The sequence below is a fragment of the Pollachius pollachius genome (genome assembly GCF_949987615.1).
Source record: "Pollachius pollachius genome assembly, chromosome: 4".
Lineage (NCBI taxonomy): Eukaryota > Metazoa > Chordata > Actinopteri > Gadiformes > Gadidae > Pollachius > Pollachius pollachius.
In genome coordinates this window covers 19,335,167-19,457,062 of record NC_136937.1, presented here as the reverse complement: position 1 = coordinate 19,457,062, position 121,896 = coordinate 19,335,167, and the positions used below count along the sequence as shown (strand labels likewise).

At 43.8% G+C, this 121,896-nt stretch overlaps 5 protein-coding genes and 1 pseudogene across 6 annotated transcripts; 4 read left to right on the top strand and 2 right to left on the bottom strand.

Moving 5' to 3' along the window:
- Positions 1-2,255: 2,255 nt before the first annotated feature.
- LOC307074212 (putative nuclease HARBI1) lies at positions 2,256-17,031 on the top strand (annotated as a pseudogene). The gene is made up of 10 exons: positions 2,256-2,327; positions 2,442-2,957; positions 7,927-8,042; positions 8,167-8,278; positions 8,354-8,716; positions 15,200-15,256; positions 15,518-15,663; positions 16,002-16,222; positions 16,516-16,660; positions 17,011-17,031. The product of its transcript is annotated as a putative nuclease HARBI1 (transcript).
- A 19,112-nt stretch (positions 17,032-36,143) lies between these two features.
- f2rl1.2 (coagulation factor II (thrombin) receptor-like 1, tandem duplicate 2) lies at positions 36,144-39,638 on the top strand. Its single transcript, XM_079734101.1, has 2 exons — positions 36,144-36,326; positions 36,571-39,638. The coding sequence occupies exons 1-2, from the start codon at positions 36,266-36,268 to the stop codon at positions 37,659-37,661; spliced, it is 1,152 nt and encodes a 383-aa protein (XP_079590227.1). The 5' UTR covers positions 36,144-36,265; the 3' UTR covers positions 37,662-39,638.
- Positions 39,639-40,832: 1,194 nt separating this feature from the next.
- ch25hl2 (cholesterol 25-hydroxylase like 2) lies at positions 40,833-41,768 on the bottom strand (the record flags this gene model as incomplete). The annotated part of the gene is made up of 1 exon (XM_079734161.1): positions 40,833-41,768. The coding sequence occupies one exon, from the start codon at positions 41,766-41,768 to the stop codon at positions 40,833-40,835; it is 936 nt and encodes a 311-aa protein (XP_079590287.1).
- Positions 41,769-47,478: 5,710 nt separating this feature from the next.
- s100z (S100 calcium binding protein Z) lies at positions 47,479-49,483 on the top strand (the record flags this gene model as incomplete). Its single annotated transcript, XM_079735971.1, has 2 exons — positions 47,479-47,619; positions 49,325-49,483. The coding sequence occupies 2 exons, from the start codon at positions 47,479-47,481 to the stop codon at positions 49,481-49,483; spliced, it is 300 nt and encodes a 99-aa protein (XP_079592097.1).
- A 7,725-nt stretch (positions 49,484-57,208) lies between these two features.
- crhbp (corticotropin releasing hormone binding protein) lies at positions 57,209-65,284 on the bottom strand (the record flags this gene model as incomplete). The annotated part of the gene is made up of 7 exons (XM_079735842.1): positions 57,209-57,348; positions 58,772-58,889; positions 59,146-59,297; positions 59,813-60,029; positions 60,302-60,459; positions 64,983-65,076; positions 65,204-65,284. 7 exons carry the CDS (start codon positions 65,282-65,284, stop codon positions 57,209-57,211), a joined length of 960 nt encoding a protein of 319 aa, XP_079591968.1.
- Positions 65,285-77,850: 12,566 nt separating this feature from the next.
- pde8b (phosphodiesterase 8B) lies at positions 77,851-119,958 on the top strand (the record flags this gene model as incomplete). The annotated part of the gene is made up of 22 exons (XM_079735205.1): positions 77,851-78,138; positions 81,800-81,856; positions 85,584-85,774; positions 91,861-91,920; positions 92,150-92,207; positions 92,418-92,506; positions 92,778-92,856; positions 93,422-93,553; positions 93,668-93,756; positions 108,785-108,839; positions 110,047-110,098; positions 110,578-110,655; positions 111,251-111,327; positions 112,152-112,316; positions 113,097-113,142; positions 114,195-114,324; positions 114,783-114,981; positions 117,217-117,434; positions 118,022-118,160; positions 118,310-118,477; positions 118,858-118,987; positions 119,849-119,958. The coding sequence occupies 22 exons, from the start codon at positions 77,851-77,853 to the stop codon at positions 119,956-119,958; spliced, it is 2,610 nt and encodes an 869-aa protein (XP_079591331.1).
- Between the last annotated feature and the right edge of the window lie 1,938 nt (positions 119,959-121,896).

The following is a 121,896-nucleotide window of genomic DNA, read 5'->3' as shown; positions in this document are numbered from 1 at the left end:
CTCAACGTCATTAGCCAACACCCTCAGCGGCTCCCCTGGCTTCCTGCTGCGGATACTGAGTTTATTACGCCAGAGCTCTGGCTGTACACATTGTCCAAACTGCCTCTGCAGGGCCCCCACTTAAGCCCTGTGGTCATGTCTTTTCCCTGGGGTAAGCAGCAGCAGGCATGACAACGCGTCATCTGTGAGGCACAAAGCCAGCCGCAATGCTTTCTTCTCTACTGTCCATCCGCCAGCATCAGCCAGCAATTTGAATTGAGCATGAAATGCCTCCCAGTCCACCCTACCAGCTACACTCTGTACACTTTATGTCTGACAACTGCTCCAACATGGTGAAAGGGCCTGCCCACTGGCTGGACAGTCTTGGGGAGATGCCCTTCTTCCACTCCGGACAATAGACCCACACCTGGGTCCTGGGTGCATAGTCCGTCCCCCTGCAACGGGCGTCACAGTGCGGTTGCAAGAATTGTTGAACTCACTCTGAATAGCACCACATTGATTTTGTGTTTTGATTTAGAACAGTACAGTGTTTATAACTTCAACCACCTGTCAATCATTCTGTATGCCAGTAGGTAGGGCTCACATGCCATGTACACTAAACAACGTTGTAGTGTCTCTATTCGACTCTGTCGGTTTCACTCTATACTAACTATGGTTTCACTCAGAACTTTGCCAAGATTATAGGTCATTAATAATAACATAACTTAACAACATAACTCTGAAATAAGTATATTGTTGTTTAATCGTTTTTACATTATTAACAATCTGTAGCCTATAATGCCATGCTGAATTTGTTTTGCTCATGTGCTTGGAAGAATTATGAAACAACTGTCTGAATTTTAAATACATGAAATAACATGAAATACCATTTCAAGCAACTGGATGGAAATGGAATTGGCAACATTTATTCCCCTGACTGAGTGACATCCTGACTATAAATATCATGTACAGTTGTGCTCGCTCATAACGGCACACAGACAACTGTGGAAGATTGCAACCGAGTCAGAGATGAAGACTGGCTTTGTTTCTAAGTTCCTGGTACTATGTTTTTTCCTCAACATATCAAAGTGTGTGGCCGAACATGATATCTCTCCTGGCTTATTGTTATGTTTCTCCCGAGTAGACCTACTGAGATACCAGCAGAGATCGGCCCGGCCGGCTGTCAGTCAGGCCGTGGCAATGCTCAGTGATTGGTGGAAGTATTGTTTACAGTATTGAGAAGACACTAGACCTATCTCTGATCTGCTTCATTATTGATTAAAGTGATGTTATCTTTTGTCATGTTTTGAAGCGTGCATCAAGTATCAGAAAACGATGTCCCATCGGTCATTGCTCATCTCATATCTCATACTACAAACCTTTTGTTACCATCTGTTGATTTCAGAGCGATCTGAATACGATCTTGCCAAAACTTGTCTTTCATCCTTGTAACCAGATAAAATAGTAAAGGTTCACCGAAGGTAGTAAACGTGTTTTAAAGTGGAACTTTTCAGTTGGACACAAAAGTAATACTTTGTTTATATTTGACTCCAGACAACGACTACAAAGCTTTGGAGGGAGGTGGAGATCGATGAAGAGGTGGAGAATGATGCAGAGGTGGAGAACGATACAGGGGTGGAGAACAATGCAGGGTTGGAGAACGATCCAAAGGTGGAGAATGATGCAGGGGTGGAGAATGTTACAGGGGTGGAGAACGATGCAGGGTTGGAGAACGATCCAAAGGTGGAGAATGATGCAGGGGTGGAGAATGTTACAGGGGTAGAGAACGATACAGGGGTGGAGGACGATGCAGAGATGGAGAACGATACAGAGGTGGAGAAGAATGCAGGTGTGAGCATCAGCGTCAGAGGTGTGAGCATCAGCGTCAGAGGTGAAACAGTCTTGACGAGTCTGCTGACCACAGTCTTCCTCCCCATCGTCTACATCATCGTATTTGTAGTGGGTCTGCCTGCCAAGACTCTGGCCCTCTGGGTGTATCTATTCCGGACCAAGAATAAGAACCCATCCTCTATCTTCATGGCCAATATGGCGCTGTGTGACCTGCTCTTTCTCATCTGAAAATCGCCAACCACTTCAACGGCAACAACTGGATCTACGGTGAGGGTCTGGTGGGGAGGTCCTGGTGCAAGGTCCTGGTGGGGTTCTTCTACGCCAACATGTACTGCTCCACTGCCTTCATCGCCTGCCTCAGCATACAGCGCTACTGGGCTGTCGTCCATCCGTTCTCCCAGTAACGAAAGGACAACGCCATTAGCATGGCCATCTCGGTGGTGATCTGGCTGGCAGTCTGGGTCCTAACCACGCCCCTCTTCCTGTACAGCCAGACCGTGAGGGTCATCAACATGGACATCGTTACGTGCCACGACGTCACCCGAAAGTCGATCTCTTTTAGCGTCGCTGTATCACCATAGTGACTTATGCTCGCAACCAAACCTGGTCAGGAGCAGGTTTTCAGCTTAGTCTACCCGGAGATCGGCTACTTAAATCGGCGTGCGCAGCTTCCTAGCCCCTCCTCCGACAATGGCGTCACCTTTATGGGTGTTCACGTCGACCTCGGCGCACTTACCGTACAGGGGTCTCTCCGGAGACAGAGGTTTTTTCGGGACAGAACCGATCCCTTGGCATTGGCTGACAATATTCTTTATGAGTGATACAGATTCTCATCAGAGGGTATTCGTTATTTGATCGTCCTTGTTGGACCGTATGTAGGCAATGCTACTCAAAGAAGCCTTGCACTTACTGTTGCGCAGTGTGTCTGTGTTTCACTGCGATTTCTTTCCACGGGCACATATTTACATGCAGTTGGTGATGCAGAACATATTGGCAAAAATACGGTGTGCCGTGCTATTCGCAAGGTTGTAGGGGTTGTGCGCTCAATACTTTGCTTAATATGTTCGTGGCGTTTCCCAGCTTCTTATCCAGTCAAATTGTCAAGGAAGGATTTAACACACTTTCAGGTAAAATAAAACCTCCTGAGTGGAGGTAGCGCGTCAGTCTTGAATTTCTGCGTGCGGGATTCGTCTCCCAAGTGATGTGCATTTATGTGTAGCTTAACATGTCCCAATTCTTATGTCATATGTGTTATATCCTTACTTCTTCACATAAACACGGACAACAACGTTGCGTTAACTGTTTATTAAGCCACCACGGCACGTGAACAGTGGTAACAACCGAGAGGGACTTCCCGCCAGAATATTACCCAGAATACCCCGGTGCTTCGTAACTACGGAATCATAGTAAGCCCAAAATACACAACATCTCCTCCCCTCTTACAAAAAACATACTTTTGTGAAACAACCATAAATTATATAACATTGCAGATGTCTAACACATCAACCATTCAACAGTTTACAATACAATAAAATGTACAATACAGGTCAGCATTCTCTACATAGCTACCTAGGGGCGAGGGTGAACTACCTCAGTCCCCTGACCGTACCCACGGGGACTATTCTGCCCCAGCAACTTGGGTCAGTCACTAACTAAATCTCTACAAGTCCATGCGAGCAGGAGGCCGTCGCTCTCTGGTAGGGTATCTATTCTCCGAAGACACATTAATCTCGTGGTCTTCCAAAGGTGAGCTTGATGCAGGTGCTACTGTAAGGGGTGGTCTCTCAGCGTCTGCTACAGCCGTATCCTCCACTGGAACAGTTGTCTCTGGTGCAGTTGGGTCCTGCACTTGTGAGGGTAGATGAACCGGTGTAGTGACAGGTGCATCTGTAAAATTCCCCAGTAACGGCACAGCTGGCACTGACGGAGTCTGCAGGACTTGATCAACATGTCTTCGCCAAACACTATCATCCGTCTGGACCGTGTAAGACACCGGACCAGTTTGTGCAATAACAGTGGTGGGAATCCATTTAGGTTCGCCACGGTAGTTCCTTACCAGCACAGATTCTCCTGCGGTGAAAACTCTTTCTTTGCCCTTCTGTTCTCTGTACCCAACCTGTTGCTCTTGTTGACTTTGCACAACGTCCTTCACCGATGAGGGTTTTAAGAGGTCAAAGGTGGTGCGCAGGTCTCTCTTTAGCATTAGGCTAGCAGGAGAAGTCTTGGTGGTTGCATGTGCACTGTTGCGGTAGGTCAGCAGGAAGATATGCAGTGTCTGATGTAGTGTTCCTTGTCCCTGTGATGATTTCAAAGCATGCTTCATGGTCTGAACGAACCTTTCAACGTGGTAAGGAGCTGACTTAATGTGTTGAACTCCATTAGCTTGTAGGAACCCGGCCATTTCCTGTGAGACAAATTGGGGTCCATTGTCAGAGACGCGCTGTGCAGGAGATCCAAATCGACTAAACATTTCCCCCAACTTCTCAATAGTCTTCTCTGCTGTGGTTGATCTCATGATAGCCACCTCCGGCCATTTACTGTGTGCATCAACAGCGATAAGAAACATTCTGTCCTCAAATGGTCCCGCAAAATCAATATGCACACGCTGCCATGGTCCTTGTGGAAACTCCCAGGGGTGAAGAGGTGCGGGGGGAGGGTTGTTTCTGACTTTTTGGCATGATGAACAGCTTTTGGCAAGCTCCTCAATTTGGCTATCCATCTTAGGCCACCAAAAGTAGCTTCTTGCTATTTCTTTCATACGTACTATTCCACTGTGTCCCGAATGTAGCTGTTGCAGCACTTTTGTGTGAAGTGACAAGGGAATGACGACCCTCCTCCCCCACATCAAACACCCAGACTGGACAGACAGCTCCAACCTCCTTCCAAGGAAAAGGTTTCAAGTTTGCGTCATCACCAGCAGGACGACCCTTGACAATGATGTCCCTCACAGCAGACAACTCCGGGTCATTTCGTGTCTCCTTCTTAACCTGTACAGCTGAAACAGGTGCTTTTTCTACCTCCCTAAAGTAGAATATGTCCACTTTGTTAGACTCCGGCTTCGTGACAGGACGTGGCAGCCTAGATAAACCATCCGCATTGCAGTGGGAGTCTGCCTTCCGTTTGATGTCATATGTATGTGCTGACAACAACAAAGCCCAACGCTGCAGTCGGGAAGCGGCAAGCAATGGTATACCTGTGTGTGGACCAAGGATGGTTGTGAGGGGTCTGTGGTCAGTTAGGAGTGTAAACCGTCTCCCATATAGGTACTGATGAAACTTCCGAACTCCGAACACAATGCTCAGTGCCTCCCGTTCTAGCTGAGCATAATTAGACTCTGCCTTGTTTAATGTCCTTGATACAAAAGCAATTGGCTTTTCCTCACCACTTGGTAAAACATGAGAAAGGACAGCCCCTACTCCATATGGGGAGGCGTCACAGGCAAGCTGAAGCTGAAGTGATGGGTTAAAGTGAGTCAGGACCTCGGACGACGTCAGCACCATTTTAGCCTTTTCAAAAGCCTCCTGACAGCCAGCCATCCCCTTCCAATTTTTATCTTGGCGTAGCAGTTCGTGCAGCGGTCGTAGCAGTGAAGATAAATTGGGGATTAAGCGCCCGTAGTAGTTCAACAGTCCTAAGAAGGATCGTAGCTGGCTGACGTTCTGGGGCGGAGCTGCATCCACGACTGCTGCTACCTTGGATGGTGCAGTGTGTAGCCCATCTGCATAAATTACATGCCCCAGATATTCCACTGATGGTCGGAAGAAGTCACATTTCTCCTTACGGACTCTCAAGTCGTAGTCCTTCAGTCTTTGGAGGGTAGCATCCAAGTTGCGCAGATGTTCATCATCACTAGTTCCGGTGCACAAGATATCGTCGAGGTAGCACTGTACCCCTGGCAATCCGCTGAGGATCTGATCCATCGCCCGTTGAAAGAGTGCTGGGGCTGATGTGATGCCAAAAGGCAGTCTGCATTATCTAAAAAGTCCCTTATGTGTGTTACTGGTCAACATTTCACGTGACTGTTCTTCCACATGCATTTGTAGGTAAGCCTGACTGAGATCTATCTTGCTGAATTTTTTACCCCCACTCAGCCCAGAAAACAAGTCATCAATTAGGGGAAGGGGATATTGTTCTGCTAGTAACATAGGATTAAGCGTTACTTTAAAGTCTCCATAGGTCCGAATTCCCCCGTCTTTTTTTGGTACCGGAACTAGGGGCGTGGCCCATTCACTGATCGTCACAGGCTCCAAAACGCCATTCTTGACTAGGGCATCCAGGTCCGCTTCCACCTTGGTTCGGATTGCATATGCCACTGGTCTAGCTTTCATGAACACAGGCTTGGAGTCAGCTTTGACATGTAACTTCACAGTTATATCCTTCATGCTGCCTAATTCGTCACGGAAAACCTCTGCGTTTTTCTCCAGTATCTCCTGTAGGGGAGTGAGACTGTGTGGCAGCTTCCTTACCACCTGCCAGTCAAGACGAATTTCACGTAGCCACGCACGTCCCATTATAGCAGGATGATTCCCCTTGGTCACATAGACTGGAAGCTTTTTTGTTTGTCCATTGTGGATTACAGTCACATCAGTCATCCCTTCCATGTGCACTCGGTGTCTGGTATATGCTTTAAACACAGTGTCTGATGGCCGCAGTGGAAGGTGCCTCATGTATTTCTTGTACAGTTTGTGCGACAGTAATGATGCTTTAGAACCCGTGTCTATCTGCATTTTTACTGAGTGCCCTTCCAACTGTGGCTCAGCCCAGTAGCCATCTGAGCTCCCATCCACACTCATTATCCGCACAGTATTTACTTCTGCTGAAGAGGAATCACTCCTCTCATTTTTATGCTGGACTGTGCGCACATGTCTTTTCTGTTTGTATTTGACATTGTCTCTTTTGTTCTCTATCTTTGAGCTTGTGCCTGTGCTTGTATTACTTCTGCATGCCCGTTGTACGTGGCCCTTTTTTTCACATTTATGATAGTCCAACTCTTTAGCCAAGCATGTCGCTGAAAGGTGTCCAGATTTACCACAGCGAAAACATGGCCCATGTACGTATGTTTTATCACTGATGAGTTGGTGTACTCTTCCTGTAGCATTTAGTTGTTGGGCTTCCTTTGATGCCATTTCCATTGTCACACTAACAGTTATGGCTTTTTCCAGCGCCAATGTTCTTTCTGTGAGCAATCTCTTCTGTGCTGCTTCATTTCTCAGTCCACATACCAGCCTGTCCCTTAGTGTGTCATTTAACACATCCCCAAACTCACAGTGTTCAGCCAACTTGCGTAGGGCTGCCATAAACATAGTGACAGACTCACCCTCTTCCTGGCCACGTTTGTAAATTCTGAATCTTTCTGCAATTACCAGGGGTTTGGGTGAAAGGTGGTTTGTCAGTATATCCACTATTTCCTCGTATGTTTTACTGCCTGGCTTTACTGGTTGTAGCAAATGTCGCAGCAGTTAAACGTTTTTGGTCCCATTATACTCAAAAAAGTGGGCACCAGTTTCTAATCTGTTATTCCATTAGCCACGGCAAAGTAGCCAAAACGCTCTGTATATGAGCTCCATTGCTCGATGCTCTCATCAAAGGTGCCGATTGAGCCAATAATTGTAGCCATTTTAAGCCCCTTGCTATAAGTGCTGCTTCCCCCTCAAATAAAACTCACGATGTCATCGATTGTCCGTTCTTCCCTCCAGCTGACTTGTCCGGAGCACACCCCGCGCGCTGAAGTCGGCAGTCATGCGAATCAGCGGGAAACAGAAAACTCAGAAAACTCCACTTCTAGTAGACAACACGCGCCAGTTCAGACGTCCTCGTCGCCAGTTTTGTTATATCCTTACTTCTTCACATAAACTCGGACAACAACGTTGTGTTAACTGTTTATTAAGCTACCACGGCACGTGAACAGTTGTAACAACCGAGAGGGACTTCCCGCCAGAATATTACCCAGAATACCCCGGTGCTTCGTAACTACGGAATCATAGTAAGCCCAAAATACACAACAATATGGAATAGGACTTATTCACTAAAGCCTACGGAATAATGCCCAGTGTGTACACGTTTGCATTTGTAACATTCTACAGAATCCCTTTGTAGGATTCCCCAAACTGATTGGAGCAATTGACTGCACTCATGTCCCCATCACTGGACCTTTAGGGGAACATGAGGCTGACTTTGTCAACAGAAAGTCAACCCATAGCATCAATGGGCAGGTAAAGTAGGCCTATTATCTGGGCTAAATCATGTGGGAAGTGAAATTGCATGCAGGTAGCCTACTAAAACGTTGTTATATGCTTCATAATGGCCCAACTATTGTAACAGAACTGCCGTTTTCAGATGACTTGTGACCACCAATTTATGGTTACCAGTATGGATGCCAAATGGCCTGGCTCGGTCCATGACTCCCGTATTTTTCGGCAGTCAAGTCTTTGCCGACTGTTTCAGCAAGGTGTGGCGCAATACACAAGATCACTAACTGTAAATGTTGATTAAGGCACTGATGACATTATGTTCTTTCTAATAGGCCGTTATGGTGGAATTCGTGTTGGGGACAGAAGGTATGCCTGCATGCCGTTCCTAATGACACCGTACAGCGACCCACAGAGTCAATCGGAGGCCCGATTCAACAGGGCCTTATGCCGGGTGAGGATAGAGATGACCTTTGGGGTAATCAAGGTCCGCTGGAACTGCCTCCGTGGTTTGAGGGTCAAGCCGGAGAGGGCAAGCCAAATCATCACGGCATGTGTGGTGCTCCACGATATTGCAACAATTCGTAAAGGGAGAGCCCCACATGTGCCGTTGGTGGCAGATGATGTCGTGGACCCCATCACGGTGGATCATCCCACAGGAACGGCGGTCAGACGGGCCATCTCTAACCAGTTTTTTGGTAAGTTTTTTTGTTTCATTTAGTTTTCCTCCTCGGGATTAATCAAAATTGACGCACGTTCTCTTTTGTAGCCTATTTTTTCTTCATTTAGATTTTGCAAGGTCTTGCCCACAGAATGTCAACATTCATATCAGAAATGATTTTAGTTTAGTTCCACTTACTTTACGTTCAATTACACTTGCAGGGTCCTAAGTGACAGCCTGTTTCCAATTCCCTAATCTGTGGTGTTCCGTAAATTTCATATTCAACCCACACACTAGTTTTCAATAAAGTCAATAAAACTCTTTAGATCACTTGGTCTAGTTGTTGCTTATTAAGTAGGCTACATTTGGTATGAATGATAATGTGTCATTCCATTTGATAATCTAATTTAGCTTCATTGTGACTTTTGTTTAATAAATACAATGGACGGAAAAACATTTGCTCGTGTTCAAATTGTCCAAAGAAAATCTAGGTAATAAAAATAATAGCCTACCCTCTCGAGGAGCTGGATCTTGATCTTCAATTCTTTTTCACCAAGGCTTTAATATCGTTGTCCAGCTCCAAGTTTCGCTTGTACAGCGCCCTTATTTACATTTACATTTACATTTTACATTTAGGGCATTTAGCAGACGCTTTTATCCAAAGTGACTTACAATAAGTGCATTTGTTACATTAAGTACATTTGTCATAAGAAGTGAAACAATATATTGCTGTCGGTACAGTAAAGATGTTCATAGAACCAAGTGCAAGTATTACAATCGCTAGGCTAACCCATTCCCCGTGTAAAGCAATGATAGCAGCTTCTGTAGATGCTACACAATTAAGTACCTTGAATAAGTGCAATGTACAAGTGCCAGGACGTACAACATTCAATGGTGGCTGTGCATTGGTTTCTATGCAGAGTCGAGGTGAACTCTGAAGAGGTGAGTTTTGAGTCTTTTGCGGAAGCTGGTGAGCGACTCTGCGATCCTGACATCGGTAGGGAGCTCGTTCAACCACTGAGGTCCCAAAACAGAGAAAAGTTGTGACTTTGCTGATCGACCTTTGCTTGCTCTTAGCGATGGCGGTACCAGGCGTCCAGCTGAGGTAGTTGAGCGGAGGGATCGAGCTGGGGTGTGTGGCTTTACTAATGCTTGGAGGTAGGCAGGGGCAGTTCCATCGACTGCCTTGTATGCCAGTACCCTTATAGTGTCTGTTCCAATCTAAAGAAATTATGGGTTAAAATCGTAATTCAGTTACCATGGTCAAAGCCTTGTGGCGCACCTTACAAAAGGAATAACCTAAATAAAAACATTATCTGTCCCTCGAGAAGGCCTTGAGGAGGTTGAGGTGGAGGTGGAAGGCCCATCCAATGGCATTTCCCTCTATAGAATAAATGATAGAAAGGATGACAAAAGGAAGAGCCATATGAAACAGTTACAGCACTGCTCGGTTGAGTTTCCCATTGTGATGGCTCTTTAGAAAGTTCAAAGGTGGCCCCACGTTCAACGTACATTAACCTTCGATAGTCAAGTGCTGTGTTGTCCTTATCCCTTTCATAACCGCTATGTCAGTGACACCATTAGGCCTAGGCATTTATTATTCTACAAATTTATATTATAGCTGTGAGAATTGTTAAGAAAAATCACCCCCATAGTCGCCTTGGAGTCACAGGCCGACAGAGTCTCCTGAAAGAATCAGGGAAACCTATTATAGGACATTCTTTCCAAAAATTAAACATTTAGAAGAATACGTGACTTTGCTTTGATAGTTATATACCTCTGATTGGAGATTGATTGTCCGCGGCTCCTCCAAAATAATGTTTGTACCTTAAACTAAAAATGACACAATTAATTTACACTCAATCATTTCACATTTGATTATCAAGACAATTATTTATGTCCATTGCCAATACATGAATACATGCTCATTACAAACGCCTTGGATGTCGAGGCAGTGGGGTCAGAGGACATCCCCCCTTCCACTCCTACCATTATCGGCCGACCTTCGTTATTGGCGAGAGCTAGCTCCTCTGAAGTGGTGAAGGGCGGTGGAGCGGTCCCCCTCCCAGTCGTATTAATTTGGGTTTTCTTTTTATTTACTACAGGTAATCAACATGAAATTAAATGTTGGAGCCTAGGCCATTGCAAATCATAGGCTAGATTCACCTGAAATTATTCAAATGGATGCTTATAATTTACCCCATTGAATAATATTTTTATATTTATTTTTGACTTGGCCCAATGTTCGTAGGAGCGTGCTGGCACCACATCTATGGGGGTAAAAGGCATGATGATACATGATAGATATTTTTTAGACAATATGCAGAATCTTTTCACTTACAAATGAACAGGGTCGGCTATTTTTTGCCAGCACGCCACCCCTTATTATGGGCAACCGTGTTCCCCTTAGCTGTGATTTCAACTTTGAATTCCTCGTAGGAATTCATAGTATAAACTGCTCGTCTTGGGTGAGATACACCGCTCTCGCTCGATTCATTTTGCATAAGGGTGAGTCAAATGACACGATAAACTCCCCTTTTATGTGAACGCGCATTGAACCTAAAGCGGAAAACCTGGTTAGACTAATTGAATCTAAAGTGAGCGTCGTGGTACCATTTAACTCTGATTGCGAGTTGCGTCTCTGTCGAGCCAGGTTTTCCCAAGAAAGCCTGGGTATGTTCAGCGAGGTTCGTGGTATACCCCCCTGAAGTCCTCGTTAGCTACGAATGTCGCTTTCGGGAAATGGTGTGAAAACTGTACGATGCTCATACGACGCACTTCACGATTCACTTACGCCTCGTGCCCACTGCACCGTTCGTTGACTGATCCCCATGGACTTTGAATGGGGACGGACGTGCAATGCATTGTGGATCCGTGCGCTCCATTGGAGCCTTCAGCGCCGTCAAAAAGTTGAAAAATGTTCAACTTTTTCGGCAGCGACGGATCCGTCATCCAATCAGATCGCGTATGCAAATGTAAGCACTGTGACACTACTTGGGCTCTGACGACCCTGGAAAGCTCCCCCATCCGTCAGCCACGCCTTCCGACGTCCTTTGACTGACGGTGCAGTGGGCACGAGGCGTTAGGCTTACGATGCTTTCGGGAAACGGGGCCCAGGTTAGAAGCGGGGCCGCCCTCTGTATGTATTAGCTAGGTTGTGTGTGTGCACTAGATAGTTGTCACTTTATTTTTGCTTTCTTTGATTTGGCTCCGATATAGTTCCCTATTCCCCTTGGCGCAATACATGCCAAATAAATACACCTGAGTATTAAGTTTGCTGTTGTGCTGTGCTTTATTCTTTTCCCAGTCAGTCCAACGGCAACATGTGTTATGGTTCCCCTACTCCCCCCTAGATGTAGCAAGCTTACATTCTGGAGCTGTAACAAACACCAGATAGTCCCACAGTCACCATGTACATGTCAAGCTTGCAGCTTTTACCTAGCCTGGGTATACCCATGCTGCATTGGGTGCGATTTCATTTCGCACTGCTTGGCAGCCTGGATTCCATGGATCCGATTTTCGCCTTAGATAGGGAACCAATCACAGAACGGGGAGGGACGGCAAGACGATGACGACGTCTATGCAACACACCGAAGCTTGTAGTTTACACATCCAAAATGGCAGCAGACGCGTTACCTTTCAATGCAGCCTTAGATAGTGTTCTAAGTAGTTTAGAACGCAAGTTTATTTTGAAAAAATAGCAACTTTTGGCGTTAAACTCTTTCCTTACCAAGAAGGTGTTTTTGCCCTGCTACCAACAGGCTTTGATTGGCTATGAGCTACGTACAGACTCATTTGATAGACATTTGTAGCGCCCAATAAACAGCTCTGGGCCATCGTAAACCACGCCTCAAATACGAGAAAATGAATGTTTGGTTCCAAGCAGTGTTGAACGCGTTCATTGAACGATAGTTCATGAACTCGTTCATATTTTGGGCGAACGTGAACTGAACGTACTGTATTACTGCCTGATGAACGTTACTGTGAACTCGTTCATTCTGGTGTCTGTAAACGGCACGCTCACTCAGTTTAACTTCGTTCAATAGGGGAGTTATTTGTTTATCAACCCGGCGGATGCGCATGCAGAACGCCGTGTTGTTTGACCGGTTGCCATGGTTATCTGCGTGTGGTTGATTTGCAGTTGCGGTGTTGTCAGCTTACTGTTACATCAAACTGTAATCAGAAAACGCGGTTATATGCTATAGACCCTATAGTGTCTGTCGTACAAAGGCTGGGATGAATTTCAAATTATAAATATGTACAATCCATAACGTTAGCTCTCTGGCTCATAGCTCAGAGGACTAGAATACCTCCTATTATTTATGTTGAAAGTATAGACCGTCGCGATTCCCATCTAAATGAATGGCGCAGTAATTATTCTTCAAAACCAGAGCTGTTAAATTGTGAAAAATTCATTAAACTGTAATCAGGCAATGCGGTTATATGCTATAGACCCTAAAGTATCTGTGGTATAAAGGCTGAGACGAATTTCAAATTATAAATATGTACAATCCGTAACATTAGCTCTCTGGCTCATAGCTCAGAGGACTAGAATACCTCCTAGAATCATTGCTTGTTGGCCGGAAACGGAAAGGGGGGCTGTTTACGTTTGGTTGTAGTGTTTTCGCTCAGTTCTCCGTCTCAACAGTAGGGCTCGAACCGAGTGAAAAGAGTACAACCAAACGTGAACACCCCTCCTTTCCGTTTCCGGCCAACGAGCAATGAGTCTTCCAACAGAAATCAATGGGATTTACAAAATGTGCTAAATGTGCAATAAAACAGATAAAAACTGTATTTCGCTACGATACTTGTTTCAACCACTCTATTTCATCCTAGACAAACCACAAAGGGGACTCAATGTTCAAAATACCTGAAAAAAATAATAGCTCACAGCAACATATTGAAAAAAAGAACTATGAACTAGTTCATTTTTTGGAACTGTGAACTTAGTTCAAAATTTTGAATTATGAACGTTTAACTGAACTTGTTCATTTTAAAATTTGTGAACTGAACTTTGAACTAGTTCACGTAGAAAGTGAACTTTCCCAACACTGGATTCAAGACATCATCTCAATGTAGATTGAGATGAGGTCTGGCGTTGAGTGTTGGCATTTGGTCAAGTTGTGGTCCCTGCACTATATCCAAATGGTCTGACCATATGGGTTGCGATCTAAAAGTTGTTCATCATGACAAATGGTGCATGTGTAATTCCAGGTCTTGTTATAGCGCCACCTATATGTTATTCCGGCCCATCTTTTTATTCCCTCATTTTACGAGTTCTATAAGCCTGCCATTTTATATAACATTTGAGGCCAAGAATCAGGAAAATACTTATAATACTAACGAATACAATAGGGTGCCTTCGTTTTTTGTAGGACCCCTAATAAGTAAGGGATGCAAAGGATGGGCCTGAATTAACCATTAACCATTAGCCACCGTTGTCTCCAGGGCTCTAAATTAACACCCGCCAACCCGCCAAATGCGGGTGAAAATTCATTTTGGCGTGTATTAAAAAAAACTCACTAGCCGGCTTGGCCGGTGATAAATGAGTTACTTTACCATCTATTTCGCGGGACGCGTGAGCACGGTTTTTATGGGAACGCATCCGTCGAGGCTGCCGTACTAGGGGAGGGGGCGTAGGTCACTCTTGGGTTGGAAAAAACGATAGACGCCGGTACAAATACAAATACAGACACAAACACAAACAAGATGTGGCGATGGTTGGGACAGCCGGCCATCAAGAGAAAGGATATTCCTACCAAAGAGGTAGGGGAGGAGGAGGATATTGGACCTCGCGAAAAAAAAGAAGGAAATTTAACTGTAAATGGCTAACTGGTCGTGAGTGGCTCGAGTATGATCACGAAAACAGCGTAATGTTCTGTCAGGATTGCCGAATGTATGCTAAAGAAAAACACAAAACGAATAATTTCGTGGTAGGAACCAATAATTTCAAAGTAGAAGCAGTAAAGGATCATGAGAGTGCCCGAAGTCATCAGGAGAGCCTGAGGACGAAAACCGCCAAGACGTGTCGTATCGAAGAGAGTGACGCTGGAAGGAGACTTGCCTTAATGAAGACGTCCGAGTTCGAGAAGATGGAGCTACTTTTTCGCAATGCCCACGCCATCGGGAAAAAAGGCAGGCCTTTCACCGACTTCGCATGGATGTGTCAGTAAGTGGATTAACTTTATTATTTACATGTTTCATTTTATACGGTATATTGACAGTACTATTTTAGTAACTATTTTAAAGTTCAGCCTCACACTTTATCAGTCACATAACATGCAAAGGTTTAACATGAATATATCATGTGGCCACCACGATTGCCCTAATACAAGCATTTTTATGTATGTGTTTTTGGTTATTATTTATTTCAGGGTTGATAGAAAGAAAGGCTTGAAGATAGGAGAGACATACACAAATGACTATCAGGCAAAAGAGTTCATTCACTACATAGCGGAGGATGTGAGGAGAAAGATGAGGGCAAGATTGTCAGATGTCAAGTTCATCTCTGTCATGTCAGACGGATCCCTGGACAGTGCAGTGATTGAAGAAGAGATGGTCTATGCCAGGAGTGCCAGTGAGGGGAAGATCAAAGTTGATTTTGTCGGGATAAAAGCTGTTTCAAAGCCAGATGCTACAAGCATAGCTGAAGCTGTGTGTAATGTAATGGAGAGTGAAGTCAGCACTGATTGGAAGAGCAAGCTGGTGGCCATCACCACAGATGGAGCAGCTGTAATGACAGGAGTCAACAATGGTGTAGTTACCAAGCTGCGTGCAGACCGATCGTATGTGCTGGGGATCCATTGCATGGCCCATAGACTTGAGCTTGCCTTTTCAGATGCAGTGAGGAAAAATGTGATGGCCAAGAAGGTTGAGGACCTATTGAGTGGACTCTACACCTTGTATCACAAGAGTGGAGTAAACAGGGCCAGCCTAAAGCAACACTTCGGGGAGCTCCACATGAAGGCTTTGATGCCAACCAGAGTAGGTGGAACCAGGTGGCTGCCACATCTCCTCAAAGCACTAGACCATTTCCTCAGGGGCTATGCTGCTGTTGTACGCCACTTACAGGAAAAGGTATGATAATTTATAGCCTACTAAAACCAACAGTGTAGGTGGATAATTTAATATTTGTGCCTTGCTTAATACATTTACATGTCAAACACATGTCTGTCAGTGATATAAACAGGTAGGAGACACAATACAAGCCAAGAATTGCATTGGAAAACAAAATAAATATGAGACTAAAATCATATTTGCATAATAATTTGGAATTCAGTGTAAATGTTGTCTGTGATTTAATGCTGTTGTTTTGTTTGTAGGCCCAGGAGGAGACCACTGTCAGTGTTCAGAGGGCAAAGGCCAAGGGCTTCCTTAACATAGCAAAGGATGGCGGAGTCCTACGGTTTTGCTGTCTTCTCCATGACATCATCTTTCAATTGAGCAACCTTTCCAAGTCACTGCAGAAGTCAGCAGTAACCCTGGCTGAGGCTCATAGCTGCCTGTCCTCCACTCAGGCTGTCATAGAAAAGTACAAGTCAAGGTATAGAATAGAATACTTTTTTTCATTCTGCCCATGAGACATGAAAAGAACAAAATGCAGAACTCAGGTCTCGGTATAATGATAAATAAAAACAATAAATACTAATTAAAATCACCATCTAAAATGTGGTGAGTATGTATTATGTATATGTATATATAAGATATTTATCATATGTCATACAATTCATTATTTGATTTTAGGTTGTGTTAGTGTGTTTTCACACTTTTTTCACAATATGTATGTAAAGATAGATAATTAATCAAATCCATCCATTCATCTCTGCACAACTGTAGACCCGGGCCTAAGCTGAGAGCAGCATTGGAGACGGACATCTATGAGGGAGTCCTTCTGAAACCGACAAAGCCTGACCAGCATGACAAGTCCAAGAATGATCTCATAGATGCCATGTGCCAGTGCATCACTTCTAGGTTTGCCGATGTAAACAGTGGTGTCCTGAAGGCAATGCGACTGATAAATTTCCAGTGCTGGCCAGAGACAGACACAAGTGCAGGTCAGTAATAATTAAAATGTAATGAACAAATATATTCCCATTTTATGTTTTAAGACAACTCCTTAAAGCTGCAGTCTGTAGTTTGGAGAAAAAAGTGGACTTAGCCAGAAAATTTGAATGAGTACAACCTCCAGGTCCCTCCTCCTTCCTCTCTGCTGTGCTGCAGCTCTGCTTTCTAAGACCCTCTCCACAGATATAAATATAACAAATATAACACAAAAATAGTTATAGGCTGCAGCTTTAACTTTGTATCAATGTTTTTCCCCTTTGTTCTCAGATTTTGGTGATGATGATGTAGACCAGGTTATTAGTCACTTCCGACCTCTTCTACTGACAGCTGGAGTGGATATTGACTTGATTCCAGATCAATGGACCATTCTGAAAACACAACTTTACACTGCAGGTTTCAGCCAAGGTACTGTTGAATGAAGTTTAAGAAAATGAAGTCTGATGTGACTCTTTAAAAATAGTCTTGAGTAGGTCATTTGTTAAAGGTACAATCCAAATGTGATGCCATCTTTTACTAACTAAATTTGCATTTGTTTTCCATGTGCTTGAAAGTCACTGAAAGTGCATACCGTAACATCTCATTTTGTATTGTCTGTCTGACCCTGCAACAGGGACCAATGAGAAGACATGGCCTGCAGTAAACAGAATGCTGCGCCATGAGTGTCCTGATGTCCTACACCTGTTTGATGCCCTGCTCACCATTCCGACAAGTACAGCTGACTGTGAGAGGGGGTTTAGTGTCATGAAGCAGGTTAAGAGTGACTGGCGCTCAAGCCTGAAAGGGGAGACACTAGCTGACCTTTTGAAAACACAGTTGTGCTCACCGGACATCAAAGACTTCGACCCACGCAAAGCCATAGAAATCTGGCATGGTGACAGTGTGCGCACACGCCGGCCACACTTTGTGAGGAAGAAAAATGGAACTGATGTAGATGGGGGCTCTGAGTCAGAGTCCTCAGAGAGCTCTGCCTCTGATGATGTTTAACCTGTCTCTTTGTACATAATACATTTGTGTAATTTTGTACATTATCTGCACTAAAACATGTTTAGAGTTGTTTAAAGTTTTAAGTTTAAAAACGCTGGCCCCAGCCCCACCTTCTGGCGGTTAGGATTTAATTTTAATTGGATATACATTCCCAACTTCACTGTAAGATGAATTTAAAGCTTTAGTTAATAAAATGATCAAATGAATTCAGTGGCTCTCATAATCTGTCTTTTTTGCACGGGAAAAAATGTGGCTAGTGGAAATTCTGATTGGCTGGTAACTTCAGAAACTTACCAGCCACATTGGCTGGTGATCAAAAAAGTTAATTTAGAGCCCTGGTTGTCTCTATTATAAGCAGTTTAAGTTCAACATTCTCAACAAGATGCTTTTTCCACTAAACTTCACTTGTTGGTGCTACACTCACTTGGATAGGCGGTGGGTGGGCTTTGAATACCTCTTGGACAGTTTGCCGTCCTTGGTTTATTTACATAGTGTTGACGTCGGTGAATTTCCATGTTCTCAGGCCAACAGTTTGGTATGTGTGTTTGTGTGTGTGTGTGTGTTTAGATCCAATGGTGGTTTGAAGTAACAAAACACAAATATGACCGCAAGCGGGGTCCGAGCCAAATTAAAAGTCAAGAACACACTAATGGAAGATATATAAATAATAAGATATATAATTATGAAGAAAAGTGAATTAAGGGCTTTCTTAAAACCATATACCTGACAAATCTATGAAATTCTGGGGAAATTACACATTTGTAGTCAAGAACACTGAGAAATATAAATATGACAGAGTTAATAATGAAGGAAAAATGGTTAACGAAGAAGTTCCCCTTAATGCCATACTGTGTCTTGGCAGTCAGATTCTTGGAAACGAATGAGCCGGAATGTTTATTGCCTGATGAATTTCAGGTGCTGTACAATGTTGTGTTTCTTAAATGAGATGCAATGACAGAATGTCATGTTCAGCTTGTTTATAATGCTCTAGTCAGGATTTGAACTCTCAGCCTAAGAATAACCAATACATTTTGCCATTGAACCACCGACATTCTTGAACTTCATAAAGCCTCAGTCACATGGTGAAAATGTCTATTGATAAGCACACAACATCAAGAAAACTCCAAGCACACATTTCACAAGTGAATTAAGGGCTTTCTTAAAAGAGTAGATCTGAAAATGTGCACTGTTAATGGTATCCACCTAATGACCTGCCAATTTATATAACACTTGAGGCCAAGAATCAGGAAAATAATTATAATACTAACAAATACAATAGGGTGCCTTCGTTTTTTGTAGGACCCCTAATAAGTAAGGGATGCAAAGGATGGGCCTGAATTAACCATTAGCCACCGTTGTCTCTATTATAAGCAGTTTAAGTTCAACATTCTCAACAAGATGCTTTTTCCACTAGACTTCACTTGCTGGTGCTACACTCGCTTGGATAGGCGGTGGGCGGGCTTTGAATACCTCTGGGACAGTTCGCAGTCCTTGTTTTATTTACAGAGTGTTGACGTCTGTGAATTTCCATGTGCTCAGGCCAACAGTTTGGTATGTGTGTTTGTGTGTGTGTGTGTTTAGATCCAATGGTGGCTTGAAGTAACAAAACACAAATATAACCGCAAGCGGGGTCCGAGCCAAATTAAAAGTCAAGAACACACTAATGGAAGATATATAAATAATAAGATATATAATTATGAAGGAAAGATGTTGATGTAGATGTTCCACTTAATGCAATACCGTGCCTCAGCTTTCAAGTGAGCTGCAGAGCAATGGCCGAATGTCATGTTCAGCTTATTCATAATGCTCTAATCTGGATGTAATAACCCATTAAGCCACTTATAAACCTGAACTGCAGCCTCATTCACATGTTCAAAATGTCTATTGATAAGCACACAACATCCAGAAAACTCCAAGCACACATTTCTCAAGTGAATTAAGGGCTTTCTTAAAACCATATACCTGACAAATCTATGAAATTCTGGGGAAATTAAACATTTGTAGTCAAGAACACTGAGAAATATAAATATGACAGAGTTAAAAATGAAGGAAAAATGGTTAACGAAGAAGTTCCCCTTAATGCCATACTGTGTCTTGGCAGTCAGATTCTTGGAAACGAATGAGCCGGAATGTTTATTGCCTGATGAATTTCAGGTGCTGTACAATGTTGTGTTTCTTAAATGAGATGCAATGACAGGATGTCATGTTCAGCTTGTTTATAATGCTCTAATCAGGATTTGAACTCTCAACCTAAGAATAACCAGTACCACCACTTATAAACCTGAACTGCAGCCTCATTCACATGTTCAAAATGTCTATTGATAAGCACACAACATCCAGAAAACTCATAGCACATATTTCACAAGAGAATTAAGGGCTTTCTTAAAAGAGTAGATCTGAAAATTTGCACTGTTAATGGTATCCACCTAATGATAGCCGTATGGTAGTTATACAATAACAAAATGGTCATATAGGCAGAACGGGTTGTGACTGTGGACGTTTGGCTTTTCTATGAAATTGTGGGGAAAGTAAACATTCTTAGAGCAGATGACCACGGTGAAAAAGATGCATCTGATTTTAGAGATTAATATGATGAAAGAATTTTGAGTCCAGGTCAATCTGGTAAGGAGAAATAAGGCTAGTTCATATTTTTTTTAATAGCGCCACCTTTGGGTGCAGTACCACAATTTGGGTTTATGGGTAGTGGGAGGGTATTGGTATCCACCTAATAATAATCGTATGTTTTTTTATACGATAACAAAATGGTCATATAAGAAAAGGGGCCAAGTGCTCCAACTTTATTGGCCAATATTTCTCAAATGGAACTAAATAAAACAAATTCTGTCTGATGATTTTTGTGAGGCTTGGTCTAAAGAGTTTATGTGACGATTTTGGTGAATTTTTGATTATTTTTGTAGCCTGTGAATCTTTTAATCATGTTTGGCTTTAATATGAAATTGTGTTTTTAGGGCATAAGACCCAGGGTTTTATAGATGCATCTGATTCTAGAGAGTAATATTATGAAATAATCTTGAGTCCAGGCCCTCGTTTCCCGATAACGATGGATCTTCGCTCGTTCGATCATTCTCACGATGGATCTTGCGAACCGTTGTGAATTTCTTTGGAGCATTTCCCGAAACTACTCTTAACATGAACTCGCGTTCACTGCACTCACGACGTTCGTATGATTGTAACTGCCTACTGACACGGTGCTGAAATGGGCTCCGTACTGAGGGAGACGCAGGAATGTCGCAGGAAAATGAGGTTAAAAAGCATTAAAATATCTCCCCATCAAGGCCAACAGCAGAGTAGCCTACGAAAAGAATAGACTGCAATAATTTGAATGCTAAATATATTAAAACACAATTGATTAGGCCTAGGCCGACATATGTATCGGTCCTAATCCTGAATGCACTGCGGTCAAGCCAGCCGACCCATCGAGATCGACGGTCAAGCCAGCCGACCCAGTTTTTTGTTGTACCTGTGTATATACTAGCCATTACGGTAAGGGCGCCTCAGCGCCTCAGAACTAGTTTCAAAATAAATGCATTTGTCTGGTACATACCGAAATACAATCATTAAAAGCAAATACTATTAAAGGAAATGTACGGACGTTGTGATATCTACTTTCACAATAAAAGCCCAACTAATTGACAAATGTAAGTTTATGCCAATAGTTTATTGGAGATTTAAAAGGAAACGCCCTGTTATGCCAGACTCATTTCACTTCAGGGTTATATTTCACGACCCCATAGGGTCACCCAAGAACTTTCAGGACATTCTGATGTGTAGTTTCAAAATAAAAGTCCACCAAACATTCAAATATGAGACATATTACTTATGACTTTGGATTCAATTTAAAAGGAAATGCCCTGTTATTCCAGGGTCATTTCACTTCAGGGTTATATTTCACGACCCCATAGGGCACCCAAGAAGTTTCACGATATTCTGATGTGTAGTTTCAAAATAAAAGCCCACCAATTATTCAAATCAATAATAAAAATAAAATTCATAATCCTGCTATGAATTGAGCCTGGAATAACAGGTCATTTTCTTTTAAATTTAATCAAAAATCATATTTAATATGTCTCATATTTGAATGTTTGGTGGGCTTTTATTTTGAAACTACACATCAGAATGTCCTGAAACTTCTTGGGTGACCCTATGGGGTCGTGAACTATAATCGTGATATAAATTGAGCCTGGAATAACAGGGCAATTCCTTTTAAATTTAATCCACAATCATACGCAATATGTCTCATATTTGAATCTTTGGTGGGCTTTTATTTTGAAATTACACATCAGAATACCATGAAAGTTCTTGGTTGACCCTATGGGGTTGTGAACTATAACCCTGAAGTGAAATGACCCTGGAATAACAGGGCATTTCCTTTTAAATTGGATCCAAAATCATACGTAATATGTGTAATATTTCAATATCTAGTGGGCTCTTAATTTGAAACTACACATCAGAATGTCCTGAAACTTCTTGGGTGACCCTATGGGATCATGAACTATAACCCTGAAGTGATGAGCCTGGAATAACAGGGCTTTTTTTTTTAATTGAATCCAAATCTTATGTGACATGTCTCATATTTGAATCCTAGGTGGGCTTTTATTTTGAAAGTAAATATCACAACTGCCGTACACTTCCTTTGATAGTATTTGCTTTTATTGACTGATTATTATTTTATTGTCTTTTGGTATGTACCCAACGAATGCTTTTAATTTGAAACTAGTTCTGAGACGCTATTACCGTAATGGCTAGTATAAACAGGTACAGCAAAAAACTGGGTCGGCTGGCTTGACCGCCGATCTCGATGGGTCGGCTGGCTTGACCGCAGTCTGAATGCACTGTGCGTACATTTTTTCACGGCATTTTCCCCCCTTCCATATTACAAAAATCAAAAATAGCTTGTGTGACAACTAGTTGCTGACTTCTGAAACATGCTTTGCGCAGCAAAGAGAGCCGACATTATCTCATTCTGTATAATGTTTCATTGATTGGCATGCACTCTCTATGTTGTGTGTGAAAGACTGACACGCACACGTGTTGCTTCAGAACGTACACTGCATTTTTTACTTCAGTCTCATGTGTCGATCAACACTTCCTTGTTTTACAATGCGCGCATTACACGTCACGTCGCATCCCACAATAATCCCACAGTCTCTTAAAGGAACCGTGACCACTATTTAGCAACATACAGCAAACCCATGTATCACAGTGTGACCATGTTATTAGAACATAACATTATTAGAACATAACATTTTCCTCCCCCCACGAAAAAGCAAACAGCATACCACCCCAACTAACAACCAACCCAAACATTCGTCAAGAAAACTGAACATCTAATCAAGATATCAAAATGTACTAGGCAAGAATCTGTGAAGACAACCGCTAGACTAAACATGGTAATTCGTGACATAGTCCTGCAAGGCAACAGGCCGAGCCCTGGCCCGCACCGGCCTCGGGTCCGGCACCACAACCTCCTGGCGTGGAGCTGCGGGGGGTGCAACCGGGGCCGGGGGTGGGCCCGGATCAGTGGCCATGTTGTAGGGGTATGGTGACTGGGCTCGTGCCGTGGCCAAGTGCTCAGAGAGGGGTGCCGGGACTTTCCTCAGCCTACTAGCATGCCACCGTGATCCGTCGTCGAGCAGAAATGTGGCGGGGCCAAGAAGGCGACTGATCTGTCTGGGTTGGGACCAGAACAAGGCCAACTTGTTGTGTCGCTGCGGCCGTCGAGCCCTGACCCAGTCTGAGACCTGAAGGGACGGTGGCCTCGCCCTGCACTTCTTGTCCACCCTTTCCCTCGTCTCCTGCTGCCGTGCAGCAACAGTCTCTCGGATTCGGGCCAGGGAGGGCATGGGAAAATCACTATTTGGTGCTCGGAGCCTGTGTAATGGCAGTCCCAATTCTCGTCCGAGCATCAGAAACGCTGGTGACACAAGCGTGGTGGAGTGATGGCTTGCTCTGTAGTGCAGCAAGGTCTGGTTGAGTGCCTCCTCGAATGCACAGCCTTGGGCCAGGTGTGCACGAATCCCGTTCTTCAGTGTTGCATTAAAACGCTCTACTCCACCGTTGGCCTGTGGGTGGTAAAAAGCGGTTCGGATGTGCTTGACACTCCTGCTGGAGAGAAAGTCAGAGAACTCCGCAGACGTCATCTGCGGGCCATTATCTGTTGTTATGGCCCGAGGCACGCCCCAGCGGGCAAAGAGGCCATCCAGTATCCGAACCATGACGTGCGACGTCACCGTCCCCACTGGCACAACCTCCGGCCACTTAGAGTGGAGGTCGTAAACGACCACCAGGAAGCGCTGGTGGTGGGGAACACCGCGGCCATGGATTTCCCCACAGATGTCCAGCTGTACATGTTCCCAGGGACGTGAAGGCCAGGGGAGCGGTTGCAGGGGAGGGGTTGAAGGGGGTCCGGTTTTTCCACTGAGGAGGCATGCTGAGCAGTCCTGGACCAGATGTTCAATATCGCGGTCGATGGCTGGCCACCACACCAACTCACGGCACCGCTGCTTGAGTTTCACGATTCCCAGGTGACCCTCATGTGCCATTGACAGGACACGTGCACGCAAAGTGTTTGGGACGACGGTGCAGAGCCCCCTCGAGACACACGTGTCTGCCCAGCAGGAGAGCTCATCTTTCACCCGAGCAAACGGTTTCAACTCTTCCGGGATGTGGGACGGCCAGCCGTTTCTGATGTAGGTGCACAGCTTGGATAGTATCGGGTCTCGTCCTGATTCAGTGTTCAGTTCCTCCAGTGTGACTACTGGCTGCAATGGTGCATAGAGCGCTTGGATGAGAGCTGGTTCTTCATCGTGTGATGGTACAGAAGGGTTTGGGGCTGCGATGGAGCGAGAAAGGAGATCTGCCACCACGTTTTCCCTGCCCGGCGTGAAGATGAGGTCATAGTGGTACTGGTGGAGGCGTTGTGAGGGCCTGGTGGTCCGTCCTGATGGTGAAATGACGGCCATAGACATACATGTGCCACCTCTCGCACGCCCACACACAGGCCAATGCTTCACGTTCACCCACGGAGTACCGCTGCTCAGTGGGTGTCAGGGCCCGAGATGCGAAGGCGATTGGCCTCTCCGTGCCGTCATGAAGCTGCGACAGGACAGCTCCAACTGCAGCAGTGGAGGCGTCGCAGGTGATGAAGGTTGGGCTCGAGAGGCTGAAATGGGCGAGGACTGGAGGTGAGGTTAATTGTTTTTTCAGCATGAAAAATGACTCAGAGCACTGTGGTGACCAAGCCCACGGCTCCTCCTTCGTCAGGAGCTGCCGGAGGGGTGCTGTCGTTTGTGAGTAGTTGGGCAGGAAACGCAAATAATAAGCCGTCATTCCTAGGAACGATGCAACCTGTGTGATGGAGGTTGGTTCAGGGATGCGTTGTATTGCGTCAACATTGGAGGAGAGAGGTGCAATGCCATCAGCTGAGAGGTGGAATCCAATAAAGTCCACAGTCGGTACTGAGAAGAGTCATTTCTCCCCGTTCAGTGTCAGGTGATGTTTGGTGAGGGCCACAAACACTCTGTGTAAGCGGGCATCGTGGGTGGCTTGGTCTGGCCCATGCACCACAATGTCGTCCAGATAAACTGCTGTCCCCGGGACCCCAGCGAGAATTGTAGACATGACCTTTTGGAAGCAGCTGGGGGCAGAGCTAAGACCAAACGGCATGCGTGTGTACCTGAACACCCCAGCGTGTGTCACAAATGCTGTCAGGTCCCGGCTGGCCGGGTGAAGGGGAACTTGCAGGTAGCCCTGGCGTAAATCCAACTTTGTGAAGACCATTGATCCATGGAAAAGAGAGGTGAGCTCCTCAGCTGTAGGTAAAGGATATTTGTCTGGAATGACAGCTTTGTTGACCTGTCGCAGATCCACACAGACCCGGAGGCCCCCTGACTTTTTCTGTGCGACCACCAGGTTTGAGATCCAAGGTGCTGCATTTATTGGCTCGATGATGCCCTCTTCTAGCAGGGAAGTGAGCTCTGCAGTGACGCCCTCCCGGAAGGTGAGTGGCAGGCGCCTGAGGGGCTGCATAACTGGTGTCACGGCAGGGTCAACCAGGGGCCGATGAGTGAATGCTGTCAAGCGGCCCAGGCCGTCGAACAGCGCTGGCCACTGCTGGTGCATCGTTGGGAAGACCTGCATTATAGCTCTTCCACTATTGTCCATCATTTAAATTCATCAGTCCATCGTTTTTTGTAGGACCCCTAATAAGTAAGGGATGCAAAGGATGGGCCTGAATTAACCATTAGCCACCGTTGTCTCTATTATAAGCAGTTTAAGTTCAACATTCTCAACAAGATGCTTTTTCCACTAGACTTCACTTGCTGGTGCTACACTCGCTTGGATAGGCGGTGGGCGGGCTTTGAATACCTCTGGGACAGTTCGCAGTCCTTGTTTTATTTACAGAGTGTTGACGTCTGTGAATTTCCATGTGCTCAGGCCAACAGTTTGGTATGTGTGTTTGTGTGTGTGTGTGTTTAGATCCAATGGTGGCTTGAAGTAACAAAACACAAATATAACCGCAAGCGGGGTCCGAGCCAAATTAAAAGTCAACAACACATTAATGGAAGATATATAAATAATAAGATATATAATTATGAAGGAAAGATGTTGATGTAGATGTTCCACTTAATGCAATACCGTGCCTCAGCTTTCAAGTGAGCTGCAGAGCAATGGCCGAATGTCATGTTCAGCTTATTCATAATGCTCTAATCTGGATGTAATAACCCATTAAGCCACTTATAAACCTGAACTGCAGCCTCATTCACATGTTCAAAATGTCTATTGATAAGCACACAACATCCAGAAAACTCCAAGCACACATTTCTCAAGTGAATTAAGGGCTTTCTTAAAACCATATACCTGACAAATCTATGAAATTCTGGGGAAATTAAACATTTGTAGTCAAGAACACTGAGAAATATAAATATGACAGAGTTAAAAATGAAGGAAAAATGGTTAACGAAGAAGTTCCCCTTAATGCCATACTGTGTCTTGGCAGTCAGATTCTTGGAAACGAATGAGCCGGAATGTTTATTGCCTGATGAATTTCAGGTGCTGTACAATGTTGTGTTTCTTAAATGAGATGCAATGACAGGATGTCATGTTCAGCTTGTTTATAATGCTCTAATCAGGATTTGAACTCTCAACCTAAGAATAACCAGTACCACCACTTATAAACCTGAACTGCAGCCTCATTCACATGTTCAAAATGTCTATTGATAAGCACACAACATCCAGAAAACTCATAGCACATATTTCACAAGAGAATTAAGGGCTTTCTTAAAAGAGTAGATCTGAAAATTTGCACTGTTAATGGTATCCACCTAATGATAGCCGTATGGTAGTTATACAATAACAAAATGGTCATATAGGCAGAACGGGTTGTGACTGTGGACGTTTGGCTTTTCTATGAAATTGTGGGGAAAGTAAACATTCTTAGAGCAGATGACCACGGTGAAAAAGATGCATCTGATTTTAGAGATTAATATGATGAAAGAATTTTGAGTCCAGGTCAATCTGGTAAGGAGAAATAAGGCTAGTTCATATTTTTTTTAATAGCGCCACCTTTGGGTGCAGTACCACAATTTGGGTTTATGGGTAGTGGGAGGGTATTGGTATCCACCTAATAATAATCGTATGTTTTTTTATACGATAACAAAATGGTCATATAAGAAAAGGGGCCAAGTGCTCCAACTTTATTGGCCAATATTTCTCAAATGGAACTAAATAAAACAAATTCTGTCTGATGATTTTTGTGAGGCTTGGTCTAAAGAGTTTATGTGACGATTTTGGTGAATTTTTGATTATTTTTGTAGCCTGTGAATCTTTTAATCATGTTTGGCTTTAATATGAAATTGTGTTTTTAGGGCATAAGACCCAGGGTTTTATAGATGCATCTGATTCTAGAGAGTAATATTATGAAATAATCTTGAGTCCAGGCCCTCGTTTCCCGATAACGATGGATCTTCGCTCGTTCGATCATTCTCACGATGGATCTTGCGAACCGTTGTGAATTTCTTTGGAGCATTTCCCGAAACTACTCTTAACATGAACTCGCGTTCACTGCACTCACGACGTTCGTATGATTGTAACTGCCTACTGACACGGTGCTGAAATGGGCTCCGTACTGAGGGAGACGCAGGAATGTCGCAGGAAAATGAGGTTAAAAAGCATTAAAATATCTCCCCATCAAGGCCAACAGCAGAGTAGCCTACGAAAAGAATAGACTGCAATAATTTGAATGCTAAATATATTAAAACACAATTGATTAGGCCTAGGCCGACATATGTATCGGTCCTAATCCTGAATGCACTGCGGTCAAGCCAGCCGACCCATCGAGATCGACGGTCAAGCCAGCCGACCCAGTTTTTTGTTGTACCTGTGTATATACTAGCCATTACGGTAAGGGCGCCTCAGCGCCTCAGAACTAGTTTCAAAATAAATGCATTTGTCTGGTACATACCGAAATACAATCATTAAAAGCAAATACTATTAAAGGAAATGTACGGACGTTGTGATATCTACTTTCACAATAAAAGCCCAACTAATTGACAAATGTAAGTTTATGCCAATAGTTTATTGGAGATTTAAAAGGAAACGCCCTGTTATGCCAGACTCATTTCACTTCAGGGTTATATTTCACGACCCCATAGGGTCACCCAAGAACTTTCAGGACATTCTGATGTGTAATTTCAAAATAAAAGCCCACCAAACATTCAAATATGAGACATATTACTTATGACTTTGGATTCAATTTAAAAGAAAAATGCCCTGTTATTCCAGGCTCATTTCACTTCAGGGCTATACTTCACGACCCCATAGGGTCACCCAATAAGTTTCAGGACATTCTGATGTGTAGTTTCAAAATAAAAGTCCACCAAAAATTCAATAAGAGACGTATTACAAATGATTTTGGATTCAATTTAAAAGGAAATGCCCTGTTATTCCAGGGTCATTTCACTTCAGGGTTATATTTCACGACCCCATAGGGCACCCAAGAAGTTTCACGATATTCTGATGTGTAGTTTCAAAATAAAAGCCCACCAATTATTCAAATCAATAATAAAAATAAAATTCATAATCCTGCTATGAATTGAGCCTGGAATAACAGGTCATTTTCTTTTAAATTTAATCAAAAATCATATTTAATATGTCTCATATTTGAATGTTTGGTGGGCTTTTATTTTGAAACTACACATCAGAATGTCCTGAAACTTCTTGGGTGACCCTATGGGGTCGTGAACTATAATCGTGATATAAATTGAGCCTGGAATAACAGGGCAATTCCTTTTAAATTTAATCCACAATCATACGCAATATGTCTCATATTTGAATCTTTGGTGGGCTTTTATTTTGAAATTACACATCAGAATACCATGAAAGTTCTTGGTTGACCCTATGGGGTTGTGAACTATAACCCTGAAGTGAAATGACCCTGGAATAACAGGGCATTTCCTTTTAAATTGGATCCAAAATCATACGTAATATGTGTAATATTTCAATATCTAGTGGGCTCTTAATTTGAAACTACACATCAGAATGTCCTGAAACTTCTTGGGTGACCCTATGGGATCATGAACTATAACCCTGAAGTGATGAGCCTGGAATAACAGGGCTTTTTTTTTTAATTGAATCCAAATCTTATGTGACATGTCTCATATTTGAATCCTAGGTGGGCTTTTATTTTGAAAGTAAATATCACAACTGCCGTACACTTCCTTTGATAGTATTTGCTTTTATTGACTGATTATTATTTTATTGTCTTTTGGTATGTACCCAACGAATGCTTTTAATTTGAAACTAGTTCTGAGACGCTATTACCGTAATGGCTAGTATAAACAGGTACAGCAAAAAACTGGGTCGGCTGGCTTGACCGCCGATCTCGATGGGTCGGCTGGCTTGACCGCAGTCTGAATGCACTGTGCGTACATTTTTTCACGGCATTTTCCCCCCTTCCATATTACAAAAATCAAAAATAGCTTGTGTGACAACTAGTTGCTGACTTCTGAAACATGCTTTGCGCAGCAAAGAGAGCCGACATTATCTCATTCTGTATAATGTTTCATTGATTGGCATGCACTCTCTATGTTGTGTGTGAAAGACTGACACGCACACGTGTTGCTTCAGAACGTACACTGCATTTTTTACTTCAGTCTCATGTGTCGATCAACACTTCCTTGTTTTACAATGCGCGCATTACACGTCACGTCGCATCCCACAATAATCCCACAGTCTCTTAAAGGAACCGTGACCACTATTTAGCAACATACAGCAAACCCATGTATCACAGTGTGACCATGTTATTAGAACATAACATTATTAGAACATAACATTTTCCTCCCCCCACGAAAAAGCAAACAGCATACCACCCCAACTAACAACCAACCCAAACATTCGTCAAGAAAACTGAACATCTAATCAAGATATCAAAATGTACTAGGCAAGAATCTGTGAAGACAACCGCTAGACTAAACATGGTAATTCGTGACATAGTCCTGCAAGGCAACAGGCCGAGCCCTGGCCCGCACCGGCCTCGGGTCCGGCACCACAACCTCCTGGCGTGGAGCTGCGGGGGGTGCAACCGGGGCCGGGGGTGGGCCCGGATCAGTGGCCATGTTGTAGGGGTATGGTGACTGGGCTCGTGCCGTGGCCAAGTGCTCAGAGAGGGGTGCCGGGACTTTCCTCAGCCTACTAGCATGCCACCGTGATCCGTCGTCGAGCAGAAATGTGGCGGGGCCAAGAAGGCGACTGATCTGTCTGGGTTGGGACCAGAACAAGGCCAACTTGTTGTGTCGCTGCGGCCGTCGAGCCCTGACCCAGTCTGAGACCTGAAGGGACGGTGGCCTCGCCCTGCACTTCTTGTCCACCCTTTCCCTCGTCTCCTGCTGCCGTGCAGCAACAGTCTCTCGGATTCGGGCCAGGGAGGGCATGGGAAAATCACTATTTGGTGCTCGGAGCCTGTGTAATGGCAGTCCCAATTCTCGTCCGAGCATCAGAAACGCTGGTGACACAAGCGTGGTGGAGTGATGGCTTGCTCTGTAGTGCAGCAAGGTCTGGTTGAGTGCCTCCTCGAATGCACAGCCTTGGGCCAGGTGTGCACGAATCCCGTTCTTCAGTGTTGCATTAAAACGCTCTACTCCACCGTTGGCCTGTGGGTGGTAAAAAGCGGTTCGGATGTGCTTGACACTCCTGCTGGAAAGAAAGTCAGAGAACTCCGCAGACGTCATCTGCGGGCCATTATCTGTTGTTATGGCCCGAGGCACGCCCCAGCGGGCAAAGAGGCCATCCAGTATCCGAACCATGACGTGCGACGTCACCGTCCCCACTGGCACAACCTCCGGCCACTTAGAGTGGAGGTCGTAAACGACCACCAGGAAGCGCTGGTGGTGGGGAACACCGCGGCCATGGATTTCCCCACAGATGTCCAGCTGTACATGTTCCCAGGGACGTGAAGGCCAGGGGAGCGGTTGCAGGGGAGGGGTTGAAGGGGGTCCGGTTTTTCCACTGAGGAGGCATGCTGAGCAGTCCTGGACCAGATGTTCAATATCGCGGTCGATGGCTGGCCACCACACCAACTCACGGCACCGCTGCTTGAGTTTCACGATTCCCAGGTGACCCTCATGTGCCATTGACAGGACACGTGCACGCAAAGTGTTTGGGACGACGGTGCAGAGCCCCCTCGAGACACACGTGTCTGCCCAGCAGGAGAGCTCATCTTTCACCCGAGCAAACGGTTTCAACTCTTCCGGGATGTGGGACGGCCAGCCGTTTCTGATGTAGGTGCACAGCTTGGATAGTATCGGGTCTCGTCCTGATTCAGTGTTCAGTTCCTCCAGTGTGACTACTGGCTGCAATGGTGCATAGAGCGCTTGGATGAGAGCTGGTTCTTCATCGTGTGATGGTACAGAAGGGTTTGGGGCTGCGATGGAGCGAGAAAGGAGATCTGCCACCACGTTTTCCCTGCCCGGCGTGAAGATGAGGTCATAGTGGTACTGGTGGAGGCGTTGTGAGGGCCTGGTGGTCCGTCCTGATGGTGAAATGACGGCCATAGACATACATGTGCCACCTCTCGCACGCCCACACACAGGCCAATGCTTCACGTTCACCCACGGAGTACCGCTGCTCAGTGGGTGTCAGGGCCCGAGATGCGAAGGCGATTGGCCTCTCCGTGCCGTCATGAAGCTGCGACAGGACAGCTCCAACTGCAGCAGTGGAGGCGTCGCAGGTGATGAAGGTTGGGCTCGAGAGGCTGAAATGGGCGAGGACTGGAGGTGAGGTTAATTGTTTTTTCAGCATGAAAAATGACTCAGAGCACTGTGGTGACCAAGCCCACGGCTCCTCCTTCGTCAGGAGCTGCCGGAGGGGTGCTGTCGTTTGTGAGTAGTTGGGCAGGAAACGCAAATAATAAGCCGTCATTCCTAGGAACGATGCAACCTGTGTGATGGAGGTTGGTTCAGGGATGCGTTGTATTGCGTCAACATTGGAGGAGAGAGGTGCAATGCCATCAGCTGAGAGGTGGAATCCAATAAAGTCCACAGTCGGTACTGAGAAGAGTCATTTCTCCCCGTTCAGTGTCAGGTGATGTTTGGTGAGGGCCACAAACACTCTGTGTAAGCGGGCATCGTGGGTGGCTTGGTCTGGCCCATGCACCACAATGTCGTCCAGATAAACTGCTGTCCCCGGGACCCCAGCGAGAATTGTAGACATGACCTTTTGGAAGCAGCTGGGGGCAGAGCTAAGACCAAACGGCATGCGTGTGTACCTGAACACCCCAGCGTGTGTCACAAATGCTGTCAGGTCCCGGCTGGCCGGGTGAAGGGGAACTTGCAGGTAGCCCTGGCGTAAATCCAACTTTGTGAAGACCATTGATCCATGGAAAAGAGAGGTGAGCTCCTCAGCTGTAGGTAAAGGATATTTGTCTGGAATGACAGCTTTGTTGACCTGTCGCAGATCCACACAGACCCGGAGGCCCCCTGACTTTTTCTGTGCGACCACCAGGTTTGAGATCCAAGGTGCTGCATTTATTGGCTCGATGATGCCCTCTTCTAGCAGGGAAGTGAGCTCTGCAGTGACGCCCTCCCGGAAGGTGAGTGGCAGGCGCCTGAGGGGCTGCATAACTGGTGTCACGGCAGGGTCAACCAGGGGCCGATGAGTGAATGCTGTCAAGCGGCCCAGGCCGTCGAACAGCGCTGGCCACTGCTGGTGCATCGTTGGGAAGACCTGCATTATAGCTCTTCCACTATTGTCCATCAGAGAGAAGCCCAGTGCAATGAAGAGATCGAGGCCAAGAAGGTTGGTTCCCCGCTGTGCCACATGAAAAGGGAAGGAGGGAAGGTGTATCGTACCATAGCGGACAGGCAGGTCAATTGTGCCCCCAAGCTCGATGGCAGAATTTGCATATCCCCGCAAGCTTGTGGATGGGGGTCCCAGTGGCATGCGGGAAAAGAATTTCCTGTATGTGGCCAAATTGAGGAGCGACGCTGCAGCCGCGGTGTCCAGGATGAGTGGCACGCTTACCTCCCCCAGCCGCACTGTGCAAGTTTTGAACGATACTCGTGTAGAACGGATATTACTAATTTCTGTGTATCCGGAAGTGGACTGAGGAAGCCGGCGCTGCCGTGCTGCATTGGTTGGAGCTGAACGACACACTTTAGCAAAGTGGTTTAATCTAGAACAGTTTCTGCAAACCTGTCCACGGGCAGGGCACTGTGATGCTCTTGTAGCATGAGAACTGGATCCACAGTTGCCGCAATTGCGTCTGGAGCCCACAGTGGGGCGCTGTCTATTCATTTGTTGCACAGGCAGGCTGTCACCGCTATCAGTGGGCGGGAAAAACTGTGACGTTTCTGTGCGCTGCAGCTGTTGCGCTAACGCTGTGTGGTGAGCAGGGCTGGTCAGCAGAGTAGAGCATTCTAGAGCACATTCCACTTGCAACGCTATTTTGATTGCATCAGTCAGTGACAAATCATCAGGTTCCATAAGCAGTTTTTCCCGTGTCTTGTCACATGACGTGCCTTCTATCAGCTGGTCTCTGATCATTTGGTCATGCAATGCTCCATACTCACAGGCTCGTGCCAGCTCACGTAGGTCAGCTAAAAAAGTCTGTATGGACTCGCCGGGTCGTTGGTGGCGCTTCCTGAGTCTGTACCATCGTATCAGGACACGTTGTTTCCCAGAGAAATGGTCCGTCAGCAGCTTGACTGTATCCTCGAAAGCTGATGCTGAGCCGAGCGCTCCAAGAACACGCTGGCCCTCGGTACCAAGGCAGTGGACGAGGATAGCGGTCTTTCGCTTGTCAGGAAGCTCGTCGTCGGAGAATCCGAGCGCATCAACATAGGCATTAAAACCTGTCAGCCACCGTGTCCATGGCACTGCGGGTTCCCCGGGTACCGCGAGAAACACTTTGGGTGGGGGAAGGCTAACTCCAGCCATCCTTGTCGCCAAATGTTGTGTGTGAAAGACTGACACGCACACGTGTTGCTTCAGAACGTACACTGCATTTTTTACTTCAGTCTCATGTGTCGATCAACACTTCCTTGTTTTACAATGCGCGCGCATTACACGTCACGTCGCATCCCACAATAATCCCACAGTCTCTTAAAGGAACCGTAACCACTATTTAGCAACATACAGCAAACCCATGTATCACAGTGTGACCATGTTATTAGAACATAACATTATTAGAACATAACACTCTAGTCTAGAATATTTGTAGACATTAAAAATGCAACGTTCCATTCATTCATTATCATTCAAACGCAGAGGCTGGGCATTGACACACGGCTATTGCTGACCCTATTAGGAGAGCTTGGTCTAGATCCTGCCAATATTGTTGGGCAGGATGATGTAGGCTATAGGGCATTTTACGCTGCCAAGCCGGTTCGGTCGCAGCTTGGCACGCCCAGCGATTTCACCTTCTTATCTCAAGTTTCTTGTGTAAAACCGAGGGGGTCAACCCCCGGTCGTCACGGTGCGGGGTTTCTTGATTCACTGGAGAAGGCGGGGCTGCGCAGTCTAGACCTCTTTAGAATAATTTGTATTATTGTATACTCCCGAATGTTTTAATTTTTTTATGAATGAAGACACCCGCATGCAATAATGAGTTCACGTCTGAGTGTAGACTACAAACGCGATTAACGAACAGGGATGTTCGTTACTGTCTAGACACGGTCCAATAAATAGTGAACTTCATAGCCTCACTGAAGCGCCTACAGTGCTTAATGCAAACAATCGCAACAAAAAACACCTGCAGAAATTATCCGACAGCCGCTGATCTCAGCATGATTCATGTCTACAGTAGCCTATGTCTTCTGTCATTGATCAATATGAGGACATTTTAACCACGATGGTTGAATTAAAATCAGAGGGAGACAGTGCGGCTCGAAAGCGACCTCCCACACAAGAGCAATGGAATCATTTGATTTTATTATATGCCTTGTGACGTGGCGATTGATCGCTACATTTCGGCTGCGCATTTATTTTTGCAATTTTAAATAGCTGCAATAAATTATGTTGTTGACTTCTAACATGTCTCTATCTTTGCTGTTTAAATCTAACAGTAGTCTATGAGTAATATATCGGCGGTAACCACTGGTTTTGGTTGCGAATTTGTGCCAACTGGGCATTCCGTGGTATTGGATGTGTTTTAATAAAACACATCCAATACACGGAATGTCCACTGGTGACGCCACTGAGGCTATAGTAGGCTAACAATGTTCTTAGCATCCTACGAGTACCCCTGGAGTCCTCGTTAGGTACGTTTGTTACAAACGATGCTTTCGGGAAACGGGGCCCAGGTCAATCTAGGCTTATGTGAGGAGACATAAGCCTAATTCATGATTTTTTTTTTTTACAATAGCGCCACCTTTAAGTGCAGTACCACAAATTTGAAGAGTTTTCGACTTACGGTGTAGGCTGCAGTATGACTTTTACAGAAATGAGGGGAAAAAAAACCTTACAAAAACCATAGGGACCAATATACTTCCAACCGGAAGTATATTGGTCCCCCTCCAACCGGAAGTATATTGTGTAAATGAGGCACGTTGTTGTTACTGTTTCGTTTTTCGTCGAATATGTGAGATCTTATATTCTTTAAATAAATCACATTGCCCAAATCGATTTTTTTTTGTCATCAGATAGTCATCACAAATGAGGAAAATTAGGAGATCAGTTTGGTTTTCCGTTATTTGACACACCATTGAATATATCAATTAAATATTGCACTTATGAAATTGAGTTAAAATTGCCCATAATATAAAAAAAGGAATGGATAATGGTGTAATTAGAACCATTTAGGCTCCATAAATATTGACAAGCGTTCAACATGACTCTATGGCCCGTAAACTCGATGAGGGGCGGAGCCTCCACCTCCATGACGTGATACAGGTAGGCGACCCTGAAGCCGTCTGCCTGAGGTTAGGGTGGGGTGTTGTTGGGTTTTAAGTATCGAAGTTAAAAGACCGCCACTGCCTCGGATTCTTTAGTGAGGCTTAACACTCCTTGACTTTATTTGAACAGCATGGCCGTGATAACAACATTGGTGTTGTTGAGTTGGATTACGATAACAAACGCGATTCCAGGTAGGTCTTGTCAGACTCCTTTGTCTACTTCCTATATGATCTTTTATTATGGTCCTCCGCGTCGCTACGTCCCGTAGAGACGGCTCGCTTTTTTACTCACACAATTACCGAGGCTCAATACGTCTTCATTTAATGAACGTCTTTGATTCAATCGTTGTCTGCCTAAAATTGTTAGGTCGTCACCTGTAGTAGGTAGGATATTATAGAAAGGGAGCTGGGTAATCATTGTAAGTCTTTCCAATAGGAACTGGACGGGGCTTGGTTGGACGTGTGGATCCTGAAGATTCGGGAATGATCAAAGTGGACAAGGCGACTTCAGACGTCCTGCAGAGTGGTCTGACCACCGTCTTCCTCCCTATCGTCTACATCTTTGTATTTGCCGTAGCGCTGCCCGCCAACGCCATGGCTATCTGGGTTTTCGTATTCAGGACTAAGAAGAAGCACCCCTCCTCTATTTACATGGCCAACTTGGCCTTGTCGGACCTGCTGTTTGTCATTTGGATCCCACTTAAAATCTCCTACCATCTGAACGGCAACGACTGGATCTACGGAGAGGCCATGTGTAAGCTGTACGTGAGCTTCTTCTACGGCAACATGTACTGCTCCGTGCTGTTCATCGCCTCTCTGAGCATGCAGAGGTACTGGGTGGTGGCCCACCCTCTGTCCCAGCAGCGCAAGAACAACAAGATGGCAGTCATCGTGTGTGCATGCATCTGGGCCTTCATCTGGCTCAGCACCACGCCCCTGTATCTGTATGAGCACACGGCACGTCTTGCCGACCCCAACATCACCACCTGCCATGACGTCAGCGTGATCCATGACAGCAAGGACCCCTTCCCCTCGGTCCAGTACCCGTACTACTACTTCATGTTCACAGCGCTGGTGGTGTTCCTGGTGCCCTGCGTGCTCATCGTGGTGGCCTACGTCCGACTGCTGCGCTCGCTGGACAGCAGCATGGGGGACGGCGCCGCCGGCAAGAATCGGCGGCGGGCGGTGCTGCTGATCGCCACGGTGCTGCTCACCTTCCTGCTGTGCTTCCTGCCCAGCAACATCATGCTGGTGGTGCACTACTCGCTACTGAAGGACGGCTCGGAAAACAACTTTTATGCCTTCTACATCACGGCGCTGTGCCTGAGCAGCCTCAACAGCTGCCTGGACCCCTTCATCTACTACTTTGTGTCGGAGGACTTCCGCGACCACGTCAAGAACACACTGCTGTGCCGCAGCAGCCGTACTGTGAAGCGGATGCGCGTGTCGTTCAGCTCCATGAAGTACTCCCGCAAGAGCCAGGCGTACGTGTCAGACTCGGGGAACACTCAGAGCAGCAGCTGCTGAAGGAGGAACCAAGAGACTGACCCGGGTCATTACCCTGACCTGGACCCTGGTCCTAACCCCGATTATGACCCTGACCCAGATCCTAATCATCTATTAACACGTTGTTGTTGTTGTTATTTCGGGGACTAGAGCTGTGATGACCACGGCGACGTGTGGTTTCAGCGTTGTTTTAGCATGTCTAGGACTGAACTATTATGGTCAATAGAAAGAGCCTGACATCCCTGCACACGCACACGCAAATGAGCCATGATTGTTACCAATGAAGATATGGGATATTTATGTTTTGATGATTCCAGCACCGTCAACAGCAGGCCTGTAACAAGACTGTAAACAGCAGCCAGGACTCTCCATCATTTCACTTTGACCGCATTTTTAGGGGTACAATGTGATATACCCTAATTATTTATTTGTACTTGGCTATCTTTTTCGTTTTAATGAAATACTGGAAGGCTTCAAAAGATTATATTCATTTCTGCTTGTTTTATGTCTATTTAGTTTGGGCCCTTCCTTTGCGTCAGCAGTCCCATCGGGAACGCGACTTTGATGCGTCTAATAAATACTAAACTAAATACTACTAAATACTAAACAAAATGATGACATCAGAGGGCTGTGGTTTCAATGAAACTATAGTCCCTATTAAGCAACAGCAGATATGTTATGGCGTGAGTCACTGAACAAATATTCTAAGTGTCTGCAGAATGATGACAGCGTTTGTAGTTTTCCTAAGATGGTAATGTTGTCAAGGAATCCCTGGAATGTTTGGGGGCTGGGGTTGGGATCTTTTCATCTGGATTCATGTCCTGTTAACACATACTATTGTTTAGATATGTGCTTCCCTTAGCTCTGAAATGGTTGTGTGATTTGTGTTGAATTTGGATAAGAATTAAACATCCTGTTGTCTTAAAACCTTTAAAATAGAATCAGTAAATAGGTGACGTGTTAAAGTAAAACAAGTCTCACTTAAGTTGAGCAAGAAGGAGCAACACACCTTGCCTGCTCCTAACCCCCGCAGCAAGCCTGGCCGTCAGGTGATTCATTGCGACCTAGTTTTGCCTCACCTTTATTGGGTTGCATTTAGTATTCAGTGTGGTGTGGGTAATTAGCAGGACAAGTTAATGTAAGTCAACAAGTCAAATAACAATTCAGTAGCAACAGTACAGGTAGCGTATCTATTCTATCTATTACTGAGAAATTTGCACCGATACTTATTCCTGCCTGTACCTGAATTGGCCAGTTGTGAGCCCTGAGTCATGTGACCCAGCCACCCTGACATTAATTTGCATTTGTTAGGTCTTGTTTGTTGTTGGTGGTAAAGCCATGGAGGTGATTCTGGCTGATGGGTTCCCCTTCCTATATTTTTAGTTTGACCACTTAAATGTAGATATACTATTTAAAGATATTTGGAATTAAAAATAAACCTAAAAAATAAATGAAACGTATCCATATCCAGGAGCAATACCAATGATAAAAAAACGGAATTCTTGGACCATTCTTAAATTGGACCATGAAATTATTTGCAAACACATTGTAGATAAACTCAGAAAGAGCACTGAATAAATTGAAAATTGCTGTCATAATCCTAATTGAAAAACGGGGATGATTAACGGACTTCAATGTTTTGTGAATATATGCGCCCTTGTGTGCGTTCTTGAGGTGTTGGCAGCCATGCCTTAGGTGACCGGTATCGTAGAAACTGGTGGTGGTGATGAGCAGGTAAAAACACTGGGCAGACCAGCACATGATTAATGTGTATACGAGACCCAATGATTGTTATTATATCCTTATAAAACACTCACACACACACACACACACACACACACACACACACACACACACACACACACACAGCGCCTGAATAGGCTGCAGCCTGTATATCTCCCTTCTGCTTGAGGCAACATGTTAAACCAGTCCTGCAGGTTCCAACCAACGGCATCCTAAGGGAAAACAAAGACAGGAATGTGGTCAAAAGAGGTAGGCAGGCAAATAAAGGTCTGAATGACTTTTTTATGCTATATATTGCATGGCTTCAACCACTAGAACACATTTTCTTTCAAATGTACCCATTACGCTCATCGTTGTGTAAAAGATTGTATCGTCTTCTAATTCATTCAATTTAAGATGAAAAAATGAAGGTGAATAAAACTCACAAGTCCGCCATTATGACGATGGTCAAATAAAACCATTTTATTATTGGGCAATACAACTATACAAGTATATCATGCAGCTGCAGGATTGTATATTGATCAAGCCTGTAGCGACCTCTGCTGTCTAAATCGATTAATTTCATATCATGTACTCGATATGTTTAGATGAATCAATTTAGTTCAGCAGTCAAATAATACTGAATAGGTATTCAAATATTTATTTGAGGTTTCAAATATTTTCATCATTATGATAGACAATAGTTTTAACAATTAGATACATTCAAATAAATAGAAGAAATAACACAAGTATATTACACAAGTATATGTTTGTATTAATAATAACAAATACCAACATTAAGTTTATAAATTCATCAATATGCATTATTTTTGACAAACATGTATCACGACAGTGCCTGTTTCATGAATTTTAGAAAGGTTTCTGCTAATGAGAGCTTTTCAAACAGATGTTAGCAAAAGTAAATTAGTATTTTCCCCACACCCCATACTAGCCACCAGGACATCCGTCCATGCATTTTGAGCAAGCAAGACTGCTCACCGCTGATAGGGAGCATAAAGAGTACATGTTTAATGTCTCTCTAGTGACTAAAAAGCTTATACTTGACGAGTAAGATCAAACACAGGGAATATAATTTCCAAAAACAGGTTCCAGTCAGTAATTCTGCTTTTGCTCAAGAGATAGCTTAAAAAACACCAAACACCAAATACAAAAACAACCTGAGAGAATACATACACAAATAACACTGAAACTCAAACATCTCTATGAAAGAGGAGTACATCATTGAAAGGTATGTCAATATGTAAGCTGATTATATGAATCCCTTACCAGACTTATAATCAAAAACAAACCCATTCCTGAAAAAGCGTTAAAGTCAGAGTGTTTGGTAAAAACAACGGAATAGGAAAAGAGCCAAATGGAGGATCATTCATGAGAACCACGAGAACCTACTGAATGTGGTGAGGGGGGGTCTAAAAGGTGATCTAAGGGACAAGGTGGAGCGTCTGTAGTTTAGTCTTTCCTTCCCTTCATCTCCTCCTTTACCTCCTGCTCTGTGCTGAGGGTGGGGGTGGTCCCTGAGAGGGTGCTGCTGGTGGTGGTGGAGGTATTGGTTCCCCCCAGCCAGTCCCAGTGGGAGAAGAAAGGAGCAAAGTTAGTGGCGGGCCTTTGGTGGTGGGCGTCGTGCTTGGGGGCGCCGCCCCACAGGCCGAAGGGCACCAGGCGGTGCATGGCCCAGGGGAAGTCGTAGCCGCAGTGGTCCTCGGTGGACACGTAGATATTGAACACCATGAAGCCCCAGGCGGTGAGGCAGTGGCAACGCAGCAGGACGGGGTCCACCGTGGCCCAGAAGCCCACGCTGAACAGCTCCCAGCCAGACAGGTACTGGGTGACCAGGCTGAATGGCTGGCTGTACTGGTGGTGTACGGCGTGGAACGTCCGGTACAGCCAGGGCACCCTGTGGTGCAGCAGGTGCCACAGGTAGTACTGGAAGTCAAAGACCACGGTGCAGCCCAGGATCCCCAGCAGGAACTCCCAGAGGGTGGGCGCCTGGCGCGGCAGCGCAGTGGCCGGCCACCACAGCCACTGGGCCACTGCAGCCGGGAAGATGTACATGAGGTGGTTGTAGAGCGTCACGCCCAGCGTGGAGCAGACGTGGGCCGAGGTGACGGGGCGCTGCGGGTGCAGCTTGTAGCGGTTGACGCAGGGCCAGGTGGGTGCCAACAGGTCCAGGCCGGTGTACAGCCCCACCAGGACAAAGTAGGTGGACACAGACAGCACCACAGGGAACAGCGGGCTGCGCAGGAGGAGCTGATGGTGCTGCTGGAGGTGGTCCCACACCGGCTGCAGGACCAAGCCCTCGGGGAGCAGGGCGGCGGTCAGGTTGCCGAGGTCCAGCACCCAGGACGGATCGTCCGGGGTGCTGCGGAGCACCCTGCTGCTGCTCATGTCTTGATCCAGCAGCGTCGGCACGCTGTGCTTCACGAGGAGACCTACAGCCAAGAGCCTACAGCCTACAGCCAAGAGCCGACACCCAGCTGCAAAAAGGAAAGAAATAACAGCCTGAAAGTGAATCGATGTTCCTGGAGGTTTCTTTGTGTATGGAGACCAAAAAAAAAAGGAAGCAGATCATCTGGTGTGGCCGGTGCCAAATTGCACGGGCAGCTCGTTAGCTGGTCTTATGTATGGTAAAGCCCCACCCCCCATACCAGCCCACCCCCGTGTCTCAAAAGAAGCGCTCACTAAAGGGCTCTTTCTCATGGCACCAGGACCGCCGCCAGGACTCACAACCCGGGCCACAATAGCTCCCATCTCTGACCCAGATCATGGAGGGAGCGCCTCCACTACTGGGCCTGGTGTTGAGACCTGAGCCGTCACTCTGGAGCTCTTAAGGTCTATGGGATGGTTTACAATTGTTCTTCTTTTCATCCTCTCACCCTTATCTAATGCACACACAAATACACAGACACGCAGGCACCCACACACACAAACACACATGCGCACACACACACACACACACACACACACACACACACACACACACACACACACACACACAGGCACACACATACACACACATGTGCATGCACACACACACACACACACACACACACACACACACACACACACACACTAGTGCACACACATAAACACACATGTGCGTACATACACACACATACAGTCACACACTCGCAGCAGGTTTAGTAATTCTAGTCAGTCTACAAGTCATTAATCATAACACTGTGTCGGAACTGTCACAGCCAGGATCAGTTGAAAAGCGCCGTTCAGCTGATGTAGAGAAGGAAGGCGGTGGCTCCACTGACACACAGAGCCATCATTGTTGAAGCCTGGAAAGCAGCTAATGCCCCCCACTGTTCATGTTCCTATGGTGTGCCATGGAGGAAGTTTATTATTAAGATAATCTTATGATCAAAGTTAATGAATCAATGTTATGAAGATATTATGTAATAAAATGGAATTGCTTTGTGAATATGTAACAAAAATAAATTATGTTATATTTATTGTATATATTGGGAAAGCTTATATTTTGTTAAAGCATTGATTCATTGCATTTTTATTCATTTAATTATTTTATATTATTATTCAACCTCTGAGCGACTACCTATTTAGTCATTTATTAGACGTGTTGATCCACAGCACAGTTCACTGACTTCAGACTCATTCATTAAGGAGGAGGAAGGGGTTAGACAGTACAGAGACAGATCATTAAGGTGGAGGAAGGGGTTAGACAGTACAGAGACAGGTCATTGACGAGCAGGTAGGGGTTAGACAGTTCAGAGACAGGTCATTAAGGAGGAGGTAGGGGTTAGACAGTAGGGAGATAGTTCATTAGAGTGCAGGTAAGGGTTAGACAGCACAAAGACCGTTCATTAAAGAGCAGGTAGGTGTTAGACAGTTAATACAGAGACAGGTCATTATGGAGAAGGTAGGGGTTAGACCAGGAGTCTCAAACTCGCGGCCCGGGGGCCAATTGAGGCCCGCTGGATGATATTTTGTGGCCCCCTACTTGACATCAAAGTTTAGTGTTAGTGCGGCCCGCCCGTTGTTGTCAAACGCACATTTTTGCTGAGTGGCTTGCCATGCTTTTTTATCACTTGTGGTAGGGTGACCAGATGTCCCGGTTTTGCCGGGACAGTCCCAATTTTGAGTTGCGTGTCCTGAGTCCCGACAAAAGCCAAAGGACTCTAAAATGTCCTGGTTTCCACCAACCACTATGAAATGTCCCGTGTTGTCAGCGATTACATAGCCAACATGATCTAATTATAGCCCGATCATTAACTTAGATTGGGTCAGTTGTGCTCCTTTTTTCTGTGGAATACTTGATGCGGCCCAACCTGACCCAGACTCTACCTCCAGCGGCCAGATAAGTTGAGTTTGAGACCCCTGGGTTAGACAGTACAGAGACAGGTCATTATGGAGAAGGTAGGGGTTAGACAGTACAGAGACAGGTCATTAAGGAGCAGGTAGGGGGTTAAACGTTCTTTCTCAACTTACCATGCCGGAATGTTTTGTGTTTGATTGGGGTTTGAACCCAGTACCTTTCTCCTCTGAGTGGACTATCCTGTCCCTCTGCGTTCCTGTACATAGGCCCTATATCTAATTCCTTAGAGTGGAGACTCTTGCTTGTGTGAAGAGCCTTGAGTGAACTGAGTGAGATCATCAAATGGAACAATGACCAAATCCAAGGTGAAACAGGACTTTACCTCTCCATATAGGATCTCCATGCGCAGTGATGGGTGTTATTATTGGTATTGGGTATAGGGTGGTTTATAAGGTTTCATCTACTTTATATCATTTCACAACAGAGTGGAATATTTGATGAGATGGTTGTCATTTATTTTTGGTGTTTTCCCACAACGCCTTCAAAGTTTGCCAGGGAGGTTGAAAATGTTTATTTCAGTAAACAATTTCCTACTATATTATCTGTTCTTAAATTAGGAAACTTAAGTGGCAATTTATATGATTGACTAATAAATAATATATAGGCCTATATATTTTATTTTTTAGTAAAATTAAAAAAGTAAAACAATCAGTAGTAAGCCTGCATGCTGATTGTTTCTACAAATAGCAACAATCCCATTAATTCAATTGCACCCAATACCTGAAATTGTATTTAGAAAATGTTACTCTAGTGCGGGGCAAATCTTCCTTTTCCTTGTATTTACTGCAGAGGGCGTGCAAGACACCACACGGCACTGTGCCCTCTAGGTTATGGCTTAACAGTTTATTCAGCTGCAAAACACCTGGGCGTATGAGAAGTGAATCATGCACAGCATCACCGACCTCATAGAGGGTCAACTCTTCACATCACTAGCGTGTGACCCCCTTGCAAAGCATCACCAGGGCAGACATATGCATTGAGTTGGATCAGCTGTCACAGGTTGGGTTGGTATTTGGTAATTAATCTCGTCGAAATGGGCTGTGGGGCCACTTCCTGGTGGGCTGTGTAGTGAGATGTGCAGAGCTAGGCTACTGTTACAGGTGAATAACAGCCCGGGCTGGTCGATCACCACTCGAGTTCAAACCGATACCAGTTGAGTTGCAGTTGAGTTTTGGTTAGCGCATGATAATAAAGACCTAAATGAAGCGGCGCACACACACACACACACACACACACACACACACACACACACGCACACACACACGCACGCACACACGCACGCACACACGCACGCGCTCACACACACACACACATACACACACACATTTTCGGTATGAAAGTGGTGTCGCAGGTGAAAAGTGAGAAACATCGTTAAAAGTTGGCTGCCTTGCTGGAAACCATCTCAAGGTCGTGTGAGATGATGAGTGCAAACATCAATTCTCTGATCAAAGCCTTGTGGTCTGGTTCTTCATGTTGTCCATCAGGTGTTGGTAAGGCGTGCTGAGGTCCACCTAAAGAACCAGTCAACGGGGGTCTGTCCGTCTTTAGTAGCAAGGTAAACCCGGTTGCAACCGCTCAACCTCCACCTAAACCAGACTATCGCTGTTTGCAGAGGTTATTCGCTAGTTCGCTCGGTGTGGCAGAATTAAATCAGGCACCAGCAATACGTTGTGCCGTCGCTAGAGGGCCCTGTGAGCAGGGGGTCGGCTGACTGTGGGGCTTGTCATCACAGTCTAGACAGAGATTTTAATATCAGCCCATATAGCCCTTGCATCAGACTTTACAGAGATGGCCAAATCCTTCTCAATCAAGGACGTGTGTCAAATCAAATGTGAATTACAGTAAAGTTAATTTAACGGGAGCAGTGTGGCGAGGTCAAGCTGCTTCTGAGGAGGATTCAATCTAATCAGCGGATGTGATTCTCTATTAGGTCACATTGGATTAATTAAATTGGAATAAAAGGATAGAAATACAAAGATCCTAAATACATAGAAGTTAAGCAAACCTACGAGAAGACAACCGTTTGCACATAACACAATGCAGAGGATACAGATTACAGTTTATTAACTTATTGACCCATCAATTAACCAATCAGAACAAACTAATACATTCACTTATGAAACAACTACCAAACATATGCAATATATATATATATATATATATATATATTGAGTATATGCTACTCGTGAACCAGATGGCCAATTTGATTGGTTTGTTATCTTGAGATATTGGACAATATCCCATGATGAAGATCTCAAACTCGGGATATTGCGTGACAGTCGTCTCGTCACGCTAATAAAAACAAATAAACCGCTCATAAAAACAAATAAATCCAGGCAAAAAAGTGTTATCTTGTTTCTTTTTGGAGTGTTCCCGTGTAGTATATACTAAAACAATTATTCACCTCAGGCTCTGTGAATAGTGGGGAATAGCCCTATGAATAGCTAATTGTTAAATATATATTCAGAATGAAGTCCATCACATCAGCAACAGAATAGTGTAAATGGACCAGTTTCTGCTGTGAAGATGTGGAAGGGATGGGTTTGGGCTGTGTGTACGTTCAGAAGTGATCATTTTTCCTTTATGGTTAACCTCAGAACGAACAGGTCCACCGCTGCTGGGCGGCTTGGTGCTGAAACTCTTTCATCAGCTGATAAACGGTGCGTGTGTGTGTTGCGAGCAGCGAGTAAAGGAAACGTTTCTTCTGCACACCTGATGACAGCATCCCCTCGGGGGGGGATGCCAGGGAAAAACTGGGTGCCAGGGAAGAGATGGTGTGTGCCCCAACCGTTCTAAACAAACCACAGTGAAACTAAGTAAAACAACACAATGACATCTTCCCTTTAGGAACTTTAATAATTTAATCCCAAATGTGTCAACCTATTTGCTATTCACAATCTCTCCAACGCATGACCACATCCCACAGAACCCGTTCCACTACCCAGGTCTCCTGTGTGTGTTACCAGAGAGCTCCCTGCTGTTCCTCCCCTCTGTTCCTCTCACTCCGGCTGGGTTCAAGGGTTCCAACCGGAGCCTGCTGAGGACTGAGGTAGTCTCCTGGGGCTGCGCCACTGACTCAAGTACCTGTTTTGTTTTTCAGAGTATTGATTAAAAAGGTGGAAAGAAAAAAAGGAGTGTTGCCATGGACGCCGTTCACCTGTGGAATTAATTATCTTGACGGGAGAGGGGTGGTGCCGTTTAGATCCCTCCTAATAAACAAGTGCTCCTGCCTTGCCTCGCGGCACTTTTCCATCCGACTCTATCCTGGGGTGAGTACCGCTCTGTTGTACGCTGATAGCGGGCCGCAGGTAGGGGATACTGTCAGGGATAACCTTGTTTAGTTCATTGTAGTGTCTTGCTGTTATCCTCAATGTAAGCGCTCTTTGATGTCATATAGTCAACTTCTACTTGTTTGTTATTACATGTGCTTTTATTCCATGAATGTACAGGATGATTGTGAAATGTAATTTGAGGTTGTGGTTTTTTCAGATGGTATAATTAATAAGCCTATTAGATTAAGATTACATATGATACTATCGATTATACAACGGCAACTTTGTAACATTGAGCAGAAAATCGATGATTGTTTTTTGTCTGACGATCCTCTGCTCTTTTAAGAACAGATATGTCGATCTATTCAGACATCTCGTTAGAACAGTCCAGTGTAAATGAGGAGGTGCCCTTCTGCTTTATTGTAGGTGTTTATATTTCATCTTCCCCCCAGATCACTCCACTATCCTTCATCCTCTGACCAAGATGCCGAGCCAGCTGGAGGGAGCCATGGACGCCATGATCAAGGTCTTCTACAACTACTCAGGGAACGATGGGGACAAGTACAAGCTGAACAAGGGCGAGCTCAAAGAGCTCCTGACCAGTGAGCTCACTGACTTCCTCACGGTAAAGCAAATTGATATTTTTTAGCTGTACCGTCCTTAACTTTCACAGGTTTTTGCGCGAGTTTACTAGGACCTTTGTGTAGGGTATGGATTTGGAACAGAACAGTTTTGGGAAATTTCCGGAACAGTTCTTCATCTATCCTCCTATTTTTTTCATTTGTCCCTCACCTCTCCTCATCGCTCATGCGGACGCGCGAGCCTCAGGTGCTTGCTCATCATCATCATCATCTTTGGTCGCCCGTATCGCCGGCTAAATATAGCCCTCCTCATGACGTCACGGCGCCCCGGGGGGTGGTCACCTCTTTAGAGCAGCTCCTCCCCGAGGAGACTCCGCTCTCTCCGATGTGACGTCCTTCTTTCCAGTGCTGCCAAATAAATTATAGTCAGGGAGGGAAAAAATAAGATGTTGTTTGCTTAGCAGATATGTTTGCCTGCATACAATTACAAACAACATTATCTCATAACTGTCATGAAATGTTAAGAGTGAAATGTGTGGGGACACTTTTAAGGTCTTAACTCGTGAGTAATTTTAATGTTTACTTTTGGGTCAGATAAACGGGCATGACCTTCATCTTTGTGGGTGGATTTGGTGTGAGCTTCATCAATGTTCATGGTCATGGACTAAATCTGCTTCAACACGAATGCCTCTGGAGTTTCGTTCTTGGTCTCCTATTTAAGTTTGCTTTAAACAGATAAGTTGGCAGCCATCACTGAGTAACCCAACAGAAATATCCTAGCCAGCCCCTGGGGCTTGAAGGTGGAGAGAATCGTGTAATGTTTCTCAATCCCGCTGCGATGGTGATGGTGATTTGGAGGCGGAGGGAATTAAAGGGCTATTGCGTGTGTGATCAGCTGTGCGTTATTTTAGCCTCAAGGTCTCTACTGAACACAGCCGACTGCAGAACCACGGCCCTGGTGCCTGGAGGGTAGGAGACCAAATTAGGCTTCAGAAGCCATCAAGTCAGGGGCGGTCAGTGCCAACTCGGATGTTACTCAGCCTCGATGGACAACATTATTGACATTATCCTTGTCTGTTGAGGTTCATTACAGCTTATTGCTGTTGCACATTATATATGTATTAGATGTAATGTACAAATGAGTTTTGATGCCGGGGAATAGGACAAATTTTGTGTCTTTGATAAAACATGTTATTTAATGAAGCTTGCACCACATTCGATTACAAATACATAACCTAAACGGTTGGTGTAAAAAACATTGTACATTTTGGTAGTCTATGCAAAATCTGGTCTCTGTAATACTGTATCATGTGGGAGGAAGAGAATCTGTCTTGTTGCATGAACAGCTGCCTCTTTCCAGGATAAATGTTCTGAAGTTCATTAGCCATTATCTCATTAATCATGAATTCCCTTAATTGTGGAGTCGTTGATCCATGAAAATATTGTCTCTCCTGCATAACAACATTTGCATTTTTTTGAGATGAACCTCAACTGAATCCTATTATTATTTGAAGGATACTTATTGACGGTCAAGAAAAATTGTCACATGCATTGAATTGCTCATCATACTAGATGACTCACCCGTACTCATCAAGGTATTTTTTATGATCATCGTAATTATTTGATCATGAATTTGAGTTAGCTGTCATTGAAATAATTTCAATTTTCCCCTTAATGGCCGATCCAATGAATCAGTCAGTTTTCCTTGACTAATGATGACATGTTTCTTGTTCTTTGTGGCGCCTGCAGTCCCAGAAGGACCCCCTGCTCGTGGAGAAGATCATGAACGACCTTGACTCCAACAAGGACAACGAGGTGGACTTCAACGAGTTTGTGGTGCTGGTGGCGGCGCTCACCGTGGCATGCAACGACTTCTTCCAGGAGCAGCAGAAGTTGAAGTCTAAATAGAAGCTGAAGCCACCACCAACACAAGCCAATCAGTGTTGATAAAAACATGTACACCCTCTGCTGGAGTTTAGATTATACAATATCATATATCGGAGCATAAGTATGCAGCCCAGAACTCAATAAATGTCTCAACAATCTGCATAGTCTCAGAGTATCCATCATTTCCTTATTGCTTTTGAATATCGCTAAATCTTGGTCTTATCCTGTATTGTTTAGTCTAGTGCTACAAACATATCTATTATTTATTTTGTGCATACTATTCATTTCATATTCATAGTTTGTATGAGTAGGAAATGTATAAATGTCAAAATCAAAAATGGATGTGAATGAGGGTCTATTCTGAGAAAGACTGCATCTTGTTTCCACTAATACTAACTAATAATGCTATTCAAACTTTTCCTGAAAACATTTAGAATTTGTGCAGTATAAGCATTTGCCATATAGAAATCCTATAGATTAAATTATCTGTGTGTATTAGTAATATCTATCATCATTTGTTTTGTCTTTAGTATTGTATTTAGTATTGTGCTCATCAAAAAGGCTCCAGTCTTTAGATAATGGCATGTGGAATCATTCTTTAATCCAGCCAGATGGCCAGGATCATTTGACGTTGGGATGTGATACATCAAATGTAAAATAAATCACTGAGCTCAGTTGTGCTGTGTGTTGTGTGTGTGTGTGTGTGTGTGTGTGTACATTGTGTCGTTCAACCACGTGTTTACCCAAGGTCTTTCATGACCATTAAATGTTCCAACCAATCAAATATATATTTTCACAGATCTAATTAGAAACAGTGGTCCTGCCTTGCTTGTCGGGTATGAAATTCACAGTGGGCTAGGTGTAAGTGGTAGGATGGGGTCACCCATGCCATGAAAGGAATGTACTTTTTATGCATTCATGGTCTCTAAAAACATTAATCAAATGGCATGTAAATAGAAGTTCCCTATCAAAAATTGTGGCCTGCCATCTGGGAAAACCCCACACAAATCACAGTAGCAATGAGGTTTAGGTAAAATGTTTACTAAGCTGGGGATATCACGATACGATACAGATCACAATACGATACAGATAATGATATGATACAGATCATGATACAGATAATGATATGATACAGATCACAATACGTTACAGATCACAATACGATACAGATCACGATACATATCACAATACTATACAGATAACGATATGATACAGATCAAGATTCGATACAGATCACGATACGATACAGATCGCGATATGATACAGATCACGATACAGATCATGATATGATACAAATCACGGTAAGATACAGGTAACGATATGATACATATCACAATACAATACAGGTATCAATACAGATCTTGATGCAATACAGGTCATAACACAGATCAAGATACGATACAGATCGCAACACAGATCCAATAGGATACAGATCACAATACATGGGTCCAGATTCAACGTGATCTTCAACCTATACAACAGAACAGGTTGTTAATACGACCCAAAATATAACCATATGAGCTGTTCTATTTTGGGTCGATCTTGGGTTTGAAGTGTTGGCTAGTTTAGCAACCCTGGTCAAAAAGAAAACAGCAATACTTCTGGAGATGGATAATACCCCATCTCACTTCCTGCATAGGGCTTATGGTGCGTTCAGATCGCTGGGAATTATAGGGAAAACATTTTTGTGACGTCGCAAAGTTCTCGTGAACGACACCTCATGAAGCTCTGATGATTCTACTTCCGAAGTAGAATCTGGGCCAGATTTTGATAACAGAGTTGCCCGGTTGGTGACGCATTGGAACTTGAAAGTTTTACTCAATATAAAAGAATCAACCATCATATCACATAATTACTATTGATTGACGTTATAAGTGTCTGTTGGCATCGACTTTGCTCAGTTTTAAACTTTGTTTACTGGTAAACCCGCTCTAGATAAGTATAGCCCTCCATACATTGGCAATACAATGTGCTTCTCCTAAATAAAAGCAGAAGGATAGTAGGTGATTGGCTACAAGGAAATAAAGGTGTGCAAACTTGAAACTGATCCTACTAAGTTCTGTTTAGTTCTGACTGTTTTTAGTTTTTTAGTTTTTTTTTGGATAAAGCACATACAATTACAAAAACAAAAGAACAAAACAGTTAGGTCACCGAAGGCAGGGCATAATAAAGCTTAACATCTACAATCAGAACAGATGTTACAGGTTACCTCCATAATATTCCTAACAGGGGATGGCCACAAAATCAAAGTATCACCAGCATGTCATCACAATTCAGATAAAGTCCTTAGAGTCCAAATTAAGTAAATCCAGCATAGGTAACTAAAGTGGCTGAATCTTTATGGCTTTTATATCCAAGAAGCATGCCTCGAAGTCCAGTGTAAATTCGATCAGACCTGACACAAATGAAGTAATTTGGAAATTCTAATCTAAATAATATTCTTTCTCCATACTTGGCTTACTCATGTGATAACCATTTTAACCAGTACTTATGACATGTATTAATACAAAGTCTAAGGGTGAATGTAAGCTTTTCCATCTCGTATATTTCTTTTTCAATTACTAACCACTCTCTTTTGGTTGGTTGTTCCTTGTTTAGTACTTTCTTCTTGGAGTAATAAAAAAAACTTACAGCGTTTTCCCATGAAAATTCTCTCCATTGGCCCGAACTAGTGGTGGAAGATTTTATTTGACATATATTTAACCATTCATCTTCTGTTAAGGTTATGTTTGGTTCCTTCTCCCAATTAGTTTTAATATAAAGTGTAGAATGTTTCTTGGAATGTTGTAAACAGGAATATAATCTTCGGTCGCCCGTATCACCGGCTAGTTACACCAATTTCTTACGGATTTTGCCTCCATAAGCATCAATAAGAACTTTGATTAGATCCAAATCAGCTTCATTATAATTTTTTGTGTTTCTGCCAAAATGATGCCTAATCTGTAAATATCAGTAGAAGTCCTGTCTGTCTAATTTGTGGGATTCTTGAAGATAAAGGAAACTTTCCAAGCCTGGATTGGTTGAAATTACGCAGTATGATGTGATGCCCTTCCTGGTCAGTTGTTTAAACCTCAAGTCCATCTGTGCTGGCTTAAAATCATCATCATGTTCAACCCATCTCTGCACTCGTGCTTTTTTCTCCAATTTTAGATTCTTACGTACTTTAAACCAGATATTGAGAGGAACCATTGTAAATTTACTTATTTTTCCTGTAAATGGTCTTAGTCTTTGTATCACCAAGCAGGGATTGAAGTCGGATATCAAGGTGGTTTATTTCTAGTTCTTTCCATTTTGCTTCGTAATCATTGATACACCAGTAAACTAAATATTGTAATTGCGCTGCCTTATAATAGTCTTCTAGACAAGGTAGAGACATGCCTCCCTTTTCTTTGGATAACTGTAGTGTTTTAAAACGTCCTCTTGGTTTCTTACTCTGCCATATATCCTAGAAATCATCCGATTCCATTAAGTAAATAGTTTAGTCGGTATCTGTACCAGTAGGGATTGGAAAAGAAACAACAGTCGCGGCAAAATTATCATCTTTATAGTCTCTATTCGATTATGCATACTAAGTGTTAGACAAGCTCCAAATAATTTTTTATTGATTTTGTGATGGGGGATTATTTGTATTATATATATATATATATGTAACTATTTTAGTTTAAGGGATTATATAAAATCAGTCTGGGAGTTTAACTCTATGCTTCCATTCGCCCTGACGTCATCCCGGAAGTCTCTGACTGTTGGATAAAACAACCCTGTTGTGAAGAGCTTTTAGATTGCTAACGCAGTGCACATGAACGGTCGCTGTCAAAAACACGCGTAAGCATGAGCGTCATCACTGACGAGGCATCTCGTTTTTACTAGGAACATGAATGCGCCTTTAATCCCTTGATTCATATAAAAGCAACCATACGTCTCTACCTTAATCCCAAGTCATTATGTGCCCCCTTGAATGGTGTCTATTTTTTAATCTTCTGATTACCTCAACCCCCAACTGGATGAACTTGCGAGTCTTGATTCCTCTTTCATGGGAAAAATACGCAGTCTCTAGCTTTTATTCTGTGAGATGTATTGTTGTTCCTTAAACCTGTCAACCGGGGTACTGGACCACGATCAAATTTGTCATTTTGGGTCAGATTGACGAATGGTAGATTCTGTCGTTTAGGTCATAGAGCGGGCTGCCTTCAATGTGAAGACAAGGCACAAAGCCCTTACAGCAGAGGACAATCTCTCCTCTGTCCTCCTTCTGTCTCCTCCTCATCCAGATCGCTACCTGGCGAGAGAGTCTCCGAGACAGGCCCCGGAGCCCCCCTACTATCCACCCCCCCCTCCGCCACTGCATGCCTCACTCTCTTTAGGACACTTAGGAGACACTGGAGGGATATTCTTCAGCTCATACGGCAGCAAGCCAAAACATACACTTAGTGACACGACATGAAGGTTATGTGAATAAACCAGTTGAAACAATGTGAGGATTGTTTTGGCAATGAGTATTTAAAAGGATATTATGGATGTATATGGTTGTTCAAACATGCCTACATGCGTACATATTTCAACGGCAAAACGAATCCAAACAATAGTGATATTCAGAAAATAATCCTGCATCACAGGATACTTGATTCATTGGGTTCCTGTGGTCCACAGACTGGCTTCCCACTGCTTACGATGAACCCATGAAGGAATCAAGACTGAATGAATGAAGTGTTGATATTCAGCGTGGAGCCTCACCATTCAGTTGTGTTGATCATCGGCCAGCATTCAGCAGCAGGCCCCGAATAGACCAGAGATCTGCTTCCAGGTGACACTTGGAAACCGATTTCTTAAATCTGCTTCGTTAGAACAAACGCAGCAGTCCATCCATTTTAGGGCAATCGCCCAACACCCAGGGATTATGCCACTGTGCAGTCCGCGGTCCAAGCCCATAATCCTGGTCAGAACAGCGGGGGGCTTTGCATCCGGTGAAGTCCACCCTTGTTTGATTGTGTTTTATATTCTTCATCCTAAAATTCTATAGTCTCCATCCCCCGCCTCTCCCGCCCCTACACACAGCCGCACACACACACACACACACACACCTGACCTCCCTCTCAGCCTTGATGACCCAGGGGAGGGAGTTATATATAAGAAGAGAAAACAAACGTAATAGCACCTAGAAGATGTAATCTTCCCTACTCCAGATCAGGGAGAAAACACAAGCTGTTCTTGGGGACTGGAGTTTTTCTGTGTAGATACAGTGAAGGAAATGGTGTTTTTTATTAATACCATATATGGATGGAGAGGGAGGGTGATAGAGAGACAGAGGGATTACACTGTCTGTCTGGTACCTCAGTGCTTGCTAAGAAGCTTTTTATGCTCATGAAAAAACATTTAATTTTCATGCTGTGCAGTAAGGCAGTAAGTCACCCCACTTAACCTAACCCAACGCTAACCCAGATAACCACCCCACACCAGTTAACCTAACCAAACCCTCAACCAGTTAACCAACCCACATCAGTTAACCTAACCTAACCCTACCCTAACCCAGTTAACCCCAACACACCCCAGTTAACCACACCCTAGTTAACCCCACCATAGTTAACCACACCACACCCATGTTAACCACACCATACCCAAGTTAACCAGAACCCAGTTAACCACACCACATCCAAGTTAACCACATCCCAGTTAACCACACCCCAGTTAACCACCTACACCCCAGTTAACCACGCCAAACCCCAGTTAACCACATCACAGTTAACCACACCCCAGTTAACCACATCACAGTTAACCAAACCCCAGTTAACCACACCACAGTTGACCACATCCCAGTTAACCATACTCCAGTTAATCACACCACACCACTCTGCTATTTAGACCTTCAATACAAAGACGCACTCAAAATAAACCGATGCTTCGATTTGAAATGAATTTTTCTGTATACTGACTCTGGAGGCTACAAATACCTACAAACAACATGTCAATAATGTCGACTGGTGAACTGCACGGCTCCAGATTCACTCCTCACCATGGCATCATACAGAAACATCCTGACCAGAGGATCACAACCAGCGTGTCACCCAGGAGCCCAGCACAATATCCATCACTGTGACTCTGGGCCAGGTGCTGCTCTGTGATAGGGCTCATCCCACGCTTCAATCCCGGACACAGCCCCTGGCGGGTTGATCATACTCTCTATATTTATTATTGAGATGCTATCAGACAAGGTGGGGGTCGTGGGGCAGGTGGGGGGGGGGGGGGGGGGGGTCTGGGAATTTGAGCAGATGGTTGGAGCAGATCATGAGACGGAGTGGCCTCATGCAATCAACCCTGAACCAAACTATGAGCTCACTGCCATGAATGTGTGTGTGCGTGCGTGCGTGCGTGCGTGCGTGCGTGCGTGCGTGCGTGCGTGCGTGCGTGCGTGTGTGTGTGTGTGTGTGTGTGTGTATATACGTATTTATATAGTCATTCTGACCACCATGGTGTTAGTAAGTCCCTTGCTGGCATTTTGAAAGTGGAAGATAATGTTATTGCATCCATAAAACCACAATAAAATAGAGCTTGAAAGTCTGAATGTAACAAGTAATCTCCTTTACTAAACATATGGTCATAGTTAGTTTAGGGTCGTTCTTATCTATCAGGGTCGACCCCTTTTTGCAACATACAACAATACTGAATGGATGGGTTTTGTCTGTGCCAATGCTCTCTAGTGCTCGCATGTCAGCAAAAGGACTTTGTGACTTTGTAAAACATCTTTCAAATAGCATTGGGAGGAACATTTAATCTAGGGCAATTTAGAGAAGGTGTCAGTCACAGCTTTGCCCCTTGAGGCTCCTAGACCTAACTTTAGACCTCAGATCATCCAACATCAGACATATTTTTGATCATATAGTTTCCGATATAAGTGACTTGTAATCAATCACTATCATATTATATTCATTTTTGGGGAGTCATTCATTTCCAATACAATGATCTTATTCATATTTTTTTAATCTCAATTAGTCATTCCACAAAACCTTTTTTATTTACATTTACATCCGGGAAATTGACAGGTATGTCTTAAAACAGTTTGAATATATTTTTAAAAAAATGGCATGTCAGACCTTAATAAGACCATTTTGTTAACATAATTATTTTGCACATTCCTTTATGTAATGTGGCAGAACTCATCACAACATACAATCCTTGATCACTTAATAGATAAAGGCATTCAAGCATTCATGCCATCATTCTATTTAAAAGAATGTTAGCCACATTACAATATATTCTTCAAACTTATATTGTTAGAAGCTTAAATACAAAAAATAAATATTCAAATATACATAATCAATGGAAATGTTGGGTTTAACATTACAATTTGTAACATCACAATGTCACCCAGGGCTGGAAGGAGGTTGACAGGTGGCCACTCACAGTTGTGATGTCACAAAAGAGATCTGAGAACTGGTGGAGGAATAGGGGTCCTTTAAGGGAGCCTTCTTTTCGCTATTTGTTTCCTATTGTTCTACCCTTATAGACATCTTCCAAAAAAGAAGTAATATCGTTTAAATTAAATGAACATCAATGACGGCCAATGTTGAGGTCACGGCTTATATACAAAAGTCGTTTTATTCCAGCTCTGCAAAATCAAAACCATAAAAGCAACACCATGATCAAATGTTTTCAGTGATGTAAAAACAAAGAAAACTAAAAAACAAAATAGTATTTTTTCTTTGAGATCAATGTCCCCTGACCCATGAGTCCCGGTCATCACTCTGCGGAGCATCACTCAGTGAAACAGAAACCGTCCACACTGTTGAGGTCGTGCTGGTCCAGCAGGTTGTAGCTGAAGGTTAAGCTGTTGACAAACCTCCCACTGGACACCAGCCTCAACACCGTGTTGTCACATCCGATCTTCATCTGAGCTGGAGAGAAATAACAACATTATGACTGACTCTGATTTCTGACACTGATAATGTTCATTTTAATCATCTTGAGCAGTGGCGGCTGGTGATCAAAAATGTTGGTGGGGCACAGTAATAGACAGGGGGTCTGGGGTTTATAAAAGAAGAAATGAATTTAATAGATTTGATTTCCTGTATTCTGGTGCATTTTTGGGATGGCCACAACCTATTACCTATTACCTACTATTCATTCAGATTCATAGCCTAAATCCTGACATACAGGGCCTGGACAAGCTTACACTGCATATACAGACCTACTTTATGGCCATTCCACCAGCCATTGCTATTTGACCCATTGAAGTTATTCTGATATTGAGACAAATCATGATCACTGTCCTATAGCATTCATTTTTTGTGAGTCTCAATGTCTACTTCAAATGCAGTTAGAAATATGGGACAGTTGCTTGATTTTGTTTACATGCTACAGGCCGAAAGACTAAATGAATATGTATGAATGTATGAATATGAATACTTGCTCCTTTTAAGTATAACATTGCTTGGGGAGTCCAATTCTGCTACTGAAATGGGTGGAAAGTGCTTACAACTCTCTGTATAGTTAGCGACGTATCTCTTCGATACATGTAGTTGTGTTGCGCGAATGCTGCTGAGGGAGGTAGCCTATTTGATTGATTCGCTGAATTGTCCAATCATGTGGTGACAACAAAAAAGAAAAGTGATACCATTGGCTTTGGGTGCACACTGGTGCGACCCGAGGGTGAATTTTCTTGCGCCAATGAAAAGCTGTCTCTGCTTGATAGACAGCAAAAAGTTACCGAGCTTACATTGACCCCAACGTGTCCGGCGCCTCTGACTTGGAGGAGGGCTTTATTTCGAATGACCAATAACTAGCCTAGCCCAAATCATTGACGTCCAGAAACATTTAAATGGTTGCTGGCAGTGACAAGTATATCACACAATTAAACAAGGATAAACGCTATGTATTTTTGTTGATTTATTTCATATTGATAATAGTTGATTAATAGTTGGCAGATTCACGGAGGGGCGGCGCCCTAGCGCCCTCTATTGACCCACTGCCACTGATCTTGAGTGTTTCGTATTTGGTATGAGAGGTTCAGTTCTATAGGACTTCCACATCAGAATGCATCATGGGATTTTTTTGTTGAGATCACTCAGGAGAGTATGTGTAAAATCCTAGGTTCAAACACAGCAATTTCTGCCCATAGTGACCAATAATATCAACATTTGCTACCAAACAATGACTGGAGCAACATATCTAACATTCTTAAGATCCCATTTTTCAAAATACGCGGTGGTCACTGAGAAGTTGCATTGTGATGTACAAGCCCTATAAAAGCAGGATAATGTTTGCATTATTGTATTGTACATTGTATTGAAAGACAATAAAAGCTATTTGAATACTTACTGGATCCAGTGAAGGAAGAGCAGAGCTCTGCTATAGGAGACATTTGTGATGTGTCCAGGCCACTTCCTCCCAGCAACTCCACAAAATCCCCAGCTTCTGAACATCCTGTTACTGACATCTGTGAAGAGGGGATGTCAGTTTAAGAACGGTTTGGGTTATTAATATTCCAATAATGGCTCAACAATGACCATTGCTTAAGGCTGAGGAAACGTAGAGGTCCGAATATGGAGCCTTGGTGCACACCACAAAAAACACTGTTGAAAAGCTAAAACCTAATGTACAGTCGCCATGCGTGAACCTAAAGGGATCACGGCCCCGGTGCTGCGTTCACATGGCGATGTGGGATGTCTGCTTTACGGACGTGGTGCAGTCACCTTGGGAAGGGCGGGGTCACCGCGGCGTCCCAGGCTGAAGGCTGAGATCTGGAGCTGCACAGGGTATATGATGGAGAAGCTGCAGTTCCTGTGCTGCTGGGGGACCACCATGGTGAACCTGCCCTCTGGTGTCTGGGAGATGATGTTACAGGCTGAGGGGGGAACACACACACACAAACCGGAATTGGCATGTGTTTGTGAGTGCTGTGTGTAGAGGTGTGTAGATGTGAATGCATAATGGGTTTGGGCCTTCAAGCCTCTAAATAGTGTGTGTGTGTGTGTGTGTGTGTGTGTGTATGTGTGTGTGTGTGTATGTTTGTGTCTGCATACCTGTACCTGTGCTTAAATAATATTCATATTGACTACTGATGCTGCTAATGCAGCTAAAAAAAATTTACACACTTATCTTCTGAAATACTTTTTTGTTGAAAATTCAACAAAAAAAAAAGTTTTATTGACTGCATCAGAATGGACCCTAAAAACAGATAACTTAAGGCATATACTTTGTAAGGATTGCGAGATGTTATAAATAGACCGTATTAAAACATATACAGTATATGTATATGCCATCGTACAGCCCGGACTAGGAAGGAAGGGGGCTAAAACAGACTCCAGGTGCATCTGGAGGACCCCAGCCAGGAGGGGGGGTCCCTTGTGGGAGACTCACGGAACGGGTTGAGGTGCTGGCGCACGGTGATGGTGAAGCCGTCGCCCGCGTGGCGAATGTGGAAGAAGAGCATGAAGACATTCTGAGAGGAGCGCACGCCGGTCCTCCGGGACAGCTCGTCCGAGTTGCAGTAGTCCACGTAGCGCTGGTGCAGCGGCAGTGGGTGGTCCTGGAGACTTGGGAACCTCTGGCCCTTCATCACCCAGCCGTCAAACACCTGAACCACACACACACACGCTGTAAACAAGGTGCTGGAATACTGCTGGAATACTGCTGGAAGAGTTTCTGAAATCTCGTAGACTTTTGTTAGAATTGTTTTTGGTTTTGACCTTAACAAAAATCAAAGGCACTTACAGTACAAAAATCATGAAGTCAAAAGGAGAGAAAAAATGACATCTAACTTGACATCAAGGTTACATGAACACTATGTTCTTAAAAGGTCCTTCAAAAGAGGAAAGCATGTAGGGCTCAAGGATCCAGCCTCATCACCTTGATGAAGTCCCCTCCTCTACAGTTTATGTTGACGTGGTCGTAGAACAGGCTGAACACCTTGTTGGGCTCAGCGATGAAGAAGGACGCGCAGCCACGCTGGGGCATGGCGGCGGTGAAGGTGAACTGGCCCTCCAGTGCGACCATGTCCTGACACCCTGAGGGCCACAGCAACGTCTCAAAGGGGAAAATAACCACAACACATCCACTGAGGGATGTGGTCTAGCAAATAGAAAATGGTATAAAGTGGACTACATCTCAAAGTCAGAGTAAACTACAAGGAAATCGACTGGACACAATGAGGTGAGATTGCAATGGATTTGATAGCACAACATTTTCTGATGCTTAATTCAAACCTTGATGACCCTTAATAACATCATTAGTGCATGATGCTTGATGTACACCCTTAAATAACATCATTAGAAGTACATGTTGCTCAATGCAGAACTTGATTACCCTTGATAACATTATTAAGTACATGATCCTTAATGTACACCTTAATAACCCTTAATAACATCATTAGAAGTACATGGTGCTTAATGGACACCTTGATTACCTTTATCATCATTCATTTGAATTAGCCTTTATTACGGATCTATTTCTCTTAATCATTAATATTTTCCTTAACCTCTTCTCATGATCCTAAATTAACCGTGAACGAAAAAGGGAGAGAAAGTCATGCAGACACATGTTGCGGTGATACAAACCTGGATAGGGAAGGGGATTATCCAGCAGTTAAAACAGAACCTTTTAGCACACAGAAGGGTGGTTTTGTTCGTCCCAGGCACCCACTAGCCTAGCTTATAGAGTAGGGTAGGTTTGAGACTCACGCAGTGGTGTCACTAGGCTGTTTCATGCGGGGCTAAAGGCCCGGATATTATTTAATTTAAAAAATCAACTTGCTTTTGTTTTCTTTTTTTTTAGCTTGCTAGAAACACACTAGAAACAAACATGGGGATTCCAGGGGCATCTAAAAATAAAGTGGCTTAGTCCTTCTAGTTAGTCCTTCTGGCAAGAGAATAAACTGTTTAAAAACATTACCAGACTGTTTACCACCTCAAGTGAATTAACCTATCCTATCCCCAGTCATATACAGTGTTGGGAACGTTACTTTAAAAAAGTAATTAGTTATAGTTACTCACTACGTGTTCCAAAAAGTAACTGAGTTAGTAACTGAATTACTCTATAATAAAAGTAACTAGTTACCAGGGAAAGTAACTATTTGCGTTACTGTAAAAAAAAACAAAGTTGCTATATGTCAAAGAATTTTGATTTTTCTGAGCAGTTTTCACCTGGCCTTAATGTGTTAAATGGTTGAACTGCCCATTCAAGGCCCTGATATGCTTCCAACTGAGGCCCCGTTCACACTAACCCGGGTAAATCTACAAACGCAAATATAAATGTGAAAACACTGGGTTCGCGTTGTAGTGTGGACAGGGTAGACAGAGGCTTTCAGAAACGATGACGTTCGGTTGCCATGACACTGCCACAAGCTTGTGCTCGAGACCGAGACGCTCATCAAAAAAACGGCAGGTGAAATGCAAAATGATGATCTCTCTGTACAATGTACTAATTAATCTCCAGAAACAACTCGACATATTGCCTCAAACATATTCGTTGCTCCAACGCCGGAGGCGAGCGCTGTACTTGATGTTCTTCAGTGATGGTAAAAAATCCGAAACCGTACTTGGAGTGGTGTTTCTGAAGACCGGATCGAAAATGATTAACCAGCTGATCAATTGCAAATATTCGCTGAGCGCGCACCTGTAATCTAAACATAGAGGCGTGGCGGAGTTACGTAACCATGACAACAACTGTTAATCAAAATAATTTGTGGATGCAAAACATTCCGAAAACGATATGAAAACGATAGTGTGGACGGAGATCATTTTCATTGCGGATGTGCGTATTTACCCGGGTTATTGTGGATGGTGCCTGAATTTTAATTTGCTTGGTTGCAAAGGCTGTGGATCATCTGCCGAATACTACAGAAAATGCCAACTTTTCATCGGATTGCTCCGGACTAGCCATTTCTGCTGCTTCATCGAATCCGAGGTGTGTGCGTTTGCGTGTGTGTGGCGCGCGTGTCTTGGTTTGTGTGTAAAAACACTGGCTCCGATTGGCTACCATGAAACATGACTCTGCCTTAGCCAATCATAATCGTTTATCTCGCTGTTAACCCACCCGGTCTCCTCACTAGCAGTTTGTGTTTAGAGCCAGGGGTGCGTTCGGATACCGCAGTTTATTCAATCAATTCATAGTAACGCACTGCATTTTTCGTACGGTAACGGCGTTGTAACGACGGAAATAGTAATTAGTTAAATTACCCCGTTACTGAAAAAATAACGGCGTTACCTAACACCTTTCTTCTAAACAGCGTTATTACCAACACTATATATATATATATATATATATATATATATATATGTGTATGTATACAGTGTTGCCACAGTTATCTTGAAAAAGAAATCAGATTACTGATTACTAGTTACTGCTTAGAATAGTAACTTAGTTACTTTACTGATTACTTGATTTTAAAAGTAACTAAGTTAGATTACAAGTTACCTTATTAGTTACATTTTGCTGCGACAACACCCCCTGCCGTCTCAAAATAAAAAATTACAACCAGTTTTGCCAATACTAACTTTGCACCATGGACAGATTATCTGAATGAAGAATGAAGAAAGAAACGTTGCAGTTCGCAATGATTTAACAAATATAGTGCATGATTGACGCTAAATGTTCAGGGTGCACACACAGGGTGGCGCTTCCGCCAACTTTTATTGCGCAGACAAAATATCACCGTGCGCTTTACGGGGAGATCCCCGGATGCAGCTCCACGTGCGTGACGTAAACGACGTAAACAGTATGGCGACACATTACTGCCATAAAGCACTAATGTGATAAAACATGCATTGGGGCGTATTATATTATTTCACACGCGTAGATATTAACTGCGCGCGTGCAGAGATAAATTTTTTATCTCTTATTAATTTTATTATAATTATCTCTGCGCGCGCGCGCACTCAGAGCGCTGCTCCCCGAGCGCTGCTCCCCGAGCGAGGAAAACAGCTCCTCGACAGCATTACCTCGTTGCAAACAAGAGGGGGGAATAACTTTGGTCGCACAAAACAGCCTCTCGCGCCTAACAGCCTCTCGCAATCAAATGATGTTCAACTCTCTCGCTCAAATTTAATTTTGGCACTATGGGGGAGGGAACCAAGGCAGGGCGGGCTCTCCTGTGATTGACCATTTCTGTAGAGCTATATTTGATTGACAGCCCTCCTCAGCCCTCCTCTCAATCATTCTGAAGATTGTCGGTGACGTTAATGCTTCTTCTGCTTTAACAGCACCGACAATCCAAAACCAGAGTGGAATCTAGAAGGAAAAAGTCTGTAGTTCAAAACGTGAGCAGCTTTTACTTCTCCACCACCTACAGATTTTGTTAGGTAGGCCTACGATCATTCAAAAACACAATGTTATTTCCCATAGACATTTGACCGATGGAACCAGAGCCTCGGAGGCGGGACTTATTCTTCAGAGGTCTATTGACTGTACAATTCAGAATGAATGAGAGGAGGGCTGAGGAGGGCTGTCAATAAAATATTGCGCTTCAGAAATGGCCAATCACAGGAGAGCCTGCCATGCCTTGGTTCCCTCCCCCATAGTGCCAAAATTAAATTCGAGTGAGAGAGCCGAACTTCATTCGTGAGAGGCTGTTAGGCACGAGAGACTGTTTTGTGCGACCAAAGTTATTCCCCCCTCTCGCTTGCAGCGAGGTAATGCTCTCGAGGAGCTGTTTTCCTCGCTCGGGGACCAGCGCTCTGAGTGTGCGCGCGCGCAGAGATGATTTGCGCGCTCGCAGTTGCTATCTACGCGTGTGAAATAATATAATGTCCCGAATGCATGTTTTATCACATTAGTGCTTTATGGCACTAATGTGTCGCCATAAAACAGTGCGTTCTAGTGCTCGAGCTGCTCGTACCTCCCCGTGGGTTTAGTTCTCTGGCGATAATGTAGAGGCTCCTACGCGCTCTCTCTACTGCCGTCATTCCAGCACAACACACACACACACACACACACTCACACACACACACACACACACAAACACGCAGCACCGCGCAACTAATTCCGCCACTAAAAACAACTGGTGGCGTGGACTTTGGAGAGTCAAGGTCGACCCTCGCCTCTGATAGATTGAAGTCTTTGGAGACTTACGCTTCACACGCACACGCACTCTCACACAAACAGACAGACAGACAGACACACACACACACCACTCCATCGCTCTCAACGCCAATCGGTGATCCGGTAAGAATACGAATAATAGTAACGCACAGTGACTTTGATGAGTAACTTTAATCTGATTACTGGTTTGGAAATAGTAACGCGTTAGATTACTCGTTACTGAAAAAAGTGGTCCGAGGCCATTAACGCGTCACTTGTATTAATTTTACTCTGAAATGACTTGAATGGAACTTTAGATGTCTGGGGATAAGCAGCACAGTAGTCAGGTAGCTATTTAAAGCTATAATAAACGTGTGTATTTTGTGTATTTAGGTAAAGCATTATGAAAAATGTGCATGCGCAATAAAGCATACAAAAAAATTTGCCCATTTTCCCTTTCCCTCTTGGCTAAGCCCCGGATATTTAAAAAACCTAGAAACGCCCCTGGACTCACGTAAGGGTCGGCGGTACATTGAGGCGTCGGGTAGTTCTCTCTTGAGATCCGAGTTGAGGACGGAGAACAATTCATCTTGGGTCACCTCGTTGCCCTATAGTTTCAACAACAACAACAACAACAACAACAACAACAACAATAGAAAGTCGCGTTTTAGCAAAAAAAACGCGTAGTACCAAGGAACGCAACATAAAAAAATCGAAATCCAAGTAAAGTCTTACCTCTATGTAGCGGCAGTCTCTCCTGGGAACAGACAGACAAAGCAGGGCAAAGAACAGCCTCTCTCGGAAAGCACGCTCCATCACGCGCCTTCTGCCAACCTGTCAATAGTCTGCGGTCTGAGCACCCCGTCCTCCTTTTATAGACACATCCGCCTGTCCGATAAAGTCCTCTCTGGATCAGAGAGGACCCCCCCCCCCCACACACACACACACACACACACACACGCACACACGCACACACGCACACACACACACACACACACACACACACACACACACACACACACACACACACACACATCAATTGCGTGGTTATGACGAAGGCAACGGATGATATTCTGCTGATGACTTTCAATTGTCGAATTGCCTAATTTTACCTGCAGTACTTTGCTCATGATGCTCATTTCGTAGCCTTTCCAACTAATCTTAAAGGATCTGAAGTGCCTAGAGCATTGTTTATTTGTATTATTATGTGTTCAACACGAACAAGGAGGTAAACAGACTGGACCAGGTGTGTGTTACAGGCCTGTATGAAAGTTGCATTAATTATCTATCGTTGGGCCTAATAGCATGGCAGGGTTTTGTTCTTAGCTTGTTTTTGATTGACTTACATTTTAAACAGTGGTTTTAATTTTGTTTTTTTCAATTGCTTGAACACATTTTGCAAAACTTGGCTCATTGTGTCAAAACTCAACACACAAGCAAATAAGACACAACACTGAGAAATATACCATTCACATCTAGGTCAAGTTGAAACTCTTCTATCGAAACCTAACCATCCTTTGTCAAAATGTCAATCAGATGCCAAAATGATGCAAACTTGTACAATATCAATGCATGTTCAGATCAGCAGCAATACACTAGTCTACTTTATATAAAACACTGCAGTCTTCCATATTAACTGTTTTTATTCAGTTCCACAGAAGGAACTTTTTCACAACAACCAAAAAATCAAATAATCAATACTTTACATTGCAGTACGGTACTTTACAGTGCAGTAAATTCAGTTTAAGCTAAAATAAAACAAAAATTAAACAAAAATACACAACTGTACTGTAAACACAGAAAAACACGGCAATTTTCCGTGGGTGGGCTTGACCTCAATGGATTGACCTTACCTCAATGTCTCTGCAGTCCTGTTCCATTGCTTGCAGAAGAGGCATGCGGGCATATGGTTGGAGGTCATATACACGCCACCTTCAAGCCGAAAAAAAATTCTATAGGGTTTAGAAATGGCGAGTATACGACTTAAAATAGTTTATGGTTGGTGTACCAGTTCCAGATCAAAACAGCCTGATGGAAACGAACATTATCCCAGACAATAACAAACCTGGGCTGCTTTGATCTGTCCTGTTCAGCTGCATCATGAAGTGCATCTAGAAATGTGATGATATGTGGGGTATTGTAGAGACCTATTTTTGCATGATGGTGCAGTTACCCTCAAAGGCTTATGGAGGCACACAATGATATATTTCCCCTGCGCTGCCCCGGGACCTGCAAAAGTGGTTTCAGGTGTGTATTTAAGTATTTTCAATTAACCATTGTGTTTTGTACTTTGAATAGATGTGTTTTCCCAATGGTACAATGAGATTTCATTTTTGAATTAAGTGTCCTATGTTCAAAATAGTGTGTATTGTGCAAGAGCAAGTGTGTTGCAGAAAAGGGCAAGTGTCTTGCACATTTGCAAAGCAGCGCTTTTGTTTAAGGAATGGTTACATGTGTTTGAGGTACAGTAACAAAAACTTCAAGTTGTGCTACCTGGTGTCTAAGCATGTGTCTAAAGTGTTCAAGCAATTGGCAAAAACTGTAATAAAGGCTGGCTCCTTCTGTGATAAAGGTCCCATGGCATGCTACTTCATGGATGCTTTAATATAGATATTAGTGGGCCCCTAACACAGTATTTGAAGACGTTCCCAAACATTAGCCGTGGTGCAGAATTACAGCCACTACAAGCCAGTCGCACATTGAGCTTAGAGTCCTGGAGCTCTATATCTAAATATTATGATATTATACATAGATATCTATATCATGTCATATATATTATCACGGCCAAAAGCTGTGTGCGCCTCCAGACGATATTATGGTTCTCAAACGACTGCGTTGGGTTCTTCGAGGTCTCTGGTTCTTCCACGTCCACAACAATCTGAAGTACACTGAACCGCCCGCTGCCCGCTGCCCGCTGCCCGCTGCCCGCTGCCCGCTGCCCGCTGCCCGCTGCCCGCTGCCCGCTGCCCGCTGCCCGCTGCCCGCTGCCCGCTGCCCGCTGCCGGCTGCCCGCTGCCGGCTGCCGGGCGGTGGTGCTCCGTGGTGTCGGTGCCTCGCGGCAGCGGGCGGCAGGCAGCGGGGCTCAACGATGGCTGAGATAACCCCCACTACCGTCTTGTTGCGGAAATACGAGACGTCAGAGAACCAACGTGTTATGCGCCATAACACCAACAGCAGAACGGTTATCCAAATAACAAAGAAGTGTAAAACACTTGCGTTACAGTGTGTGTAATCACACACACTACCAGGATACTTAGTGCTCGTTTTATTTACCGAACGCAAGTTTTAGCCACTGGGGGACCATAGGCAGGCTAGGGGAACTCATATTAATGTTAGAAAACCTCATAAAGTGAGATTTTCATGCCATGGGACCTTTAAGAGTTAGACAGTAATCCTAGGCTGGTTCTTCATTAATGCCATTATGCTAGATTGCTGCTCTGTTCTTTTATTAGATTGATTTCATTAATTTACCTGGACGTCTCATTCAAACTACAGAATCCAAATCCTTCAGGCAGCTGCAAATATTGAGTGGCCACTTCATGCATAACATGCGTAACAAAATGTTTAATGTTTTCCATGCTTGTGAATTGATAAGCACTGAAATTATGATGCTGTCATATTCTGATACCTATTACATTTGCCAAACCAATAAAAGAAGAAAAATTGTGACGTTTTAACAGATCTTATACTCATTGTTGGGAGGGGTGTTTATGTTTGCTGTGCGAGTGGGCCTGCAGCTAGTCTCCTAAGAGGATGAATAGGGAGCAGTTAGTGTCATGAGAGGTTGAATAGGGAGCAACATTACAGACATTAAATTAAGACACAAATCCTGAGAATCTCAACTATTTATCACATTATATTCACGCAGGTCCTTCACTGCCGAATAGGGAGCAGCATTGAGAGGATGAATAGGGAGCAGCTAGTGAGAGGATGAATAGGAAGCAGCTAGTGAGAGGATGAATAGGGAGCAGCTTGTGAGAGGATGAATATGGAGCAGCTTGTGAGAGGATGAATAGGGAGCAGCATTGAGAGGATGAATAGGGAGCAACTAGTGACAGGATGAATGGGGAGCAGCTAGTGAGAGGATGAATACGGAGCAGCTTGTGAGAGGATGAATAGGGAGCAGCTAGTGAGAGGATGAATACGGAGCAGCTATGCAACCAGCAGCTGGTTCCTCAAGGTCCAATCCGGGCCCGGGACCAACTCCCTTATTGATCCATACAAAATAATAACTAAATGAAAATGTATATTTATAATTGAATGTGTGTGTGTGTGTGTGTGTGTGTGTGTGTGTGTGTGTGTGTGTGTGTGTGTGTGTGTGTGTACATGCCCATGTAATATGTGTGTGAACCCGTTTTTGTGCGTGTGTGTGTGTGTGCGTGTGTATTGTGTTGTGGTGCGTACATCACAAGGTTTGATTTCAGCCATGCATAATTCAATTGGAGGAGACAAAGCTGTGGTGATGTCATCATGGGGCCTAGAATACACAATCCTGCAAGATGAGCAAAAGACTGGAAATCCAGATTTTCCTGGAAGTCACCGGCCATAATCCCGGATTTGAAGCTTTAGCTTTTGGAAAAAGGAAACGTATGAAAGAAGTCATCCATCTATTCTGTGGGAACGCGTTGTGAGCTTTCGATCCACCCCATATACCTTAAATGTATTTTCTATTAGATATTACAGTGTACATTTATCCTATTTTTAATTGAATCGTGGGTGCATTATAAGGTCACCCCACACATGATCCAAAAGACATTATGATATCTCATTAATCAATCAAAATGATTGTTTAGGTAGGGTCCATCAATCCAAAGATTCAGGTCCTACTACTTTCGCTTACTTTACTATAATGTTTTGCGAATCGCACCCCGAACGACACTTTCAAAACAGAAAAAAATAAATAAACTGTGGAGCAGAAAGAGGAGCGCACATGATTATTTTGCGCTCAAGCATCGCCCCCTTGTGTTGTAAAGCAACCATTGCATCGCCGTAAGGCTTCCCTCGTCCGCGTGCAGCTATACATTCGAAGACCTACAACTGTTGAAGTTGGCCGTCGTCCGTTTTTTTGAATACTTTTGCAAATACTAACAAGAAAATTTAATTATAAATGTGTAGCCTAATGTAGGCTTGATTATATGTTTAAATCCTACAAGAATAGGTTTAGGTCTGTTCACTTCAACTTTAAATTAAAATGGAGGATGTTGGAGGTAGGCTTCAACCATAGACTGAAGGCCAACTTTAGTTTCCAACTCACCCTACAGAAGGCGCCAGATATTTTGAATCAATATCGGCCGATTAACTAAATGGACACTAGGGCCCCACGGACGTCCAACCTGTTGTCCAACTAAAAAAAAAAGAGAAGAAGTTATGTAGTCCAAGCTGACATATGCATCTCACCAACGCCTAGATGTCGGTTCCCCTGCGGGGCAGAGTTTTCATGGCAGTAGGTATAGGGCAGTAAATCGTCTTCTTAATTCAGACTTCATTGAGCACACCACTATTCTAGAATAAGCGTTATTGGAGTAACCACCGTGGCGCGAGCTATGAGTCAACTGTCACCAGAGGAAAGTGAGGCGCGCAACGGACCACATGAGGTAAGACCTGTTCCTCATACAATGAACACGTAGGTTTAGTTTGAGATATTAACCTATAGGTTCCACCCTTTAGGTCTATTCTGTAACCTGCATTGTGATACGGGGATATTTGAACGGAAATGTTTGAGTTACTTTAAATTAGTTTAAAAAACATAGGCTGTTATTTATATTTTGAGGTTGATTAAAACAGGTGATTAGTGTAATCATAAAAAAGAAAATCATTGGTACGATTATTCGAATCTTCCGTTTGAATTGTTGAAGTGTTCAGTTACATAGGCTTTAGTTACTGTATATATCTATCCACCCTGTAGACATAAGGCTGCTCAGATAGCGTAGGAATGGCCCCTGGACCGGAATCCTCTCCCTCTCTTACAAGCACGCACGGGCATACAATGCACACACACACACACACACACACACACACACACACACACACACACACACACACACACACACACACACACACACACACACACACACACACTATATCGGCCAAGAGCACAATCTGGGTGAGACGTAACAGAATAAAAGGCCTAGTGTTAACCATTAAATAGCTTTGCAGGGATACAACCGAGGGGAGGGATCAGTGGACCACCGGCACATGTCTGGTAAAACTAACACAGGCTGCACATGCAATCAGGCTTGAAAATAGACCTATTGTCTATTATAAGGTGGCTTATTTAGAATATAGTATTATACTGTGGGGCATGCAACACTTGACTATGAACATTTTCCATAGTCACCTGTTGCACGGGCACCCTTAACCAAGGTACCTTTAACCGTAGCACACTTAACCGAAGCACCCATAACGGAAGTGTTATGCATGTGCAATTATTGATCAGTTTTGCTAGTCCTGATAAAAAAAAAAGTTATAAAAATTGCATGAGAGTTAAAGCTAATCTGGGACAAGTTTCCCTTTCATCTTGATCTGGAGTGTTGTGTTACGCCAGTGTTATGGTAGCTATGGTAACGTCGATACTAGTGTTGCACGGTATACCGATACTTTCACGATACCCTGATGCAAAAAAACGATACAATACGCAAAGAAAAAAGAGAAAATATTAAAGAAAAAAGACTTTGGACGAAAGGACTTGCACATACACAAGCAGCATCAACTCTCAGTCATACTCCTTGCACACAGAGGCTAGTCAGTGGGCGTGCCCCTCAGCTCGCACTCGCCACAGCTGAGTGGAGAAACAAGACGAGAGAAGTGAAATATTGAGTTTTTGTATATAACGGATATAACGCAGAACCACCTCTTCTATTCCGCAGGGAGCCAGAGAGCTAACGTTATGCATTGTACATTTTTATAATTCGAAATTTGCTCCAGCCTTAAGATACTATAGGGTCTAGTATATAACCGCGTTTTCCGATTACAGTTTAATGCATTTTTCACAATTTACCAGCTCTCGTTTTGAAGGCTGAACAGACAATCAGAATCGAGTATTCCCCCAGACCGTGGTATAAATATGAATACGCCTCAATCGGAATACAATTCTCTGATCTGTAGAATTAATTTATTAACATAATTTGCTCAAAAAGCAAAAGAGAATAAGCTCTTTTCCAGATATTTTAGATTTCACCATGGTCGGTCAGGTATCGTATCAAAGTCATAATTTTGGTATTGTGCAACACTAGTCGATACACATTTAACCCTTGACGTGTGTGTCTGTGTGTGGGTGTGTGTGTGGGGGGGTTATCAGATAGTTAAAATGATGGCTGTGTGAACTCGATAGGGATGGGAGTCGAGGAGGTCGGGCCCAAACATGATTTGATCTTTAACTAAACATACATCCATGTGACTCTGTTGGAAGATATTTTAACCATATGTGTAGAGTTTAGATCTTGTCTGTTCCACAACGCTCTCTGCTCTCCTAGCGAGGACCTGAGTTGTGTCCAGTGGAGAGCCTCACAGTGAGGACTAAATACTGGAGCTGGATGTTTGCTGCCAGGTGAATGTAGAACATTACACACACTCTATACAAACTAGAAAATGCATTTCTTGCAGAAAATGCAGTGAGTGCTGTAGTACAAAGTGAGGTTAAAAATATTTTTTAATAATGTCATATAGATTAAGGCATGAAGAAACGTTAAATGGCTTAAATCAAGTGATCAAATCAAGTTCAAAAGTCTAAATGGTGTAAACAATATAAACATGCACACCATTTAAGAAAATGTAAATGGTTGGAAACAAATAAAGTGACAGCTGAATGAAAAGCGCAAAGCATTGCTAAGAATACAGAAATGTAAAATTAATTGAACTGAAGAATCTGAAAGGTCAAATGTTTTGCCCTGCACTGCAGGTGTGTGTGTGTGTGAGTGTGTGTGTGTGTGTGTGTGTGTGTGTGTGTGTGTGCGTGTGCGTGTGTGTGTGTGTGTCCGTGTGTGTGTTATTTATTTATTTATTATATACAGAGACCACCAGACCCACTCGAAGCAACGAAATTGGTCTGTTAAATTCAAGATGGGTGGGCAAGAATAGGGATATAGTGCCATACCGTCAATATGAATTCTATTCATAGAATTTCTGAGAGTATGGTAGGATGTAGGTAATGATAACGGCAAGAAAATAAAGGCAACATGGTTATAATAATTTAAATATAATTAACTTATAAAGCGTATAACGAGACAACGAGACGATCTAGTTGTGGGCCAGCAGAGGCTGCATTTTAACCGAATTCGGCCTATAACCTTATACATATAATAGTCTAACTCTATATACATGTCAAATGTATGATATGCAGGTAGGCCTATGTATATTTTTTTATATTATGAATATTTATATATATATATATATATATATATATATACACATATATATTTATATGTATATATACATATATATGTATATATATATATATATATATATATATATATATATATATATATATATATATATATATATATATAAACTTTCCTAAGTAAGGAAATTTGGGTTTGGTAGATTATTTCTCTGTGGTAACAATGCAACACTGTGTATATATATATATATGAATATATATATAAACTGGTGGTAACAATGCTTATTGGCAATAAATCTCATACCGTTGGAAAGCCTGTTTAGTTCCCTTTCAAATGTGCCCCCTTTGTTTTCTACCATTGCCAAACAGGTTATTTTGCTGTTGCTATTGACACTTGTTTTGAGCTTCTGGTACCCCCAGGTGCTGCCAATCAGGTGCCTGATTGGCACCTGACTGGCAGCACCTGTGAGCACGGGCCCTACTACTGTAAGTACAGCGACAGTCAGTAAGGCAGGCCGCGTTTGACTGATCTGGATAGGGCCCTTGCGATAGGGCAACTTCAAACTGGTGTTCCGCAAAACCAAGTTGCGGCATTATCTGGAATAAGCCCTAGTACCCTCTCCAAACTGAAAGCCAAGTTCCATATAACGGGGGATGTCAAAGACAGGCCGCGAAGTGGGCGTCCCAAGAAGACGACACCCCAAGAAGACCATTTCATCACCCTGTCAGCACTTAGGTGCCGTAGGCTGTCTTCTACAGATTTGCAGTCAAGGTTTGCAGGACGATATGGCCGACGGCTCTCTGCCCAGACAATCCGGAACAGACTACATGCAGCCAATCTCCAGTCTCATAGGGCTGCCAGGAGTCCTGCCATGGCTGCCCTTCACTGTCAGGCTCATTTGCGCTGGTGTCGGCAACACGTGCACTGGAACCTGAACATGTGGAGGAACGTTATGTTCAGTGATGAGTCTAGATTCTGCCTATGGCAGTTGGATTGTAGGGTCAAAGTGTGAAGAAGACGCGGAGAACGCTATGCTGATTGCTGCACCGATAGAATAACATATTTTGGTGGAGGCAGTGTGATGGTGTGGGGCGGCATCTCCCTCACTGAAAAAACTAGGCTTGTCATCATTGGAGGCAATCTCAATGCAGAGAGATATAGAGATGAGATTCTGCAACCAGTGGCAATCCCATATCTCCACAGTCTGGAACCGAACTCTATCCTGCAAGATGACAACGCTCGCCCCCACAGGGCGGGGTTTATCAGAGACTACCTCCAGAATGTGGGAGTGGAGAGGATGGAATGGCCTGCTAGAAGTCCTGACTTCAACCCCATTGAACACTTGTGTGATCAGCTTGGGCGTGCTGTTCGTGCCAGAGTCACGTTGGCTGACCTGCGACAAATGCTGGTTGAAGAATGGGATGCCATCCCACAGCATTGTGTGACCAGGCTGGTGACCAGCATGAGGAGGGGGTGCCAGGCTGTTGTGGCTGTGTCTGGTTCTTCCACACGCTAATGAGGCTCCTGTTTGTGAAATGAATAAATTGTTAAATTGCCAATGTGTCTTGTTTCTTCAAACGTCAATCATCCAATCCACCAAACACCAAATGAGTCAATGGCAGAATAAGCTGTTTGGCATTGGCAGAGAAGGTTTGGCAAATTTTTTAAAAGGTAATCTTTCAAACAGCAACTTATAAGCAGTATTAGTTCTCACCCAAGTTCACTGATTCTAGTAGTGACTAGCCAACTCGTGTTCACTCACCGGAGTTTCCCGCATCAGATATTCTATTGCAATCACTTCAGTTGACACTCTCAAGTTGGACGTCTAGTTGGAAATTAACCTTATTAGTATAATTGCATGTAAACTATGATAATATTTAGAGTGTTTTATCTGTTATTTCATACCGAAATCCAGGAGCTTCTTTCAACACGTTTCATGGGAAATCTTGGGAAGAAAAAGGAGTTTCTTATTCTTGGGGAGTTCCCTTGAACGGCACACATAGTGCGCCCTCTTAAGGCAATAACTTTAACTACTCCTGAGGTACGTAGCCGTAATTTCATGAGGGTTACACTTGCTATCCGTTTTTAGTATGACTTCTCAACATTACGTATGGCGCACATGGCTAATTGGCATAGGCGCACAGGACTGGCTGGCTCTGCTTGGCAAAGAATATAACCTATTTATCTATCTATCTATCTATCTATCTCTATCTATCGATCTATCGATCTATCTATCGATCTATCTATCGATCTATCTAACTATCAACGCATTTGTCTAGTTTTAATGTGATGTATTGTGTATTTCCAGTCAGAATTGTTGTCTCCCTTGTTCCGTGTGGTCTTGTACTCTGCTGTGTGAGCCGAATCACCTAAATGAATTCCCGACGATTTGTGTTGTTTGGCATTAATAAAGACTTGACTAGGCTATCTATCTATCTATCTATCTATCTATCTATCTATCTATCTATCTATCTATCTATCTATCTATCTATCTATCTAGGCTTTTAATTAACAATTATTCTAAACGTGACTGCTCCAAAAATAAACAAGATAACACTTTTTGCCGGGATTTATTTGTTTTTATAAGCGGTTTATTTGTTTTTATTAGATGACATTTTGTGATGAAAACAATATCCCGAGTTTGAGATCTCAATCATGGGATATTGTCCAATATCCCGAGATAGCAAACCAATCAAATTGCGCCATCTTCGCCGGGTCTTTGGTCCGTGTCTCCCCAACGTGACGTCATGCAATGCATTCTGGGTAAAACGAGAATCCATCGCAAACCGCTAAAATAGTACCTACTTTTCATATTACATTCCGTTTTGTGATACCTAACAACATCAAATACAATGGATAACAGTTTAAATCTTTATTACCAACAAGCTAATTGCATAAATTTGTTCATTTGCAAAAATGAACCCTGCAACACGGCCTTTAAGTGATCCTGTGAGGCCACTACGGATTTTGAGTTAAGCGCCCATGGTCGACTCGGTCATTGAGACGGGGATCTGTGTGTGTGCCAAGAATATGAGTGTCATTAACTTGCATTGGAGCAAATTCCGTTGGCAAATGACGGAAAATTTAAGTGATTTGTGAGAACACCAAGGATTTTGAGTTAAGCGCCTGAGGTGGACTCGGTCGTTGAGATGCTGTGGTCAAGTCAGCCATCATTCGTTCATCCGCGGTTAAGCCAGCCGTCACACAAATTCTTTGTGCGCCTTCACTCTAAACGTTTTCAAAATAAAACCCTTCACCTACGTTTGTGTGGTATAATTGTGTCTATAGGCGGGTTCATGGTCCTGGTGATAACGAGACGGCTCGCCAATGATGACGCTCACGACGCGTGTTTCCGACAGCGGGCGTTCATGTGCACTGCGGTGGGATATGCATATTTTGGCCTATGCATATTGTGAGTTTTTCAAAGGACATTTTCTCAAAATCTGTGTGTGTGCCACGGAATATGAGTGTTTTTAACTTGCATTGGAGCAAAATCCGTGGCCATATCACGGAAAATGGCGCGGATTTTGAGTTAAGCGTCCGTGGTCATTTCACGGATTCTTGTGAGACCAGGTTGGTTTTAAGATAATACTAATTTATATGATTTGCTTGTTTATTTAATCATTTATTTGGCGCTGAATCACAAATAGTTCTGCAACTGGCGTGTGACTATACTGTTGCCAAGCAACACATAAACATGTTCCTGCAAACTAGCTTTTACGTTGTGTGGCTTTACAAGTGACCACAGGTCAGCCACTTTGTATCAGGTAGGTACCTTTATCTGTTTGTTTACATTTATTTTGCACCCAGTCAAGTCTGTTGACAGTTGCTTTGTTGACATGTGTGATTCTGGGAGTTAATAGATTACATTGTTAATCTAATGAATTAATGTTAATGTTATTATAAATCACTGTGAAGCAGAGTGATTACATTGACAGGTAAGAGGTTTTCACCAATTCTCAATCTTACCTACATCACCTTTTGCATACCGATATAATAATAGTGTGCTCTGGCCTGGTCTGGTTTAGCTGTGGTCGGAGCTTCAGGATGGAGGCTCTTTCTGGCCGTTGATTTGAGTCAATTCCCCCACAAAGGGTCGGATCAAGACAAACTTATTCCAACATAATGATCAAAACGATCCTTTATGAGAAAGAGAGAGAGAGAGAGAGAGCGAGAGAGAGAGCGAGTGAGGGGGGGGGGGGGGGGGGGGGGGGGGGGGGGGGGGGCAGAGAGAGAGCCCAGAGAGCCGAGAGAGAGCAGAGGGGAGCGCGTCTCTATCGCAGCATCAACAGGGTGAACGGTCCGGTGGATTCTATGTGGTTCAGCCCAGAGCAGACGGCCTTGTCGGGGCCAGACGCTTAATAACGTGGCGTCGTTTTCGCTTCCCAAATAGACACGAGACCTTTATCCAACAAGAAAAACAATACAACCTGCAACATTCGTGCTGCTTGTGCGCTGCTCCGTTCAAAACAACACGACTCTACCTCTCAGTTGAGATCGCGCTAGAAGCATGAGGCGTCGGGCGCTCAGCGGTACCGCGAGAACGGACCAAGAGGAGAGGGACCGCACGCGGCAGAGTGATGCTCTCTGAGCCCATTTACCGCATCTAATAGCTGCCTGTGTGATGATCATGTAGCCGACGTTCGTGTCTTATTTGATATAGCCTACGGACTCCTACCGTTGCGGCGAGGAATTGCGATCACCCCCCCCCCCCCCCCCCCCCCCCCCCAGTCCGCTCTGAGAAATGCAATAGCAACATAGGTTAAGAAAGAATGCGATCCATGAGCAGTTTGATGTAAAGCTGTGCCGCTATGTGGGCCTGTGCACGTTCCGCCTCTCTTGTCTCTCATGTCCCCTGACGGAGCGCGGCAGCAGGGTGGCGGTGCGGTAGCATCGAGCTGAGGGCGAGGGCTTCCCGACCTCTACCAATGCTGGGAGGAAACAGCGGCCGTTCAACCGGGAAAGGTATCACCTAGAAGGTGGTTGGCAAGTGCGCGGTCGCGTTTGTTATTAGCAGGGGGGGTGGGGGGGGGGTCGCATTAAGGTATGGGGTGCGCCCCTAGTATCCACGTCTCTCAGAGCGGGGTCATCTACTGCCGAGACTCGGACGAATCCAACTCGCCGCATCAGACCACCACGATCTCCCAGGGCACCGCGGCCACGCTGCACGGGCTATTCATCAAGACCGACGCGGCGGAAAGCATCCCCTCCGTCATCACCTACCAGAGGCGGCACTCGAGGAATAACTCGCATCGGGATCGCGGGAACGAGCGTAGCGGCGGCGGACACATCCGCATCGAGGCCGAGACGCAGACCAGCCGCTCCAGCGTCAAGGTAGGCGCGGTAGAGTCTACTACGGTTGGACGCACACACGTGTGTGTGCACATGCAGACATTTGCGTAGTAAGGCACACGGCAACGAGACATCTGTTTCAGTTATTGTCGCCATCAATGCCGTTTGACCACCGGTAGGTTAGACTACTTCAATTTACCTTTAGAGATTAATAAAGTAGCCTGCCCTCTCAATCTGTCTGTCTGTCTGTCTGTCTGTCTGTCTGTCTGTCTATCTCTCTGTCTGTCTGTCTGTCTGTCTGTCTGTCTGTCTGTCTGTCTGTCTGTCTGTCTGTCTGTCTGTCTGTCTATCCATCTATCTTCATATCTTTCTATCCATCTATCTGTCAACATCTTTATGTCTATCTATATTTATGTATATATGTCTCTTTATATCTATCTCTGTATTGTATTGAAATACAGCATATATTTATTCCGTATCGACCTGGTGGGGTATGACTTTTGGCATTTGCAAGTACATCAATAAATGATTGATTATTGCATTGGCTTCAAAACATTCACCATATAGTTTTTCCATCTGCTATCCTGTTAAGAAACCAGAACATAACAATCTTTGGTCATTGTTAATGGATTTATTGAGAAAACATCTTAAAACCATCAGTTTCTTGACATGTTTTCTTCACAAATTAATGAATTGAGCGTAACTAGTGAATTTAGCGAAACAAAGTTGAGGGGAGTTTCTGAAGTGATGACAATGTTCCGTTGTGTCTCATGTGGTCAGATATTGCATCCTGTACTGTAACAAGAAAATACAACTGGACATCTAAAACGTCTTAATGGTACAATGATATCAATGATGCAGTATTCAGTTTCTTTGTGGTTACTTCCTAATCAGCTGTAACTCGCCTGTGTGTGTGTGTGTGTGTGTGTGTGTGTGTGTGTGTGTGTTATTTATGTTAAAGTGTGTGTTCCTGTCTGCCACAGAAAGCAGAAAACAAAAACATGCAAAGTGAAAGTAGAAAAATTAAAGTGTGCAACCGGACCGAATCAAACTAGAAAGTCTATGTTACTGGACCGTGGGTCGTTCTGCTGGGCAGCCCTGAAGGTTGTGTGGTCTGGCAAATAACATGTTCTGACCAGGACAATTTCAGCCCATAGCCACCAAGTCAATAGTAGTGAGAACTGTCAGAAGTTATGGCAGCTGTTTCCACCATGTGAGAGGTTTTTCAAAGTAAAAGACAAATATTCAGACCCAAGTCATATTTAGGAATATTTGTCTTCACTACTTCTGAAAACGTTCTGGATACTAAAAACCATATGCACCTTGCAAAAACATGTCTTCAAGATACACTTAAGTAATTCGTATTAATGTGAATGCAATATAGGCATCAAACTAAATCCTGTGATAATTTAATGAATAATGAATGTATAATTTAATGAATTATTCATTCATAATTAATTTCAGAGCAATGTTTCCTAGTGCAACTGTTGAGCTATAGAGAAGGGATATGAGCTCTATTAATCAATGTATAGTTGAAGCAGGGTCATTGATCATTCAATGCACAGCCGACTTGTGCTGGTCTTATGAATATTGCGTGTTGTCAGTAATTTAGATTGAAACACTTCTTCCTGTGTTTGTCAATGCATTCATCTTGCCTCCATCTCTGGAACTTGAAAGTAAGGATGACTCTGGTCAGTCATTAGGAGCCATCCTGTGGGCAAAGAAAGTTCTAACCTGACTAGTGATTCCTAACCTGGGCGTCGGGGCCACTTCGGGGTCACCTGATATGCATGCGGGTCGCAGGAGATTGCTGGAATAAGAGATAGGAATCCATTTAGGCAAATCAATTTTTCTTTTTTTATAAGGTCTCATAGACGTCCTGTAACTGAGCTGTCTAATACTCTATAGCCACAAGCAAACTATTATTAATCACACAATGTGTAAATGTTATGTGTAAAATTGCTGTAAACACCATACTGTGTGTGTGAGGAAATTATAATATAATGACGACAATACATTGCTTTATTTCTGATCTTTGACCCTCAGAGCAGTTAAGACAAGCATATGCTGGACCAGCAGAGTAGGCCGTACCACACTGTACAGACCATCCATATATATATCCACACCTCTCCTCCTCCTCTCCCTCCCCTGAGGAGCAGGATACGTTGCAGGACTCCTTTCTTCTTCCGTTCCATTCATTTGAATGTCCTACAGTCACCATGTCCCATCTTGTGTTGGTTTGGGAGTTTGGTTTCTTCTAAGCGAATGTAAAGTTAACAAAGATAAGGGCAAATTAACTATTCCTTCCTCCATGCAAAAACCTTTTAAGAGGAGGAAAGCCTAGCCTGATCTCTTCACCTATCATGAGATTCTGAGGGCACAAGTGTGTGTTTCTCCGTTCTTGTAAAATAAACGCATGGTTTGCAAGGAACGCTGTTATTTATTAATCTTCTGGACATTTGTGTAACAGATAAGTGATAGTTAATTCATTGCTATGGTGTGTGTGTTTGTGTGCGCAGTGTTTTGTGGTGATTCGTGCGCTCCAGTAGTTTTGTGAGTGTACTTCATAGTGCTGCGAAGTAGAAGGACAGAAAGACAGAAGGACAGTGGTACTGTACACAATCCAAAGTATCCTCTGGCCGTCATTAGTGCATCATCCCCTATTTATTTAGGATTTAGTTAATGATTATTAATTATTACATTTTAATTCATCTTTGAGTTTGCATTCATGTTGCAAAATAAAACGGATCATAACATGACAAATATTACGTAACATGAACATGTTAACATGTAGTGAGAACACTTAAGCGATACAAAATGGACGAACATTAAACAACTAATCGACTAGAATAAACAGAGTAAAACCGAAAAGTGCAGAGCCGTTTTGAAAGGCATCCTCACCCGTTTAAACATTATGTGTGTGATATAAATACAGTCTGCCTCTCTCTGTCTGGATGTGTGTGTTGCAAGAGAGAGAGAGAGAGAGAGACCGAGACTGATACAGAAAGACGGGGGTAGGTGAGGTTGTGTGTGTGTGTGTGTGTGTGTGTGTGTGTGTGTGTGTGTTTGCATCAACTGAGAATCACAAGTTTGTTCATAACATAATGACGCACATGGCTAAGAAGTGTGCTCAAAAACACACACACTCACATTCTCCCCCCCCACATACACAATCCCCCCCCCCCCCCCCCCCCGACACACAAACACACACACATTCTCCTACCCAGGCACACACACACGCACACACAGCGTTATGTATTAGCGGTGCAACCTTGAACCACTGCAACCCTCTTACAGAGGTATTAGCCGCGGTGGAGCTTTGCTGTGGGTCTGCCGCTTAAGTCCTCCCTCAACATAGCGTCTCTCTCAATGTGCGACGCCATTGAATATCTCTGGCCAGATGCATATGTGTAACCGTAGAAACCAAGAGATTATAAACGCTGATAGCACACCGACGGGGGCTTGGCTGTCCAGCAGCCTTGAGAGGAAACCTACGTGCCACGCTGTTGGCTATCAGGGGGAGCTCGAACCACAATGTACCCAAAAACAGGCAGACAGAGACACGGTGAAGGCCGCAGCAGAGTGTGTCAATATGCTCCTGGAAGTCAACGGTAAAATGGTAAGCAACAAGGTGGGATTGTGTTTGTGTGTGTTGGTGCTGGATTGTTGCAGTGTTTTACTGATATAATTTGTTTATTTTCAGGTTTCCTCTACAGAACAATGTGTGGGGCCCATGAGACTTATCCAAGGGCCGATCCAGGTAAGCTCCCTTGGTTTTCCACTCTGGCCTCAGCATGTGATCTTTGAATATATTCTGTTGGTTTCACCTGCTGAAATTTCAATGGTTCTTCCTATCAAATATTGTGTTGATTAATGAGAGGTAAAATATGTTTTCACAACCCATACAAACATCTGCATAACCGCACAAGAATTACACAATATTGAAGAACTTCTCAAAAAAGGAGATGAGGCAGATGAATAAGAACTGAACTGTATCCTAAAAGCCGAGAACTGACTTACAGAACATAGACAAACGCCTCTCAATAAAGCCTTGTTTTTAATCTAGAACAAACACAGACACTCTCATCCCCCCTTTTTTAATTTCAAACATCAAAATCGCACTTATCTTAAAATAAAGTGTGGCCCTCTTCCAGTGTGGAGAGGAGCGGGTGGAGACAACCTTCTCTACATTGAGTTTGGATGCAGTCCGTGTTTGGCAGTAGTGTCTCGACAAGCAGTGATGGTACTAGTTGGTAACATTGCTGTTTTGTAAATGAAGTATCTTTTCAGTAGCTAAGCGCTTTTATTGATCAACAGCGCAGTCATGCAGCTTTCTGCTGCAGTCTGAAATTAATCTAAGAGTCAGGACCCCAAACACGGACCATAAACACAGGAAGACGTAAGGTGTTCTGTGTCAGTAGGAGCATAAAGAAGCACTTCCGTATGACGGGGACATCACATACACATCCTTGAGCTGATGCTACGGCCATAGTCACACATATGCACGCACGCGCACACGCATGCACACACAGACCAAACAAACCGAGGTGATGGAAAGATGGCAGAGGGACAGTTTTTGATTCCAGGTGAACTGGCTTCACTTCTGATAGAAATTTGAGCTCTATCTTCTGAATCCTGTGAACACCTGTCAATCAGGCCTGGCATGGTTTCATCTGGCACGTGGTGCGAGTTAAGATCTCAGCTTAGAGTTTAATCAATTGTGTAATAAACGATTGAACTGGACATTTTTACCTGCGTATCTCTGTCTGACGGGCAGCTATATTGGTCACTGAGATTGCCTTGAATAGGCATAAAGTAAAGTTACTACTTTGGCCATGTTTTGGTTGCGTAGCATTTCACTGGGGGTTAGCTTCTGTGTAGTGAAGCTTCATTTAATGCAGAGTAACTGGTAGCTCACTACACTTTCCAAGTAGCATGCCCATCACTGACTGCAGTACCCATTTTAGACACTCTGTGTCCATGTTACATACTTCACCTTTAAGTTTACACAATGAGGCTGTTTATATGTTTTTATGAACGTTGGAGATGTCCTACTATTCACAAATGGAAAGGACCAGGTTGGTGTGGTTCTGTTTTCGGTGTCTTACTAGTTAGAAGCCTCTATCTAAATAGACTTGGAGTGAATCCAGCTGCACGTCATTATTGAAAAGGCAGGGGCATCTTGCTCATGCACAGGTCAGACTCAGACAGCAGGGATCAGACCCAGTGTCTTAGACCAGAGTCGACCGCACTATAGTATGAAGGTATATAGGCTGTAATGGAGTGTATGTTTTACAAAACATCACCGTTACCTTTAGAAGGTTCTTTTGACTGCCATATACACTATACATGTATACTATGTATATATAGAGACATGGGGAAAACAATAAGCCTGCATCCTCATGTCTGACTCAAAGTTGAACGTTGTTACTCAGGCAAGATGGCCACCAGTCGGTGTGAGTAGAATGGATAATCTTCTGTTCCCTCAGCCACAAAACATCTTGATCTGTATCGTCACAATGCAGACAAACACAGCCTAGGACGTTTTGACCAGGAATCCCGCTCTCCACGAGTTCAGTCTGTTGTTGGACACCATCTATCATCACCGCTCAATGACTTCATTGAGCGTTGATGATAGATCTTTCGATGGGATCGATGACCTATACCAGACACATTGGGTCTCTCTCTTCTATAACATCTGTGCAGCTTCTATGTAAACCTGCTCAATAATCACAGTGATATGGTGGTCAATGACACTGGTGCGGTCTTCTGTTGGAAATCACAGTATGGTCCGATACACTGGGGACGATACACTGCACACCATGCAACACACCCGCCTGTTGCTGCATCCATGACCTTAACAACCCCACTAAACACACACACAAATATATGCACACAGGCATGCACACACACACACACACACACACACACACACACACACACACACACACACACACACACACACACACACACACACACACACACACACACAAACACAGACGCACAGCTGCAGAAGGAGACTTCTCCCTATATATCCAAATATCTTATTAGCTCAACCTAAAACACAAACACATACAACTAGATATTACCTGTGTATAAATAATAGTTTGAACCGGGCAACACAAACAGCTTTGACCTCTATAAAGATGGACGAGATGCCCTCACTTTTAGAAACATTTCATAGACGGCTTTCCATTCATAATCAATGAAACGTCCAGTAGGTGTCTGTAATACTCAGAGGCTAATTTAGATGAAAAGTGGTGTAACGGGTTACATAGCTATGGATTGATCCTGGTCCAAATCAGATTAGATGTAAATATGAACTCAGTTTGCCCTCTGTGGGTTCAACACATGGCATGTGGCTGTAAATTGTTACCCGCAGTTTTGGGTTGCCAGTTTATGTCAATCAAACATCCTGTCCCCCCTTGAATGTCGACAGTGGGCGGGGACTAACGCTGACCTGCTGTTGGGTGTTTCTTCACGTAATACTCCGTATTTACTGTATAGTATTCCTGCCGTGGATGTGTAACCCAGACGCACCGCATCACGGCTGTCCGGTCTTATGGGGAGTCAGAGCGCCGCGGGCCGTGACGTCATCAGGGTCGAGCGGGTTCTGTTTGTGTGGAATTTCACAAGCTAGCACCATGGTTACAAAAACAGTACTACAGTTACACAGTCCAGCCACCAGATCAAAGCTGTGGACCTTTCACACACACTCGCCAATAAAGACCTGCTCTCTCCCTCTCTCCCTCTACCGCTCTCTCTGAACATCTCTTTCTCTCTCACTCTCTCTCTACCACTATTCTCTACATTTCTACATCTCTACCTCTCTCTCGCTCTCCTTCTCTCCCCCTACCTCTCTCTATCTCTCCCTCTCTCCCTCTACCTCTCTCTCACACTATATATATATCTATAGATTACTATTTTCTATCTATGTAGATATTTTGTTAAAGGGTGTACAATAAACGGTTTTTCACAACACCATAGTGATACATAATGACCTCCTAATGACCTCCCTGCTCCTATTGACCTCCCTGGCCCTTATGACCTCTTAATTACCTCCTTATGACCTCCCAGCTCCTAATGACCTACCTGCTCATTATGACCTCCTAATGACCTCCCTGCTCATAATGACCTCCTAATGACCTCCCTGCTCCTAATGACCTCCCTGCTCCTAATGACCTCCTAGTGATCTCCTTATGACCTCCCTGCTCCTATGACCTCCCTGCTCATTATGACCTCCTAATGACCTCCCTGCTCCTAATGACCTCCCTGCTCCTATGACCTCCCTGCTCCTAATGACCTCCCTGCTCCTAATGACCTCCTAATGACCTCCGTACTCCTATGACCTCCCTGCTCCTAATGTCCTCCCTGAGTAGATCCTCTGAGTGAAAGCATCTCTCCCATGACGCAGTATTAACTTAATAAACCCTGTAAGATGCGGTCAATCCAGTGTGTGGGACTAAAGAACACCTCTCCTCCACCAGGTGCTGCTAGTGTTTGCCAAGGAGGACAGTCAGAGCGATGCCTTCTGGTGGGCCTGCGACCGGGCTGGTTTCAGCTGCACCATCGCCCGGACCCCCGAGGCGGCGCTGGAGAGCTTCCTGGCCCAGCACCACGAGGTGGTGGTGGTGGACGGGCGCCACGCGCGCTACTTCCAGGCGGAGGTGGTCTGCCAGTAAGACCTTCCCTCTTTACCTCCTTCTTTTACCTCTCCTCCTTCCTCCTTCACGGTGAGAGCTGAGGACCAACTCTCATCTGACCCCAGTACTGTTTCTACTGTCACAGTTTTCATTACCGACCAATCTTTTTTTTCATTGGTGGCTGTCCGTTAGCACCACCTGTTGGCCAATAGGAGAAACACTTCTCAGACTGGACACGATGGTAGACTTATTTATCCTTTATCTAATTATTTAGCAAAGACTTTAACTCAAATATTGGGCTGCTCTGCCTCACGGGACTGTGTGGTAAAGTAAAGGAACTGTTCTTGGAGGATCTAACAAGTGTTGAGTCCCAAACCAAGCCCTCTGCACTCACCCCTCCTGCCGCCTCAGACTCTCATGCAATGCAATTCCTTTAAGTATTTGTAGATAAGCCTCAGACCCCATCCACACGGGCAAAAACGAGCCGTTTTCCTTTGATGCGGTTCAGGAATATCTCTGTAAAGACGGATTCATTGCAAAACTGCGTCGAGCTGTAGAAACGCTGTAGTACACATTACACATTACAGGCCCATAAGGGGCGCTGCTTCTGATACAGAACTACAGCAAAAAAAAGAAGAGAATGAGGCGAGCATGCGCATAAAGCCTGTGCGCTGTTTGCAAACATACAGTCCGAGATGAACAAGTAGCAAGGGCGAAAACAATTTTTTCCCCTCCGTTTTCCTTTGATGCGTTTCAGCACTATCTCTGTAAATACGGACTAATTGCGAAAAACGCATCGAGCTGTAGAAACGCAGTAGTACATATTTAAGGCGCTGGTTCTCCACAAAAAAATGGGAGCGCATCAAGCCTGTGGCTATCCAGCCTGCGCGCTGTATACAAAAATTCAGTCAAGGAGGAAATAGCAGTTGTTAAACCTTTTAGATTGAACAGAAATACTTTTTAATGTACAGTTATTAATTATATTTACCAAGGGGCTGTATTTAAAGCTACAAACGCAACGCAACTCTAACGTTGCCCAGCTGGTGGGGAGGGCAATTACGTCATCAATTGCGTTTCAGGCGTACACACGATCAAAACACGAAACCGTCAGTTTTTATTTAAATCCACCCTGGGACCTGGTTTCAGAAAAGTGCATTTTCGGGCACCGGATCCGCCTGGACGGTCGGCCCAAATGCACAAGACTTATCAGTTTCACCAAAAAACTCTGTGTGGACGGGGCCTCAGTCTCTCAGCAGGAGAAGCTCAGAGCCAGATATAAATACTGCTGGCTCTGGGTTGCCCTTAAGGAATCACAGTTGTTATTTCCTTTCTACGTAGTTTGGGTTTTACCTTGGCTAGCTGTTTCCGTGTTTATAGGAACAGCTGGCCAATGCATAGAGGAACAGTCATGTTCAGAATAAATAGCTGGTGTAATAAGTGTTTATTGATATGTTGATAACTGCTATTAAATGCTGGGAGAGTAAGATCTCAGGTATTGTCTACTCTAATTATATAGAAAAATATTATTCAATTGATGGGGTAACACTTTGGCATTGTCCTGTCATTTATAAGCCTTTAGTTAATGATAAACAACTCATTAACAAACATTAATATACATTGGTAGATGACTGATGGTCATCTACCAAAGGGTCATCTGGTAGCAAACTCCCACTTGCGATGTCCCAAGAGGATTGATTTTGACCTGGCTTGTAATGGCTAATCAACACCACGCTTAGTGGTAAAAAGAAAGGGGTCCTTTAGCACATATTCAGCATGTACAAATGGATTTATTTTTTTGGTCAATGATAAGTTCCTCTTTACCTAATGGGTTAGGTAAAGAGGGGTTAGGTATTAATGTTTTATTAATGATTAGTTAATCATTAACCATAGGTGGGAAGTAACAAAGTACAAAAACCTTGTTCAGAGTATTCAGATATCTGTACTTTACTTGAGTAGTTATTCAACTTTCAAGTACATTTTACTTTTACTCCCTACATTTTAACAACAATTCTGTGCTTTCTACTACTTTCATATTCAAAACAGGCTTGCTAATGTAGTATAAAAGGGGATATATTATGAAAACAACTTTTCCTGAGATTTGGGGTGTTGTTTTGGGTCTCTGGTGCTCCCACACGCCTAAAAACTTTGAAAAAATTCTGTACATGATTTTTTGAGTGAGATGTGCATTTCTGAAAGTTTCAGTCTTATTAAACCTATTTACAACCTGGTCCAAAAAAACAATATAGTCAGTATGTTTAGTTCATATCTCCATGACAACACTGAGGGGGGGTGAATTTTATTTTAGGAGGCTAGTTTTTATTTTATTGGAGGTTAAAATGTATGAATAATTACGGGCGCGGCCTCTTGACAGACAGCTAGCCGCTGACTCTCACTCTCTGTACGTCACCTAGATGGGCGTATCTCCCGCCCCCCATCAATGGGGGGCGGGAGATCAATGCCCTTTTTTGGTTAAAGGAAATGAGGCGGAGTCAAACTATGACGAGTCAAACTAAGATGGCGACGCACATAAACCAAGACAATTGGATGCAGTTGGAATAACTGAGGTCTGCCCGGATGCTACATCCATTTTATATACTATCTATGACCAGCATACTGGGATCGATATTCCATACAAAAATAGATGTCTAATTTATCAGTTTGCCATCTGACTGTCTGGCAGGGAGTCCGGCGGAGCTGCCGGACTGCCGCCGAAGCTCTGGCTGCAGTCCGGCAGCTTCGGTGGGGGAGCTTAGGCGGCAGTCCGGCAGCTCCAGCGGGGGAGCTCGGCAGCAGTCCGGCAGCTCCGGCAGGGGGAGCTCGGTGGCAGCCCGGCAGCTCAGCTCCGGGGGTACAATCCCTTTCCCGCCGGAGCTGCCGGACTGCCGCCAAGCTGCCGAAGCTCTGGCGGCAGTCCGGCAGCTCCATCGGGGGAGCTTTGGCGGCAGCTCCGGCGGGTGGAGCTCGGCGGCAGTCCGGCAGCTCAGCTCCGGGAGTACAATCCCTTTCTCCTCCATGTCGCAGTTCAATATGGACTTCAGTGAGTCAAGGCCAAAGATCCCTTCCCCCAATTCTTCTTAACCAAGGCCAAGATAACCCCCACTACGAGTCTTTACTTGTTTTGGAAGTACCAGAGACGTCAGACGCAGTCTTTATGATTCATAATATCATCCAAGGCGCACATAGCTTTTGGCCGTGATATCAGATATAATATTATATAAATACCTATATATTATATATTATTATATTATAAAATATTACATAGATATAGAGCTCCGGGAGTCCGCAAACGGCAACAACGACTTCTCCTCCATGCTGTGGTTCACTCTGACAGCTCATTGGTCAATGGGCAGCAGCTCATTTGCATTAAAGCTAGACACCAGAAACAGCGCATTCTGAAGGGACTGAAACAGAGGGGAATAGCGGTAGGCGAGATTTCTTTTCCTAAAAGCTATTTCCAGCAAACAGCTTCAAAAACATGTTTTCTGGAACTCATATACTATGTTTACTTGTTGGTAAAACACCATTATATGTCTCATTTAATGCATTTGAGAAGTACTAATATCTCTTTTATTTTGTATCATAGCGCGCAGGGGCGTAGGAATGAGTTTAACATTGGGGGGGACACATATCGGAAACCTGACAGATCCGGTATACTTTTTAGGTGGGTCAAATGCGCCTGTCTCCGATATTGGAGGGGACACGTCCCCTCCGTCACCCCCGGTTCCTACGCCCTTGATAGCGCGCCTTTTCAACATTAAGACAGATTTCACCCTGATTGAATCGGACAATAAAGCAAGCAAAAGATGGTCACTTGGGGTATCCTTCAGTGCATTTCACACACGACAGACATTAAATGACTTAACAGAAAAATGACTTAAAAAACGGAGACGAGAGGGAGCCTTCACAGAGGAATGGCGTCTAGGAGTAGCGAAGTGAGTGAGACTGGACCCGCAAACGACAGAGCGAATCAGAGCAGCAACACAACGTCCACGACCTTATCTAACGGTTTGACGCTCTAGGGACCATGCTTGGCCAATTTGTTGTGTCCTGTGCCCAGGGGCGTAGGAATGAGTTTAACATTGGGGGGGATACATATCGGAAACCTGACAGATCCGTTAATGGTTTGAACAGAAATATGTCATAAATTAACTACACTGAAAAAATTCACAAATATATTTTATTCTACTAAAAAGATACATTTGTAAAGGAAAACACATTTTGAATGGCAGTAATGAACTGATAAATATCAAATCAATTCTTTAATTGCACGCTCAATCATCCAGTTTTTTAGAATAAGAAGCGGTGACAAGACGCTGTGTTGCACTTTCAAAATAAAATAAAATATTTTTCTTCCCCCGGTATAATTTTTAGGTGGGACAAATGCGCCTGTCTCCAATATTGGAGGGGACACGTCCCCCCGGGTTCCTACGCCCTTGCCTGTGCCTAAATGATTTTGGTTATCCTTTAGAGATGATGGCATTCATAACAACAAAGAGTTGAAGGCTTAATTAGACCAGAAGTTCTGTTACTGACACTGACAACTGATTTGCACATTGGAGCAAAGTTAATGTTCATTATTTTCAGTCTATTGTTTATTTTATTAGAAGTTTTATTTCTGAGCCTGTACTTTTCCACTTTTACTTAAGTAAAGAAGTTAAATCAGTACTTTTACGAGTCTTTTTACACAAGTATCTGTACTTGAGTAAAGAATGTGTGTTCGTTGGCCACCGCTGTCATTAACTAAAGCCTTATAAACTACTTCTGACTGAAGGACTACCTTTGTCTTTACTGAGGGATTGATTGAACGTGATGACAGGTTACTATAACACAAATGTTAAATATACCTGAGTGCTATGCCCTTAGACCAGTGGCGGCTGCTGGTCTCAAAGAGGGTAAGCTCATTTTCGGCCTACATCATATAAATTGTCAATTTATTTATATGTATATTCTCCTCTCCGTTCCTTTTCAAGGAAATGCTCTGTGACCCTGTCATACCAACTGTCTTTTCCAGTGACTTTACCATTGTCCTCTCAATGGCCAGCAGAGCTAGGCTGCTTAAACGGCCTTGGCCCATTGTGTTACGGGTGTAGGACTTAAGTCGCTTTAAACAGGAGAAACTCCTTTCTACACCTGCAGATGTAGCTCCAAATGTTGCCACTAATGAGAACAGTTTTTAAAGTTGAGGCATTGCACTGTCCAACTTCATGTCTTTAAGGAACACCAAGAAATCACACAGTTTTCCTCACCCTGCAAGTCCAGATCTGAATACAGGACATGAAGTTCAGACCTCAGGATCCCTGAATCAAAGTGATGGCCAACTAACAAAACAATATTAAACTCGAACATTATCCAATGACCGTCGACCTTCAACGCACTAAAAAAAGCTGTTCTATGCAGCCCCACTGAAGTTGATGGATGCTGAGCTTCAACAGGCAAATGCACTATGACGTTACGAAAATGTATGTGAAGGAAATCGATTTAGTCGACCTGCAATTTCTTCGAGATGGACGTGTTCCAGCAGATTTTTAGTCAATGAAACAGTATATATTTGACCATTTAATTTTAGAAATTTTAGGGGAAGCCGAGCTTCCCTTGCAGTCTTAAAGAAATCGCCACTGCTTCAGACGCACATTCCCAATGTGCTAAAAATACAGCGTTTAGTTTTCCCCAAAGCCCAGCGAAAGATAATCTCTCCTCTTCCAGGGTTCACTCATGTGATGCTTCTCCATCTGCATCACTCCTCCCTCAGCTGTCCTCCCCTGTCGCCTCGCTCTCCTCCCTCAGCGATGCTGCGTGGCAATCTTCATGTTCATCCTATCTCACCCATTCAACATCCTCTCCCCCCATCTCTCCCTTGATTCACTGTCCGGTGCTTCTCCATTTTTTCTGTAAACGCTCTTCAGGCCTGTCGTTTAATGGTGGGCGTTGTTGAGAGGTTGAGAAATCTCTCTGAAATATGAATTATTCATTTATCCACAACCTGAAAGAAAGCAAAACAATTGTAACTGTTATAATTCATAATTTCGGTTCATCAGTTTTTCCTCAATGCAACAAAAATAAAACGATGGAAACCTTAAGTTTCCACCTGTTCTTACGGATCTTTCCCTGTTCTGTCCTTCAGGTTAATCCGTGCCACTAAGCCTTCAGAAAACACGGTCATAGTAGCTGTGGTGCCCCAGAAGTAGGTGTGCTTTAACTACATAATAACACTATAGAATACGCAACCTTATTAACCAGGTTGTGACTGTGTTGTGATTCATGAATACTTGAAGAGCTACTTATGCTCTATGCCCATATGTTTGGGCAATGATATTAAGTCAGTGTGTTACTCATGACTATAGATACACATATCCATATCCACATGATGCTGATGTGTTGTGTAACCTGTGTGTTTGTTTTGTGTTGTTTAGTCCCCCAGACCAGGAGGAACCCTCTGTCTTACCGCTCCTCTGTGCAGGGTTCAGCCGAGTATGTCCACTAAATGAAACGATAGTCCTCTTGACCATCAATCGCATTGCAACTGCAACCTCTGCACACTGCTGGAGCAAACTTTCTTTTTACACACCCAGCGGCTGATTAGCTTTTATGTTATATAGCGTTATATGTCTGTGTGTAATGAGAGAATGTTTTACCGAAGCTATTTTCAAGCCGTGTGGCCGCGGTGTGTTGTCCTCCTAGCGCTTCGTGGAGAGCAGCAGTGTGGCAACGTGCTACAACGAACTGCTCCAGATGCAGCACGGCGAGGTGCGCTGCCACTTCAAACTCAGGTACGCAGTGCGACTGCGGACCGCGCCCGCAGGGGTCAGCGCCTCGAGGGAGGGATCAACAAAGGTTTAGGGGGTGCCCCCGGTGGCTCACTGGGTAGAGCGCCAACCAATTAGGCCCAGTCCTTACTGCAGCAACCCTGGTTCGATTCCTGCCCGTGGTCCTTTGCTGCATGTCCTTCCCTCTCTCTCCTATACATTCCTGTCTATCTCACTCTATTATAAAGCATAAAAATGCATTAAAAAATAAGCATTTCTTTGTGGTTGTCGGCAGGGCCTGTAACTCAGCGTTCACAGCGCTTGAGCAGTGTGGCGAGGCAGTGGAGATCAGCAGCGAGAACCACATCATACAGGTGAGGAGCACACTATCGCACCAGCGCAAACACAAAACACTTGGGAGTACTGGGATCAAATTAGAATAGGTGTTTATTAGTTCAGCCTGAAACCCAACGTTTGAGCCAGTGTCTGTTGACTATCTGAATGCATTTCTCTGTCACACGTCTGGTAGATATGTTTTTATTAAGGGGCGGAGCTACATTCCTGTTTGGGCCATCGCTGCCTCTGCTCACTACAATCAGATTGTGGGTTGGGGTTCAGCAAGAATGTTTGATTGACGTTAACATGGTAACCTCAAATGACCAATCTCAGCTTGAGTTTTTCCCATAGAAAGGGGAGAACCCTATGAGTCCATATTTAGACTTTGGGCATTGATTATTTACCAACTGCGTCACTTTCCATCTACAATGAGTTGTTTTGGGTTTGGTGTCCCATCATCACAGTTCTAGTCTGAAAAGATTTAACAGGCTATATATTACTAGAAAAGGTACTTCTCCTCCAGTGATCCTTGCCTCCAAGTAGCATAGCGACTCTCCCCCTTCCCGACCTAAACAGCCTCCATACTGGTCTTATCTCCCTCAGTACGTGAACCCGGCGTTGGAGCGCCTGATGGGCTACCAGCAGGGGGAGCTGGTGGGGAAAGAGCTGCCCAAAAGTGACAAGAACCGGGCGGAACTCTTGGACACCATCAACAACTGCATCAACAAAGGAAAGGTCTGGGGCTTCTGCTTCTCCTATCAGCTTACTCAAACGTTGGGATCACGTTGTCTCCAGGTGGCAGGAAGGTTTGCAGTGGTTTGATTGGTTGTTTGTGTTTTGTCTGTGGAGGAATGGCAGGGCGTCTACTATGCACAGAGGAAGACCGGAGACAGCATGAAGCAACATGTGAAGATCACACCGGTCACCGGCCAAGGAGGGTGAGGCTGCCTTCCTATTGGTCCGTTACCAGTGTTGGTGGTTACCTTTAAAACTAACTTGTTACATTACAAGATTACTTCCATTAATAAGTAACTTGTTACTATACAATATTACTGCCATTAAAAGTAACTTGTTACATTACATGATTACTTACCTTAATAAGTAACTTGTTACTATACAAGATTACTGCCATTAAAGGTCCCATGGCATGCTACTTTATGGATGCTTATATATAGGTGTTAGTGGGCCCTTAATACAGTATCTGCCATTACAGCCACTATGAGCCAGTCTCACAATGAGCTTTCCACGTTTTTTAGAGACTTTTCGAGGGTGGGGGTGTGGCCCTGCTTGCGGCCACGGTACCATGCGCTAGTGTTTGTACAGTGGATGTATCGCAATGGCTCGGATTCATAATATCATCTGGAGGCGCACAAAGTTTTTGGCCGTGGTCTTGAAATATTCTAGAACAGTCCGGGTGCTCCGGCGGGAGTCCTGGAGCTCTATATCTAAATAATATAATATAATATATAGATATCTATATAATACAATATATATTATCGCGGCCAAAAGCTGTGTGCACCTCCGGATGATACTATGAATCTCAAACGACTGCGTTAGCTTCTCTGACGTCTCTGGTTCTTCCACGTCAATCTGAAGCACAGACTGAGCGGCGACATGGAGGAGGCAAAAAAGGGATTGTTGCTGTTTGCGGACTCCCGGTACTTCCACAATGAGACTCGTAGTGGGGGTTATCTCGGCCATGTTTGAGAAGGAATTGGGGTCAAGGAACTTTGGCTTTGACTAGCTGAAGTCCAGATTGAACAATGATATGGAGGAGAAAGGGATTGTTGCCTGCGATCGTTGCTCGGGACTGTCTCCCACGTGAGCCCCGCTGCCGGTGCCCCCCGCCGCCGCCCGGCAGCGGGGCTCAGGTGGGAGACAATCCCGAGCAACAATCCCTTTCTCCTGCATGTCGCGGTTCAATCTTGACCTCAGCTAGTCAAAGCCAAAGTTCCTTCCCCCCCAATTCCTTCTCAACCATGGCCGAGATAACCCCCACAACAAGTCTTGTTGTGGAAGTACCAGAGACGTCAGAGAACCCGACGCAGTCTAGTCTTTTCACCAAATGGGAGCTTTACGCAAACCTTACCTTATGTTTCATGTTATGCGCCATAATACTAACAGCAGAAAGGAACACACATGTGCCGCTCGCACGGTCGTAGCTCATTGTCTCATTGGCGGGCCAAATTCTCTGGGCGGGCAAAGCAGAGAAAGGGGAGGTAACAAATTTCTGTATGACAACATACAGGGAAAATTCCAAATCTGCGTGCCTGAGCTTTGATTTTTCAAAGGCAGAGCAGGATACCTAGTGCTTGTTTTACACCTAACGCCATTTCTAGCTACTGGGAGACCATAGGCAGGCTAGGGGAACTCATATTAATGTTAGAAAACCTCCAAAAGTGAAATTTTCATGCCATGGGACCTTTATAGTGTAATTCTTAACCCAGGGTCTTTGTTTTGGCATGAAAACCCATCAAATAAGCCCTCCAGATACGTTTTTCATTGAAAATCGAGTATTAGAGTTTGCCCGGCGCAATGTTTGGCGTCCATGTTATTGGCTTGGGGCATTGAGTTTCGCTACCAAATCGGCATTTTTGAACCACTCATATTGTTAAAAATAGCACCAAACTTCTGCAGTAGCATGACTAGGGTCCCTACACATAAAACGAAGCACAAACAACTTAGTTTGCAACCTCAGAGTTTATTTAAAAAGACAGTTTAACAAGCATCACCGGTAGGTCTGTGTTTACAGGAAGTCCACACAAGTCGATTGCCGAATGCGCCGGAGTTCAGTTCAAGAAGGAAAGTTTTGGATAATTGATATTTATAAATAATATATAGCAAGTGTTGACACATAAATTAAAGGACTTGCATATGTAAGTTACAGTTGCAAAATAGTTGTTCGCTACAATCAAGCATGGCATGTTGTTGAAAGAAGACGCACTGCACACGTGATTGACGCTTAGATTGACCGAATGCGCCGGAGTTCAGTTCAAGGAGGAAAGTTTTTGAATTTATAATTAATATAATTTATATTTACAAAAATATATAGCAAGTGTTGACACGTAAATTAAAGGACTTGCATATGTAGGTTACAGTTACAAAATATTTGTTTGCTATAATCCAGCATGGCACGTTGTTGACAGAAGACGCACCGCACACGTGATTAACGCATATCTTGCATCCGGCGCAATTGACTTAATCACTGGCGCATGTGTCATTGCTAGTTTGCAAGTGGCGCAGAGCGTTCTTTTCCCTCCTGCGCCACGCGTTGGTAAATTAGGGAATGATCTTGCGCCCCAAGGGTGGTTCGGCGAAAGGAGGAGGCGTGTTCTGGCGCAAACGTTCCCTGGTGCTATTTTTCAATTTCAAAAACCACTTGTGCCATAAACCAGGAAATACCTGGTTTAAAGTCAGTGCCGCGTTGTTCAGATGCTATTTTAAGGGCGCATGCATAATGTTGCTTGTGCACCTCGCGCATACACTTTGCTTCTCTCATCTACCTAGCCACACATTCTTGGTAAATTATTTGGGAAAGAACAGCTGATACAGCGGTAATAAGTTGTACTTTTAAATCAATGCATCTGCAAACACTGTACAGCAAACACATATTTTCTTGACACAGACATCGTGTACATGCCCATAACTTTTAGGATTGATGAGTATTTGATCGTGTGAAAACATTGTTTTACCGCGAGTGAGTGTTAAAAAGAATGAATGAATGCGGGCGCGCGTGTGTGTATGTGTAAAAGAATTAATGAATGCGGGCGCGCGTGTGTGCGTTGATCTGTTTAAACACAGGCAAACTAAACACGTAACGCATAATACAGTCCATGGCAATGTATATTAACGGGGGGACACATGCATATTAAGAACACAAGTCGATAATGATAATGCACACACTACTGGACTGGACTCAGTATAGGACTCAGTATTTCTGAAGTTGTGGAAGAAAACCTTATTCCATGTGTGAATTAGGCCATATTATTTGGCCATAAACTGAGCCATTTGAAGTTTGAAATTCATGTGCATCTGTCTCATCAGAGACTGTAGACGCGCTGTCAAAATATCAACTTGTCATATTCAAATGCACTCATGGCTCTTAAAGGGGAGCTTGCACTCTCATTGGTTTACTGCACGTTAAGCCCAAACCACACCTACGGGTAATAAGGCTACTTCAGACCAACCCTTTTTAGATTTGTACCGGGCGCAAGAGTCATTTTTGCGCCGGTAAACTAGCGACATCGCCATAGAACCGCCCACAAAGCTACTTGCGCTTGGCGCTTCTCACTTGCGTTTCAGACCGTTAAAGTAGGGCCCATAGAGTGAAGGAAAGCTCAAGCACCGGAGAAGACGACCCATCTACAGCTTGAAGTCAAGAGAGAGAGATGGTTCGTGTTTGTGTTTTCCCCGGCTGCGGAAAACAAATGAAAAGTTACACCCCAGAAACTTTTCATAGACTGCCATCGCGGTACAATGACCGATCTCTGGTAGACCAGTGGCTTATTGTTTTGAATATGGACATTGAGACGCCAATCGAAATGCTGATGCAGAAGGATCACCGTGTCTGCAGTGCTCATTTCGATAAGGCCGACTTCATCATTCCTAAAAGAGCTGCTGACCCAAAGAACCCAAAGAAAGTGTCATTGAAGAAGAATGCTATTCCACGAGTGAAGCAAGTGGCTACGGATAGACTTGAGATAAAGTGGTTTGCTTATTTGTCGTGTTATATATGATTGTTCACAATTGGTATGGGGGAGGATGCGTCAGGAAACAAAGTTATAAGTCCTAAAAGCCCTAATCTCATTCGAGAAAGTGAAAGCTGATCTTGTGAGTTGTCCAGGTGGGCCAACCTCGATTAATTGTGTATAAGGAGTTGTGGTGGGAATTTTCAGACCACGTCAATCGTTTTCTGTGTAAACCGTGTAGAATAAAGAGTCATCCGAATGTTTAACAATTGTGTATTACAACAAACAATCTTGTATCTGATGATGGAAAATCGGAACTGTAAAATGCTGAAAGCTTAGTATGCAGCATTTGTCTTTAAGCAACGTAAACTGATCTTACTCTGCTGTTACCGATGGGATCAACATGTAGGTGTAACCCAGGTTAACTGACCTAAACAAATAGAAGGTTAAACACAATAATAAATGTAGTGGGATGTGGGAATCTAATATAGCATGTTGTATTAAGTTAACTACAATTTAAAAACTATAAACATGGCGATAATGTAGAAACCTTTATTGTTGTTATATTGTACCTTTGTGATAATATAATTGGTGTAATACCCCTTTAGTGAGTGCAACCTTAGACAACCAATCAAAACGGTGTAGCGTCACTTGCGAGTGAGTGAGCGAAAAAAAAAAAATGAAAAAAACAGAATGTGGCAGTTTGCTGCAGAAAAGACTAGCAACACAGACAGAAAACTGAGTAAAAAAGAGGAGAAAACAAGAGTTAAAAGAGGATAACGAAAAGCGAAAACAAAGCAAGGTTTTAAAGAGCCTTAAGCCCCACTTTTCACTTTCTTTTTGAAGTATTTTGGATTACTTTTTTTATCTTTCTTTTGGAGGATTTTGTGTTACTTTTTTCTATGCCACGGGACTCTGTGTTGTTATTCGTTGGACGACTCGGACGGTTTTTTTATGAGGAGGAGATCGGTTGGTAGAACACAGCCGAGGAAAACAAGATGGCGAGCTACCTGTAGAAGATATCATCGCGAGCTGTAGCACTTCATGCTGCAGGACCACACTCCTGTTTCTTGGATAACTGAGGAGTGTGGTAAGACAAATTAACTTTCCAAAAGTGGCTGCAACATGCAGTGGAGCTTCAACTGAAGTGAAGGATTTAACAAAAGGACTGATTAGATACTATGTTTGAAATTGAAGTCTATTGATCCCAGATAATGCTGGTGTAGTTTTCTTTTTTCCCTCTACTTCATGCAATAAGTTGTATTTTATTTTATTTGCATTTATTTTGTTTATTGGGTATTACAATTGCAGCTCTGGGTATTTGGTGTTTAAAGTAAATACAAAATAGTACTAAAATCTCAAATTTGCACCACTTAGATACAATTAAAGTTTAAATTGAGTCAACTAAAAAGACAATAATAATTCAAATAGCAACTTAAAGGTGCAAAGTTGGAAATATTTTTATTGACCCAAATAGGTGTAAATCAACCCAAAGTGAAAAAAAAGAGGGAAAATACTTTTATTTTTATACTTATTTGATTTATTCTATTTTTCATGGTTTATATGCCGAATGATGTATGGATTCACCATTTTTTTGCTACATTAATGAACCACCGTTCAAACTTACCTCTTAGTATTGGTGTGTCATTACTAACTTACAGTCACATACTGCTCCTTAGAACCTATAATCTAACCCTAGTTACTTGTAATGATTTACAGTGCTACAATTTTGGCGAGCTAGCCAGGAGGCTAATTAGTTTAGCATAAAGGAGCCATAGAACTTTCTGAAAACCGTTGTAGACTACTTTAACCAAAGTGGATATCTTAGAGTCACCAAAGACTGATAAAATTAGTTCAAAACTGTAGCATTGAAAAAACAAAATACATACAGAAAATACAGAAAAAATGGAACTTTGTAACAGATATGACCTGAGAGGTCCAAATTGCCTCTATGTAACTGGTATTGATGATTGATACACAGTAAACGAAATCACAGACGTCTTTAAAGTTGATGGAGACATTGCAAAGGCTGTTAAAATCCCAGACGAGCCAGAGCAACCTGCAGGAAGAGCATTAATAGAGTATGTTTCAGATAGAGCAATCTCGAGACTAAACCCTGCCACTGTTAGTAACTTACCAAGCCCAAGAGAGGACCATTCGAGAAATATGTCAGGATGAGCTTGGCAGGGAGTTAGCACAAAGATACTTAAGTGAACTGCAAGCTTTGCATGGCCACAGTAAAGCAGGCTATTCAACCTACTTCAGGGTGAGCTTCAAACCCTCCAGTCTGACAGAAGTCCTGCCAAGACAAATGAGGCACATTTGCCTCCAAGGCAGCAAAGCCCTAGCCCTTTCACTGAACCCCAGACTAATGATAGTCAGTATGGAACCATGGGTTCTACACATAACCCAACGTGTATGACTGACGATCTAGTCCAAGATAACAATCAACATGAAAATTCAGGGAGACGTCTAGCTAGTATCTCACCTGACGTCCCTCCCTCAATCAGATCCATTAACCCTCCACTCATTGATGAGAGCATGTTTAACCCTCCACACATTCAAAAAGTAGTGGTTGAACACATAATGCGCAGTGAGACAAAGCCACCCAGCTACAGTCAGAGCAGAATACGAACATTCTCCGGCAAGTCTCCTAAACCAAATGGTGAAGTTGATTACGAAGCGTACACAAGTTGAGCTTTTCCTTGGTGACACCTCAGTCTCTGAAAATCAAAAGCTAAGGAGGATATTGGAGAGTCAACTTAGCCCTGCTACTGAAATTGTTAAGCCCCTTGGCACTGGTTCACCCCTCCGTTCATATCTTGATCAGCTTGAAGCTGCTTTTGGAGTGGTAGAAGATGACGAGGAGCTTTTTGCCACCTTCTTGAGCGCCAATCAGAACACTGGAGAAAAACCCTCTATGTACTTGAACAGGCTTAATGTTTTTCTGTCCAAGGCAATTCTGAGAGGGGGAGTCGACGTCAAAGATTCAAACAAACATCTACTTTGACAGTTCTGCAGAGGTTGCTGGGACCAAAGCTTGATTGAAAGTCTTCAGCTTGAACATCATAAGTGTAGCCCACCTCCTTTTCTGAGTTGCTCCTTCTGCTCAGGGCAGAGGAAGATTGACGCTCTGCAAAACTTGAAAGAATGAAAAAACAAATGCAAAAGCTGTTTCACACATGCACTCAGTCTTTGACATGCCAAGCTATGATCCTGATCCAGATGTTGCTATTCCAAAGAAATAAGACAACACACAAAAGTTGGAGAAAGAGGTTGCTGAGCTAAGAATACAAGTAGCATCACTGATACAGAAAGCTAAATGTGAATCAAGAAAAACTGACACCAACAGCAGCCCCATTAGAGACCAAAGCTATGCAAAGGGTGACTTATTGCATCTTATTGCAAGCTCAGTAAACCCCCACCCAGTCGCAAAGGCTTCTAGCTATCCAAAGCCATGGTTCTGCTTCCAATGTGGCCAGGAGGGTCACATAGCGGTTAACTGTGATAATGAACAAAACCCGGCTCTTGTCCGCAAAAAGAACTCTGAACTCAGATTCAGGCGTGATAAATATCAATCAAAACAGGAAGCTCCCCAGCAGGCTTTAAACTTCTAGAAGCTCCTGCTGTGGGACAACAGGGAGCTGATAACAAAGATTTGACGAGTCCCATGATAATGACACATACCTCGCGTAAGAAACCCAGACTCCTAAGATCAGACAGCAAAGCCAACTCTAACTTACCTGATGGTCTTATTGGTCCGCGCTATGCTGCAACAGTTTTAATCGAAGGTGTACAGTGTGAGTCCATCTTAGACACAGCGTCACAGGTCACGACCATCTCTGAAAGATTCCTTGCCTCATATCTGTCATCCTTGCCCATACAACCCATTCAGAGTCTGCTTGAAATTGAAGGTGCTGGAGGGCAAACTGTACCTTACCACGGCTATGTTGAAGTTAGTCTTACTTTTCCTGATACTGTCACTGGAACCAAAGAGGAGTTAAGAGCCTTAGCCCTGATTGTTCCTGAATGCCTCTTTAACAGTCAAACACCTGTGTTAGTTGGCACAAATGTTTTAATACAGCTATACCAGCATGCTGTAGAGCACAAAGGACCCAAGTTCTTAAAGAGGTCAGACCACTATGCATTACTCCTCCAGCATGTAGGCCACAGCAACAGGATTGAAAGCAAACCTTGTCGTGTTAGGTTGCATGGGAAAAGCCCTGTCTCCATCCCTCCCAAACAGAGAGTTCAGATCTTCGGGGATGTGAGAGTAGGCAAGACAAATCCCAACACCTCTTTTGTCCTTGAGCCACCTGAGTCTTCCTCACTGCCTGGTGGTTTAATGCTTGAATGTGCTCTTTTTAACATTTCCTGCAAAGCTGCCAGCAAGATTCCTGTCTTCATCAGAAACATGACAGACCATAATGTCACCTTGCAGCCAAGACATGTCATCGGCGAAAACCCCTTTCAAAGACAGACCCAGACCTATACACCCAAGTGACAGAGAAGCTGTCAAACAACTCTTGAGAGAGATTTTTGAAGCTGGTATAATCAGAGAATCTGAAAGTCCTTTTGCTTCTCCAATTGTCTTAGTCAAGAAGAAGAATGGACAGATAAGACTCTGTGTTGACTACAGAAAACTAAATACACGTACCATTAAAGATGCTTATGCTCTACCTAACATCGAGGAGACATTCTAAGCGCTTAGTGGTGCAAAATGGTTCTCTGTGATGGACCTAAAATCTGGTTACTACCAGGTCGAAATGGCAGAAGAAGACAAGTACAAGACTGCGTTCATATGTCCCCTAGGCTTCTGGGAGTTCAACAGAATGCCTCAAGGCATAACAAATGCTCCCTCTACTTGTCAACGCCTAATGGAAAAGTGCGTTGGGGACTTACACATGAACGAAGTGCTTGTGTTTTTGGATGATCTTATAGTCTTCTCTGAGACTCTTGAAGAGCATGAGGCCCAGCTCATGAGAGTGTTGCAGCACCTCAAAGACTATGGTCTCAAGTTATCGCCTGAGAAGTGTCACTTCTTCAAGTCCTCAGTGAAGTATCTTGGCCGTGTTGTGGATGCTCAAGGTGTTCACACTGACACTGACTCCAGATAAGATCTCAGCTTTGAAAACCTAGCCTTGTCCTACAAACAGAGAAGAACTTGAAAAGTTTTTGGGCTTTGCAGGCTATTACCGGCGCTTCGTTGAAGGCTACTCCAAGATAGCCAAGCCCTTAAATGCTCTTAAAGCTGGATATCATAATCCTCGTAAAAGAGGAAAGATATACAAAATACCCTGTCCCAAGGGCCCTGTGAACTCTCGGGTACCTTTTGGTGATGAGTGGAACACTGAATGCAACCTTGCCTTTAAAACCCTTGTTGAGAGGTTAACATCCTCACCAATCCTTGCATTCGCAGACCCCAAGCTCTCCTATGTATTGCACACCGATGCTAGCGGAGAGGGTCTTGGTGCTGCTCTTTATCAAGAACAAGGCGGGAAGCTTAAGGTGATAGCCTATGCTAGCCGTGGGCTATCCAAGAGTGAAATAAACTACCCGACACACAAGTTGGAATACTTGGCATTGAAGTGTGCAGTCTGCGAGAAGTTCAACGACTATCTATATGGTTCAGAGTTTATGGTTCTTACTGACATAACCCGCTCACTTACGTTCTCACTTCTGCCAAATTGGATGCTGCAGGACACCGCTGGTTAGCGGCTTTGTCAACTTACAACTTCAGCATAAAATATCGAGCAGGCCTTGCAAACACAGATGCTGACGGTTTGTCCAGACGACCTCATGGTCCACCACAAGAGGATGATGCTTTTATTAGAGAACGAGAAAGAATCGAAGGTTTCAAACAACACATCTTGAATGAGGAAGCTGAAGTGGTTTCCAGCGAGGTGGTCTCTGCTCTCTGTCAGCGTCACTGTATACGTTCAAGTCTGGATGAGTCTGAGTTTCCCTGTCTGGCTGAACCCTTGGCCCTGGATGCCTCAGTTATACCAGACTGTTTCACCAATCCTGGACAAGACACCATACCTGGCAGGAAAAAGGAAGACTGGTACAGATTTCAGAGGGAAGATCCAATTCTCAACAAGGTCATTTCTTTTCTTGAAGCAGTACATAAGCCAAACTTCAAACAGTCGAGCTGTGAGCTGCCTGAGGTCAGACTACCTCTTAGAGAGTGGAACAAGCTTCTATTCAAAGATGGGGTGCTATATAGGAAATGCCTTGACCATGGTCAGGAAATCCACCAGCTTGTCCTTCCCCAGCAGTTTAGAGACCGTGCTTTAAAGGGCATACATGAAGAAGTTGGCCATCTAGGGGCTGAACGTGCCCTCAGCCTTGCACGTGCCAGATTTTATTGTCCATTGAAGAGAAATGTCAAACATGTGAAAGGTGCTTCAGGAGGAAAGCAACCCCACAAAAAGCAGCACCTATGCAGAACATACCTACGACCTATCCGCTAGAACTGGTGTGCATGGACTTCCTGTCGATAGAGCCTGACAATCGTGATACAAGAAACGTCCTGGTCATTACAGATCACTTCACGAAATTCGCAATAGCGATACCAACCAGAGACCAATGGCAAAGAATACTGCCGAGGCACTGTGGGAAAACCTTATAGCCCCTTATAGTTTCCCCAGCCGCCTCCACAGCGTCCAAGGGAGAAACTTTTAATCCCACACCATAAAGGAATTATGTTTTCTCATTGGAGCGGAAAAGTTGTGCACAACACCGTATCACCCTCAAGGGAACCCTGTTGAACGATTCAATCGCACACTCTTGAGTATGCTTGGAACCCTGGAGGAGAAAGATAAACATCATTGGAGAGATTATGTAAAGCCACCTGTACATGCGTACAATTGCACACGAAATGACACTACTGGTTACTCACCGTACGATACGTACATAAACTGGCAGACAGATGGGAGCGCACAATCTATGTTGTGGTGAAGAGGATCAATGAGGGACCAGTCTATGTTGTTAAGCCTGAGAGAGGCAGTGGTCCACACCGAACAGTACATAGAGATCTTCTTCTTCCCTGTGGTTTTCTACCCGTGGATGCAGCTCCAGAAGAGGAAAGGGACACAAAAAAGTCCACAAGGAGAAAACTGAGAAGCAGGAAGGGTTCAGACCCAGAAATGGATCAGAATGATCATGAGGATGACATGAGTGAGGAGGAAGAGAAAAGCTATGGTTTCGAGAGTCTTAGGGGTGACAACAAAACCTCCCATCATGCAACTTGCAGGAGATGGACAATTTAGACAGCCTCCAGCTGATCTCAACTCTCAGGTCAATTAATTCACTCCTCAAGTCCCCAGAATCTCGCCTGAAGAGGTGCAATCCGACCTTCCGGTCAATGTGCATGAGTCAGTCATTGAAATGGAGAATCATGCAGATAACTATCCTGCAACGTCCCCTGACCATGTTATCATAGACATCCCTGAGCCTGACATGCAAAAACCCCCTTCACAACCTGAAGAGCAGCCCCCAGAGCCTACAGAGCAGGCACAGGATAAACCTGAATCAGAGCAGAGTCGTGATGTTCAGTCAACACATGCAGCTTTGTCTGAAAGTGAACCTGATGAACCCAGACGCTCTACCAGAGATAGACATCCGCCCCACAAATTTACTTATGAAGAGCTACGGAAGCCACTTATTCTTGCTTTTAGTTCTCTCTTTGAAAAACTACATTTTTCCCAAAGTTTGGGCACATCTATTTCTGATTCATTTGTAGAGCCTTGATTTACACAGCTACTGAATTCAAGATAGTATAGCCGACTTTAACTATGCAAAGGGACTTGCATAGAGTCATGGGGGGAGATTATAACCCAGGTTAAATGACCTAAACAAATAAAAGGTTAAACACAATAATAAATGTATTGTGGGAATCTAATATAGCATGTTGTATTAAGTGAACTACAATTTAAAAACTATAAACATGGCTATAATGTAAAAACCTTTATTACCGTATTTTCCGCACTATAAGGCGCACTTAAAAGCCGGTCATTTTCTCAAAAAACGACAGTGCGCTTTATAATCCGGAGCGCCTTATATATGGATCAATTGGTTAATTGGTTGATCCATACTGGTTGTAAACGGCGCTCTGTCAAAATGTTTCAGTATGAAAAACCAATAAAAACAATTTAATAATAATAAAATTGATATACAGATATTCCTCCACTATTAGGAAGGTCACACTATACGATCACAGAGCCAGGAAATCGGGCGGAAGACTGGCCACACTACAAGATTCGAGGGTGCGATGCTCTACTTTGTATCATTCACGTTTGCAAGATATTTAAAAAATCTAAGGTTTGGAACTGCGTAATTGTGTTTTACTTTTTTGTCATAAAGGTTCCAGTTTTATATCTGCTAAATGCAGCAACTCGTCCTCACAGTTGCGTTGCGCGTGACGAGCTATACAATTAGCACAGCTCCATCTAGTGGATGCATAACGCATCCCCAGTCAAACGTTTGACTGCAGTATCTTCTATGATATGCGCCTTACAATCCGGTGCGCCCTATTTATGAAAAATGTTCTAAAATAGGTCATTCATTGAAGGTGCGCCTTATAATCCGGTGTGCGTTATAGTGCGGGAAATACGGTACTTTTCACTTTCTTTTTGGAGTATTTTGGATTACCTTTTTTATCTTTCTCTTGGAGGATTTTTGTGTTACTTTTTTCTATGCCACGGGATTCTGTGTTGTTATTCGTTGGAGGAGTCGGACGGTTTTTTTATGAGGAGGAGATCGGTTGGTGGAACACAACCTAGGAAAACAAGATGGCGAGCTACCTGTAGAAGATATCATCGCGAGCTGTAGCACTTCATGCTGCAGGACCACACTCCTGTTTCTTGGATAACTGAGGAGTGTGGTAAGACAAATTAACTTTCCAAAAGTGGCTGCAACATGCAGTGGAGCTTCAACTGAAGTGAAGGATTTAACAAAAGGACTGATTAGATACTATGTTTGAAATTGAAGTGTATTGATCCCAGATAATGCCGTGGTAGTTTTCTTTTTTTTCCCTCTACTTCATGCACTAAGTTGTATTTTATTTTATTTGCATTTATTTTGTTTATTGGGTATTACAGTTGCAACTCTGGGTATTTGGTGTTTAAAGTAAATACAAAATAGTACTAAAATCCCAAATTTGAACAACTTAGATACAATTAAAGTTTAAATTGAGTCAACTAAAAAGACAATAATAATTCAAATAGCAACTTAAAGGTGCAAAGTTGGAAATATTTTTATTGACCTAAATAGGTGTAAATCAACCCAAAGTGAAACAAAAGAGGAGAAATACTTTTCTTTTTTTACTTATTTGATTTATTCTATTTTTCATGGTTTATATTCCGAATGATGTATGGATTCACCATTTTTTTTGCTACATAAATGAACCACAGTTCAAACTTACCTCTCAGTCTTGGTGTGTCATTACAGTCACATACTGCTCCTTAGAACCTAGAATCTAACCCTAGTTACTTGTAATGATTTACAGTGCTACATAGGCTACTTCATTCAACTCTTACAACCATTCAGCCCCCTTTTTTTGACACCTCGAGGAGCTTCAATCGATAGATTACCATTTGGTTAACCAAATGCTTTAGTAGTATTGGGGGGCAATGCTGCCCTTCAATGGCAATAAAAACTCCTGGCTTTAGCCAATGCATTGGACTTCTCCTTGCGACGTTTGTTGTATGTTATTGTACCGTTATTACACGGTACAATATATTTACACGGTACATATATTTGTGTTAGTACACAAATATATATTTGTGTTAGTACACAAATATATGACCACAATTGTTAAACGTTCGGATGACTCTTCCTATTGTTAAACGTTCGGATGACTCTTCCTACTCTTCCTCCTCCACACAAATTGTGAAAAATCATATAACACGACAAATAAGCCAACAACTTTAAGTCTATCCGTAGCCACTTGCTGCGTTCTTCTTCAATGACACTTTCTTTGGGTTCTTTGGGTCAGCAGCTCTTTTTAGGAATGATGAAGTCGGCCTTATCGAAATGAGCACTGCAGACACGGTGATCCGTCTGCATCAGTTTCGCGATTGGCGTCTCAATGTCCATATTCAAAACAATAAGCCACTGGTCTACCAGAGATCGGTCATTGAAAGTTTTTTTTATGGAAAGTTTCTGGGGTGTAACTTTTCATTTGTTTTCCGCAGCCGGGGAAAACACAAAAATGAACCATCTCTCTCTCTTGACTTCAAGCTGTAGATGGGTCGTATTCTCCGGTGCTTGAGCTGTCCTTCACTCTATGCGTTAATCACGTGTGCAGTGCTACTTCTGTCAACAACGTGCCATGCTTGATTGTAGCGAACAAATATTTTGTAACTGTAACCTACATATGCAAGTCCTTTAATTTATGTGTCAACACTTGCTATATATTATTTATAAATATAAATTATATAAATTATAAATTCCAAAACTTTCCTCCTTGAACTGAACTCCGGCGCATTCGGTCACTCTATGCGTCATTCACGTGTGCAGTGCGTCTTCTGTCAACAACGTGCCATGCTTGATTGTAGCGAACAAATATTTTGTAACTGTAACTTACATATGCAAGTCCTTTAATTTGCGTGTCAACACTTGCTATATATTATTTATAAATATGTTATATAAATTATAAATTCCAAAACTTTCCTCCTTTTGAACTGAACTCCGGCGCATTCGGCAATCGACTTGTGTGGACTTCCTGTAAACACAGACCTACCGGTAATGCTTGTTAAACTGTCTTTTTAAATAAACTCCGGGCTTGCAAACTAAGTTGTTGCTGCTTCGTTTTATGTGCAGGGACCCTAGTCATGCTACTAGAGAGGTTTGGTGCTATTTTTAGCAATATTAGTGGTTCAAAAATGCCGAGCAAAACTCAATGCCCCAAGCCAATAACATTGCGCCGGGCAAACTCTTAATACTCGATTTTCAATGAAAAAGGTATCTGGAGGGCTTATTTGATGGGTTTTCATGCCAAAACAATGACCCTGGGTTCAATTTACGCCGGAATTACACTTTGAAAGTAACTTGTTACATTACAAGATTACTGCCATTTCTGCGTTACCAAAAATGAAAACATCTTTCTTATTACTTGCGATTTCATATTGTCCAGAGGGGTGGTAGGCCACTGTAGGTCTACCTTTAATAGATAGCCTCTACCGGACCACCACAGCCTGTCATCAAAAAAGTAACCTGGATTCTCTAACACGTTACTTTGTAGTCACTGAAAATGTATTGTATTGTTTGATTGCAGGAAGATAAGACATTTTGTAGCTATCAAGAAGGCCTATGGTGACAACAACAAGCAGGTTAGTTAATATCTGAGTATTGTTTGGATGGTTCTCTATTTGGATAGTCCCCACTAACATGGAACCAGTGCTGTAAGTCTGCACGCCCAACCAAGGGTACCGAGGTGTGTGGGCTGAGGTGGATCAAGCAGTGGACTTTAATGGAACATGTCCGACCCCAAGTGGAGTGTTCTTATCTTTAAGGCTATCAGAGAATTGAGAGACGTCTTCAGGAAACAACCGTCTATTTATCCAGAGCGTGTTAGTATAGCCTCCTTCTATTCTCCGCTGTTTCCATCCAGACCCCTAAATGCAGACCATGGTTTACACTCTGCGTGAGTTTGTTTGAATAAAAACCAGAAACCTTCAACAGCTTTTGGGGCCATTGTTATTTCTTTGGTTTCTTCCCGTTTAATGACACCATAATCTCCCATAATTCCAGGGTTTACCGAAAGAAATGAACTCCAGTTCATTTTTAAACACGCTTGTGCGTCACACCCCGAAAAAGTCCATTAGCATTGGCAGGGCTAAAGCTAGCATCCGTGTGTTGTGAGGCGTGTTTACACTGAGCTAATCCTATTTATGCGATGGTGCGACCACACGGGAGACCGCACACACTTTATAGAAAACAAACCCAGAGCGAAAAGAGCCAACCCACGTGTATTTTAGAAACAAGACTAATCGTGGAGAATTAACTGAACTTTGTTCTGGAAATTCTGATCCATGTCCCTCTGCTCTGTTTGGATGGATGTTTACTCAGTAGGACCTCTGTAATGGATACCCATTGGGTGGATGACATCGTACCGTTCATCATTCTGTTACACCAAATAAAGCCTCGGTCACCGTGCGCTATTGTGTGATTGGTTGAATTCTTCTCCCCCACAACCCCATTTCTATGCACTTAACATGAGTTTACTATACTGCCTATATTTAGATATTATTTTACGTGAATTGAGTTGTTATTGATATTACATTTTATTTTGTTATTATAAATGTTTACACTATCACTCGCTAACACTCTCTCTCTCTCACTCACTCACCACACAAACATGTATGCTTACACCTGTAAATACAAGTTGTATTCACAATGCCATTGAAGGATACATGTACATTGTGTGTGGTGTTGTCGAATCCTCCCATCCTCACTACCCCACCATCCTACTCTTTGAGGAGAAGCAGGGCCCCAATTGATGTCCTCTGTCCTCTCTCCCTCTGCTCCCTGCGTCAGGCCTGCAAGTCTCAGCGGGACGAGCGGGGCTGTGAAGGCCCTCTTCAGATAGGTCATCCTCATCTTCATCACAATGTCTTTGGGCAAGAAAAGGATGTCTGCATGTCAAATGAGGCGGCAGAAGCAGAGGAGGTAGAGCGGGTTTACTAGTAACCGGAAGGTTGCTAGTTTGATCCCCGCTCCTCCTCGCTGAGGGTCGAGGCGTCCCTGAGCTCCTGATGAGCTGGCAGTTAGCTTGCATGCCTGACACCGCCATCGGTGTGTGAATGTGTGAATGAATGGTTGTAAGACACTTTGGATAAAAGCGGTAGCAAAATCCCCTAAATGTAAATGAAAATGAGTAGTTCATTATTAGTATGATCATTTTGATTGTAATTTGGTTCGATAGTTCCATTCAGGCGCTACAACATGATAGTTGACTGCATGGCTGTTTGACTGGATTATATGTCTGTACTGCGTATATATGGTGCCTCTATGACAGTATGTTGTCCATGAGGTTCACTGCGATGTCCCTGGTTGTCTCCACGGCAGAGTGCCAGTGTCAGCGTCACCGGGACAGGAGGAAAGACTCGGTGGACACCCGGTCACTGAGCTCCCGGGGCAGTGACGGTAACAAGACCTTTCCATTTATAACTTTATTTACATCAGAGCCCCAATCTGTTCCGCTCTCACACCTCAGAGTCAATCTCTATTCAGAGGCTGAAGCCCTGTTCACACCAGAGATATATCAGGGTTTTGCAATTGATTTGAATTTGGATTGCATCTGGATTCCAAAAGTCATCTGTTTGTACGAAAGGCAGAGCATGTTCACAGCCATCCAGCCTGGTCACTCTCTCTGACTCTCTCTCTCTCTCTCTCTCTCTCTCTCTCTCTCTCCCTTTCTCTGACTCTCTCTCTCTCTCTCTCTGACTCTCTCTCTCTCTCTCCCTCTCTCTGACTCTCTCTCTCTCCCTCTCTCTAACTCTCTCTCTCTCTCTCTCTCTCTCTCTGAGAGACTTGTTTTGAGAGCAGATTACATGGTCAGAGTATGTTGCTGTGTTTTTGCTAGTTTCTTTACGATTGTTCTTTCTATAAGTGTTCAGCGTATTTCTTGCACTTGAAACAACATAGTGAACTCATTGTTCTACTAGTGAACAATAAGTTCATTAGTAGAACTGGCAGACATCAAGGTGAATGAAAGGTGTCATCACTCTGTCCCCCGCAGCCCCCACCTTACACAACCGGAGGTACTCCTCCGTCGCAAGGATCCACTCCATGACCATCGAGGCTCCTATCACCAAGGTAACACCTTCCTGTTGTCACCACTCACACACGCTCACCACTTAGTGCTTCTTGTTTTCCTTCATTAAAGCTTTTTAATTAACCCTGCAACCATTGCTTTTGTTTAAAACAATTTGGAAGGATGCACTCACACATGCATTTATAGTTTAGAATACAAATAATTAAATTGTTTAAAACTTTTTCCAGAGACTAAATAGGGGGATACATGAAGTTTAAATCAGTTATCATGCCACTTAATTGGGGACAATTTTGCACCAAAGTAATGTCTGTAAATAAGTGGTTTCTCCAGTGATCCTTCTTGTGTGAGTGGGTCTTCGCTCAAAGGCCAGAGGAAAGCATTACGTGTGTTGAGGTTCAGTGGAACATGCTACTGAGCGTTGTGTGTCCCTTAGGTCCAGTATTAAACGCTAATGTCTTCAGCATACACCCACCGATTCCCATGATGCCACACAGTGGGGGTTGGATCCATGACATGAGTTCCTTGCTGTGATATAACTTCACATTTTACATCAAGTCATGAAGCAGATGCTTTTATGGCGAAGCGATTTTAAAGTAAGGCTGAATTCTTAGGAAACTATCCAAACAAGGAGTCACTCACTATATCCTGCATGCCGAAGCCTTCACTCTCTATCTGAGTATCAAGAATGCACCAGAACAACCATTAGGATGGATGCATGGAGGAACATCTAAATGCATTCCTTCATGCATTCAATAATACGAATTGGGTAAAATTATCTGATACAGTGACATTTAAATAAATAGACACACAAACACACACACTGTGTTGTACACACACACCCTGACCTCGTGCCCGGTGGGTCCAGGTGATCAACATCATCAACGCGGCCCAGGAGAGCAGCCCCGTGGTGGTGGCAGAGGCCCTGGACCGTGTCCTGGAGATCCTTAGGACCACAGAGCTCTACTCGCCCCAGCTGGGCTCCAAGGAGGACGACCCCCACACCAACGACCTGGTGGGGGGGCTCATGAGCGTAAGACCCCCTGTTCATGTGTGTGTACTTATGTGTGTGTGTTCATGCGTGTGTGTGTGTGTGTTCATGTGTGTGTGGTCATGCCTTTGTGGTCGTGTGTGTGTGTGTGTGTGTGTGTGTGTGTGTGTGTCTGTGTGTTTGTGTTCATGTGCGTGTGTTCATGGGTGTGTGTGTATGTTCATGTGTGTGTGTTCATGTGTGTGGTTAATATGTGGGTATTCATGTTTGTGTGTTCATGTGTTCAAGTGAGTGTTCATTTTTGTTTTCATGTGAGTGTGTGTTCATTTGAGTGTTAATTTATGTGTGTTCATGTGTGTGTGTTCATGGGTGTGTTCATGTGCAAATGTTCGTAATAATTGCACCCACAAAATTAATTATTGATGTGATGTTGTTTTTGTCAAAGATTTTGTTGCATATTTCTATAATAAACAAGATAATTATTGATGTGTACATAAATATCTATATCTATGTATCTGTATGGATTTATATATGACGTTAAGGATTAGGATAGACTTCGGAATAGAAATGTATCACACTTGCTTGGTTAAGGGTTAGTGTAATCCCAAAGACTTCAGTTTCCTCCTCGTTGGCAACATAACACTCATAATACTGCAGGCCAGGGCTTTCATCAGTGGGCTGCAGGCTGAATTACCACTGTGTTACTTTATTCTAGATAGATAGTGACTAGACAGACATCTACATAAAAATTGTTGACGTTGCCTCATAACTTTGGTTTCTATTTGATAGTATTTAAAATAAGGTTTCTTTCTTTTCCCTTAGGATGGACTGAGGAGACTCTCTGGAAATGAATACGTATTTTCCAAAAGTAAGAGATGAGCTTAACTATTACAAATGTCACATCATACAAATCATCTTCATTACTATTCTTCTTATTATCTTAATCATTGAGATGACACAACTGATGTGTGATTCTATGTGACATTTTCACTTCCATTCAGAGAGCAGATCCAATGTCTTCATGTGTGACCCAAAAAAAGCCTGTTATATTTCATCTCCAATTACTGAGATTTTAAAAATACAATAGACCGATAATTATTTATGTGTGTGAACGTGTGTGTTTGTGTGAGTGCATGTGTGTGTGTGTGTGTGTGTGTGTGTGTGTGTGTGTGTGTGTGTGTGTGTGTGTGTGCATGCATGTGTGTGGGCGTGTTTGTGTGTCCCTGTGTGTTTGTGTGTGTGTGCTTGTGTATGCTTGTGTGTGTGTGTGTGTGAGTGTACATGTGTATGGCTGTGTGTGTGTGTTTGTGTGTGTGTGCATGTGTGTGTGTGTCTGCATGAGTGTGTGCATGCGTGTGTGTCTCTGTGTGTGCGTGTGTGTGTGTGTGTATGGCCGTGTGTATGTTTGTGTGTGTGTATGTGTATGGCCATGAGTGTGTGTGTGTGTGTGTGTGTGTGTGTTTGTGTATGTGTGTGTTTGTGAGTCTGTGCGTTTGTGTGTGTGTGTGTGACTGTTTGTGCGTGTGTGTGTATGGCTGTGTGTGTGTTTCTGCATGTGTATGGCCGCACGTGTGTGTCTGTCTGTGTGTGCGTGTGTGTGTATGGCTGTGTGTATGTGTGTGTGTAAGTACATGTGTATGGCCGTGTGTGTGTTTGTCTGTGTGTTTGTGTGTGTGTGCGTGTGTTCATGTGCGTGTGTTCATGGGTGTGTGTTCATGTGTGTGTGTGTTCATGTGTGTGGTTAATATGTGGGTATTCATGTTTGTGTGTTCATGTGTTCAAGTGAGTGTTCATTTTTGTTTTCATGTGTGTTTATGTGTTCATTTGAGTGTTAATTTATGTGTGTTTTGTGTGTGTGTGTGTGTGTGTGTGTGTGTGTGTGTGTGTGTGTGTGTGTGTGTGTGTGTGTGTGTGTGCTAGACATGAGCCAGGGACAGCTGTCCATCCCGATGACGCTGAACGACGTCCCCCAGTCCATCGCCGACCTGCTGGCAGACGAGGAGCGCTGGGAGTTCAACATCCTGGGGCTGGAGGCCGCCACGCACAAGAGGTACCCACACAGGGCGGCGGCCGGGGCCACACATTCATTTTGGAGGCTGTTTTTGTTGAAGCATAACCTGTGAAATTCTCTTTACATCCTGACAGCAGTCCATAAATCCGATCCCCTGTGCCTTTGCTTATGAGGCAGGCCTGTAGTAATTACGTCAAATAATTTCAATCAGGCCGAATGAAATGATTGAAGGCTACCTTTGACGCCATCTCAAAGACGTACAGGCCTACCTGCCTGTCTGTCTACCCACCTACCTGCCCAAACTGCCCTTATTGCGCATGACCGTAGTGTTCACAAGGCTGACCTATAGCTAAAGCTAGAGGGCTAGTCACGTGTTTTAGGGGACTGGCTTAAGCAGGGGCCTGAAGGGAGGGGTGAGATTATTGTAGTATACTTTCAAAATGGACCTTACTCAATACAATCAAGCTGACTTGACCTTGGCGTGTGCCCCCCTACAGACCCCTGACCTACCTGGGTCTGAAGGTCTTCACGGGGATGGGTGTCTGTGAGTTCCTCAACTGCTCCGAGGCAACCCTGCGCTCCTGGCTGCAGGTGATGGAGGCCAGCTACCACGCCTCCAACTCCTACCACAACTCCACACACGCAGCCGACGTGCTGCACGCCACCGCCTACTTCCTGCGCAAAGAGAGGGTCAAGGTGAGTAGGGCCACCTGCAGAGTAGGTCTTTCCTTCTTTGCACGCTGACGTGGGTCACAATTAGAGGTGTGTATCACAGGGTAGCTCACGATACGATATGCGATACATGACCCGCAATACCAATAATATCGCAATACAGCGATTCTGCGATAACCAATATATTGTTCGACAATCCTACGATACATCACGATATATGTCTAAAGAGGAATACAAAAGACTGTGAAAAGGTAAAGTGCTGGAATTCCGTCTTTATTCATGGTCCAAGCTGAGTTTTTCAGTTACTCGTCTTCGGTTAGTTAACTTCAGTTCAAGTTTCCTTCATTCTTGTTTTGAGTGCCACCTCAAGGGGCAGGGAAATACGTTTAGAGCACCTTATTTTATTAATTAAAATATCGATATATGGGGCGATATTTCCTGTCTTACTCTTCAGGAATAAAGCATAAAAATGCAAAAAAAGTCTTACAAATAATATATATATAATAGATATATTTTTAAATATATATACATATAGATTTATATTTATATACATATATTTTGTCGCACCTCTTGTCACAATAGAGTACTAAAGTGTGACGTCACGTTTCCATAGCAACCGATTTTCGGTTCTACACAAACCAAATTAACAAGGGGAAATCCTATGCCACACAAACGTTTTATAGAAAAGGAAAGATTTTTTTGCGAATTGATTTGCGAGTTTGCTTTACCAATGATGTAAGTAATATTGAGAAATATTTCCCGTACTCGCAAATGTCTTTATCAAAACTTTTATAAAAACGCGAACTTTTCCTCGCCTCGACATGTTTGGTAATTATTGATTGATTGGTAGTGATTTTCACCTCTTGAAATGATTTATTTACATTTTGAAAGATACAACACATGGAAGCAATGGAAAACGCCATCTCTTGTTCGGTTGTTTAGAACTGAAAATCCGGTTGCCAGGACAACGTGACGTTTTCACTTTAGTAGCCTATAGTCAATCTTTGACTAGTCTCATCTCACGGAAGCGTGTGGACAGCAGGGCTTTCTTGGCGGGGAGCGGTTCTGGGTCAATGCATCGTGCTGACACATCCCTATATGTTAGCACAGCTACTTTTGGATCATGAAATACAATACAAAATGTTGTATTGTAGATATTTTGCATCAAATCTTTTAATGTTTTCCATAAAGCCTATTTGAGACTTAGCAACCAGCCTGGTTATCTAAGGCAGTATCTTAAACTTGTGTAACCCGGGGTTGTGTATATCTCTCTGCAGAGTTACTAGAGATCAATGTTTTCTTCAATGGAGAGTCATGTGCTGGTGTTTTAATCAACTGGTCTTTGTTCGGAACTTAGGGTCCTTGTGTTTGCTTTCTTCTGCCTTTTGCCCGGAGTGGTAAATACAATCAGTGGTGTCATGGCCAGGGCAGGCCCTTATTGACAATAATACAAATGTTTGCCTGGTTTTGGATATTAGCGTTCATTTTATATCCTAGCTTAATCTGTAAGTGAATGGGACTACTTTTTCTCAAACCAGTAATGCATGGCAACACAAGCACTAGGTGGACTGAGAAAAGATTGTGCGACAAATATTATATTATTATATTATATATTATTATTATTATATTATTATTATATTAAATAAATATTATATTTCAACCATCATCATGAGTGAGTGTCGGGGTTCGTAGAAGGGTCACATGTTCACCTCAGGGCGTCCATGTTTATGTACAAGACTAGGGCTACATTCCAATAGTCATTGTTGCTCCACCTTGCCTCCTAAATCTCTATTGCACCCACTGTTTCAATATGTACTGAGCTAGGAAGGCTCCAACAGCAGGCCAGTGGAACCAGGGATATCTGTTTATTCCACCCAGGAAGTTCCATTAACAACACGCCTGTTTGACATTATTAATACATTTACCAGTTTAGGGAAAGTATCCCCTAAACTGGTCCTGTCCTCCTGCTCGACCACTAGCTACGGCTCATCAGCAACCTTTATTTAAACAGTGAATCTCCATGAGTCTTAGGACCCACTGAGGCCCTGTGTACAGGCCACATGAACACAAACACACAGACTGTTGTGCAGGCCTACAGATAATGATGGAAAGTTAAACAAATAAACAACATGATTTACTACCACATCCAACCAATAATGGAGGAGGAATAGGCTCCAGTGTTAGAACGCAGCCTCAGTGGCAGGTCCTTAGGTCATCCCAGTGGTTCCTGATGTTCTGGATCCTGTGGATGTTCCTCAGGGCATTCTGGACCAGCTGGACGTGGTGGCGGCACTGGTGGCGGCCACGGTGCACGATGTGGACCATCCGGGCCGGACCAACTCCTTCCTGTGCAACGCGGGCAGCGAGCTGGCCATCCTGTACAACGACACAGCGGTGCTGGAGAGCCACCATGCCGCGCTGGCCTTCCAGCTCACCGTCAGGGACAGCAAGAGCAACATCTTCAAGAACATCGACAGGTCGGCCTCTTCATTTACATTTACATTTAGGGGATTTTGCTTTTATCCAAAGTGACTTACAACCAATCATGCACACATTCACACACCGACGGCGGAGTCAACCACTCAGGGAGATAGCCAGCTCGTCAGGAGCAGTCAGGGTGAGGCGTCTTGCTCATGGACACCTCGACACTCAGCATCTAGGAGGAGCCGGGGATCGAACTAGCAACTTTCCAGTTACAAGACAACCCGCTCTACCTCCTGAACTACTGCCACCCCCCTTGTTGCTGCCGTCTTCATCATTCAGTCTGAAGCTTCTGAGATGTTTCAGAGACTTGGCAGCTTAGCTTCCAATGTAGTCTCACAAACAAGACTTTAGATTCAGAGCTCCATTCTGTTGCAGGCGAACTCAGATCTGGACGAACAGCGTTTCACTTTCTGTATCCCTTCCTATTTGCTAGGCTGATCCTGTCCCTGGAGGCGGGGATCAGTATGCAAGTCACTGGTGAACAGAACCTCAGCCAGCAGTAGTGAACTGTAAAAGGCCTCTCCCACTCGTCTGTACGTAATGTTGTTCCTGATGAAGTGTGTTCCCCCGCCGTGTGCAGGACCCAGTTCCGGACATTGCGGCAGGCCATCATAGACATGGTCCTGGCCACCGAGATGACTCGACACTTTGAGCACGTAAACAAGTTCGTCAACAGCATCAACAAGCCCATGGCTGCCATCGAGGAGTCCAACTCAAATGTGAGCACCGTAACCGTACATTTAAATGAACAAATCAATATTTATTTCAATGAATTCTGTATGTAATTGATTGAATGGTTGATTAATTGATCTTTGTGGTTTAATGAGCAATGAGCCAAATGAGAGCCATGAGCTGCTGCCCTCCTCAGAGCGAGAACAGTGACGGCGAGGGCCAGGAGAACATCAGGAGTTCTCCGGAGAACCGTCTGCTGATCAAGAGGATGATGATCAAGTGTGCCGACGTGGCCAATCCCTGCAGGCCGCTGGAGCTCTGCATCGAGTGGGCGGGACGCATCTCAGAGGAGTACTTCGCTCAGGTCGGTGTCAACAAGCTTGATTGACAGCGCAGGAATAGCAATCCGAAATGACTCATGTCTAATCGTCACCATCTTATGCAAGGCGTATGTACAAATGCAATCTCCTGACATTCAGAACACTTTTATTTGCTTTACATCGATTTATTTGAAGAATATAAGGCTTTCCACAATAACACAAAAAAATTGCATCACCTTTTTTTAGTCATCATCAGTATGATTTTACAGAATGAAAAGGTGTTTTTGTGTGCAAACCAATGTTTGCACACAAATTGAATCTATGAAGATGGAGGGATTGTGTAGACATCAGTAGGACGGGGCCTTCCCTGGTTATTCTAACACTAGAGTCCTTAACCACAGTGGTCCCTGTGCACACCCCCCAGACGGACGAGGAGAAGCTGCAGGGTCTGCCCGTGGTAATGCCCGTGTTCGACAGGAACACTTGCAGCGTGCCCAAGTCCCAGATCTCCTTCATCGACTACTTCATCACTGACATGTTTGACGCCTGGGACGGTAGGGGGTCACCGCCGGGGCGCTGTTCACTGTTCAATGTGGGCTTCATGGAGGGGGGACTCTGTGTTGTTTACTGCATGCTGAGCTTCTTGAGTACTGTGTACTATGTTTAGTGTGTACTGAAGTCTTGAGTTCAGTGTGTCATCGTTCACTTGAATCTCAGTGGCAAGAGGGGGTCCCGTACGGAGGTGGATCATAGCATGACATGACCAGTCATGACATGACCATAGGAGTCTGTAGTGTTCCACATCATACTCTTCTCCATTCCCTCATTCCTCCCTTTCAATCCCCTTATGTCTTACATGATACAGTGTGCATGCTGCTATGCAACATGCTTTATTATAAAGGGAGCAGAGAGGTTGAAGGCTGAGTGGAGTCATGTAGGCCTATCCCCCACCCACCCCGCTACCATTCCCACTGCCTTCTCCTCCCCATGAGGACCCTTGTTTACTGCTGACCCCGGGCCTAATGGAGGCTCCAGGGCCCCTGTGGGATTTAGGAAGGGAAATTCAGCAGAATCCTGATCAGATCTCGCATTTCCTGTCATCTCCGTTCCACAGGGAGAGGGTCTGGGCTCAGGGGGTCGGGTCCTGGTCTCTTATGTGCCATTTGGTGGTTAGAAAGCATTTTCAACACAGAGAGAATACCGCTCTTAACATTCCCCACTGGGAATCGAACCCCTAACCCTGGAAGAGTGCGTGCATGTATATATATAAAGATAGATGTGTATATATTTGTGTGTGTGTGTGTGTGTGTGTGTGTGTGTGTGTGTGTGTGTGTGTGTGTGTGTGTGTGTGTGTGTGTGTGTGTGTGTGTGTGTGTGTGTGTGTGTGTGTGTGTGTGTGTGTGTGTGTGTGTCAGCCTTTGCCAGCCTTCCCGGACTGATGGAGAACCTATCTGAAAACTACAAATACTGGAAAGGCCTGGATGAGATGAAGTGTAAGAGTCTACGCCCTCCACCGTCTCCCTGACGCCTACCATCGCCACCGCCAACACCACCACCACCTCCTCTCCTCCCTCCTCCTCTCACCATGGGACATGTATCTATGTCTATACCGACCCACACTGCCACGCAGCGGCAGCAGAGGCCCTGGTCCAAAACAAACCGGTTCTAGAACCCTATTCGAGTGATTGACTGAAGCTCTGGGGGACAATATGGAGGACTAGGGGCCCGCACCTCTGGGGAAAATGACAGGATTTAGGACTCCTCTTCCTTATCCAGTTTTTATGGTCTGATTGAGCATCTGAACAACAGAAGATAAAACCAATTTTAGCTCTTCACTTGCATTTCCCGCTCCGCCCCCCTTTCCGAACTGTCTCTGTGTTAATAGAACCTAGAACTTGTTTTGGACCGCAGGGCCCACCTGACAATCTTCACCAGGCCAGAGCCAATGGACCACGCTAGAACAAAGAACTGCACTTTAGATGAATGTTGTTGAGCTTTCCTGGTTTGGGTTTAATTTATTAATATAATTATTATTTTTAGTTTAGTTAAGTTTTGAAAAAAGCTATCAAAACATTTTAGTCTGTATATGTTTTTGTGGGATGACTAGGTACTTTACAGCATCTTGATCCAGTCTGTACCATTTCTTGTTTCTTTTTGTATTATTTTACTGTAACTCTAACAAGAGCACTGTTAAACCTACACTGTACGTTTTCAGATTGACGGCCTCTAGTGGTTTGGGTTGCAGCTGCAGTTAAAGCAAAATCATTTTCACTGTCATCTAAGATTTTCCCACAGTGGTACGGCCAGAATAAAACAATTAAGAGCAGAAAATAATCCCTGGATGGATCGACTGGTAGATGGTTGCATTTAATTCTTGAGAAACATCCTAGTTCAGCGTAGATGGCTGCAATAGAAAAGTGACAGATTTAAGTTATTTTTAACTCTTGTGCACTGCCAAAGTCTTATCAAATCTGTTGTTTTTTCATGGGTGCTGTGTTAAATGAACATAGCGGTGAGTTCCTTTCTGTTATACAGTGTTACAGTAACTTAATAGCAGTGGAAGGCTGTTTAATCCTGGCCAACCAAACACTACTTTCAAGTGTAATTTATTCTCTCCTTAATTTAGCAGCCACACTAAGGTCCAACCACATTGCAATCAAAATGTTACAGTAGTATTTACACACACAAGTTCTTATGTGCGCCCTCTGGTGGCTATAGAGGACAACTGCAGACTTAGCTGTGTGATCGCAAAACAGTGGAAACTAACCCCAACCTCCCAAATCTTTTTTTTCAAATGTTTTTAAATACTACAGATGCAAGCAGTTCTGCTGAGATATTGTTTTAAATGATTTGCCTAATTAAGTTGATTTACAAAGATGGTCCATCCATCAAAAATAATTCAAACCTTAACAAAATGAACCTGAAGGCACCAAGAGGTGGTTCTACAAGGGGTACTTAGTGGGATCTGTGGACTTGGAGATGGGTCTTCAAGTGGCCACTTTCTTAAATATTCAACTCTATTTTGATCTCTTTCTGGGGATATTAGAAGCAAAGGAAGACTTCTCCAGTCTCCTGGATCACTTTCATCTGCCGAATGAGTCTGCTTGTTCTCATCATTATTAATGTTTTGACCCTTAATAGATGGCTTCATCACAGCCATCTCAGCATACATGGTTTTAGCGTGTTTTAGGTCTGAATATGTATATATTTATAATGTGGAATGGTCTTGTTGTGTTTCTCTGTGCAGATTTCCTTATTGTCGCTGAATACTACCTAGTGTTACTTTAGTTATGGAGAAGGCTCCGATACTCATTGTCACAGTGTTTTCTTTCAGGATGTGTTTATATAATGTCAACGTGTGGCCCATGTACATTTTGGTTCAACCTGACAGGAAACGGATCAACCATCCAAATCAGTCTGATCATGTCAAAGGATGTTTTGTTGTGGACACAATATGCTTTTA

Bases quoted from the DNA above. Each gene is read 5' to 3' on its own strand.
- f2rl1.2 (XM_079734101.1), top strand. From the start codon at position 36,266: ATGGCCGTGATAACAACATTGGTGTTGTTGAGTTGGATTACGATAACA. The intron at 36,327-36,570 runs GTAGGTCTTGTC...TCTTTCCAATAG, and splicing joins GATAACAAACGCGATTCCAG to GAACTGGACGGGGCTTGGTT.